The sequence below is a fragment of the Diadema antillarum genome, unplaced genomic scaffold (genome assembly GCF_040938485.1).
Source record: "Diadema antillarum isolate AM-2024a unplaced genomic scaffold, OU_Dant_1.0 seq00000850_RagTag, whole genome shotgun sequence".
In the NCBI taxonomy this organism is placed as follows: domain Eukaryota; kingdom Metazoa; phylum Echinodermata; class Echinoidea; order Diadematoida; family Diadematidae; genus Diadema; species Diadema antillarum.
The window spans coordinates 868,115-1,012,293 of record NW_027271723.1 but is presented as its reverse complement, the minus strand read 5'-3'; the positions used below and the strand labels follow the sequence as shown (position 1 = coordinate 1,012,293).

At 39.6% G+C, this 144,179-nt stretch overlaps 2 protein-coding genes across 2 annotated transcripts; one reads left to right on the top strand and one right to left on the bottom strand.

Annotated features, from left to right (window-relative positions):
- Nucleotides 1-31,168: 31,168 nt before the first annotated feature.
- On the top strand, nt 31,169-47,177 carry LOC139740379 (uncharacterized). Its single transcript, XM_071650972.1, has 11 exons — nt 31,169-31,201; nt 32,213-32,330; nt 35,568-35,750; nt 36,469-36,582; nt 37,340-37,470; nt 38,982-39,138; nt 40,275-40,417; nt 44,166-44,271; nt 45,346-45,549; nt 46,247-46,362; nt 46,821-47,177. The coding sequence occupies exons 1-11, from the start codon at nt 31,169-31,171 to the stop codon at nt 47,175-47,177; spliced, it is 1,662 nt and encodes a 553-aa protein (XP_071507073.1).
- A 3,601-nt stretch (nt 47,178-50,778) lies between these two features.
- Nucleotides 50,779-136,927, bottom strand: LOC139740390 (epidermal growth factor-like protein 8). The gene is made up of 8 exons (XM_071650984.1): nt 135,641-136,927; nt 67,125-67,268; nt 65,501-65,619; nt 58,151-58,246; nt 57,022-57,144; nt 55,603-55,664; nt 53,784-53,964; nt 50,779-52,914 (listed from the first exon to the last, which is right to left on the bottom strand). The coding sequence occupies exons 1-8, from the start codon at nt 135,730-135,732 to the stop codon at nt 52,886-52,888; spliced, it is 846 nt and encodes a 281-aa protein (XP_071507085.1). The 5' UTR covers nt 135,733-136,927; the 3' UTR covers nt 50,779-52,885.
- Nucleotides 136,928-144,179: the final 7,252 nt, after the last annotated feature.

Sequence of the window (144,179 nt, the reverse complement as noted above, 5' to 3'; positions counted from 1 at the left end):
ACCGAAGGGACGAGTGTTTTGCAGGTGATTTCTTTTGCACTATAATTATTTAGTAAACACAATGTATCATGTTTTCTTTGGTATTGAATGTTAATCGTTTCATGTTCAACATCATCTTCATCTTCCTACCGATTCTCAAGCAACTGCACAAAGGTTACGACACTGGCAAATGAAACAATTGTATCCAAACTTTGTTATCATATCTACACATCGATGACTTTCCAGGAAGCTCACGTGACAAGTGAACATGATGAAATTAGGGGGCGATGTTCGTTATTCCTAAGGTTAGAAAATCCGAACATAAAATAAGGTTCGTCATTCCGAAACGCACAAATTCCTTACACCTAAATGTTCGTTATTCCAAAAATTAAAAAGGGCTCGTTAATCCGAACATTATTTTGTGGCGTAATTCCGAAGGTTCGTCAATCCAAAATGAAACAAGTTTTTCTATTCCGAAGGCTTCGTTGATCCGAAAATGATCCGAAATTTAAATAGGGTTAGCTAATCCGAACATGAAGACAAGGTGTCTACGAGTGAACCTTACGAACTTTATTTCATTTTTGGATTATGAACCTCTTAAATAACGAACTGTCTTCTATTTTGGTATTAACGAACCTTCGAAGTGACAAAAATTATTTCGTTTTCGGATTACCGAACCTTCGGAATAACGAACCGCAACAGAAGTTAGTTTGTCTAAGATAAAATTAACAATGAACGCTATTGCTGAATCTTGGGTGACACTCCCCTCCAATTTGTTTATGATATGTGCTATTTTTGTTTGTTTGTTTGTTTGTTTGTTTGTTTGTTTGTTTGTTTGTTTGTGTATCTGTTTATTTGCTTGTTTTCGTTTGTACTGGCAACTTGGTTTTGATGTCTGCTGTGTCACATGGTTAGCTGACCTGTCAGTCATTGTCAGTTGTTGGAGCAAGAGATCCAGAGTTCCATCTCATCTGGTTGGTTGACGGGGTCGAAGGTCAACAATCTCTATCATGTTGTGATGGCCAGACGTTATAGTAGACAGCTCTCTGTCAGTGAGAGCGGTCAAAGACAACTTGACGAGGTGACCGTTTTTTCCCCGCGAAACCAAAACTGTAATTCGACTGCAGATGATATGATTGCGTGTTGACGAAAGGTGTCTGAACCTTGGGCGGAGCTTGATGTTCGTGTCAAGACGAGCAGATGTAGAAAATATCAGCCGGAAGGCTGTTTATCTCACGAGACGTTTTTCACGGATGTAAACCGTTCTGACACCATTATGACGGCAATTGTCGTAAACGGTGTTGGTATTCCTCTCATAATATCATCCTTGAATCCATGATCAGAGCCGTTGACTCATTGCACGAAGCAAAACAGATGACATTGGGGACTGCCTTTGATGATGACGAACGGGTTGATCACACAGACATCATTAAAACAAACGAACATAATGTCACGCATACAAAGCTCGCTACTCGAGAACGTGTTAGTTTGACACGTCGTGTTCTTTTGGCGCCAATAATGGCTGGAAACATTGTACGTGTTTACGCGGAGGAACGCCGAGGTTACTTAGAAACTGGATCTAGAAGGTACCCTACCTCCTTGACTGGATACTGTACCCCACTCAAACAAGCAGGTGGCAGGGAAACCGCTTCTCTGTTTCTTCATGACAAATGATAGTTGCATGGGTCCTCTGATGACATTTTATAGCTAAAATGTCAACGGTGTTTCTTGTTTTATTTTTGTTTGTTTTATCTATTCACGGCTTAAAATACTTGCACTCAGCCGTTAGGTTGTTTTTCATCAAGTCTATACGATATACGTGTACGCTGGACATTGTCTAGTAGGAGGAACATATGGCTGTGTACTTTACATCGAAAAGAAGCAATTATCTATAGAATCCTATATCTGTTATTCTATAATCATAATTTCTGTCATGATAGTGGGATACGCAAGCACAACGAGCATCAAGTTCAGTGATTGCCGCAATCCCGAGAATCTGTGCATCCCAGAAGATGTTTCTCGGGACTCGGGACATCGCTTGGCACATCGTAATGCTTGTCGCGCCATACCAAAGATGAGAACGCGGGAAAATAATATGTAAAGCAGACCAGAATCTAGACTAGAGAAACGCAGTCAATAAAGCATCAATGTTACAACAGCAATCCGGGGAAGATAACAGACTCCATTTTCCGCATAGCATCTGCCGAATACCTTCCATCATAGAGATATACTTGATGTGGATTTATAGCCTCATTGTGACGTCATGAAGAGCACTATTACATAATAATTCCATAAATTTGTCTGCAAAGTGTTCAAACAAGGGAAATGTCTGGAGGGGTTACATAAACTGAATGACAGAGCATTTGATAAGTTATTTCCCCGGACAAGCCACATTTGGAGGCTATTTTTTTTCCACGTATATGGCAGAACATCAGATGCTAGCCGCAAGCAAAGATCTGTTTTGGTGGTCCATGCTTCTCATTTTCTGGTTATTAATTTTTGTTCATAAAACCTTAACGCGTTTAGATGATAACTTTCAAAGAAACTTTCGAGACATTTTCCACACATCAAGGTCTGTTTGTACTCTGAAGCTGTCTTTGAATGAAGACTTTAACTGACGTCATAATCACTGAAATCACATGACAATGACGTAGCTTGTTATTTTGATCTGCCCATAAAACATCATGTTTTGCGATTCAGTGACATTCTCATGATTGTAATCTCCTTATTTTCATCCCATTCATACTCAAAGTTCAAGCTCTGTTGATTTCAAATCTTGAATCCTAATCATAAATTTGGAATTGAAGTTAGCATAACATCAGGTTTAATTTAAGTTTTGCCATCCAGGCGACAACACTAGGGAGCTTTAGATTTTAGACGCGCGGACGTTCAAAGGGAAAAAAAAAAACATGGTCTGAGCGTGCGCAGTAGCTTGACGTGCGCTACTGCGCACGCTCAGACCATGTTTTTTTGCCCTTTGAACGTCCGCGCGTCTAAAATCTAAAGCTCCCTATTAATAACGTCCATGACGACGAAGACCGGAAAAGCGTCATCTCTTAGCACCACATCGGAAGTGATTCAATCCACCTTCAGATCACGTGATCTCACTGCCCATTAAACAGCTCTATGCCTGTCCGACCATTCTGAAAGTAATGTCCTAGCTTTAAGCGATTTGACCTGTCTTCCGGTACTAAACATTAGTCTTACTGCCTAAAACATACGTTATACGTCTCTTGCCAATGTGACGGTATAAATTTTGAGGCTTTATTGGTATCTTTGTACAGTTATATGGTACAATATACAATAGGTATCAACAACAGATCAAGAAAGTTGCAAGCAAGGTAAATTGTGCAACACAAAGCTTAAATATAACATGATTAATGGTCTTCTTTATCCAGGGTAACCTCTTTACTGTTACTACTGCTCTACCGGAGGGCCCTAGCTGCCATTATTATTACCCTAGCGTTGCCAGGTACCTATTTATACACCTTGATCGAGAGGGACGTTGTGGGTAAAAACAGCTTGTCCAAGGACGTTGGCACTTGACGGGATTCGAACTTTAGCCTTCCGACTTAAAGTCAAGGGTCTTATCCACTGTGGCACAGTGCCTTCGTATGATGTGCTGGTGTCTCCCTATTTTATCTTGTGGATGACCATAATGACTATCCCGAGAAGGGTGGGGGCTCATCGTTTACGGTCTCATTCGGTTTGTGCCTGACGCATTGCGGGTTGTCCAACTTCATTTCAGGAAATTTGTCTTAAGGAGCTAGCTGGCCCATACGGGTATTGAAACGGCAGAGCACGGTGCGTAATTCCGAGAGAACTCGTGTGAATGGTGATGACGTAGAATATTGAGACCTGGAAGTCGTCGAGTCTTGACAGTGATGGATCCGGCCTTTTGTCTGCGAACATCCGATTTCTTGCCTCGCATACATTGAGAGGCCTTTCCGGTTGTATTTCTGGAGAGGTCTATTTCAGGATTTCTTCGTCAACTTTAGCAAGACAGGTGTCTCTCAAAAGTAGCTACAGCGTCTCCCAGTCCGCTATTGTTTTTTTTTCCTTTGCCTTCGAAAGAAACCAAGGAGCCGCCGCAGCCGCCGCCGCCTCCGCTGGAAAACGGAGACGGACTCAACTGGACTCAACTGCGCAGCCGTGGCAGAATTTTACCAGCAAATGATTGAATTGCACCACCGACTGAAGGCAGAAAAAGAATAATGAATGTCAACTCTATGAGCCACAAATTATGCATGACGAGTTAGTAGGAACAGGACTGTTCTCATTCCCAATTGGGCCAAAAGGTTCCTAGGACAATAGGAGACCGTACGGCGGGGAGTAGGGTATTTTCGATGTTTTGGGCATAATCGTGTCCTTCGAGATTCAAAAAAGCGCTACTCGACTGACTGTTTTCTTGTTGCAATGATCTTATGTCCCGCACTCATCACACGTTTAGACAATGTGTATTGTGTATAAACAAGATTACATCAATTATATATATATATATATAAAGGAAACGGTGAATTGTGCACGAAATTTACAGTCATGTTTCAAGTTTGGTAGCGCAATAGCATTTCTAATCTGAAGACGTTGATAGCACCGTGTGGGGAATCGGCCATGGCATAAGCATTTGGTGACACGTGATCTCCGACAGATATTCGCGCTAGTTGAGTATCGGACATATTTGCTTGCGTTTGATTTTTATTTTCTTTATTCGAATTTCGTTCAATTTCATATCACAAAATTCACATTCACAGAAACAAAAACAAACCATTATACAAAGACAAACTGCAATTTGATGGTCTGTCATTCTACGTAATTTCACACACCTACATGCACGCACACACACACACACACACACACACGCACACACACACACACATTATCAAAACTCTTAGGGCTGCGAAGGCTGCATCACCCAAATTCGGATTCATTACCTTCGAAATAGGGTAAAACCATCAAAAAGCATTGGGCGGATCGACAGTAAAACAGGTTTAGGCCCAAAATCTGAATTTTGCACCCAGACTTATTTGAGTAACAGGAAATTCCGAGAATCTAGCAAGAAGCAAACGCTATATTTTACCAATCTCTGGCTATATTGTTAACGTAGAACTTGTGTTTACCATGCAGGAAAGGATCTTTTTTAGTCTTCATTGCGTCGACCAATCCTTTCATAAAAATGAATACTCTTTGAAGAACAGAGCTTCCAACGAGGCTCCATTTGAAAGTTTTCATTCATCTAAACGCCACGTTCTTGTCATAACTTCACCCATTATATTCCCTTCTCGTTGGAATGTTAATTATTCTTTGCCACCGATACTCGAGCTCCGCTGGGGAGGGCGAAACGAATCCGGAGCGGTTTTTGCGAACATTTCTTTCCTCGAAGTTCTCGTCTGTTTATCGTCAAAGGTAGCAAGGGAGCGCGATGTTCGGAGAAGCGAACTAACGACAAAAGCCGTAATCGTGGCAGTGGTCTCGATGAAGGGACCGGGACTCGCTTCTTCATTCAACCAAAGAGTTTTAATCCGCAAAGGGTGTGAACAACTCCTCGGACAGTTCTGAGGGTTGTAGACTGATGATGATACTGTAGAACAGCTGCGCGACTGACAAGTGCCATCTAAATGCCTACTCAGAGCTCCTCAAGAGAACGGAGTGTACCAAGTAGGTGAAGAATGACTGAAGGTAACTGGGGACAAGGTGTCAATTGTATACTCCACATCGCATAAACTGGTAATCGCTAAATATCTTCATAATGATTTCATTAAATTGATAACATAAGCCAAGTAAGCATTGAAAATATATTCAGCAGGTCGACTTCTCAACGAAGCTTATCACAGCGCTTAACTTATCATCAACTGGCTGAAATCTTAATTGAAACAGAAGAACGGTTTTAGTCTAAATTCATTCATTCATTCATCTATTCATTCATTCATTCATTCATTCATTCATTCATTCATTCATTCATTCATTCATTCATCCATTCATCTTTATTGGTCTATGCCAGACAGAAATGTTGTTTCCATTGACATTACATTGTACCAAAATAATAATGCCAATTCAATACAAACACATCTCGCATAATGTGCACAATGCATATCTCAATGAAAGGTACAGTGGACACAAACCACACCCTCCAAATCTATTACACAATCATACGTATTCAACATATCAATAATGATTTTACAGTGAGGAGACTGGTGATTAGAAGCCTTTGATACCTTTGAAGTTGTGCATATTGTCGTCACACAGGGGTGGGGGTCACAATCACATGATGTACAAGTTGAAAAAGGCAATATTATTACCTTACGGCCTTCATATTGGTCTCCATACATTGAAATATCACAAATTCCTTTTATTTGGTCATAATCAAGGAAAACCCCGTCCCTTCTCCACAGTCGTCGATGCTTAAGTGTCACAACCCTTTAAGGCTTTGACGTGAAATCCATGTCAACGAGAAAATTTACTGAAAACAAATGGGAGACCTTGAACCATGATACTAGTATTATCATCTCACCCAGTTCATATTCTTGACTGTGATCTATATCACTCTGCAGGGAAAATATGCGAAATTTTCATAATTTACGACTTTCTTCCTCTTCTTTTTTTTTTGGGGGGGGGGGTCGCGTTTGTGTGAAATCTTAGCTGGCATTGTTTGATTTTCATTCTACTTATAAAGGAAGTAAAATTGAACGTAAAACACAGCGCAAAAAAAGTGCATTGATGAGTTCACGATTCACTGGTCACCTTTAGTGTTCATTTACCCTGGACACGTTCCATCGTGTTCCTCAATACGATGACTCTTACACTGAATTGACAAGCAGATCGGTGACGACATAGGCCTACTTCCCCTAAACAAACACTGCCGAGATGGCGTTCGAACAAGTCAGTCGGCAAGAGCAGAAGAAAGGAGCGGAGGCGTAGCGGCTGAACATCGTGATCAAACTTATGTCCACCCACATTATGATAAAAAATGGTAATTATATTTAAAAAGATGTTGCATAACTTGATAAAACCCCACACTTTTCCCCCTTGCTGGTCCAGTTTGGATGAATCAGTTCCATTTTATTGCGGTAGTGGTTGAATCGTTTGTCTCAGTCGCCTATCGAAGTCAAGAATATCCTTGCAAAAAAAAAAAATCTTGTCATATTTCTTTTTACAATGTGTCGGAAAGAGACCCCAGAGTGTGTAGATAAAAAGAATGAGTTCCTTTTTCCCCAATGCTATTTTGAATTCTTGTATTTTGTTTGCAACTCGACTGAGAGCCGCGATGGATATGTGCATGACTCACACACACAGTCAGCAGGCGACGTACTCCTGCATGCGTGCCGCTATCCGAGACCACGTGACCAGCCAAGAAAATCAATGATATTCCAGTCGAATTCACAATCGTTCGACGATTGACTTGCTCCGTAACAATTAGGGCATTATGAATTATTTCCGCAATTCGTCACATTTTCGAGAGAGTCCCATCACCCTATTAGGCTCCCAGCGTGCCGGCTTTCAAGACCGGAATCCCAGCCCTAGGAGGTGACGAACATATCGATGTGCTTGTCTTTCCTTGGCGCCGTGAACTTTCCTACCTGAACTTTTTTTTATATCTCTCGCACTGCCAATATAATATATCCTTCTTTCTCTCACTCTTTCTATATCTTACTCTTTTTCTCATTTCTCTTTCTCTCACACTTCCTCTATCTTTCTTTCTCTCTCTTCCTCTCTTTTCTCTCAAAGCTTTCATATGTCCTTTCTATTATTAGGATCTACCTAGATATCTCTTCCAAATGATAACACCAAATAGTGCACTAACTGTGAAGAAAAAAAAGAAGAGAATATATATGTGGGAAATAATGAATAAAAAACAAGGGTAAACTATGGACGTTAAACAGCGCAAGAATAACGGAGTTAATACATGAGAAAAAAAAAATAACTTTTTGGGGGGAGGGGGTGCTACAGTGACGCGTGACTTCTTACGTCCCACAGACAAGTGATCTTCAATCGCAAGAGTGATGGGCATCAGAAAATGTATGTCAAGGCGCTGTGGTTGCCGATTGCTCCACAGTTTAGCGCAGTTTAGTCGGCCTACCACGTGTGAATTAGAGTGCCACTGACCGTAAGCTTAGGAAATAGATTAGACCATGGAAGAGAATCTGATTCATACAAAAATAATGTCAACTTGCTATACACACTCACCATCTCAAATCATGCATATGATTCCACTTATGCCATTTTAACCCCTTTCGACGCATTGTGAAGCTTCATGTCAAGGATATTCTTCATCAAGGAATAGTCGCTGACCAGTTTTATGAGCGATGAAGCCAAGTAAGTTGAAATGCACTCTTCTCTTTAATTTTCTTGAGCTGAATTTTATGTTAAGTCACAGCAATGTAAAATTCATAGATTCTCGACTTTTATTAGTTGTAATCCGTTTCCATCATTCTTGTAAGGTGTTTCAAGGTGTAAGATGAGATGTAAAGGAGAAAACGAATATCAGAGAAAGAATAAGTAATTACCTCGAGAAAAAAAAACCCAACAACGCACACACATACATATAGATCAAATGTAGATCAGATATCATTTGCGATAGATGCCAATTCGTTACCAAGGAGCCCTATCTATGATTACTATAGTCCCTCGAATATATCACAACCATTGCTTGTCATGAGATGTAAAGGGGAAAACGAATATCAGAAAAAGAATAAGTAATTGCCTCGAGGAAAAGCACAACGCCCACATACATAGAGATCAGATATAGATAAGAATCATTTGCGATAAATGCCAATTCGTTACCAAGGAGCCCTATCTATGATTACTATAGTTCCTCGAATGTATCACAACCATTGCTTGTCATGAGATGTAAAGGGGAAAACGAATATCACAAAAAGAATAAGTAATTGCCTCGAGGAAAAACACAACGCCCACATACATAGAGATCAGATATAGATCAGATATCATTTGCAATAAATGCCAATTCGTTACCAAGGAGCCCTATCTATGATTACTAGTCCCTCGAATACAGTTGAACCTCTCGTATCCGGACAAGTCGGGACCGGGGCTCCATCCGGATAAGGGATTTGGCCGGATACGGGAGACTCAATGCTTTATACATGTACATATACATACACATGTACTGATGTAGCCCATTGTAGTACCACATGTAGTAATGTGTATACTGCAACCTTTTCATTGTTACACTCAGTAACAGACCCCAAAATAGAGGTTCGTGTTTGCAAGATTGAAATCATTTTCTTTTATAAATTCTTGGGATGATTTACCTAAATAATTATTAAGAAATGTATCAGGTATATGTAATTCATGTGTGTTTGTGTAGGAGTTCTCAAGGAGTTGGGAATCCCCCTTTCCTCCCGTAATTATTAAAAAAAATATAAAAAAATCACGGCGAGATTGAGTCCGGATAATAGAGAGATCCGGATAATGGGAGGCCGGATAATAGAGGTTCAACTGTATATCACAACCACCGCCAGACTGTTTGCCTGCTGAATCTGCTTCAGTGTGCATGACTACGTCCAGACCCGGCGGCCGTTCATAAACATAAATGCATAAAATTCTAGCTGAGTTCGATGGTGTCAGCATCATCGCCTGCGGTTACTGTCAATAAATCTCGCCACCTCGAAGCCTGTTTAACACCACACAGCCAGCGCCACACACAGCACTCTGACGCTTAACTTCCGCCTCATAACTGTGTGACCCGCCATAAAAAAATATAGGGCCTATTATATGTGCTTTACAGTCACGGTTAACACCCAGAGATTAAGGAAAAGTAAGATTTCCAACTCCATTATACTTTGTCATTGCTCTTATCGTTTTGAACTAGTAAGTACTAACATTGTTATTATAACTATTATCATTTTTTATTATTATTGGTATTTTTATTATTATTATTATTGTTATTATCATCATTATCATTACTATTATCATCATCATCATCATTATAACTATCAGTATTACTATAATTATTATCATTATCATCATCATCATAACTATAATAATGATAATTTTTGTCATTGTTATGATAGCTATCAGTCTTATCATTGTCATCGCAATTATACAGTATGCTACAATTCACAACAAAGAATGAGAGTGCTTTTGAAAACTTATAGTCTACTCTAGTTTAACGTAGCTCTCTTTCATTCCCCCACCCCTCCCCCACCATACCCCGCTCACTTTTTTTTCTCTCTTTTTCTACCCCTCCTTCTCTGTTCCAAGCAAAAGAAAGAAAATATGCAGATACGATTCCAATTATCTGAATTCATGCATAGCACTCCAGAAAGCAAACCTAAGTCCAGGAAGAGAAGATGTCTCAAACGAGTAATGTATTGTCGCCATTGCAGATAGATTTTGGATCTTATGTTTCTTTTTTTTTCATTGTTGTTGTCATACCCCTCCCAAGTTTGTTTTTGGCTTTCTTCATACTTTATTGCATTTTCATACACCATACCTTGCATGAAAGTCCTTCAAAAGGTTTGGATTCCATTAACCTGATGTCGTAGAGCCTTGATAGTGGACATATAGGACTACAATAACCTCTCTCGATATGATCTATTACGCTGAAGGTATAAAGTAAGAACTACAACAAATAAATTGAAACTAGAAAAAGGCCGACGACTTTTTTTTTTCTGCTCTGTCGCTTTTGAATTCTCACAATAGACTCTGATGTGGTGAATGACGTTCGAGCAACTTGATAAAGTTCGCGTGTTCTCCCTTCGCATGTTTACGAGGATCGAATATCAAATTAGCCGCAAGACTGATGAAAAACAAAAAAAAAAAGGAGTCTGAAGGCGAAAAGAGAAATCAGATTTTGACGTTGATGAATCCGTCAGAGTCTAGAGGCGACATGTGGGTTGGAGGGGGGAAAATGGTCAATAATGTTCATGAACCCAAATTTAGGTTACATGCCTCAAAGTTCAGTGACTGTAAATGTTCACCTGTTCCACAGCCAGACTATTTTCTGCTCGTATGGTGGAGAGGGTTTTTCGTCCACACATACTTCGTCATACACAGAGCCGTTCCGGGCGACAGGTGGACCGAGTTGAAGGCGTCCAACTCTCCGAAGAAATAGGGCAATACATACTTCGAAGACGCGCCCGAGAGCCGATTGGAATGACGTGCGCTGAAGTTGACCTAGAGGTGACCCGACACATGCTTTATAAACTCTATCAGTCTCTTCACCTCAATATGCTATTGACATAGATGATGTGGAATGTGTCGATAGTTATGATAGGTTTAATTCATCGAGATGATCGGACTCTGGAGGCATTTTCCAATTCCCCTCTGTTTCTTCTTGAAGTCGTTCTTTGGCATCCGTCCACAGTGAACGCTTTATACCCTATTTCCCTCCAGTCGCCTGGTGCCAAACGAAGTTTAGCCACGCCCATCGTCCCTAATCCGAGGACTGGCCGGGTGTCTTCTTCGAATTAAAAGGGACTAAAGATGTCCCCTTTGCCCGTCGAACCCCCCTGTCCCTCAAGCCTGGCGCCTTCGATCCTGATTTCGACTTTTTTTTTTCCATGATGAAGCACTTTTGGCCATGAACTCACAGTATCGTGAGTATTCCCAGTTAACATGGCTAACGAGGTCCAAGTCCAGACAATCGCTATGTGGTCATAATAGAGCTGCATGCTTACACGATTATCAACTAAAAAGGGTCGAGCAAAGTTGATCGTACATTGCATTATTCTGATTAATTCTCGACAAAAAAAAAATGTTACAAAGTTCTTGTGTGTGCTGACTTAGAAAGTGATGTTTCGATACGACAGTTTTGGTTTTTTTTTCGTAGATGTCATCGTTTAAAGCATTTTTAAACTTTAAGCTAAAAATGGTTTTAAATTACTTCAATCTTGGTGTTGAGAGAAAATAAGTAAAAAAAATCACCCTATCTTTTGCAGGTTTTTTTACACCTATGAGAACCTTGTGTACACCAAAACATTTTATGAAATAAAGAATTAAATTCGCAGTATAGGAAAAAAAGATTATGTTGTTATAGTGCACCACAAGATAAATGATATATCATTTCGTGTTTCAATTATTTCTCATTCCGTATGTGTCGCACATGCTCACATCAGGACGATAGTCTTTCACCGATCTCCCACTCCCCCCCCCCCCCATACAAAATCTCTGTATCCCAGACTCTAGTCTTTAAAGAGCTAATCGGTCATATGACAGGCTGTAACTATCCAACAGGTGAAAGTGTTCAAACTTGCAGGCTGCTGCGGCCCTTAATGCGCCCAATGAGCCGTGTCGCCTCTGACAATGAACGTGTCATTTTTGATCGCGAGACAGGCACCGTGCATAATAAAGGCAATCATCTCGGAATGTTAATACGGTCTGCGGGGCAGGCGCGCGGCTATTGTGCGCCGTTATGGTGAGCACGAAAGAGGGTCAGGGGTCGTTGGAGGCTATTTCATTCATAACTATATCGCTCTGAGTGACTTGTTGAGACATGGAAATGAAACTGTTGCATTGATCAATTTGTCGACAAAATCGAATTCATCGTTCGAGAAGAAGTAGAAATTCCTTCAATTGGATTTGGGGAATAAACAAGTCAAGAATACGTCAGCGGTCACGCAAACAAAAGGTTAGCTTCTCGCTGAAAAGGAGAAAAGACGACATCGTTGTGAGAACAGTGAAGGAAAATGACCCTTTTGAATGATATACTGTATCACAATTCACTTCTCTGTAATCAGGGAAATATTTGGAATTATCAAGGTTACTTTACACCTCTTATTCTGGTAATAAAGTAGTCGTCGAGTAGGGGAAACAGAAAGCTATCAGTTTCCTTATGAGATTTTGTAAACAGAAACCTGGATCTCATAGAATACAATACATTACTGACATTCGAGCAGATCATGAATTAAAGGCATAATATGGGTTTATGCTGGATAACTATATGAATGGATAAAATATAATAAATAATTTCATTTCGTATCTGATTTCATAAACAATAGCTGTTCAAAAATCCAGCAATACTGGAAGTGGTGCAGTATCAAATTCAAGTTCTTTACTTAAAGGGTTGGTATCACGTAAGTTTTGGTTCAAATAGGGCTTCAGGTTTTCAACGTTTTTCGTGAGAAAATGAGAAACCTCTCATGAAATATGAAAGAACATATTCTAAGAGGAACTCAAAATTTATGTGATAAAAATTGGTTTTGAAATTGCTGAGATACCAAAAACAAAGTGGTCCTTATAAAAGGTGGGACCCACCTTTTATTAGGACCAGTTACCTTTACTTTGTTATTGAATATCTCAACCATTTCAAAACTGATTTTCGTCAAATAAACTCTGACTTCCAAATAGAATTGCACGCTCTTCAATATTTCATAAGTGGTTTCTAATTATCTCGCAAAAAGTGAAAATCGGAATCTTCATCTCAACCAAAACTATATCATCCCTTTAAAACTTGCAAAAACAACACACAATGAAATGTTTGCAAAACTAAAAAAGTGAAAAACAACAACATAAAACCCTTTTCAGAGAAGAAGCGCGAAAAGTGGAACAATAACGAGGGAGAGAGAGAATTATAATATAATCATTGCTTGTAGCCCATCAAAATAAAGTCATGTCCTGATTGCAAAGTCAGTCAATCAGATTTACATATACACACAAACATACACATACACTCACTTTCACTCACACACACACATACACACTCACGCATACACACACACACACACACACACACACACACACACATGCACACACGCACACACACACACACACACACACACACACACACACACACACACACAAACTTACATATTGATTAAGCACCTCTCTTGAAACTCACACGGTTAATTGCTCATCATTTACCATTAATCTAATAAGCTAAGACTTTTGTCCCTACTTGAATAGATCAAGTTGGCTTTCTTCCAGAGAAATGGGTGTTTTTACGCTGTCAAGGTAGCATCAGGCTGCTGGTATAGGAGGAAAAAAACAAGTACAGAGGTAGAGAAAAAGAAAGATGTTCTAGATTTGTGAATCCTCGATGCATCGAGGTGATTTTGGCGCCATGTTCTCTTTTTGGCGTCACCATCCGAGGACAACCTGCTTAGGGACGTCAAGCATCGTGGATCCGCGTTAGATCGGCGGAGTTCCGCACAAGTTGTCATGTACTCGTGGTGATACAGCTGTATACACTTCAATGTCTAACAATGTTCATAATGAGGAAGAACTCTCAACTCTCCTCTTTCTAGGCTCTCCTTTTGACAAGACACGATCCCTGTACAAGGACTACATACACATGATGCTATACCGCAAACCTTTCTCCTTCATTTACTTCACCATGCAAAACCCTCAAGCAACATTATTATGATGTTCATTATTTGAAGAATCTGAGCTACCATGGTGCTGCACACTTTACCAAATCTGCGCCCAGAGACTGAGATATCGTGTGTAGATTATGACACTTGTTATATAACATAATCAGGGTTTGAAAATAATGCTATTTCTTTTTTCTTTTCTTTTTAGAAAGAGAGAGAAAGCTGTGAGTGGACCGGACGTAACATAACGATATTTCCCATAAAGAGTAGTTGTATGATAAATCATTTAGTAAACGGTTTATCAAAATTCTGTTCTTAGTGTATAGCTAAAAAAATGTTGAACGCTGTAGTTTCACAATCATTCACTTTAATCGGCAAATTTCGGCAGGTTCTGAAATGGAGACACCACAACACTACACACCGTCTTTCTGTCCGTTTGTGTCACAACATTCTTAGCGTGATGTCAAACGTGAATTTTACTGTTTAAGAGTATTTTAATCTTTTTTTTATATCATCTTTCGTTTTTCTTGTATTCAAACTGAACTTAAAACATTTGTGAATTAAAATCATTTCACTGTGGCTGTCTGAATATTATGCATTTTTAAAACTGACAGCAACTCATGTTTGTGCCGTGTTTTCGTAGTTGTTCAGTTCAGTTCAGTTCAGTTTTTATTTCTGCATTTCGAAATCAATACAAATCAACAAATCAACAAAATACTTACATAGTCATTTACACAGCTAATATTCGTAACGTTTGGATCTTACATACATTTTCTTTTTTTTTTCAAGAACGAATATCATATATGAAAGGAAGCAATAGGAAATGATAAAAATGAAATGCAGGGGACCATCATCATAAGCTAAGCTTGACGAGGAAGATGGCCCCAGGAAAAGAGATACAAAGAAAATCTTGCCACTCACTGAGTGGGGGGTAATTGTGCAAAGGGCACAATAAAGAGATACATAAAGAAAATCTTGCCACTCACTGAGTGGGAAGTAATTGTGCTTCCGCTTGAAGCAGTTTCGGCTATACAAACTTAATCTATGAGAAAGCACTGGCAGCAACTTTTTCTTTTCCGTTATGCATATCTTTATATAAGGGAAGGTGGCTCTTTCACCCTCTCTCTACCCAGCACTTTGGACAATGTGCATAATGCGATTGCGTTTTGTTTTTTGTTGTTGTTTTGTTGGGTTTTTTTTACGCCAAACGTTAAAGGACAAGTCCACCTTCATATACATGTGCATTGAGTGAATGCAACAATATTAGTAGAACACATCAGTGAAAGTTTGGGGAAAATTGGACAATTAATCTGTTCAAAAGTTATGAATTTTTAAAGTATCTGCGCATGTCGCTGCTGGATGAGAAGACTACTACAGTGCATGATGTCATATGCGTACATAAGGAACATAAAAAGAGAATTTTACAAAACTTTTATTTTTGAATAAAGTTCACATTTCTTCGACTTGTTACTGATATATTATGTTAAGGGTAATATTATTCCCCCTGCCTTCTGAAAGAGTGAAGTCAAGTGTTCTTTTGTTATGCGAGGAAAGTGAAAATATGTTGAATTTTCTCTATTCTTTCTTTATATCGTTGTACACAATATGTGACATCACAAGCTATAGTAGTCTTCTCATCCAGCCTTGAGTGAGCAGAAACTCCAAAAATTCATAACTTTTGAACGGATTGTCTGATTTTCCTCAAACTCTCACTGTTGTGTTCTAGAGCTAATATTGCTGCATTCACTTAACCCACATGTCTATGAAGATGAGCTAATATTGCTGCATTCACTTAACCCGCATGTCTATGAAGATGAACTTGTCCTTTAAAGTTCTTATTGACTCACCCGTTGATAATATGGACGGATTACTTCCATTTCTATTGCACCTGACGTTTAGAGTGATGTCAAAGTAAGTGATGACTCATGAGTTTGCTTTGTCTCGCGACCACAAATCAGGATGTCTACGTGTTTTGTTTTAGTTTGTTATTCGTTTTTTTGCTTTGCTGTTAACTTTCTGCAAGCTTCTCTAGAATTTGCACAGACTGGTACTGGCGAGTGTGCGTAGGTGGTATCCGGTCATTTTCACGCATTATTCAATTCTCGGGTAGGATTTCGTTGTGCAAAAAGTACCCTTAACATGAGGTTTTTAATAGGGAACCACCAGGGAGATGAATGGAATGAACTTGTGATCTCTCTGACTTCAGAGGTGTGTGTGTGGGGGGGGGGGGGGGGGGGGGTAGGGGGGGGGGGCATTATGCCATCGTTGGTACCCGTAAGGAGGCGTTACCAGAGTTTGATTTTCATTGCCGTGTCAGCTGCTATCCCAGGTAAAGCGATTGTCAGTAAATGCTCATGTGTAGGCGTATAAAAGCGGATGATTAAACCCGCAATTTGATTGAGTCAGAATACCATGATGATGATCCCAGTCTTTCTTGCATTGTTATAGTACTTCAGCCACCCACGGACGCATTGATGTAGACCCAATCATGCACTGTCAACGTATAATGAATTCGTAGAAAGGGTACACGTATGACCCTGAATTCACACTCATCCAAAATGAAGCAAACAGATGTCTAAATTTTACCATCATAAGCACATTTGGGGAATGATGATGAAAGCAAATAAACAAACTATACCAGAAACTGTAACTTCTGTGAGATGGACTATTATAGTTTGTACGGAGATTTATAAATGAGGATAAAATCGTGAGCTGACACATAATGTGGAATTCTGCATTTGTAAATTCCACTTTGTGTTGCAAAATGTCTGTGTGGATAGCTTTTCTACATGTCGGCAAGTAACATTGACATCATACCAGCAAATACGTTATGAAGTGTATCGTATTGTGAACAGCTCATGCTAACGGGCACAAAGGCGAGCATGAAAAAACACAAAATAAAACACAAGTTTAAAAACCATGTCGGAAACATTTTCCTGTTCGGTCTTGAACATAGTTATCCGTAGTCCTGAAGGGGGGAGTCCCCGCAGTTCAGTGACTCCTGGACGTATATTGTCAAAGACGTGAGGGGGTGAAGACAGGTTCATGATCGTGTTTACAGACCCCGACGTAACAAGTGAGTCACCGCAAGATAGTTCCTCCTGACAGGCAGGCCGAAGAAATTATTAACTTAGAATGTCTTCCGGGTCAATGTCATTACTGTGATTTGCTCTGACCTTAACCCCGGGTGGATTTTTTTTTTCAACCGGTCTTCCGCCGCACCCTCGCTTGTAGCCAGCACGTACGAGCCTTCCGCCTCAGTAGATTCGAATCGTGTTATACCAGGTATAGTCTCCGATGAATATGAATTCCTTCCAGAACCAAACTGGCATAACTTTTACAAGTTCAAGTTCACATTTCAGCGTCCCCCCCCCACCTCTTGCCCTTTCCTCTAACCCTCTTATGCACTTTTTGATGACCTAGTCATGCTAGTGGACCGTTGGTTGAATAAAAGTTGAGATCGAACGTAAGTCAGAATCAAATGAATGTCTCTGAATACTCAATCCTGACTGTTTGATACCAGACTTACGTTTGATTGATTCTTTTTATGCAACAGGGCACTGGTTGACTGTCATCGAGGCTGTGTTTTTAACAGACTGTTCAGACATTACACAATTATGCAATTTTCTTCTCTTTTCTTTTCTTTATTGCCAGCGTCTTCAAGGCACGGAAATAGAATTTTAATGCATCACCATTCACTCGAAGTCATAGCATATTGTATTTATTTTGGTTGCAAAAAAAAAGTTTCAGTGTTTTATAAGTAGTGTCACTCATTTCTAATAACTGGCAGAACTAATACACTATAAAAACGACAAACTAACAAACAAACTGTATGCATGTCTCTTTAGCAGTGCACTTCCAATATGTAATCAGTATGATTATGAAATGCTCGTCAACTTTATTGCATTTTATTTCTTGGTACACTGTATTTGGTAGGGTACGTCTTCCGGTGCTGAAGACGTTTCTCAACCTCTCACAGAAAGAAAAAAAATGTAAAGTAACGCATCACTGTTGAGATTGGGTCTATTCTGTAGTGTTGGTACGTCCCTCTCCCGTTGAGTATGAGATAGTGCTGTCAAGATAGTGTACCGTTACGCACTACATCCGATTCCGTGGCGGAGCAGGACAGGTGTTCTGATGTGGCGTAGCGCAGAGACGCTATAGCTGATTAATTGTTTCCAGACCTTGTTCATCCTTGTGACAAAATACTCGCATATCGCCGAGATCGTTGCGGTTGCGCGGCGGCGACGTAGTGGTTGGGGATGGTACGTGGCATTTTTTTTTTTTTTTTTGGGGGGGGGGGTGGAGGTTGGTGGTTCTAGGAGACATTAAATTAGCGCAGTAGAGCCTCTCTATAATTATAATGAAAAATTAATAGCAATTACGTGACCGAATTCGCTAATGCGAGGGACACCGTTATACCTCAGGCAAATACCTTCGTTAAATTGAGAAATAGATAGGCACATCAACACCCCCCCCCCCCTCCAGTCTCTCGGCTTCGTTTATTCTCCTCCTATTCTTTTTCTTCCCTCCCACTCTCTAGTTTATGTTTCTTTTTTTGATAGGCTATTGGTGAAAATATATCACGTTAATTTCGTTTCGTCACCCGACTCAAATACCCAGTGAAAAGATACAACAAATATCGTTAATTAGCTAGGCCGCCTTGACATTTGACATTTCGCATTTGCATATGTCTCTGTTTTACACGTTTGAATTTAGATGGAAACATTAGCGAGTATTGTAAGGGATTCATTCTCATGCAGCGAACATGTATTCATAAATAATGTTTTAGTTAAACAGTGTGATTTCTAACGAACGTGAACGTGTGGACTTAGCGAGGATACTGCAGGCGGAATATTGAACAATTTTATCCTATTTTCACTATGAAGCTCGAATGAAGTTCAGGAAGTATTTGCATCGACATAATATGGCATTAGCTCGACAGAAATAAAAGTATCGATATCAACAGTATCGTCAAGTAATGCCAACTATATAGCGTGTGTCGAGTTCATTGGGAAAGGCAAAGTTCTCGAACTCTGAGCAGGAGATCCTCATTTTTTAGTCACCGATTAGCGGCTTTGATATCGGCTTCCATAACTTCCGACGGGTTACAGCAAAACATTCCCAGGCACCGCGGTGCATGGGTTCAAACAGTTCTCTTTGCCAGCTTTCTGATAACATGAGTATATGCCCTACTTCCAATGCGCGGTGAATGAAATCAATGCCAAATGAAGGAACAAGCGAAAGACTTCCATTAAGATCAACGTTATATCCTTTCACTTTTCAGAGGTGATTTAGATACCTGTGTGACGTAGAAAAGTGACGGTATACCTTCATATCTCCTTCAGCGACCCAAACTTATTTGTGTGTGTGTGTTCTTCTGCGGGACTTCTGAACTGTATCGGAAGTTTCCTCATCATTGGTGTCATACTTTTCTTGTTCGAGAAATGTATGAAAACTGTCGAAATCACGAAGTGATTTACCAGTTGTGGTTCTGTTTTTGCTTTGCTTTATTTGTGTGGCTTTAATTTCCACCTGTGCATATCATGTGATCACACGAGTGTGTACCTGTGTGTGTATGGGTGTGTGTGTGTTGTGTGTGTGTGTGTGTGCGTGTGTGTATTGCGTGCGTTGTTATTTTTCTCTGTGTGTGTGTGTGTGTGCGTGTCATGTTATCTGAGGTAGATGTGTAAGTCAATAAATGAACAATGAACAGGTGCATAAGTTATGGTGTTTTGCAAGCCGCACACGTTGTCCACGAAACTCATTTCACGCGAACCATCGCATGTTGAGCTAGTGCGCTGTCCTGATATAGGCGAGTCTTTCCCCACAGCCATATCTCCCTCCTCCAACCGATTTCACACTTTACTATACAGGGGATAAAGTGACATGCAAAATACATGTATGTGCCCGGTCACGAAATGTATTCCATCATACTATTAGTTCATCGGACCTCACCCCCCCCCCCCCCCCCCTTCAGAAACCGTTTTCATCCACTTGTTTGATACCAATTTGTTCATGCCCCATTAAGTCCATAATGAAGGAATTTTACAGGGGAAGGGGGGGGGGGGGCAAAGGACGCGCACTTTAGCTTTTACAAACATAACACGCCCCTCTTCATCACCTTCCAGTGTCCACTAAATAAAATATCATCCATATTCTCTCATGCATTCTTATTACGTGTTGGATAAATTAAGTTGTGCACTTAATCCTTTGTATACATGGTGGCGTGTATAAAGAAAATAATTTGGGGAAACGCTGTTTCTATAATCGGGTAACAGATAATGTGAAATGAGACTTTAAAGAGGAAATCCAATCCAGGTATATGTTAGTCTGATAAAAAGAATAAAATCTTACGTCAATACGTTCAACGGTAAAAATTTGACTGAAATCGGATCATTATGTCGATCAAAATTATACCGTTGAACTCGTAATATTTTACTCTTTCTTATCAGAATGACTTATATTTGGACTGGATTTCCCCTCTAAGGATTAAAGGCAACATCGTGGTAAGTTATTTAGTGTCCTCTGTCGAATGCAATAACTCTGCTATGTTGAAAGCTCTATAGAGTGAGAAAGGGGAGAGGCAGAGGCTATTCGCAGCTGATAGGGAAATGAAGGGCGCCGGAACTCAGATTGTATCCTTCAAAGGTCAAGGGCGATCCTGAATAAGGTCAAAGGTCATGTCGATATGCTAGTCGGGGAAAGCCTCTGCATTTAAACCTATTGGGTGCTATCTCTGGAAACACCTGCCGAACATGAATTATTCTCCAATTTGCTTTCCGCAGCTTGTCTTTGTTTCCCTTCTGATTGGTATAGTCCCAAACCAGCCATAGACAGTGGGATCAATACATATAACTTATTGTGACGTCATTTCGGTATGTCATTTGCCTCGTTGTAACTGTCAACCACGGAAGAAACTCAACCACTTCCTTTGTAAACCACATGTATTTCTGCGGTTGGTGGTGGTGTCCACTTTCGTTGGAAATATCATTGTGAACAAACTTTAAAAGGATTTTGAACAGTTCCTAATTTGATAATCATGGCTCCATGTTATGACGTATTTGTAAATATTCTTGAATGATGCTGCCCTTTTCATATCTAAATGTACACGATTATTAATAAAAGGCAAGAACAAAGTCACAGTTTGAGGTATGCATGAAGTTATATAAATCGACCGTGATCTTTTGAAGCTGCTGATTCACCACCATGACTGAAACACGAAACTCTGCCTGCATGAGCTAGAATGCAATGATACATTTAAACGTTATCTGCATAAATCTCTTTATAAGCAGAGGGAGAAAGTTTTCACGTTTGAAAACAGAAGATCGTATGGATAAGATAGGCATAATGGAAGTGCCAATATCGGCAAGTTAGAGGCGGAAGCGGGCAGGGTTTACAGTGTATCCTGAACGTGCATTTAGATCCGGACAGGTTGTAGTTAAAGATCAGGCGACCTGGCCGTTAGCTCTGCACGCTCCGTCTCAGAATTGCACTATATACACCGGCTTGTCATAAACCCATGTTTAATAGGGATGAAAGACTTCCGCAAGTTTCCGGCCTCTATAACCCGGCTAATGTGCGTCTGCTTACGTCTGCTTCAGTCCCTCGTGTGTGGGTGTTCGCAATTAGGCGCAGATGATATACATTTCCTCTGTTCGTAATACCCAGGAAAAACAGTACACAAACCATAGACATCGTTTTATTAATGGTTTGATTGGCTAACGTTGTCAGCAATCATATAGCTTCCCATGTCTTTCGGAAACTTACTTGAGATAATTCAAGAGGTGTTATGCAAAAAAATGAAATAAGTTTGTCGCCCTCAGCGACCGGCCAGTAATTGTCCTCTCTCTGTCCGATGGAACTATGTCCTATCTTATACTTTTCTGTCATCGGGTTACCCTAGATAACCAGGCCACGGTCAAAACTAATATTCTCAGGGGTCACTTGCGTCCCTTCCCCCTGCATTAAAAATGATACTGCAAGATGAGGAAATGTCGACTGGCATATCAGTCCAGTGAAATCCTCCGGGGGGAATGCCGGAGGGCCGAGTGGTTTCGAGTGGTGCGGGCGGTCAGACAGGGCTGCAACGGAAGCGATTCGGTTCACGACAACTTCACACCCCAACGCAAAACAAATCGTTAGGGACTAAGGGAAATGACAAGCGATGGGCATTGACCGGCAATTGTGAAAACTTCACACCCTACACAAAGCAAATCTTTAGGGACTACGGGAAATGGCAACCGATGGTCACTGATCGGTAATTTCACTACAATAATAGCTCGGAAAGATCAAGATTATTTTCATTAAAGCGGCAAAACAGAATGCACTTTGGGCACAAATCTGTGCTCCAAGGCAACTTGTGTGTCTATACGCCCGATGTTAGTGTGGTTATATAAGATTTGGGTCACGCAGCTTGTTATAGTTTAATTTCCCAATAATACAAGAACACAAGAATATAATCTTCATTGGTCTTGTCTTGAACGTTTACAACAGCACTGAATAAGCCCTCCAAGAAAATGAAGTTTTAAACATTTTCAAAGATTTTTAATTTTCTTTAATGTTTACGTCATAATGAATGTCTGTAAGTCTGTATGTATGTCCCACTACGATGCTTAAATTTGAATCTTTCCTTTTTTCCCCATTCCCTGACAGCCTACTGCCAAGACGAGAGGGAATTTGCACATGGCTTCGTGGTCTACAAACTCGGGAGCGAGTCGTTCTTCAGCCAGACCCAGCTGGTAGCGGGAATCAAGAGGAGGTACCGCTGTTCCCGAGGCTACCTGCTGAGGGGGAACTCCCAGTCTGTGTGTACGGCGGGTGGGGCGTGGTCCCACGAACCGCCAACGTGTGTGCCGAGTGAGTTCCTAGTTCGACGTATCATATGATATCCGCTTTCGTTTGACCTTGTTCCCGAATTTCATATCATATAATGCCCTGTCTAACGTATGTTTTCCCCTCTGGTATTTAGAGAGCAAAAATGGTAACGTCTAAGCATTTACAACCTTTTCTTTTTTTCCTGCGTTTTTGTTGAATAATTTTAGTCGATCTCCCACCAAATAAAAAAGGGGAAAAAGAAAATCAAACCAAATCACTTCAATAATAATAATAATAAAAGGACATTTATATTGCGCAGCTACTATAATGATATACTCTACTGCGTGCCAGTTTTGTAAAGTAATGTTTGAATTCTGTACATTTTAGTCATAAACACTAAATGCTTTTATTGAACATTAATGCATAAACATGATCATCATATTCATATCGCAATACAATGTATAACAAAATGCTGCGGGGACGCAAAAAAAAAGATAAACAGGCAATGAAGTTGTTTAATTTTTGCACTGTAAGTTTTTACATTTTGCATAATACTATCATAATACTGTTCATACACTCATCGTAAATAACGCTAAAAATAAGAATGTTCTCAGTATTACTAATTTGTGGCAAAAAGCCCCAAATTTCCAAAACTATAGTGTTTGTATTTCATACTGGATTTGGCAAAAGCATGGTGTAGTTTCTGATACGTTTTGGCACCGCTGTATCTACAGTAAAGTTATAGATCATGCCGACTTCAGCGCATATCATCTGTATTAAATTTGTTTCCGAGGATGTCCATGCAGAAATAACAATCATTATGATCTATATGCGGGGTTTGCAGCTTCCATGCATTCATGTCCATTGCCACGATTAATAGGTTGACAAAATTTATATTGATACGGTACTCTGCTCAAGGTACGGCAAGGACACTGCAGGAACACCCCCTCTGCGTAAAGTAATAAATGATGATGAAAAATAAATGAGATCAAATCACATTTTATGTTTTCACCTTTCTTCTTCTCACTGACGAAACGTCATTATGTCGAGGTTAAAACTTACAAACATGATTTGATGTGCACCCTAAAAATGCAACGAACACACTGGATGAATGTCACGTTAAATATCATTTTCATCAATAGGGCCTATACTTCGACAAATCGATTTTAGAAATGCTTGAGTGTGAAAAAGAAAATCATCACCAAGTTCATGGCAAGGAAGATTTGCTTGACGAATCTTTCCAAGAGACATCAACTAATCAGCAAGACTTCGTGTGCTGGCGATAATTTCGTCATTCGTTAATGACGGTGTCGCCTAAATGGACACTCCCTTGGCAGCGGCGGAGTGTGTGCCGAGATAGCTGCTTCGCTTCTCATTGTCAGGTGCCGTTGTAATTGTCTTAATCTTGACGATTAGCCCCATTTCAGCCCGGGCGGGAATGACATGACAAAAAATCGCCGACTCGCTGGCATCGGAAAGAACCACGCGTCGTCTTCATTGCGCTTTACCATGTTTACTGGGTAGAAATCTTCCCTTGCGATCAGAATGACTTGCGCTCACTCGTCACCGAAGACACTCGGCAGTGAGTACATGTTGCTTGCCAGGAGGGAATTGCCCCCTCCCCCGCATACAGAGAAGACTCAATCCTTATACCCAACCTACACATCAAGGTGGGTCATATTCTAAAAAACCAGCGTCATTTTATTTCAGCATCATCCGCCCTATTTCTTCATTGACAGTCATATCCGTTCCGGTAAACGCGCAAATGGCGCGTTCACTTTGTTCACTGGGGGATCCCTTTGATATTGCGTTCGGCAAATATTGAGACTGAACATTTTCATTATCCAAAGTCAATGTTTCTGGTTTTTCCTACACATTCATATTTGCTTTCTTCGTAGAAGCATGCGGTACAACGAGAACTGACAATTTGTTTCCAGAAAACAGCAGCGACGTTTATTTGTGATATTGATAGAATATTGAGCAATTTTTGAATAATGCAGCAGAAATCAAGCTAAATTGCCTCATGCGTGTAAAGTTGCCTCTATGCGCAATATCGAATGCCAATAAGCCAACATTTTTTCCCTCTCTTTACGAGTTCTTCATTCAGTTTGTTTAATTCATTTTGGTTTAACAACATGTATATCGTGCACATCAATTCAACATCAAAGACAGCTCTATGAGAACAAGTACATTAACGACAGGGAAACGCGAATAGGTTTTTATCAAACCACGGACACGGGACAAAATTCATAACATAGCAACAAATCCATTTTGAAATGGTCGCCTACTCCCTGAACTGAAAGTAGATGAAAAGCGGCGGCCAAAACCATGAAGGGTGAACGCACTTAAAGAGCGCTGCTGTCACGTTTATCAGTGTTACCAGCGGTCAAAAATTTGACATCAATAAGAATTCGAAAAGGTCGCTCCGTGAAGGTCTGGTTTAACCCTAACCTTTGATATTTTTTTTTACCTTGCTAAACCTCTTTTTACATCAACCTGGTGTGGATATACTATTATCCAAAATTGTCTTATCTCGTAGTCGAAAAGTGAAATATTAAGCAGACATCACTGTTCAACATGTTCAATATGACCGGCTACGTATTGAATTTCATAAGATAGGCTTAAAGTTCTCACTCTTAAATAAATCATACGTTTAGAGATAGTTTGTTTTTTTAAGACAGGGCACTTTGTCATTCAGGGAAAATTCTTGGAAAAGGTGTGGTTACAGTTGCTTACTTCCAGCAGTGGTATCGAGGAGGTCATACTCAGATTAAGATACTAAGTCTTGATCACGTTGATGAAGGTGGGCTTCTATGAGTTTGTGAATCACCTAAACCGTGAACCCCCATTGTCAGTGGGATAGTTTCTTAGTTTGAGAAATTGTTGTTTTGACAGAGTCAGTCACCACAAGACATGTGCTACCTAAGGCGGTGATCCCTCGGGTTAGAATAGGAGGTCTCGCCCTTATTTTGCTGAATTTTGTCGCAAACAGTACAGCAATTCCCCTCCTTTCCCGTTCCCCTTAGATTGGATGTATACGCTTAACTAAAACAATGATTCCACCCAATTAGCAGACTTTTTTTCCACGTTCCTGATAAACGTGGGTAACAAATGGACAAGATTTGTAAACGAAGGTTCAACGGGAATGCAGGCATGTTCAGATTAGCAAGCAGAGCTCCTGCCTGTGAGCCAGTTATCACTGTAATGGAAAATCCCAATCACAGAAATATAAGTGCAAACCTTGTGCATGAAGTAATAACCATTTGCATAATCTCTCTAAATAAATAAATATACCCCTTTTCCAAATAACCAAAGACAAAACAAACCAACACAGAGACAAACAAACAATATTCAACGGAACTGATTGACAAATTGCCCTACATCGACGTAAATAAGCACTGAATTGATTAGTGTTTTAGTAGTAGCCATGATAAAAGAAATCATGGGCGTACGTACTCGAGCAGGATTCGAATCTATACGACCTCCTGATCTCCGGACAGGCGTCATCTCCACTAGACAACCAAGCTTCCGCCCGACAGCAAGTGTTGGTTCTAATCCTTATAGCATGCAGCGGGTACTGCGTAATTATTCAAATTCATGAAATTCTTCTGTCGAGAGGTTTTTATACATCTGATTGACTGATTTGAATATTCAACGGGAATGTCATCGGCATGGGATATTGTTTGGATATTGTTTTCAGATTCATTTTGTCGATCGAAGCTTATCTGTTGGATGATGTTGTGAGTCCAACCTTGTCAAGGCGAAAATATATTACACACCAAAGGTGCCCACCATTATAGGTGGAGCTTTCCATCTCGTCATTTGAAAGGATTTCTTTTTTTTTTGTGTGACAACCTAACGTTTTATGAAATGTGTGCAGGAATTCAATTTTGTGCATGTAATATACTATAATTTATATGTATTTCAGTTATGTATTATTGTTTTGTGTACTATGCATGTGATTTTTGGATTCACGGACTGGCCGAAAAACAGCCATCTGCAGATGGCTGAGCCTATAGTACCGTGACGAAATGAAATGAAATGAAATGAAATGAAATGAATGAATGAATGAATGAATGAATGAATGAATGAATGAATGAATGAATGAATGAATGAATGAATGAATGAATGAATGAATGAATGAATGAATGAATGAATGAATGAATGAACGAATGAACGGAACGAATGAACGAATGAACGAATGAATGACTCAATCAATCAATTAATCAATCAAGGAATCAATGAATGAGTGAAGGAATCAATGAATGAATGAATCAATCAATCTATCAATCAATGAGGGAATGAATGAACGAACGAACGAACGAATGAATGAATGAATCACTACTCTACTGAATGAAGAAGTGCATTACGAGTTGTTTTCATATGAAAAGAATTCATTCATTGAAGTCATTAAAGTGATTTTTTTCAGCAAGATCTATCAACATCAGCTGTTAGCATTTCTCACGCTATATACTATGCGATTAGAAATTTAATGACACTTTGACCACGGATGGACATTCCTCGCTGATGATGCATGACCAACATGCACGCACCGCAAGGCGGCACCAAGCTTGGTCACATGTTAACGTGAATATTTGCTAGGAGATGACCCAGGACAGTTTAGTTGCTTGTAATTGAGCTAACATGTCTTGCATCCTCCTCTTCCTCCCTCTACCCCCCCCCCCCCCCCCCGCTTTTCGGCAGATATGATCAGCAGGCTGCGATATGACGGAAAGCAAACATGTCGCTACTAATGAATCATCTCAGAAATTGCGATCAAGTCATGTTTCTTCACGCCATTACTCGGGCAATTTGAGTCAGATGTTTGCCAAATGTTCGCTTGATACTTACTAAGTATTGGATTTATCGAGCGCGATCTACAGCAGATCTGAGCTCATCAGGACGATGGTGGCGTCCTTGTCTGTCAATTGCCCTACTCAAAGATGAATGCCTTGAGAATAAAGTAACTCTGTGTAACATGAACATAAGAAAAGCGTGTCCCCAGAGTAGCATATTCCCTAATTGATGATTGCATTGGTATTGAAGTTTACTGCTTACATTAAGTTTGTCCTTTTATGGCCGTAAGAGTTAACATCTTCATAGCGAACGTTTCCAGAAGATTGCTTCATAATATACATAATCAGGCAAGGGTCATTTTGCTGAAAGATGACTCAGAAATACTGTAAAATCGTGCCTTGTTGAGACGTTACAAAATGAATTTACAATACTGTACAAGCTTTGAAAATGCATTGCACGTTGATTTGGTGACTTGTTGCTCTCTTGGATTTCGTAGACAAGTTCGAGTGAATGTTGTGTCAACAATGATCACAATTTTACCTCATTCTACCGTGAAGCCCGTATTTTCGAAACTTCTTTATTATGTGATTTATGGGTATGAGTGAAAATGTATACCAAACAATTTCAGAAAGGATAGGAATCAATGCAACATCAAAAATGTTGTCTAAAGGACAAACTATGTCACTGTTGCCGTGTATATAGTTCACTTAGCCACAGGAATTTCACGACTCTTCATCCTCTCGGCCTGCACTCTGAATTCATTTGCTGAAAGGAAAAAAAATGCATTTGGTCACTCTTTCTCAGAGACTAACGTGTATGCAACAGCGTGGTAAATAGATGTTTGATGTCGAAGATGTATAATGGGATGCAATATAAAGAATAGGATGTAGTATTATACGATGCAAAAGCGATTTTCTCGTCGTGTAACCAGTGAGCGCCACAGAAGTCATTAGCGGCGCTCTTAATCTAATAGATCGTATATGTATCATCCGTCCTTCAATCAACTCACATGAATTAAGCCGAATAGATTGTTGTTCGTTCTCCACTTTGATTTACTGGGACGGCTTGTGGAGCCCTCTTCCTTTTTTGACGGAGGACATTGGAAGAGATGATTAATAAGGATGCTATCAGTTCGCAGACTCATGAACGACCTCCCCATCCTCACTAATCAGTCAGTACAAGTCGTAGACGGGCCCCGGCCAGCAGCTACCCCGTGTCCGTTGGCTGAACCATCCGCTTGATATTTGTACGGCAGAACCAGCAGAACGAATCTCTAGATCATTTCAAGTCGTGCCTCTCTGCTGCGCTTAAAATGTCTCAAAAGCCTAAATCTTAAGACAGAGGCGCATAGATGATACTGACGCACTCACAAACTCTTTTGAGTTTCCTTCAAGATTGGTGGCCTCAGCGTTTACGCTGAACTGCTCTGGAGCTGCTTATATCTCCTTATATCTCCTTATGCTGCATCGCGAATTTTTATATGGTAGGATGTTTTTGTGATACAAATGACCTACACGTATGCATCAAATGTGATATTTCGAAAAATTATAATAATCACTGCTCCCATTGGTAAACGATACCTTTAAAGGGATCGTATAGTTTTGGATGAAACCTTCCTTCAGGTTTCTAACATTTTTGGTGAGATAATTATGAGAAACCTCTTATGAAATATGAAAGAGCATGCAATTCCAAGAGGGATTCAACGTTTATTAATGAAGATTGGTTTTGAAATGGCCGAGATATCCAAAACAGAGGAATGCTAATAAAAGGTAGGACCCACCTTTTATTAGGATCGCTTTGTTTTACTTTGTTTTTGGATATCTTAACCATTCCAAAACTGATTTTCATCTAATGAACTTTGAATTCCTCTTAGAATGGTATGCTCTGTATTATTTCATAAGCAGTGGTTTCTTGGTATCTTGTAAAGAAAAGTTAAAGGCCCAATCCTCATCGCTACCAATACTATGCTATCCCTTTAACTATGAGACCAGTATAAAGAGGGCTTCGTTAAAGACTGCAACATTTAAAGTCAAAGCGAGGCTGTCTAATCCCACTTAACTTTGTGTTGATGTTTAATCATGATCGATGATACAAAATATTGTTGACGAGGTCAAGATTGTCGAGTTTGGCTCATCCAGCCACACTCGCCGACTAAAAGCAAGAAACCCAACCACAAAGAACATCACTACCATAAGTTAAAAGCACCCTTCTAAGTGGGCAGACAATCGGAAAAAGACTAAAAACATTATAGCACGAACAGGGAAGGCAAACAGACAATCACAGTTTCAAATGGTGACACAACATTTGCTCCTGCGACAGTTTCTCCGGTTTTATTTTCTCCAAGAACTTAGGGTTATAGGGTTAATGTTGAGATAGGGTTTTCGGTGAAGTTTGATGTGAGGATTACGATTAGGTTTAGGGTTATGTGTGTGGGTATTTTCTATGTTCGGCTTAGCGTGCAGATATTTCATGGGAGCAATAATTGTCGCAGGAGCAAATGTTATGGAACCGTTTCAAGAACACACCACAATATTGTCACTGCCACATATCTATCAAATGCATAGAAAAAGAATAATCGAGATTGAATTTAGAAAGGTATTGATTATGATTGAAGCAAGCACTTCTGATCTATAAGTGTCTTCGTGTTCTAAAGACATAGTTCAAAAGAAGTTGTTCAAAAGAAGTTCCAGAAAAATTAAGTAGACAGAAGCGAGAGCACTCTGTAAGGCTGCACATAACTTTCATCATTGTATGTCTATTCTTTTCCTATATACAGAGGGTTGCGCTGCCTTACGGAAAAAGGAGAATAGCATAGCGTATGTGGGTTACACCCGAGACAAGTCGGGGGATGGACGCTATCCACACGGCACATCGGCCCAGGTACGTAGACCCAAGACTACGTGGCAGCATGGATGTCACTTATTATCAATTTTTTAATTATTCGACATTAAGCATCACATCTCTCTCATGATATAGGATAACCACCATGTTATCAATTATTGTACGAAAATATAGAGCATATCCATGAATGCTTTTTAGATTCGGTGATATCATCGGCATAGCTCATTAAAATGCGTTGTGAATTCGATTGCTTACGCGTGTATTATGAGACACGTTTGGAACCATAAAAAAATTATTTGTGTCCTGCTATGGGCGTAATGTATCTGAATGAGCAGAATGCGCTATACATCGACAACAGTCGACAGTAACAGTTAAGTTTTAAAGGGATACACACGTATTTTAATTCATCTTGCAAGGTAAAGAATAAAATAGGTATGTGGACGTACTATTGACACGTAATAAATAGGGAGATGACGTCAAGAAATTACTTAAAAGGTTCCAAAGTATGAATAGTGTCAAGGGGGCAAAATTGCACTATTTGCGATTCATTGGAATGGTATGTTAACTGCAAAGGTACACGTAGGTAAAACCAGGGAGGTGAGACTCACCTCCCTGGTAAAACATATAGGTATGTGGACCAAAGATATATTACACGCCAGACAGGTGGATGAAAAGAGCGGGAAATTGGAGCAGAATTGGGAGCGGAAATAGCCTGATCTGAAATTACCTGACAGGAAGCAATCCAATTACGTAATTAGGATTGAAAGCTCAGGTCTCCAAAACAAAACACCAATACGATTTGCACAAACAAGCTATTGCCTTTTTTTTCTTCTTCCTTTTTTTTTTTATTTTAGCCTAGTGACAATTGTTTGAAATAGCTTTCATCTACAGGATATTATATAATGTTTGAATTGGTTTCGCCTAAACTGCAACATAAATACTGTGTGTAATTATATAACTTGCCATATCCTTTGACATAACAGTTACATTTTGCTAACGGTGTACGGCCACTGTGCGTTAAAAGTGCCTAGAAATACCTGTTATGAATTACTTGATAGATTTCATCAAACAATTAAAAACGGAGACAAGAAGATAGTTTCGTTGAAAACGTACGATGCACTTGTTTCGTTGCTCTCGTCATAACCATGACAACGAATTCACAATGATAATTGTCTAAGTTCACAGATGTGTGATCATCACATAATTATATCCCCGATCTTGTCACAAATAAAAACCAGGGAGGTGGATAACTCATCCTAACAAACACCGTCTTTGGCATTTGCAGTGTGATAACGGATAAATCAGGGATTCATTAATTTTGTCTCACCTATTCGTGTCAAATTTTACTTTAAACCTAAATCTACTGAAGTAAATCATTGCAACTTGTTTCGTGCATATGTAATCACATGTATTTTCAACGTCATCACTGATTTCACTGCTAAGAAGTTGTGTTCTTTTTCGACTCACCTCTCCGCGTATCCCCCCCCCCCCCCACCCCTTTGCTCTGCCTAAAGGTGTTCTGCGAGGAGGGTAAGATCCTGGTGGCAGGAAACGGCTTCGCAGAGTGCACGGCTGGTCAATGGCTGCCCCTCATCCCGCTCTGCTACGATATCGAGGCGGTGTCCATGGGCGGTAAGTCGCTGATCCTATCCGACGGACACTCTCGTTACAGAACATATTATGGAAAAATAGATATAGAAAGAAAGAAACAAGCAAAACACGAGACTTCCAGAATGGTAATGTTTTTCAAATTCATTAAGTCTTCCGTGGAGACGTTCTTATTGCAACTGATTGACGAATTGCCCTTTATACATCGACGTAAACATGGTAAATAAGCACTGAATTGATCAGTGTTTTAGTAGTAGCCATGATAAAAGAAATCATGGGCTTACGTACTCGAGCAGGATTCGAACATATACGACCTCCTGATCTCCTTCTATGATGGCTACTACTAACACGCTGATCAAGTCAGTGCTTATTTACGTCGATGTATATAGGGCAAATTGTCAATCAGTTGCAATGGTAATGTTTGTCGTGAAGTCTGGGTCATTAGCTCTCTTGATAACTCGGAAGACAACCATAAAGTGATATAGAGATGTTTAGAACTGATCTGAGGACTTCAAACACTGTCTTGAACAATTCTCCGGATTCAAACGAACATGATTGGAAACGTGTGCATTTCAGCATTTGAAGGCAATGACTCTATCACCCAAGAGTAAAGTTTGCAAACAACCTCATTAATTCTCTCAAAAGTTTCATCGTAACATTGGATGTAGATATCAGCAGTGATCAGTGTTTTGTACGTCTCCAGGAGTGACGCCATTTTGATGCTTCTATCGTACCGGAAGTACTCGGTCAAATAATAAGTCGTCCGTTGATCTCCTTTATCTCAATATAGAACTTCGCTATCTCATCCTTCGCGGTCACAAAGAATATTATCATAATGACCATGACATACACTGCTCCTTGAGAAATACCATGATAACCTGCTGGTCTATAGGTCAGTCAACATCAACTCTTCGGATATGTCGGATATCTTTTTTGTTCAATCTCTTCTCTGAAACTTCAAGAACCAAGAGCTGTAAAGGACAGAATTTGGTTCTGACTCTGGGGATAATAATCACTGTATGGTGTCTAAAATCTTCTGTACATCCGTCATGATATAAAGCTTCAAAACTGTCTGCCACTTTTCCGCCAACTCAAATCTATCAGTGACATCTAACCAGAAATCACCCCAAATTTACGATGTGACATCCAACATGATAAAGATGCATGTGGGCATGCTGATGATCTGGGCCCCGTTTCATAAGAAATAGTAGGATGGCAACTAATTGCTGGAATAGCAACTTTACCCAATCAGGAAACTGGATTCCTGTCGTTACCATGACAATTGCCATTCCAGGAAAAAAAGAATGCTATCCTAGCAACGTTTTCATTAACTGGGGTCGAGGTTTGTCGTTTTCTTGTTTTTTATTTTGTTTTGTTTTGTTAGGCTTTCTTTTTCTTTTTTAAAGGGTACAGTCGTCGATTATGAAAGTGCGTCGACCCCGGGAAAAAAAATCATCTCTCCGTATACCCCGCATGCGCGGAAAGAGATACGAGTACACCGAACAGAGTGATATCGTATTCTCTCTCCTTTTTGTGTCCTTTATCCTCCGCAGACTTTCCTGATTTTTCTTTCTCTCTCAGTCTCTCTCCCCTTTTCCGCCTTTTCTGCAATAGCTCCTTTCCATCCTTTCTTTCTTTTGGTGACAAAATCATAATTCCGTATTTTACATAATCTCTCTGTCTATGTCTATCTGTCTATCCACCATATCTATCATATCCATCATTCTATCAATCTATATATCATAGATCTATCTATCTATCTATCTATCTATCTATCTATCTATATCTATCTATTTATCTATCTATCTATCTATCTATCTATCTATCTATCTATCTATATAGATCTATCTATCTATCTATCTATTTATCTATATAGAGCTATCTATCTATCTATCTATCTATCTATCTATCTATCTATCTATCTATCCATCTATCTATCTATATAGATCTATCTATCTATCTATCTATCTATCTATCTATCTATCTATCTATCTATCTATCTATCTATCTATCTATCTATCTACCCAGCTATAGATCTATCTATCCATCTATCTATCTATCTTACCTCTCCAAATTCATAAGAGGTGAATTTCCAGCTATATTAATACCGGATCCATGGAGCTTTTGGAAGAAGAATGTAGGTCAAGCCCAATACCCCGGTTCAGAAGCTGAGAACTTAGCTCGGATAGCATAGCTTTGATATTAGCCAGAGAATTTTGTAAGATCTTCTTCAGGATATTCCGTAGGCTATGGCGGTTTGAATCGCGCCCAAGCCCGTCTTACTGGGGAGTTTAAGAGGATTTCGCATTACCTCTATACATCGATTTGGCTTCCTGTTAACATTTTAATCGTGATTAAAAATGACCAAAACAATCGGGGAAAAAATTACACGGGGGCAGGTGTATGCACTCTTGTGGTGTTGTTTACCGATCTCTGGCATCAAATTGACATCACCACCAGGGGACGTATGTACCTTATCGTCATATCAGCTCATGTTCGGGTTTCTTGCTTTTCTTTTTTTTTCCAACAGCGAGAGATTAAGAAGAATGACCCAACATTTGCCTATCAACATTTGAATCGCCAATATATTTGTAGCTACCAACTTTTGACACCGCGGTGATTAAGATTGTCCATATTTTTCTCTTCCACGCAGCTGTAAAAATCCAAGAAACTGGCATCATTCTATCTGTGTGGATTGAATAATTTGTAATCGTGAATAGAATGTGCATGAGACAAATGAGGGTGATATTGACGTTTACAATATTTACTATAAGAAGAAGAAGAAGAAGAAAAGTATTGGGAAGTAAATGCTTTTTTATGTTTGTGCTTTCGGTCGTGTTAACACGTGCTAGAAAAATAGTTTTAGAATGACAATGAGCCACAAACACCAACCTCCCAGTTTTCCAAAGTAAATTATCATAATGACCTATCTCTAGTTTATTAGCTCATGAAATTTCATTATGAAATATTCTGTGTATTGTCTTTTGATAATTAATATAGAATTTCTCATACATATTGATATAATATTATGTACTAATAAGATGTATCATTAGAACTTGACATTACATCATAACCTAGAACTATAATCAACGTAGTCATTCAGGGTCAAACCATGACTATGGGTTGTTAATATTACTAGACACTCAAGTCGAAAACAGACACAAGAAAAGAGACAGACAGGCTAAAGTCAGGCTGATTCAAACCCACAACAATTCTCAGTGACAGTGACGTCATGAAAACTTTTTACCAATCACCATGCAGAGGACTCGTGCCCGATCCCGTACATCTGGGCGGGGCAGCTGACCAGTGGAACAGACGGCGGCCACGTCCCCAACGGCGTACAAGTGGACTTCGAGTGTCTCCCGTTTGCCGAGAAGGCCTCCGTCTCCCCCGTGATGTGTCTACAAGGGGAGTGGTATCCGGAGGAGCCGCAATGCAGGCCAAGTAAGTCACCAGTACAGGTGTCTCTAGGGAGGTGGTATACCCCCCCCCCCCCCTCCCCCAACGCCATGCTCATAAAGGGAGAATTAACCCAAGGCATATGATGTGTGGAGTCAATGAATGTATAGAGATATCCGTAGAATACATCAGTGAAGTTTGGCGGGAAATAGCTCAATCTGCTCAATTGATTTTAAAAAATGTATCAATTTATATGACGAATTTTGAAAGTTCTGGTTAAATAGATGTGCCTTGATCGCTAGATAAGAAGGCAACAACAGTAAATAATGTCAATTTAGTTTAACAACATAAAGAAAATATAAAGCGAATTCCATAAAGTTCTTACTTTTTTCGAATAAAAGTACATATTCCTTCGATATGTTAATGTAGTAACATCCCAACGTCCTTCTGAAGGAGGTATGTTTCGTAATCTTGCATCATCTTTGACCATGCTCGATCCTGCCATGTTGTTGATGTTTCTGTATTGTTATTATTATTATTATCATTATTATTATTATTCTTATTATTATTATTATTATTATTATTATTATTATTATTATTATTATTGTTGTTGTTGTTGTTGTTGTTGTTGTTGTTGTTGTAGCTGCTGCTGCTGCTGTTATAATAAGTTGTGACGCAATGTTCTGTGCGTTGTATCTCGTATCGGCTCTACATGTACTTCCCCTTTCCCCCATGGTGGACATGATCTCAAACTTCGATGTAGTAATGGTCGTCAACGATCCTGCTGATCGTGTTGGTAGAACAGTGAAGGTCATTATAAGACAGCTAGTGGTGGTGGCGATGGTGGTGAGGATAAGTGCTAATGACACCAGCGTTGGTATTTATATGGTATCTCATATTGCTGAAGTAAATGACCTTCCTGTCTTTGATTAAAGTACCCATACCAATGCAACTGCATGTTGACTTGTGAGGATTCATAATACCCTCAACATCACCTATGCGACCTAATGAATATCTGAATAAGTGTCATATATTTTAAAATATTTTTTCTATTTTTTTTTCTTCAGATTACTTGGATACGCCCACAAAAAAAAAGAGAAAATCTTCCACACCAAGATACTGTCGATGACATCATCTGTCAATCACCGGAAAAGTACTAATATGATTAACAAAAGAAAGACATTGGAATACCTGCACCTTTCCCCCAAATTGGGCATAACTTCCATGTTTCCACGTTAATGACATGGTTAGCATGCAAGTTATACGAGTCTTATAGGAGAAGGTGCATTCCTATGTCTTTTGTCGATCATAGTTCATAGTACTTTATCGGTGATTGACAGATGATGTTATGAACAGAATCTTGATGTGAAACATTTTTGTGGGCGTATTCTTGTAATCTTAAAACAAATAGTAGAATAGTTATTACGATATACATAGCATATATTCAGATACCATGTATTTTTTTACCACATCTATGATGATCAGATTATTAGGAATCAATACAAGTCAATATGTATTTGCATTGCATACACAGAGGGTGGCGATGGAACTAGATTTATTAACTTACAGCTCCATAGTGTCCATAAGGAATAATTACCAACTTTCACATTTCTATCCGTGTCCATTTTTCTCAGAGCATTGTCCCATGCCACAGTTGACCCGTGGACTTCGGATTGTCAACGAGCCATCCAATGCCATCCTCCCACACAGCCAGAATTTGACATTGGAATGTTCTTCAGCGTACATCATGGAAGGCGCTTCACAGGTACTTGTATTTTATGCTCGCCATTGAAACCTTCTATCCATAAACCCCGTAGCAAATGCCTGGGAAAACTAGCGGCACGAGAAACCGGTATAGGTTCAAGGACATAGGCCCTATTGGCACGTGGAACAGAACGTGGATGGTAATGATTTGTGCACATTGGTAGAGAGGAGCGTTGTTCGAGGATACCAGCGGCAAGGGAGGGCTCGAACTCCAAAGCCACTCATAGATTAATGCAATGAACAATCCTCTAGACCCTGGGAATTCCACAGTATATACCGATAGTGACCGGGGTAATCCCTCACTTTCACACAAAGAGAATAGTACTCACTTTACTGAGATGGTGCGATAAAAGAAATAGTAATTAGTATGGTGTGCTATGAACCAAAATCAGCGTGGGTCATTATCGTGTATTTTTATTCAAGAGAGTTCTATAGAGGGCAGCCTTTAATCGCCCATGTATCTTTCAAATACTGTCCTGTCAGCTAAACACACCGTGTATGATTCATATTTTTATTTTATGGGTTTTCCCTGAGAGCGACAGAAAGATCCTTTTTATACAGCCACTTTTCATTTGTTGAATCCCTTTATTATTTTCTTATCTATAATATCCTGCTGTTATTGAATATGGTCGTTTAAAGTATTCGTGTCTAATGGTCCCGAAATTTATACGCTTTGTAGTAAGTTAAAACTAAAATGAGAAGATATATATATATTATAAAGTATGCTTTAGAAGTACGATATAAAATAGGGATATACAATACAGAGCAAATCAATGTGTGTCATGGCAAGCGGAAACTGAGAACGGAAAACGTGACGGTAATGGACACTGACGTCACAAACAGACAACCAGGAATGTAGCCTTGGTTGAGAGATACTAGCTGTTTATTGATAGCCTATCGGAAGGATAGTTTATCGCGAGACCTCAGATGTGAGAAAGGTCAAAGGTCGTAAATGTGTCAAGTGTGCCCTCTCTTGCCAAGCCAGTGACGAGTCGGCACAGATGCGCCAAGTCCTGCGCAAAACTGAGTCCGTCCACGATCCGACATGCCACTGCCATTATTTTTACAGGCATTTCCGAATCTAACGATATGGCGGATATTGAACTAATTTGTTTCTACGTTTATCTTCAACATGGCAAGTGGAATGGTGTTGTGAAATTTACACCGGCCGTGAATTTAAATGTATTTACAGTGACATGTTCTTATCTTAACGCAGTTTGTTTACTAATTTGATGATATAATTATATGTTTATAATCATCTTTATGATCGATGCCCTGCAGGGTGAATTGTAATTCAAGGGAATGAGACCGTAAACTCCCCACACATGAATTGGACTGCTTTAGATAACATCATTCATTCTATGGTAGAAGAGTGGTGATGTAAACGAGTTCGGACAAACATGACATCGTCATGGCTGTCGAAGAAGGTGTAACACGACCCTCAATGCTAATGTGAAATCATACATGATGCCTTTAAAAAGATTTTATGTCCTACCTTGCCTTCCCCTCTAGATAACTTGTTGGTATGGGGACTGGGCCCAGAACGTACCCACCTGTTCGACGCCCACAACAAAGGCCCCAACTCGGGCACCAGGGAGCGAAACCCCGGAGACCTCTACCACCATCAGTACTACTACCACGGAGGAACCTCGGCCGCTGTTACCGAGACGTAAGGGAGCTCCACCATCCCCAATTACCATACCTTACAACCCCCTCCCCCTCCTCCTCACGAACCACCACTCCCCACAACCTACTTCGGTATATTTGTCAACTCGTCCTTATAGAATAATTATAACATAATACTGCATGGGTTTGAGTCCATTTAGATATTCCTATGTCATTTTGTATATCGACACTGAGTCAGGTGCCGAATCTGAACTGAACCTACTGAACATACATAAATGACTCTTTTGTTCCTATTATCATTCTCTTTTTAAGCCAACTAGTGCTTAGAAACGAAATATGATGTAAATTAAAAGTGATGAACACTGTTATTATAATTGCAGTGTCTTCTTCTTCTTCATATCATTATCATTATTATTGTAATCATTATTATTATCATAATCATCATCATCATCATTATTACTCTACTACTACTACTACTTCTATTACTACTACTGATGATAATGATATCAACAACAATAATTATTATGATACATGTACTATTTCTTTGACATTTACTGTCATTCTTGTTATCTATTAAAGCCAATATTTGTCATTTGCAGATGAAAAGAAAGCCCAGTTTGAGTGCTTCAAATTAGTTCTACAATATGAGTTAGGGATAGAAAATGTGAAAATGGTAATCAGTATAATCAATGGTAAGTATTGTTAATTATACAGAAAATGCAAACAATAGTTTCATTAAAATCGTTTCTAGAATAAACCGTCTACAGTTACGGTTTATTGAGAAAAATATAGTGATATCTCCTTATAAATATTCGTGGCTTTATTGCGAAATCTTTATATGGTAAGATGTTTTGTGATACAACTTAGCTATACATATGCATATAATGTGATAACTCGAACATTTTTAATCACTGATCCCAATGGTAAACAACGGCTTTAAAAAGAAGGTAAAACTGGTATAAACGAAAAGCTGACTTCATGAATTAAGTAGTGATGTCAATGCAAACTTGCAGTCCCAAGCCACCAAAGCCAAACACTTACTCAGAGTTGGCAAAAACATGTCCCTACGGGACTGTATTCCTCGGCCTCCGTTCAAAATGCAACGTGCCAATGGCCTTTAGAAGCATAATTGCAATGAAAATGTTTCTGTGGGATATAATTATTTCTTTCATCATGCAGTACCGGGGGAAGACTACACGCAGTGCGGCAAGGCTGGAGATATCGGGCAGAAGCTGAGGGGGCGAGTTGTCGGAGGATACGAGTCGAATGAGGCGGCTTGGCCGTGGCAGGCCGCGATCTACTGGCAGAGGGCCGACGGTTCGGTAAGTCTGATATTGTCTGATAATCCAAGCAATGTACCAAATCTCAACCCTTCCCAACTGAAGACGACATCAATATCTTCAAAAAGAAACGATACCACGCTGTTTTGATTTCGAGACGTACCATGCTCCACAGACTGATTTGATCAACCATAGAACCTCTGTTCCTCTCACAGGCGCGGGGTGCCTAATTCAACAAACTTCATAGCCATGGGGAGAATATGTAATAATAAAACAGGTAATACTAGTCTTGTATCATCACTGAAAATTCAAGCAACCACTCCAGTTCCAATCCAACACCTCCTCTCAATACCGCCCCTCCTCCCCCCCCCCCCCCTTAGGTGGGGACGCTAAAACCTCCATCAAATTTGGCACAGATTTCTTCTTGCCGCCAAATACCGGTATCAAAATTCCAGCAAAGTATGCTCCATGAAAAAAAAAACCCCAAGGCCCCTTGCATAAGTGTAGCACTTTGAACGCAACATACAGTTACTATCATATCCTGGAAAACAAGAAGTAAAAGCAAAGAAAGAAAAAAAAAAGTTTATCAAGATGCATTGTATAGAAATTTCAGCCGTTGCAAAGGACCGATTCGAACTGGAACTCTATACAAATGATTACTTTCAGCCTCTTTGTTTTTCTTTTCCTTTTTTTTTGTGACGAAGCAAGAAAGAACATGTGTTTCATGAATATGCATTCCAAGAATTCAAAAAGTGGAGTTTAAGTATGGCTGCTTTAGTTGGTTTGTTTTTTATTGGAGCACAACATCATAATGACCTAAAACTAGAGCTAAAAAGAGTCGAATGACAGTGAACCGACAATGTGATTGCTGTAGTAATGATAGAAGAAATTTCCAAGCGCTGATCCTAGCCGTCAGGTGGATTAGGACTGGTTGTTGGCATACTCCAGGCATACTCTGGTACCATGGTAACGTATTTTTGTACTTTGCTTTCTAGCTGATATGTATGGGTTGCTCTCTGCTTCGTTTGGTTTCTTATGGGGTCCTTCCTAGTGTAAAAATCAAGAAAGTACTAGTTAAAGTAGTCATATTAAATCTGCAGAGTGATTCTAGATTGTTCGTATCCAATGTCATTTATGCTGACGCGAGTTGAAGCAAGTGTTGTTCGTAGTATCGGAGCTCGTCTGCGGAGTGAATGAGATATGTTAATTGTATCAATACATGAGGTGCATGAACAAGAAAATTGAAATGCACCAAATTTAAGGTATGAACTCCATCATTGCAATTTCTGCTGCGCTCTTTTTTGTCTACGGTGAGCTGAGCAAAGTGACTGGCTGCAATACAAAGACCAGAGATTTCTTGAAATTTGGTCAAAACCATAGCTGCGATAATCTAGAAGTTCGCGACCGCAACATACTATACAATACCCAAACATCCCTCGCGGACACGTGTGTCTCCACAGGCGATCACTCGAAAGCCCCGCAAAACCCGGGCCATCGAGCCAGCTGCTGGTCTCGTGTGGGGAAACCACCCCCTCTGTAGGCGGAAGTTGTCACATCCTCACTATCGCCTATTGGATCTGTGACATGAACACACTTCCCTTTTTCCTCATTTTTGACCCACTCAATGTGTGGTTAAAGGAGAAAACAGAGAGAGAGAGAGAGAGAGAGAGAGAGAGACTAGAAATGACACGATCCACTTAAGAATTCAAAATGTCAGTGAGCCACACTCACTGAAGCCATTTTCCTATTTGCGGTGATGGTTGTGGGCCCATCTTAAATTGTTTTTGGCGCTGCTGCTTTTGTTGTTGCTATTATTATCATTGTCGTTGTTCTTGTTGTTGTATTGTTGCCAACTGGTTTGAGCTAGCTTATGATATTTCGGTACAAAACTTTTTGTTTTTGTTATGACGTGTTTTAATCAGTTTCATCTGTGGAATCGTGAAATTACTTCTTATGTAGCATTTTTATTTTTCACCAATTCAGCTTCTAGCTTCTAAGCACAATTTTCATTCATCACAACCGAAAAATATGAACTTGAAAGATTTAAGCTACATTGAAATATCTTTTTGAATCACAATCTTCATACAGCCATGTATGGAATTATTGTGTTAAGCTTTCATCTCCATCAAATGAATAATTCTGACCTTTTGACTCGCAGTGATACTATTCGCGTTGTTTTGTGTGTGTGTGCGGTTTTTCTTTTTTCGTTCAATCAAAGAACATGAAATCTTTTTTCATTTATCCTGATCTGGGACATTCATTTCCGTAACCGTCTGTTTTGACCAAATCCACGCAAGCCAGGCAAGGTACTTTCTTCATGATACGGCCAAAATGTCTCCAAATCGGTGGCCGCAGCGCACCGTACGTCCGACATGCCGAGATTTAATTAGGACCTGAATTTATGTGCGGTTTGCCCGCAGCTTAGGAAGTTATAATTTGTTCTCATTACAGTTCATAAATATTTGCTTCGAGTCATTCAATTTTCGGCTCCAAATCAGCCTTATTGCATTTAGGCATGCACCCATTTGCCCCCGACGTTCACGTATCAGCGTACGCCTGGCTGAAATTTGCCCGCGTTGTGCCAACACATCCCCTGACATTTGGTTTTCCGATTCGCGGGTGATATTGATTCCATGTGATGTAAAATGTACCTTGCACGCCGTTTTTTTAGTTTTGCTGTTTTCTTTTCTTATTCGGGTTGTGACCGTACGTGAGTCAGTAAGCGGGGTAAAAACTTTCCATTACGCCTTCCTCCGTCTTGCCTAGCTTCAGCTCGGCTCAGGGCAAGAGGAGGGCCAGGTTTCCGTGAAAGCTAAGGGAGCTTCCTACACGGGAAGGTGTTGTTTTTTTCATCAGCGAAACCACATTTCCTACCCTGATAAAATCAACTTCCGACCCGTGTGTATATCATAATATACAAAAACAAACGAGCACATTACATATCACAAGAAAAATAAAAACCCGGAGTGACATCAAAATCACATTAAAACCTCTCATTACTGTATTTTGATAAACAGTTTAGAGTGAATGGTCAGGGATTACAAAAAAAAAATCGACATACGTCAAAACTTCATCAAGGTACATCAATACTTCACCAAGATATATCAAGTTGATTAATTGCTGTTTAATTGTTAATGAAGAGCTTGCCTCCAAAAGGCGCTAAATCCATTGAAAAATGATGTATCTAGCGCCTTTTGGAAGCAAGCTCTTCATTTGTCAACGCGCTGTTACAACTACCCTACTAAGCCCCCCTTTTGCCAATTTTACCCTTAAATGAAGCAAAAGATTATTAAGCAGAGGGGATAAGATATATGTGGCATGAGTTTTCTTCAAATAGTAACGGTGTAAATGGAAGAGCACCAGTTTCAGTATAACACATGGTCATGAAGAAAACTCATATCCCATTTTTACTCTTTTCGTGCAACCACCGTCCTCGGCAAAATACTGGTAATTATGGTGCACTCTTCATCTTGCCTGAAAACGTCAAATTACAGCCAGAAAGCATCGTAACTGTTCTATGTCGTGAATTTAGCATGAGCTGAAAACCAAATTGACTATCCCACTAAAAAGATCCTACCCATCTCAGCGTTCAGTTATGGCAATCAACAATAAAAACCACATGTGTTCAAAGTTTTTCAGTCTGAAAAATATCTTCGTGCCGAATTTCCTTTTTGTTATCCAGGCAGAAATTTAGTGTATGAGGATTTATCGAAAGAGAATTTTACTTACACAGAGTTAGCAAGTCTTACATTCTTTTTTCTGTTGTTTTTTTTTTTTCAATTCTGTACAGTGGTTCTTCTTCTGCGCCGGATCCCTGATCAGCAACGAGTGGGTGATGTCGGCGGGACACTGCTTCGGCTACGACGAGGATATCCAGCGACTCCAGGTCAAACTAGGTACCGATCACCAACTCGTCACTACATTGTCCTAGTCGATGATAAGACCTATACTCACCGTCAACACAAATGCGCGCGAAATTTTCATCAGCAACTGACGTCTGCATGGCTTCGATCGTAATATAGCTTATAATCGGTAGTTAAAGGGGTGGTATAGCATTGGTTGAGATGAGGATTCAGCTTTTAACTTCTTGCGAGATACTTAGATGCCACTTTATGAAATGTTAAAGAGCATAAATTCTAAGAGGAATTCAAAGTTTACTTGATGAAAATCGGTTTTGAAATGGTTGAGATATCCAAACACAGAGTAAAACAAAGAGATCCTGGTAAAAGATGGATACCACCTTTGATTAGGGTCACTTTGTATGGGATATCTTAGCGATTTCAAAACCAATTTTCATCAAGTAACTTTGAATTCCTTCGAGAATTATATGCTCTTTCATAACATTTCATAACAGATTTCTCATCTCAAGAAATCATCATAAAAGCCGTTAAAAACCTGAAGCGTCATCTCAACCTAAACTGTATCATCCCTTTAAGTGAGATTATCTCTCTGTTTGGCTGGGAATCGGTGAGGAATGGGCATCTCGCATTTATACATTTACTAAACGATGAGGGCGTCTTTCTGCCCTCTGGAGATAAGGCTCTGCTCTGGAGCAGAGTCTTCTATTACAACGATGTAGTTCCATGATCTGGAGGGCAGTCCCTTTAAAGGGACTGTACACTAGAGGATAAACTGTGACGATCTGAAGTATTGTCGCATTGTTTTTGTTCTCTTTTCTTCCGAGGTGTCCAATCTACAGACCCCATTTGGACCAAGTAAGATTTAATGTCGTTGTCCCCCTTTTTTTTGTGACCAGCAGTACTTACAAAATGCCAAAGATGTCATTCTTCAACACATGACGTTATTCTTTTAATTGCATCTCGTCATCTTCATTGTGTGGCTATCGGGAAAGAACAATAATGGCATCAGCATGTGTGCAGGTCACTTATAGTCAATAGTGGTTGCGTAGAAGTTTGAGACGATGAAAGTTAAACTTGGATTGTAAAGACTCCATCTTGTCTACCCTCCAGGACTGACGCATAGAATCAGGGACCAGAACACAGACAGGGCCCAGGTGTTTTCCGTGAGAGGGCTCTACCTTCCCAAGGAGCACGACTTCATTGACTTCGACTACGACATCGCCCTCATTCGGCTGGATCGGCCCGCCATCCTCGGCCCGTACGTTCGACCAGTTTGCCTGCCGCCTGAAATAACCAACCAGGACGAAGATCCAGGTAGGCTAACCATCCTACTCTCAGTCAATTCCCAATCATGCCGCTGGCCATTTTTATCCACAAAATGGAATTTAACAGAGACTGCAACGTGCACAATGGCAGCACGCAATGGTATTCATTGATGTCATTGTCAGCATGGACTTGGGATAATGTAAACGTCTATACTGACTTTGTCTGAAAACAATGCTGAAATTATTTCTAACTGCGCACGTTCTTCCAAAAGTAAGTGAAGAGGATTAGCCGGCTTGATTTTCGTTTGAATAAGGCGATTGTCTGAAATGCATCATGTTTTGATTATCTTCACGTTGCGTCATACTGTAATCAACAACCGTTGACAACGATGCAAAGTGTGATCACATAGAACAGTGACTCCATTTTACTTGCTGTCAAATTAAAAGATTTAGTGTACTGCTTATGTCATGTAGAGACTTTGTGTAAAACGTAATGTGAAAATGAACACATAGTCTAATGAACAAATTGAGCGCGGTACATCTACTATGGTGATAAACTATGACAGCAACACAGTATACCTCAATGAATAGAATGTAGACCATTTGCATTTAAAAGCTGCCAATTGCAATTGCTTGTTACAAGTAATTAGACGGACCTTGTGGAATATCTAGTAATGACGATAATCTGTATACATTAAACATTTTTGTGCTTCAATGACATCTTTTTCTTGATATTCTTCAAACAGAGCGACTGGTTGCCATAAATTCATTTGGAATGGTAACAGGTTGGGGTCATAGCAAGCCAGTGGCGGTCAACAGCAGTCAGTACGCTATCTACGAGGACGTTCTACAACAGTTACAAGTACGAAACAGATTTTCGTATTCTTTCTTTACATAATAGTAATATTTCTTTCTCGTTTGGAGCTCCTTTGTATGCTGCGTAATTCTTATTTGCAACATAGATTATAAATCTATAGTAAACTCCAAAACAGCTCGGTATCTTTAATTTCTATATCATGTGAAAAAAAAAATCTGCACGAAACAAATCAGATGCAACATTTTTGAAAGACTATGTGCCATCTCATATATTGAAATCTAAATATATTATGTTCTTTTTCGTTTCATTCTATGTGGACAAAATGAATATTGGAAAAGATTTTATGATTATTAGTCATGTTGTGATAACATTAAGTTGCATGCCCTCCAAATAGAAGGGCATTTGCATTTCAGCGATGTATTACTATGGAATGTGAAGAAATGCTTATTTGGGAATAAAAGTGGAAAATGCTAATTTTCTGATCAATTTTTGTGTTTGGTCAGATTCCAGTGCGACCTCGTCAGGCGTGCATCAACAGTCTCAGAAGTGTGGGTGAGGACGAGGCGCAATTTACCGTCAACATGTTTTGTGCAGGCTACAACAGGAAACCGCTGGACACATGTTTCGGTGACTCCGGTGGTCCGCTGATGCGCCACGTAATGCACCCGGTGACTGGTCGCGACGGACTGCAGCGAACGCAGAAGCGATGGGTTCAGATCGGCATTGTGAGCGCGGGAAAAGGCTGCGCCGTAGAGGGACAGTTTGCCTTTTACACGCATGTCCCACGGATGGTAAACTGGGTGTATTCAGTCATTCGAGGAAACCACTCTGTGTCTGAACACGATATCATTCAGGTATAAGGATTATTTCATGGAACTTGTCTCATAGCTTCTCTTTATGTTGTCTTCTTAGAAGAATTTGTGCCATGACTATAGAAGAAACTCCATCCTGTTCTTGCATCTATCAACTCTTGCTATGGTTACTGCAGCACTCGCACAAACTCCCCAATCAGGCAAGCCCGTCGCTGTTCCAGTCATGGAATTTACTTGCCGTGTGATGACCACGCCCTCGTGTCTACGGGAGATGTCATTTCGGATTTGTCATCAAGTGTCAAAGGTTACACTGGGTCACTCAGAATCAGCTGTATAGGCCTAAACATGTGACAAATCACATGAGGTGCTCACTGCCAAGACTACTGTTCCACGCGTCCACTGTTATCATCGTGTTCTTCTATGCAAACAAAATCAAGGGATTTGGAGCGTTGTAGTAGGCATAGACCGACAATGAGCCCTAGCTCTACCTGTTTCCTTGGTTTTGTTTTTAGTGACAAGAGATGATCCGTTTGGAGTGGGTCTTGTCGTGGTAAAAATGAGCGCTCTGGCTACCTTGACGAAATTGCTTTAACAGGGTACTAAACGGTGCGAGATGGAATTAACATGCCTTTTTCCTATTTATTCTCCCTCATTGTTGCTATTTTCTATCAAGTACACTGTTGTTTCTGTTCCGAATTGTAGCCAACTAGCTGTTGCTCCGTGCATGTATGCAACATGAAAAATTACTACCTTAGTTGCTTTAATGTGTTCTAGCTGACAAATCCAGCAAAATGATTTCATGGTGACGCGAACTGGAAACAGCTATGCAGAATATGCAAGAATGATATGTATATTCCAAATCAAAACAAATTGTTTATAACATTATTTATGAAGAAAAAAAAAAGAAACTTGTTGACATCTTGTACCTTTACATCAAAGTTATTATTGGCATTCGAATGTAAATAGCTGTGGTTGTACAAATATTCGTTCAATTATGGATTGTACATTGTTTATTTGTCAAGTTGTACGTGACAAAAGTTTCGGTCTATATTGCCTGCATTGACATGATAATACGAATGATGATGAAGTCAGCCCGTAATCCATGCTTTGTTTCTAATCTTTGTCTGGAGTATTTCGCGATACATTTGATTTCATGATATAGACGTGATTTGACTGTATGCGTGTGCGTTTTGCAATGAAGGTGACGTTTGTGGTATTCAGAATACATTTCGTACATTTTTAGTACAAACAGCACCATCTCAAGATCCCATCTTCATGAGAAGAAAACAAAATGTGCTAAAATGCTATCTGGCTATTTTAGTTTTGCGAATTGTTAATTTCTTCTGTAAACCAACACGACCGCTATTGTAGACTGTATACACGACATTGTACAAAGACAAGATACGGACGGTAGTCAGAAAGTTAATGACAGAAATCCTTTATGCACTTACAAATAAAAACACTCAGGTTTAAGGTATTCCTTAATTTTTTGTAGCGTCCGTTTTCTCACTGTCCAATCATCATGATCACTTACAGGATTGTTTCTTCACTTCATGTGTCTATCAATGTCAGCAGCACACCAGCAGGCGGAAACAGTTTTTAATAGGTACATCATTGAAGTTTTACTGGAAAAAACATACAGTTGTATATGAAAATATATTTTGTGTGAACCTTGAGCAAAAACCGCTTGAAACAGAACACAAACATCGGAATAGATTATGTACCTTCTGTTAATCAATGATATCATGTCCATTGATAAATTTCCGAGTTTTGTATTACATATTACATGCGCCTAAGGACCTACACTAATCACTGCCAATTATACTACTCAAGTGAACGCAATACGTCAGACAAATGAAATATTAATTGATTAATCTTGGACTTGCATCCAAGAGTGTCTTTCTGCCTGTCTGTGAATATACTTCTCTCTCTCTCTCTCTCTCTATCAATCTATGTATCTCTTTTTCTCTTTCCCTCTCGCTCTCTATCTTCCTATCTACTTTAATCTATATAATCATCTCTCCCTCTCTCTTTCTCTCTCGCGCCCTCCCTTTCTATCTACTTATATATCTATCTCTCTTTCTCTTTATATCTCTCTTATTCTCCATCTAACATCTCTCTGACCATCCTTCTATCCATTTCAATGTCTAGCAGTTGTCTTCTCTGATACTATAAATCTTGTTTTGTTACGAAATCGCATCCATGAATAAGCGTTTGAACGAGAGCCAGTAGATACAAACTGGTATTTCCTTGGTAGACCCACTCAAGAGTTCCAGATAATAATGTCTACCACACCCTGCCTTAAGAGTTTATTGTCTATTAAAGTATATGTCCTGATGACGTCGATGAGTATTTAAACGTCCGCTGTTTCAGAATTACGAGAATAATTCCGATCAAACAAACTGCCAGTTTTAGGATTTGTGTGTTGAAATAGATTTGTGTAATTCATTCAGAGAGGTGCACCATGTTCGTTATTGATATGCAGTGTTTTTGATCCTATAACAGGGTCAATATTGCATGTGGATATCATCATTGGGCGTAACTGCACTCCTGAAACCCTGATAACATGTGTCTCTTTAACTTGGATGTAAACCACAATTGCCACATTTGTACCGAAATCTTATGTGTACAGAGTACACGAGTTCTGATTAATAAAATGCTTTCGATCTCACTTCCCTTGTGTTACCATGGTGACGTGAAATTGATGTCGGTATATGATGATGATAATTAAGTGATGGTGACTCTGATGACAAGACAAAGAAGATGTTACAGAACAGTAACACTATGACGATTACCTAAAACCATGATAATGATAATGATAATGATAATGATAATGACAATGATAATAATGAGGGTCAAACGGGAGGAATGGGTAATAGCACCAGTGGTAATGGTGTTGTGGTGGTCTTTGGGTAGTCTCAGCAACGGTACCTTGAATGGTTATGAGATTGTGTGTAGTGGTGGTGGATTTGATAGTACATGTGTAGTGATAGCAGGAGGAACGGTTTCTGAAATGGTAATGCTTGTGTTGGTCTTGGTCTTTCACGGTTGTGTAATCAATAATGGTGACACCAGTGGTGGTGGTGGTAATGGTGGAAACGATTGCGGTTGTGTCGGTGGTAGTAGTGGCAGTGGTAGTCTAGTGGATGTGGTAGTGATGTTGGCAGTTTGGTGTTATGGTAATGATGGAAATAAACTGTTTCGCTGGTGTTGGTTGGTGGTGAAAATGGCAGCGGTAGCAGTGGTGGTGGTGCTGGTGGTGGTGATGGTGATTGTGATGGTGCTGATGATGTCGGTGATGATGGTGATGATGGTAGTGATGGTGATGGTGATGGTGATGGTGATGGTGATGGTGATGGTGATGGTGATGGTGGTGATGATGGTGATGATGGTGGTGATGGTGGTGATGATGGTGATGATGGTGGTGATGGTGATGGTGATGGTGATGGTGATGGTGATGGTGATGGTGATGGTGATGGTGATGGTGATGGTGATGGTGATGGCAGCACTCCAGGTGACGGTATAACATAAGAGTGGATTGTGTAAATACAGACCAGTATATAATAAATGACAACAAAAATGACAAGAAATATTCGTAAAACAAGTTTAATCTGCATCTCATGAGCGAGTTTAAAAGTTTATACATCACAGTGGAGAGTTCTCTTCAAATTGTAAGCACCAGTAATAAATATAGATACACAGTAATAGACCATCAACCCAAATAAAAGTTGTTACATTATAGCTAGTGGTCAGTGGAGTTTCTTTATCATGTTAGCATAGGCCATCCGATATGATAAATACTGCTACTCGTTATTTTTCTGTGTCACGTGAATAATTGACACAACTTTGAATCTTTAAAGGCACAATTGAATTACTTCAAGTAAAGGGGTCAATAAGATAATTTTCAACGGAGAGGGGATTTCTATCAAAGCTCATACCGAGGAAGAATTGATCGTTTATAGTTTGGAAGGTTTTCAAATAGCTGTCGGTTGTCTTGGTCTTCATTTGACATGTTTCTCCGATGCAAACAGAAGTACAAAAAAAAATGAATTAATGCAAGAACGGATAACCGTCTGCGTGATGTTGTGCTGGCTGCAGGGTATTAGATCACGGTTATCATTAATTTCGTAAAAAACAAGAAATAAATAAAAAAAAAACAAGCAAACAAACAAACGATGACTTAAAAGAGTGCATTAAAAGAGAACGAAATACTTGAGGATGGTAGAAGTACATAATTAGCAAGCGCCACTCATCTATTAAGAGAAAAAATGGGAGTAAGGGACATTACAAGCAAGAACATTACTAGTACTAAATTTACGATTTCTACGTCAAATATGTACATATATCTACGAGTCAAGCATAATTATGATGATTAGGAACGAAATAAAACAAATATAGCGCGAGGCAAAATTTTGCTATCGTAAACTTAAAGAACACACAACAACACAGGGGCGTCTTGAGGATAACTCTCTCCACAAGTCAACAGTCATGTACTACTCATCCCAGCATTAAGTCCAGAACAGTTTCCTAGTAATTACCCAATTGTATATCGTCAAAACGTCATCAATCAAATGGGCTTCATCACATCAACTTGGGTGTTCACATAACCGACAAACCATTAGAATCATTTGATTTTCTTTTTAAGCAGAATGTCGTTAAATTATATCAAGAATGGTATTTGCCCTCGGATAAAAACGAAAATTATCTACGTACATGACGTAGTCATTAATATGAAGCACACACACATGCTACCAAGCAGATAACTGAAGTTAAATTCTTTGCCTCATATTACGGCTTCTTTCGGTAATGATTGAGTTAGTCCTTCAGTCAAAGAATAAAACAAATGTCATTCAAGGCTAAAACAGATTTTTACTATTACTCATGGCTTTACAGTTTCTGCGCCAGGGACTTTGGACAGTGTGTACAATGCTATGGGGTTTTCTGTGCCAATCGGCACTAAAAGCAAACAAAGGGGATAAAGGCAATATCACCGCTGTCATATTACAACGTGAATTAACCGGTCTCACCGGGGCAGCTACTATACGCATTCATGACACGACTTTCTTTCCTTTTCTTTTTCCAAATGCAGACACACACACTAAACGACGTAGAATGGCCAGCAATCCCACAATGCAATGCTATGACGAAAGTCCGTCGTCGAATAACAAAACATATACACCAATAGTACGTAGCAGCGTTTGTGTGAGTTTATCAAAGACAATGTGGTCTGTCCTGCACACTTCTTGCAGAAGCGTGCTACATGCAGCGTGTCAATATTATTATTAGTGTTTGCAATATAGAACTCAAAGCCATTAAATTACAAAGTAATTAACATTTAAAACTTCCTGTAGTTTCCTCCAGTTGTCCACTTCTTTTCGTCAAAAAATATGTTTCACGTTATTTCCTTTCCACGTTGTTTTGGAAGGTGATAATACACTATAATGTTCCGGTTGACTTGAACTTCAAAGTAAGCACTTATCAATCTCGTATGCAGTTGACTTTAATATTCAAGGCCGCAGCAGTGTTCTGTTCACGTGTAAAACGCTAGTGCACCAATTGCTGGTGTAAGCATGCCGAATACAGTACACGTTGACTTGAAAGTTTGACCTCCGACCCCGCCCTAAACTAAATCACAACGTTCATTGTTCCATGACGATAGTTTGTACAGAAAAATTGACGAGATCAGTGATCAAGGCTCCTTCGTGTGCTTTGCAGAAGGACGAAAAAATATGCAATCTCAAGTTTGTTGGAAATCATCATCCTTTTGTACGTCTCCGACACGAACCTGTATAAAAAAAAAAGAACAGAAAGAATAGATTAGGTGTCACGAGCTCGACATCCACGGGTGATACAGCCCACGAGTAATACAGCCCAAGAGTCATACAGCCCACGAGTCATACAGCCCACGAGTCATACAGCCCACGAGTCATACAGCCCACAAGTCATACAGCACACGAGCTAGACACTAATAGTGAATAAGGCCCACGAAACTATACGGTCCACGGCCTAGACACTATATAGGCAAATAAGACCTATGAGCTCGACATTAGGCAAACAAGGACCACGAGGTCCGTAGTAGGCAAAAAAGGGTCCCATAAGCTTGATATTACACATCACGGGGCTTAATGTACGTGGTGTTGTGCTCGTGGACCTTTTATATGCCTTGTGTCAAACTCGTGGGCCTTATTTGTATAGCGTCAAGCTCATGGGTCTTAAAATTTGCCAACAGTGTCTGGTCAATGGACCTGTTTTAGCTAGTGTCTAGCTAGTGGACCTGTTTTACTTGGTGTCCAACTCGTGGGCAGTATGACTCGTGGGTGTCGACTCGTGGGATGACCCCATAAATTACGCCAAAATGATTTCGGCTGTAAGCGTATTCCACTTTTTTTGGGGAAAACCAATTAAGAGTTCAAAGCTTTCAGAAGCACGTAGCAGTGTCATTTAAATACATGAGGTAAAGCTACACGTCACAAAACGTCATTAGGCCTACATCGTCTCTAACTTTGGCTTGGCTTGAAAGCCTAATTGAATTCATCTCTTTATCAAACAACATCGAGACAAATGTTACATAAACATGCACATATTAAAACGGCGTACATGCATAAAACAAGTACCATGCAGGAAAACAAGCAGCATAAAAGTTAATAGACTTACAGTCGGCTAGTCTCTCCTCCAGCATGGCAATCTGTTCGCTCAGTGATCCAATCCGCTGTATCTGGGCTATGTACTGGTCGTTGAGGGCGGGCAAGGCGTTAATGTTTTGTGGCGGCTTCTGGAGCTGGGCTGGTGGCGGTGCCGCATGGAGGGTTTGATTCTGACGTAACTGACGAACGTCCTATAAGTCAAGGCAGACACAAAGAACACCAAAAGAAAAACAAATAATACCGTAAGCTCAGAAGGCGCTGTGCATGCATCTTTACAAAATACCGCATCATAATTGGATCTTTAAGAATTAATCAACTGCACCTTTCATTGCCACAACGGACCTACCTGAAAGTTTGTATCAAAATATGTTCATTACTGTTCGAGAAATATTGCTAACTGTTAACCAAACTAACATATGGGCAATTCCGCGGTTAGTAACGTTACATTTGAACAAATTTAGATATTTGTTTTTACTACTAAATTACCATTTATTCATTTCAAGCCAAAATTATGTCAAAAACATGTTCACCATTCCCAGGTGTATGATACAGAAAAGAATGAATACAATCCAAGAAATAATAGCATTGCTATGGCAACTTAAAGGGCTGGTTAGTAAAGTTACGAAAAAAGGACATGACAAAAAAATCAATGTCTTGTAACAAAAAGTGTGCAAAAATTCAAGTTACTTCAAACAAAGTGTTGCATTAATTTTAATTATTGCATCATGACAAATGTTCACACAATGTTTTTTAGCAGTTCGACCAATAATTTCTTAGCTAGACCCCCAAAAGCATGGTTAGTAACGTTACGGTTAGTAACGTTACATTTGTCCGGAGTAATTCCGCAGGTCATTTCACCCTTTTGTAATTGACAAAATGTCACATGACTTCTGGAGTATTTAAATGTATATATCTTTTACCCTTTAGCAAAACTTTGAGGAAAAAATTTCAAAGGAACCCACTGCAATTTGCATTTAAGTGAATTTCAGCATCCCCAGTCCCACATGTACATTTTAAATGATGGTTTTAGATCTCGCGAAATCAATCAATACGAAAGATAAAATCTACTGAATTTGAAAGACCTTAATGATTGGTGAACATCCATGGCATTAGTTGATACCTAGATTAAAGAGTAAGATAAAGAGGCACATTTCTTTTATCCATGTCATGTCCACCTAACTGCGGAATTGCCCATATAAACAATCTGATGAGCCTGGATTCTTCCTGTGATCCACCCTTTACAGGCAACAGCTGCTTTGCTAACCATGATGGCGCTATAGTTTTCTTTGTATTATTTCTTACCACCTTAGTTGGCTGTGAGCAGGGAAGTCGGAGAGAGAATGAACGCTACATAATAAGGTGAAAGTGTGTTTTCGAAGGACTTTGAACAACGCATGAAATGTAATCGAAGATGGCTTTTATTTATATGCAAAATTTTCTTACCTTATATTTAAAATGTTCTTACCTCGGGGCCCCAAATGCACTGTCTGGAAGGGTACAAGTCCCTCAAAAGCATTTTACACTCTTTTTAATGGATCATTCTGCATGCCCTCCCACCCCCCCCCCCCCCCCACCCGCTGCCAATCCTCAGCTTAAATGCTCTCCGCAATGACAGCCTAATCTTTTTACAGATTGGAGAGCAAGGTATAACAACAGCAATTTCCGTTCAAAACAATATTTTTGCAGTATTCTTGTGGTATCATTCACAATATCATCGTCACTCTTTAGCAGACTTTTCATAAATGTCTTTGACCTAATGACCCTTGCAAGAAAAAGGTCAATGGTAAGGACTGGTAGACGAAAGTCGGCGAGATCCATTTTCCACTGACCTCTTCTAATAGTTGGACTCGAGCCAAAACGAACTGGAATTCTGGACTGCAGGAGACACAAACTGTAAATGAAAAGGGACACAAACATTTCACATCTCAACATTATCACAAATCTACACATAATCTACATCAAATATAGGTATCTTTAAAAGAACACATGAAAGTCCAATATAGTAAGTGTTAGGTAGGTGAGTCTTTCCCAGTCTTTTCCGAATGATTCTACCCAAATTCAATATTAAGTATCCGCATAAATTCCTGATCACGTATAGACTTTCCAGAAAAAATTACCACAAAATCCTTCTGCAGACAATGCGTAATTAGTAACCTTTAAGGCCCGAATTCACGAAGGTGAGTACAAACGAAACCATGGTTTAAACCATGGACAAAAACCATGGAGCGCCAAGTGTCGCACTTAATATTTCGTTACGAAATTTGTCATTTCGTCGACAAAATGACCGTTTCGTTAACGAAATTATCATTTCGTGGACAAAATGTTCATTTAGTTACAAAATGTTGTCATTTCGTTACAAAATAATCATTTCATCGACGAAATGACTGATTTCGTAACGAAATATTCCATGCGACACTTGGCGCTCCATGGTTTTTGTCCATGGTTTAAACCATGGTTTCATTTGTACCACCTTCGTGAATTCGGGCCTATGGGTGCATAATAATAGGACGCAGATGATGATATGAAAATTAATACTGCTACGGGCCATGCGTAACTAATAACCGTTATGGCTGGATTTAAAATGAAGCTGATGATACACTGCATATCTCTAAGCCGAAGCAAATGTGAAGAGTTTGACTATTAAGTTTTTAGCAATCAATAGATAAGTATATTTCATCATAAATTTTGTTAGTACAATGATCTTTTTGTACAAAGAATCTATCATTTTGATCCATATACTCCCTTGTCGTTTTTCTCAAAAGCATATACAGTTCCTTTAATGCAGGTGTGCACCTAGTCCTAAGTTTTCATAGTTAAAAGCATTTTAAAGATGAGATATGAGTTTTGTTCAAGTTTGTCTCCATTTACAAATGAAATTTGTCAGCTCGCAACTGCTGATCTCTAAATCTTACAAAAATATCGGAAAAAGAAACCAGCGGTATTCGAATCTGTCATCTTTCGGAGCTTGGGTATTTGTTCCAAGTTCATCGTGTCAAAGTCGACAACCAGGGATAGACTGTGGTAGTGTCGCTGCCCGGAAAGCAGTAGATGACAGGTTCGAATCCCACTGGTTTTTTTTCTGACGTGTTTGTTAAAATCACATCATACTAAGATCATCAATTGTAATCTTACAAATTTCATTTGTACTCGAGGGAGACAAAATTGAAGAAAACTCACACCTCAACCTTCACCCCTCTGCTTAATAATCTCTTGCTTTCATTTTAAAGATATCGGGGCCATATATTTACTTGAACACGATCTCCCGTCTTCGCCCAAAGTAAAGCCGTTCTGGCACTCGCACGTATAACTGCCGTTCGTGTTTACACATCGCTGGTGACAACCGTGTGTATCGGTTTCGCACTCATTTATATCTGTAAAATAAAATCAGAATAACATATTGACCATTCACTTTGGCTGTGCGTTGTAAACAGCTGCAATTGGGAATACACTCGATAAGAGGAATTAATCGCAGTTCTCGGATTGCAGAGTATTACTTTTCTTGCTCAGATCAAATTAAGGCTCGCATTTCTTTTCCTACATCGTTTGGAGTTGATTACAAGTTAAGTTTCGTACGGAGGTTAAACGGTGAATTTGTAAGATATTTTTCGCATTTTTAACGTTCTCTGAATTGTTGTTATGAGTTAAAAATATCTCAGTATATCTTGTTTCGTACTAAAATTGAGCAATACAATTTTAGTATCGCTCTCAAAGTTCTTCTGGTTGTATCTCTGTGTAAATCGTCTCATTTGATACAAAATTGAAATGAGCCAAAAATGAACATTAAACAGAATGGACCGAGGCAACTACGCCAGTTCAAAAACATCAATACTGCCACCTGCGACCTTTCATAGAAAGGGGAACCATCCCGCCGTGGGTTCTATTAATGTCCTGCGATGTCGTTGTGACCAAATTGGTTGGTTGACGTACGCATGGACACATACATTCTGCCTTCATTGAGCTAGCAGTAAACTTTTTTTAAACAACAGGAAAATGCACTTTGCCAGTGTTTATATATATTCCACTATTTGTCAACTTATTCAGGCTGTCCACATACCTGTTTACGATTAATACAATCAACATTCTCTTTTGTCAAAAATCCAATATGAGAACTTTGTGTGGGGATGAAGGGTTTCTTAAGAAATTCAACTCTTTTATTATTTAAATTAACTTTGCTTTTTTGGTTGTATGGAACATATTTTTGGTTTGTTTATTTGTTTGTTTGTTTGTTTTTTTGTTTGTTTGTTTGTTTGTTTGTTTTGTTTTGGGTTTACCCCCATTAACTCTGTAATGATCAGCTTACAACAAGCAATATTAGTTACTTTAATCTGTAAATCATATAGGAAGATGTCTTGGCAGAAGCCCTCCAGGTGGTCTTACCCAGTTCACAGTATTGACCAGTCCATCCTGATGGGCATGCGCAGTTATCAGGTCTCAGACACCGGCCGCCATTTTGACACTCCTGTGAGCATATAGCTGGTATCATAAAGAATGAATATAAAGGGAGAAAATGGGCAAAAGGAAGGAAGCACAAGTCAGTTCACCTTCAAGGTTCTCGAGTAATGACATAATATCGTAGTTGTCTCTACACTGTCAAGCCTGAAGTATTGCAGGTCACCAGCTTCCATAATATCTCTGCTTTTATTGGTCTATTCTGGAACAAACCAAAGCCACCTTTGACTAAGGATTCGAGATAGCAAACACGACTGAAATGATCCTTGGTATCATGTCAACAATTACTGGAATGAAATCAGAATGCTGGGACACCAGCAACCATAAGTTTATGTTCTTGAACTGTTTTCATAAAGAGGCAGGTGCGATGCATAAGCCAAGTTGAGGGGCATATTTAATTTTATCATGACTGTGCACAAAAAACATCAACAACAACTTGACACTTATAAGCGTCTCTATCAAGGGCGTAATTCAAACACGGTCAATGATAGTGACGACTACGGAGAGCATTTTACGAAAGCCGAAAATGATACATGCCAATACCATTAACAGTACATATCACAAACGCACAATCCAACTCACACAGTCACTATTAACTGATTAAAGTTTTGTTTTGAACTTTACTAGGAAACGCAAATGTGTGTAGATCAAAAAGTCTTGGAGGCGAATTTTAAGGAACGGTAGAGTCCAGCAGCAATGTTTCTGAATGCTACCCTCTGATTCACACTTTGCAGACTTCCGCACAATCAGAAAGACGCGCATCTTATGAAGTGATATTCTTCAACATGTTCAAGAATCGGTTGATTCAATGAAATTTAGATCAAATAAACAGCATAGAAAAAAATTTCAGCAAAATCGGGCAAAAATTGGGAAGTCAGAAAATGGCAAAGTTTCACAAATTTTTACGATGCAGTGAGATCATCATCAACCACATTATGAAAATCTCATGATATAATGCCTTTGCCACAAAAAAGCTCCCTATGACAATATGTCCACGAACGTTCATTAAATTTCCTTTTAGACATGGACAAATACAAAAAGAGTATTATTATCCTATATATAAAATTTTTGTCTCACAGTACTTATTTCGCAATGATTCTCAGAGGACTGGCATTACTTAGTTATTAACCCAAATCATAACTTTATTATACTTTTTTTTTTGCAAGGGCAATATTTGACATTGCTGTCTACGGTCAGTATCACTTTACTATATGCACATTATGCATCACATGAGACTATTGGCACCGTTTATGTGGGTGAAAGCAATGTTACTCACATTTTATACAATAACACTGAAACATTGACGTAGGGATCCTTCCTTATTATTCTTTGTTCCCTTTGAATATTTCTCCAACTCCAACCTCATAAACCTGGCCCTCGAGGGAAGGTCGTTTGAGGTGTAAAGAGTTTAATGTTCACCTTGATCACACGAGTTAACTTGATCGTTAACAAGAGACCCGCGGGTCTAGCGCTCACCTCAGTATAGCAAGTTCACCTTTCACGCAGTCGCTAATCTAAATTATTCACAGTTCTACCAAAATTTGACCAGACATTCTCAAACTAGAAGATGAAAATGTACAATAAGGGCCCAATTTTTTTTAAAGATTCCTTAATTTGGGGGGATCTGGGTGGGGCATGGTGCCATTTTTATAAATTGAGATCCTGACCCCCTAGGGATGCTACCTGCCAATTTTGACGAAAATACATCATGAGGTTTTCAGGAAGAAGATGAAAATGTACAATTCAGGCCCCCATTTGGACCTTCCCAACCACCCCCCCCCCCTGCCCCCAAGAGGGGCACCCCTGGATCTCCTATGAACAAACTTGAAACTACAGTCATTAATGTACTCACTCATAGTATTATCTTAGCTCTATAACTTCTGATTCTAGAGAAGATTTTTAAAGACTCCTTCATTTTGGGGGTTGGGCCCCCCTGGGGGGCCCCTGGGCGGGGCATGGTGCCCATTTTAACAAATTGAGATCCTAACCCCCTAGGGATGCTACCTGCCAAGTTTGGTGAAAATGGGTCATGGGGTTCTCAAGAAGAAGATAAAAATGTACAAGTTAGGCTCCATTAGGACCCCTCCTCACCCCCCTCCCCCGGGTCCCAAGGGGGGCACCCCTGATTCTGCCATGAACAAACTTGAAACTACAGTCATCAATGTACAAACTCATAGTATTAACTTAGCTCTATCACTTCTGGTTCTAGAGAAGAAGATTTTTATAGATTCCTTAATTTTGGGGCGTTTGGGCCCCCCCCCCCTGGGGGCCCCCTGGGTGGGGCATGGTGTCCATTCTAAGAAATTGAGTTCCTAACCCCCTAGGGATGCTACCTGCCAAGTTTGATGAAAATCGGTCTTGGGGTTTTCAAGAAGAAGATGAAAGTGTATGACGGACGACGCACGACGGACGCCGGACGAAGGGTGATCGAAATAGCTCACTTGAGCCTTTGGCTCAGGTGAGCTAAAAATTGATAATGGCAGGCAAGAGGAGCGAGCCGCCAGATTCATTGTGTAAAATGAGCAAGAAATATAGACCACAAGACAGTGGCTGTAACATTTTCTCACCCCGATATCCCCTTTTTTATCATTTCCTTCTCTTCGATCTAGGTGTATTTGTTGATTTAAAATATCTCCTGCTTTCCTTCATTTTCTTTTTACATGAAAGCAATTTTACATCTCTCGAAGATTAATATCTTATCATTATTATGTACGATACATAGTACATGACAGTGTGTGCTATATGGAATTTTTGATAGCACACTTTTGAAGATCAATGAAAAATTAGATAGAATAGACTAATGAGTGAATGGATTGAGAAATAATAGAAAATTAAACCAAAAGATAAGATTAGATGATGTATCAATCGATAACTAATAAACACAACATTCATATCAATATTCAAATTCTTGCGTCGGGTTGTTTTTTTTTACGGCAACTGATTGACAGCTTGGCCCGTATTCTACTACAGACCAAGGTTTAAACCCATTTTAGACCCAGACGTGGGTTTAAACTCGGTCTCAGTTTTTAGCAGAATGAAGGGCATGTTTGCCAATAACAGTTACAATATAAAATGAAATTGATAATGAACAGGTAATACATTAACACATGACGAAATAAACGAAATGAATAAATCAACGTTAGTTTCTGCAGTTAGAGATGCAAAAACCATTTTTTTATCATGCCATGTGACGGCTTTTAAGTAAATGTCATTCCATGGAGCTCGCAAGCACCCTGTTTATGATAGACTCCATATTAAGTGCTGAGGAACGATACTGACGTAATCATTAACTGATTGTTGTTACAGTATAACCCGCCATTCATTATTCTCTTCAATGGAGATTATAGTGAGAATTCATGGAGACATAGGATGAATCGCTGAAAACGAAATTTGAAAGATGACAAGTCTGTCGATCAGAAATTCTCATCTAGATCTAGAAAAAAAAATACAGGGGGCACAGGAGTAAAATGCACTTCCGACTTTAAAGACGAAATAGATACCATGAAATTTTTCAAGAACAACAAAAAAGTTATTATCTTGAGAAAGTCTATTCAAAAGTCTGCGCTCTTTTTTGATAATCTAATCACTGTTATGATCCTTAAAATGAATACAGTAAAAAGAAAAGAGCAAATAACTCTACGACGCCCCATCGCTTGTAAACATGTCGGTGTTGCTTGGATTGCTGCAATTATTATATCCTTCAGCGATTTCTTACACATATTGGTGAAATCAGCAGCCCTTGAAAGAGTTTCTCGGCAGTTCGTAGATGACCAAACGGACACAAAGAATCATGTAATTTCACTTGCTTAAAGAATGTGCAAGCGCAGTACTTTTGAAGTTTGTCTTAGCATCATTCATTTATGTTATCTGTATAGACGACAGCAGTATATAAAGAACAACAACGCTAAGAGCTACACCGAATTGCCCTCCACCACTCCCCCACCCCCCGCCTCATCCTCTTCTCCTGGAGCGTACAACCCATGGAGAATTGTTAGACGAATACATTTTGTGACCTCATCTACTGCTTCTTGGAAACAAGGGTAATTTTAACATTCCATAATTCTCTTCAGATGTCCAAATTTATTGAAACTTCCACAATTCTCTTTGGTTTGTTTTTACGTATACCTATATAAAAGCTAAGTTGAAAGTTTAAATCAGATGAGATGTAAACAGGCTAAAGGTAATAAATCACTAAATGCAGTCCAAAAACTGTTCGCGTTGCGTGATTAGGTTCTAAAGTGCCAACCCATCCTTCGCTCACGTATTTTCGAGCTGTCAGTGTATTTGACTTTTTATTCCTTCCACATCATTAGGTGATTTCCCGTTTAGCCTGGAACCGAGTTTCACCAATATCCGCCATGTCTATTTATCCAGGCCTGTTCTCTCTCTCTCTCCTGCTCTTCCAAAGCACGTTGACTCCTTCCAAGGGAACGACAGCCAGCACTACGTGACCTTCCCACCGATCAATTAAAAAGTAGTCCAGGAACTCATGGTTGCAAAAGTAAAGTAGACCACCAGACAGATTCTATACGAGATTCTTGCAGACTTTGCCTTACCGGTACACTAAAACCAAACAGAAAGATCGGTAGAAGTTTCAACTCGATGAAATGCAAAATAATTATGTTATATAGGATGGATTATGTAGTTTCAGATAAATTTTCAAAACGATGATATATTAAGTAGGAGCAAATGCATTCAAATGAGATAAGATGATGACGTCATCAATCATGCACCCTTCGCATCAAATTGTTGTATCATTATAACAACCGTGCAATAATGCCTTTTAAGGGGATAGAGCTTTCAGTGGATAAATACTGACTAAACACCTGATTTAATAATATATTTTTGTAGAAACCTAAGGGCGTGTTGAGACAATGCCATGGCATGTACAAATGCGTATCAACATGATTACTATCAATTTCATTGCAGCATATAGAAAGAAACAGCACATGAAACTGTGAATTTTTATAAACTGCGTATTCTACATGTCCTATACTTTGATTCATTGAACCTTTTATCATTCTGCTGTTTTCATAACTGATTACTTAACTGGATCTGAAGATGGCGAAAGTATTTGCTCTTAGTATTCTTCACTCTGGAGAAAGTCTGCGTCCTGCTTGTTATCGTGTCATCTTTAAGTGTTTTTGTTCTACGTCTAAAAACAAAGTGACTATATCTTATAAATAATATGGCATTTGGAATTCTGTTACGTATTGCCATTAATGTTTTATCAACCAAACGTTCATCCATGCAGGATCGCTGTTGTGAGACTGATAGTTAGATGCTATGACGTCATCACCGGATTCGACATCGATTTGGTTTACAGACTAGCCAGCCAGCAGGGAGGCGTCCCACCTCCCTGCAGCCAGTGAGTGCTTGGACTACACTTTCCGCGAACCAGTTGTTTTATACCAAGTCGCGCCCTGCTGCGCCTTTTGCCGTCTCTCGTGTTTTCGACAAAATTCCTCCGGGATTACCCGCATCAATCCCCGGAGCTCCCGGCCTACTTTTATTTACCCCCTACGAGTGTTTTCGGAGACAAAAAAGTGCCAATTTTGACATGGCAGACAGAAAACGATCGGATGAGGAGAGAAGTAAGTGGCGGGATTTTGGAAGAATCCCCTTCATATCCAATGATACCAGCCCACTTGGGCTGAGGGTATCACCCCTTCCTTGTTTCTACCCGGTAGTCGAGAGTTCAAAGGATTTGTCGAAATCCTCTCACGCAAAAAAACACACCAAAATATCATCACGCGTCCAGACGATATCTGGAATTACATCAAGACTATACTGCCAAGGTGTATCTCACAGTGTAGGAACAAGCGCTTTGACATTCGCTTTTTTTTTTTTTTTTTTTTTTTGGTCATAAACTCAGGTTTACATCCACACGGCTTAAGATATTATTTCACTGCGTTCACATTTTGAGGAATCAGCGACCTCTCCGGCACTAGTGAGTAAGACTGCAGGTCTTTATTCTCGCTTCCTGAACGGTGTTTTGTTTCCAAGGGAAAGCGACAACCATGAGATAAATAGCAAGTGTTGTAAACATGATATTTACACGATATTTGATCCAGTAGCATCTAACACTTGTGTAGTCCATTCAATCATCACAATGTATGCCCTTATATTATTTGCTTATTTTTTTTTCGTATTCAGATGATATACAAAATGCACCAAAATAGATCTATACAATATATATATATATATATATATATATATATATATATATGTATGTATATATATATATATTATGTATATTAATATTATATATATATATATATATATATATATATATATATATATATATATATCTGTTAAAGTTCTGTGTTGTAGAAATTGATGGTAACTGTTCTCAAGACTATACTATCATAGTATTTTCCCACTGAGAAAAAAAAATATACTAAAATATCACAATAAGCAATCTGGTTGTTTCCGATCCCTTGAATATTATTATCCTAGTCATAACTTATTTGCGTGTCTTTGTAGATATTTCGAGTCGTGGGCACGGGAGAACTAGCCAGCAAATACCAGTTAAATCCACTCCTTGAAGAATCAAATCTTGTTGACGATAGTTTTTGTCAAAATACTGAATTGCATCGAAGTGTCGCTGTGATGCCAGGGATGTACTAGGATCTACACTGTCAGTCAAACAATGCACAAATACGTTCTGATGTTTGTGGGAGTACAATAGTGTCACTTCGCATTGGGTTTTTTGTTTGTTGGCTACCATAGCTAAAGACAAAGCTTTTCCTCCTGCGTAATGCATTAACTAACTAACCGCAGACGTACTGACAGATAGCTCCTGGGTACGATAATATTGAAAAATGTCAGACATCTGTACTTATTTGTCTTCTATCCCCCAGCTTACCGCAGAACACAAAGGTCAATTGATTGAATGGCGACATACCGAGCGTACCCGGGGGACATCATGTTTTCATAAATCTGTTCTTCTCTCCCCCCCCCTCTCTATCTTTATCCTTGTTCAAAACACATATCTTTATGTTACTGCCTGTTGTGAATGTTTTGGGCTTCATTTTAGTGACTCTTTCAAAGCAAAATACCAGAGTCTTGAAAATTAAGGCTATAAAAATGCGGAATGCTTTGAGAAATCAATCCAGCATGTATCTATCCCGCATCAAATTATTGTATACCACAGTGCCATGCTGACGAGTCAAGAAGAACAATTACGTAACAATATTTTATTGATATGACCGAAGTATGGCATCCTCAGGGCGTGGCTGGGTAACCATGACAACATCTTCAAGTAAAGTTTCTCACCTTCCGTGCAGCCTTTGGCGTATCTATGGGCCTGTCGCCAGCCAGGACAACACGTGTACCGCTCTTGGACGGTAGGGGGCGGTACGTATCTTCTTCTGTAGGCGATGTGGTAAATCGTCCTATCCACCGAAAAATGTCGTACCACCACGAAGCAAAGAAGAATTGAAACAAAAAAGCAGACAAAAACATTTTGAATGAGACTTATCCTTTCACTACCACAAGGGATTCGTTCACGCACGTATTAACAAAATGATGACAAAAAATACAAGAGAGAGAAAAAAAAAGAAATATTGATCGTAGTCACGTAGCACGGTTACCGGCTGACTCGCATCAATTACACAATATGATGGCCTTCGTTTATCATCATGAGACCACATACAAAGCGATGTATCTCTCTCATAATCTATCATTTATATCCATAAGTCTCTCATTTATACGACTTTCTTTCTCCTTCTCCTCCCCTCTGCGGTATATCGATTGCACTCTGTCTATGCGGAGTTGTAATTTCTTCTTTTTTTGGGGGGGGGGGGGGGGGCACTGGTCATCAAAGCTATAACCCCATGATTTTCACAATAACGTAATATTTAACATGTTCTTTAACCACAGAACTTTCCCCACAAAATTCACAAGCCATGTTTTTTTCTTGTGGATTTCTCTTTTCCATATACAGTTAAAAAATAACATCTTAGTTGCCTACTTATTCATCTATCGAAATATAAAGATGAAATTACTATGACTTTAGTATGTATCATTGAAGTTTGTGTGATTTGGAATTCTTTACTCTTGTAAGCGTTACTGGAATTTCCTGTATTACTTTATGTAGAAATGAAAACATTTGAATTGAATTGAATTGAACTGAACTTAAGTGAATTGAATTGAATTGAATTAAATTGAATTGAATTAAACTGAATTGAATTGAATGTCCGTCCTAGCTCGTCCCTCTCAGCATAACTCTGCTTCTCCCTACCTCACTCCACCCATGTATCTATCTATCTTTCTATCCATCCATCTATCTATCTATCTATCTATCTATCTCTCCCTCATCTCCTCATCTTTCTATCTTTTTCTATCTGCGTGTCTCTCCATCCATCTATCTGCATGCTAATCTTTGTATATTTCTGTCTATCTATCCATCTATCCAGCTGTCCATCAATCAATCTTTCTACCTATCTACCTATCTTCCTGTCTATCTATTCATTCATCTATTTATTCGTTCGCCCATTTGTTCTGTTTACGCATTTATCTTTCCGTGAACCTACCTACTTCATATCTGCCTATATCCATTTCTCTTCATTATCTATCCTTTTTATCCCTTTATCCACAACTAGCATCTATTCACATTATTATCCCTCTGTCTGTCCGTCTATCTATCTATCTATCTATCTATCTATCAATCTATCTATCTATCTATCTATCCATCTATCTATAGGCCTATTCCTTTTTCTCCATTATCTATCGAGTATATCCCATTATCCACTACTTGTATCTGTTCACACATTATCCATCCGTCTATCTGTCTGTCTGTCTGTCTGTCTGTCTGTCTGTCTATCGATTTAACTATTTATCTATCTTTCTATTTACTTATCTATCTATCTACCTGTTTATCTGTCTATCTATAACTTACGTGTATCTGCTGCACAGTTTGTAACCCGCGTTGGCGGAAGGGCACATGGCCATGTATCGTTTGAAGATCGGCTGGCAGTAGGTCTCAACTTGGATGGCGGACTGCTGGGGCTGGTTGGACTGTGGTGATAGACACACGTGGAGCCTGCACAAATAGATGGTGAGGGAAACAAGAGAGACAGGTACAAGGTTGAAAAGTACATTTGAAGGTTATATGCAATATGCCCCACAATACACAGTGATAGATACAATGTATAGATCGATATAAATATATCGTTGAGTGTATAATATGTACCGTCGTTCTAGTACGTCATCTCACGTACTGTGTTTAATGGAGCAAAGTATTTTGTCTTCGTAAGTCAAAGTTGTTGTTGTTTTTTTTTTTTGCTTTTTTTGATGGAAGTAAGTCAGTACAACATAAATTTTGTTCTATGCTTTTTGTACAGTGGAACATATACTTAGGACATGAGGAATGATATGTAGGCCTACATGTATTGGTAAATATGTCTGAAAATATGTGTTTGTGTGTGTGTTGTGTGTATGTTTTCGTAATTAATTCAGTGTTATATTTCCGAGTATTACATCCATTACTTGACATCAATATTTGGCCAAAGTACGTGTCCATTACTTACGGTAGTTTTAAAGTGCTGATGTAAGAAAAGTCTATGAATTATCTATGTGATCATACACACGGATGGGAGATATAAATGAAAAGTTTGTTTTTTTTTTCTTCTGATATTGGCTGACATTTCGAATGTTGTTGGGTTCTAAATTTAGATATCAGTGGGTACAATGAATGATGTTAAAACCGGATGAGACAGGAGACGTTTGTTTGGCGACAAGGACACTGGAGCACCTGAGGGAGCGCGTCCCTTGGTCCCAGATAGTCATGAAAAATGTCTTTATCAATATGATAGACTCAAATGGAATAATGTCACGGCTGCAGATATCTTTGGAGTTACGCCAAGTCATAGTTTCTGGGTCGTCTCATGGCGAACAAGATGATCTGAGTATTTCAGCATTTTATATTGAACTCTCTATTCTGACTTTCTCAGAGCAAGTTCATAAATCGATTACATTTTTATTAGAGTTGATCTGCAGATGTGTGTGTTTCATTGTTTCGTTCTCTCATGTTCAAAAGATCCTGGAAACTTGAAAGAGTTTTGCCGGAAACTGTCCGGCTGGTCATAGTTTTCTAGGGAATATCGCACACGTCACATGCACAAACATCACTCGCCTACGACGTCATTTTTTTGTCTCTGTTCTCGTCGAAACTCGGCTTGTCACGGCACATTCGGCAGAGTTGGGGACAAAGTTGAAATCTTATACGAAAGCTGCCTTCATACATTTTCAAGGATAAGAAAGGATACGGTGATTGCGTATAAGGACAGACATACAAGTTCAAGGTTGATTCATAACGCCTGAAGTAATATAAAACTTTCAAGGTTTCCATTCTCAAAGCCTCTAATGTAGATGATTTTATTTTAGTCTTCTAGAAGCCTCGAAGGAGTCGAAGCTCCATTAAAGGTACATGGACCCGGAATAATGAGGGCGCTGTTGAAAGGCAAGAAGATCTGCACGTTCTGCCATGTTCCGATTCAAACGGCATGTCGAAAATGGTCGAAATAATGTCGATCTCACTTCGTCTCTTGATTCGGCCGTTTTACCACAATGCTACGTACAACTGAGCATACATAAAAGAGGGCGCCCGCGATATACTTTGATTGACATTTAACTATAGATTCAATAGCGCCCTCTTGAATCCTATAAGTCCGTGTACCTTTAACCAATCAGGCCTTGGGGGACTTCGTTGCAGAAATCGGTTTATGAACACTTCATACCTAAAAACTATTGCATATTTACGGATGACAGGCCTATAACACGAGATGTTTTCTCTACCTCATTAAAAAAAAAAACTCTGAAATTTATATTTAAAAAACGACACAGCTCAAAAACACACATTAATGTGGTTTCTGGGAAATGGAAGAAAAAAAAGTACCATGCACGAAAAAAAACAACAACAACACAATACACACACACATACACACATACACACATACACACACACATAGCTCTACTTGTTTGTTGTTTATCTGCTGTTGAGTCATGACCTGGCCTCTGTGTGATACGCAAACAAATGACTGTCGTGTGACCATGAATCATACTGAAAGAAGATACACGGACCTCTACTCCGAGCAACGATTATCCCATACACTTGCAGACATCCGTATACTCAAGCACTGCACTGGCGTAATTCACTTTCTGAATCTCACGGTTTGCCAATTTGCGGTCATTTGTGGACGTTTCGCGGAACATCCGTGAAAATTCATTTGCAAAATTTAGGTCAGGTGACGCATTGTTGCCACGGGCGCCATTCTGTTTGCATCAGACGATAATTTGTTGTTGTTGTTGTTGTTGTTGTTGTTGTTGTTGTCGTTCGTTTTGATGACTAGAAAGAGAGTCTGTGACGGCGGAAAGATGGTACGCATTCTTCGCGCCAACTGCACCTGTCCAAAAGCGCAATCGCCGGCTAAAGAGGAACAAGAGACCAACAAAGCCAATTACGAGCATCTGTAGAAATAATTCATTCTCGCGTAAGGGCAAGCAGACCCTGGATGAAATTAGATTATAGAGACAGTCATTGCAGTCTCATATGTAGGATTTCATAAACGTCACATTTTTTTTTTCTGTTTCAGAGTTGAATTTCTGAGGCCTGTTATCCCTCACTCAAGCCCCTTTACATCTCTCTGCCTGTCTGTCTCTCTGTGTGTGTATGTCTGTCTGTCTGTCGGTGCGTCTCTCTCTCTCTCTCTTTCTCCATGCTCAAGAAAATGGAATTACTTTAATGGAAAATGGCCTAGTTCAAAATTTGACGATACGATTAGGTACAAACACGAGTTATGTGATTTGGAGCCATCGATGTGTGGCCTTTTGACAAGGCTTCGGGTTGAGCATTTTAAAACGGAATACTGAGATTCATTAGCTGAGGGTGTTTTTCCGAAGATAGTCTTTCCAATCCATTATCCAGGCATTTCTTTATTAAATGCTCAGCCCTCAGCAAACTAGCCTGAATTAGAGGTAAATTAAATGCATCTATACTCCATCAGAGGCTGCTGAACAAAAAAAAGAAAAAAAATGATGCATTTTCTCTAACATGAACTTTTCAACGTTCACAACCCCACTAATGAGTAACTGGGTATTCTTTTTCTTTTTCTTCGAAGCCACTTCATCATGCTCAAAAGTTGACACGAGTCTAAGCCATTGCTATTAAAAAGCCACCTGACATTTTCCTTGCTCTGTCGAGAGGAAGGTTATAGTCACTCCTTTAAATTACCCCTCAACTTGCCCCCGAGATGGACCTCTGTGACGAGCAGACATTTCAAGCAATAGATCATATTTCTTGACAGAAAGTCTTGAGAAATCCTCGAAGGTTCTTATTTTTTCCGGCTGAACAGATGCGGGAGGTGAGTAAGAGTTTTTGGGGTGAACGAATGATAGGATATTGCCGGTGGTTTATTTGTCAAACCATGCAGCTATACTACAACACATCGAAGATACTGAAACAGTTTGAATATGATACCGTAATCTGTTCCACCTTGTACCCCTCCCCTCCTCCTCCCCTCCCCCCCCCCCCCCCCCTGAAAAGTGGGTCTGGCGCCGCTCGCTTGAAGTGGGCTGAAGGAGAAGGGGAAGAAGAGACACTAAGCCGAAAATATGATAACTGTTATCTCATTTACCGATTTGTTTGGACACCCGCTGAGTGTTCACGTGATAAGAGAAGACACGTGACATCACTTAAACTGATGAGACACTTGGGAGGACATATTTGTGGACTGGTTTGCTATAGATGTGTGAAGCACAGAAATGCGAGAGGATTGAAGGATAGAAACTTCTCAATAAATAATTGTCAAATAAAGCTCTACTAGTCTGTCTAATCAACCAAATGCTGTGCTTGTTACTGGCTGCGAGGCATTTGGCAGCTCACGAATGTATTTAGCAAAACATATAACGAGTCTGTCAGGGAGGGCTGTTCTTTCATCGGAAGTATATGCCATTCAATAGACAATGTTGCTTAGTTATAAACGGTCTCCATTAGTAACAGTAGCACACAAATATCAGTACATGCAGGGTGGTGAAGGAACCACCTCTTTACTTATAATTTATGAGGGTGAACGAATCTAACTGTTAGATTCCTTCCTTCTTGATTTTCTTTTTACTTCATTCACTTGTGAATCGATGGTCAGTTTAGGGATGTTCAATATCGTATTTTGACATTTGTAATAACCTTGCGTGTGTGTGAGTGTTTTTTTTGTGGGTTTTTTGTTTTTTGTTTTTGGCTCTTGCTATTTCAGCTAGACTACATTGCAGTTGGACTATAGACGTTCAATGAAAGCGATTACGAGGATTACTTTCATTTTTTTATCTCTCTCTCTCTCTCTCTCCCTCTCTTTTCTCGTCAGCTCCACTTTGAAAGCAAATTGTACATGTAAATTCGTTCACATGAAAAGAAGTAAACGTCAGCTAAAAATGAATAAATCAACCAACAACAACAACAACAACAACAACAACAACAACAACAACAACAAATCTGCCGCTGGAATGAGAGATAATACTTAACACATGGACTCTTTCATTTTTTTTTAATATAACACAACGTATCTGTAAATTGCCGTGACTGTTGTTCATCATGTATTGGTAAAACGTTGAAGTCCGATACAATATGCAGTTTTAATATTCCACGCTATCGTACAGTAACAACCCTGACCTTAAATCTCATCCCATGATCTCTTCTATATCCCTGACCCGGATCTGATTTCCTATCCATAACCCCTTCGCAATCAGTTACAGGCTCACACTCTCAATCCATAAACACCTCTCACAAACAGAAGCCTTTTATACAGCTGTCTGTCCACGTCATTCGATGAATGAATTCAAATATAGTGAATAGTTGATTGTTTCTATAGAAGACTAAGAAATCCAAACAAATCCATTGATACTAGTAAAGTATAACCCAAGCCCTGCTCAAGATGACGCTCAAGTTGACACAAACTACTGTAGGAATACAAAATCCACAAATCCATAGACCGCCACTATAACTCGAAAACTGTCCCACGTGACAGGGTCACTAAACTCTTATCCGACATCTTTTTCGAATGACGATAAACAATTATTATTTACTCCCCTATATCTGACGAGGCATAAACCGAACCTGCCGAGGGGATCTCTCCTTTACCCCCCCCCCCCCCTCTATCTCATCAGAGTTTCCGACCAACTTAGAACACAACAACAAAGGAAGGTGATTCATGTCTAGCCTGTACTACAGCTGTACATCTTCTGTTGGCTGTTAGGAAGTGTGTTGACCGTAACTGATGATGTGCCGCGCAAGTTCAAACTCTTCATCTGAACCGCTAAACAAGCCTTTTTTTAATCATTTGATTGGTCTTCCTGCAATATTATGACCAATAGGAAGGCCAATGCGTTTACACAACACTGATTGTAAACGTACTGTGATTCAGCCATCCGGTAACATGATCGTTATACTTTCTTCACCTACATCATCAGCCAAGTTCAAGTTCGACAACCGGTTTCCTTTGCATACCTTCAATATTAAAGTATGCGGTGACAGCGTCAGGTTTCACATCGTTAGACATCCATAAAATAAGAGATGGACACAGCGTGTTACCATGAATTGTTTACTTTCTATACTCACTCTCTACTCCACTGAGGATTGAAGAGGCCCATTTTCACTAGTCAACAGCGCTCTGACATCAACACAGGACAGATCGATTAGTCCTCGGGGGTATTATAGCTTTTACACAGCAAGAGGGAAACCTATAACAACACCTCTCACCCCAACCCCCCCCCCAAAAAAAAATGAATATAAGACAAAAAGAATACGAAAGATAAATCTTATGGGTTTGAACACACTGATCAAAATCTTTATAAGCCACGCAGTCTCTCGTCATCAGCTGAAGGAAATGGTATAAAGGATTCCCGCGTTCACATTGGAATGATGGCATAAAACAAACACTCTCATGAACATCCTTGTCCTGAAGTAATATTGAACAGAATAATGTTCAACGTTCAAAGTTCAAATTTATTTTCATTTCTATCAAATAAACAGAGAAAATTATATTCCTACAATGTATACGCAGAACATGTTTGTAATAATTGCAAAAACGTAAATTAACAAAATACATGTTATAATGAATAACAAAATGAAGAAAACTTTTCAAAAGGCATCACACAAAAATAATAACTCGTCGGGTGTGATGAAAATAAAGGTTTGTGATAACCGCATGCATGCCATCGAAATGTCTTCCTTTTTCATTAGCTATATTATGTCATCTGATACTTTTTTTTTCATCAGTATCACTTGTCTTGTCTGTGTATAGAGGCAATCAGGCCTCGAGTCCTGCCTTACTTTCATGAATCGATTCATCCACGCAGAGCCTCGCTATCAAAACGATCAGTTCGATTTTGACCTTCACTATAGCGACACGTCACCATCTAGATCACTTTGATGTTGAGGCATGATATTACAAGCGTATGACCATGAGCAAGTCATCGCTGTGCCTGTCGACACACTGAATGAATCAAGAGAGCAGCGATAGAGACTCGTTTGGCTTGAAGACAAAAAGCTTCTGCTGTAATCAGCGTCACACTTTGTCTGTCAGTGATAACTTGGGCTGCCAGGTCTGTCCCACGAACCCCTCCTCCACACCGCTGGCTAAGTGAGTTTGACGGCACGGACAGCCTGCGGGGGATTCTCCAAACACAACCCACCGATCTCTGCCGATGGTTACTCGTATATGACCGGCGACGTTACCTCCTGCATGAACACGACGTACCGGGTACCGCAAGCATCCCACAAACTTCACTCTCTTTATGTGCCTGAGACACAGAGCGGTTCCGTTGGCCTCTAGCCAGAATTACAAATACATGGTTGTATACAAATACGCGAGATGGACTCTGTATTGATGATGATCACAATGCCAGCACCACCACCACCACTACTACTACTACTACTAGTACTATTTCTACTTCCTCTACTTGCAATAATGATAATATAATAACGATAGTGATAATTGTTAACTGATATTATTATTCATTATTATTATCATTGTCATAATCAGTGGTATGATAATATTATTACCATCCACTATCATCATTATTATTATCATCAAAACTGCATGTAGACGAGCTCCTTCGATGCCAAAATCTCACTGCTATCGTGGGTTATACACATGGCGCACCAATAGACTGACATCAACCTTGTCATTGACAACTTCCAGACATCAAAACAAATACTTCACGTGGAGAGATTGGGTGTCAATCACGTGCTTCGAAGCGAAAGTTGTCATTTGTGAGATAAATGGCCCGCGGCGCCTCCGCGCGAAACACATCGCGCATGCAGCGTCACACAGCGCGCTCGCAGCGCGCACGCAGCGCGGATCGTCAGGTGAGCATTCCGAAATTAATCGGGTGTTCATGACGTCACTCATTTCATCTTGCGCTTCCAATGGATATCAAAGGTCCGATAACAAGACCTGGCTACGCGTGACGCATACAACCCCTGCTAGATGAGAAAACATATTACGACAATCACGGACGACTTCTTGTCCTCCAGAACGCCACGCTCCCTGTTCCTCAACCAGAGATCAAGCTGCTTCAAGCTGCGTTTCATATTGGCAGTACATTCATGATGGGCGAAATTACCTCGAAATGGTGATTTCTTGGTACCCCGTACAGTTCATGAACTGGGAAGATTCGTGACTATGAACTCTTTGATGGGGTAGGAGATTAACCCTTGTACAAGTCACAAACATGGGAAATGAATGATTGATTGATAGATATGACAACTGTATACCGTCCTATGATGATGATATGGCATGAACCATGCACGGTCCATCCTTGAACGAACACAAGACTCGATTTCTTTCGATAAAACGTGAATCGGAAAAAATATATGATTCAAATCAAACACCTACGAAACTAATGTATCGATGAAAGTATGAATGAATAGTGATGAACGAAGAGAATGAAAAACATACAAACAGCTTCACACAGTCCTAAAGAGACACGTGCAGCTTGGATAAACGTGTTCTTTACACAAGAACAATCGCCTATAATCATCCAAGCTGTTACGTATACCTCTCTCTGATTACCGTGCATACGACAGACTGACATGACTTCCTTGACTGGCTTCTCGAATGACTGACTTGGCTTCATGTACATGCACAAAATGTCGAGTATGTCACAAGTGACAGATCGACCGAGAGAGAGAGGAAAAGACAGACGGATATGCAAAAAACAGATAGACGGACGGACAGATATATAGACAGACATACAGACAAACAGACAGACAGACAGACAAACAGCCAGACAGAGAGAGACATGGAAACAAGCTAAGAACGTGTGAAGATCTCCAACAAATTTCGGATACTAATTGGCTGTAGTGCACACATAGTTTTATTTACCATGTGTTTGTGTGTGCGTTCGGATAAGTTACTGCCTCGAATATACTGTGATTTTAATTTCTAAGTATGGTTGGGGCACCACCTATCGGCAGGGCACCTTCATTCGGCACCCTGCGTATCATGGCTGTTTGCGTATAGAACGAAAAGGTACGCGCGGGATTAAGTGTCATTAGCTATAAAGACAATGAAAACGAAGAAACGAAAATCAAACTCAAACAAACCAAGCTAAAAATTACACATCCGCTCAGTAACGACGCATGGCTGTGAAATTCACGTGTACTACCTATGGCCTGTGAAATTCACGTGTATTACCTATGCTGTGAAATTCACGTGTATTACCTATGGAGGGGAGGGGTGCCGATCGCAAGGTACCCTTTTTAGCTGCGCGAAGAAAACGGAACGCACGCACTAAAATTGCGCTATTTTAAAACGGAGATTCATAATCAACGAGACGGTCACGACATTCAAAACTGCAGTATTTATGGCATATTTGAGGTAAGAATTAGGCGGATTTGTGTTATATTTTTAGAATAAACAAGCTACAGATCCTTAGGGTGACGATAGGTGGTACCCCCAACCCTACATGGTGGTCCTTCGCTTTGCTCCTTTTTCTTCTATAAACGCATTACCGCCATATCTACAATGATCATTGAAACAATAATGATCAGGATAATCATTCGTATCGAAATATTATTGAATTGATTGGACGAAGAACCCACATGGACCTATGCTTGTCTTCCAAAGATGTTAACATAGCAACAGGTTCCCAGGAATGGTTCACTGTGCGAGTGGCAGAGCTTAATCGACGGAGACATATCGCCCTGGGTTTGAAAATTCCAGGTCGCGGGGCTGGGTCAGCCATTGTTATCTTTGTCTCTCGAACAGATCGTCTATATGGTCATGGCCATTCTCTCATGAGGACGATTTTCCAGGCATCCACCATAGTAGCTTGATATTGATTTCATCCCATTTTCATTTTCGCCGCCAACTTTCGTCACCACGACGTGAGGCATGATTTCAATTCAGGCTTGTCAACCTGTGACAGCAGACGAACATGACTAGTCGTTCAGGGATAGCCTCGTTCTAACACCACGGGTTCCTTAGATTCGACAAAATGAAAGAACTATCGATCTGATCAAACCGATCCATCTATGTGACAAATATTTCCTCAGCTTATTCTTTCTGGGCGGGACACACACATAACGAGGGACTGGATACATAAAATGAGTCTTTCGGTAGTTAGATGCTGTATTTTCGTCAAAAACGACAAGGCATGTAGTTGAGGAAATACGGCTCAGAAACTTTTCTAACTTTTACAAGTGACATGCAATTAAATTGAATTAAAAGACACTTACAAACTAGACAGAGCTAAAGCTTTGATTTTTGTCATGACGAGCTGGCAAACACAGAACTGCTTGAAAGAAGGTGAATCATTTGTAATACGTGTTTTAACGTGATAAATGCGCGTGAGCATAGATTTTATTAAGTTTTGAAGACAGATTTGCCTTTTGTCCTTTTTTCGATATATTGTCAAGGTTTCTTAAAATGTTAATTGATATTCTAGTCATTCTAAAAATGTCTTTGGCTTGTCAAAGTTTTGTGTGAGAAGTGAAAAAATCTAGAACAAAAAAAAAAGCACGCAGCCATGATTCACGAATGATGACACCTATTTTTCCTCTTCACTGATTGGAGACAGGTTCAAACCATTGTAATGCAAGTATGGTGCATCATTCTTAGCCCTTCCCCTCCTATGCCCCCCCCCCCCCGAGGAAAAAAAATACACAGAATAGAATGCACATAAACACACACAATAGTACATAAAAAAAAGGATGATCACCGTATGGTTATTAATCCTGACAGGCGACCGGTATAGTCTTTCCCGCGGGGTGTCCCCCGAAGGATGCGAGCTGTCACCGCTTCCCATTTGCTCCATCCCACCTCCTCATCATTTTGTTCATTCTTTCTGAATGAGAAGCACTCCCACCTCCCCAGACAGGGTAAGGAGAGGGGGACAAGACAACAGAATCGAGTGTGAGTGTGTGTATGTGTGTGTGTGCGTTTGTGTGTGTGTGTGTGTGTGTGTGTGTGTGTGTGTGTGTGCGTGTCTGTGAAATCGTCCTATTACTTGTCACTCCCACTGACAACGGACACATACGCTTTTTTTTTTCAAATAATCTTGAAGTTGCGCAGATGTAGAAGACTGCGAAGAAAAACGAGAGTTTTGTATACCAGACACGATTAACTGTTGTTGTTTTCTGTTGTTACTGCTTTCGTTGTTCCGTACAGCGAAATGGGGCGATGAATTTCCAGTTTCAGCATTTTTGCATTCCTGCATGGCGGACACTGTTACACCAAGGAGGTACAATGTAGGGGTCTAGGGCAATTACCCCCTGGGCAATTACCCCGGACCCTTCCCCTGGCCCTAATCCTAATCCTAATCCTGAACCTAATCCAAACCCTAACCCAAAGTCCTAACCCTAAACCTAACCCTAACCCTAATCTTTACTCTAACCTTACCACTAACCAGTATTTAGCCGGGGGGAAATTGCCCTCTGGGGGTAATTGCCCGGATACGCAATGTTTGTCCTAGTATCTCCTTGGTCACACTCTGTGGCGTTCGTAACGAGATCACTCAATGTTGCGAAATTCTGGGTCTTTCTCAGAGACAATAATGCGTAAGGATGAGAACAACTGCCCCAACAGAGATTAACATTTTCTTCCGCATCCGACGAGCTTGTAACATTGTCCTTTTTGGTGCGTTTCTATGTATAACAGCATAAACAGTAACCCCTCCAATTTCTAGCGTGCTGAATCCTGTAAAAACACAGTGGAAGTCCATTGAGAAAACATAAAATTTCATGTTTTCTCCATTTCCGTCTCTGACTATCAACCTTCCCATTACTCTATATATTATTTCCTTTCGTTTCGACCCACCTCTGGATTGGGAGTGCTAATCATCCGTTACAGAACGACGGAGACGTACGTGTGCTGGTATTCGAGTTCGCCGCGGTTCGCCCCCGAAGTCCTACCCACCACTGACTGATGTGTTGATGTTCGTCGGAGACCCATGGGCCTTCCCTTGCGTCAATAAGCAACTTGCTTGTTTTCAACCCGGCGGGATTATTAATATCTTTCGGATGTTATTCTCGCGGGCTTTTCCTTTCCTCCTCGCATCCATTTTTTTCTCCTGTTTTCCCCTTGCTCGCCAATTTTTGCCAGTCGATCATACCTTCTTTTCACCTGTCGTCAGTTCATCATCTTTCCTGTATTGTTTGCTAGTTGAATCCGTCTAAAACAAATCGAAATCTGAACAGTAGTGCCCTGGAGGGCTTTGCTTCGTGTACACACGGGCCTACGGTTCGAACGATGATGAACGACAAGTTCTGAACAAGACTGACGACGTCTCTCTCTCTCTCTCTCTCTTTTCTGCTTTTCGCGTTTAATAAAGATGATGTTTTCAGGATAGCGAAATTCAGTGTAACTTTTAATGATGTCAAGGGGAATTACGCAGCATCAATTCGAAATTAGCAGACATAGCGACCATGAATTGAGCCAGAATCATCCTTCCATAGTATCGCTTTGTTGTTGTTGTTTTTTCGTCATTGTTTGATATCCCAGAGATAACAGACTATCGACAGGCGAGAATGAGGTCGCCAGAGAACGAACTCCTCAAACAGGCAAGTCTAGTGCTATTGGACGTGCAATGAGGTTACCTAATAAGTTATATCTCCAGAAATTTGAATGAAATCATGTATGAGATCACCTTAAAATCTTCTTAAAGGCACCCAGGGAGGTAGGAATATGAATTAATTTAACATAAGTTTGGTTTGAAAGTTTTTTTTTTCTTCTTCAAAAGACAGAGTTGTACCTATTGAGGTCAAGGGAAAGCCTTTGAATTTTAAAGGTACAGTTCACCTTTGGGAGCAGGGATTTAAAAAAAGATATTCCAGTTATTACATTTGATGTACATGTATAGGTAAGTTTTTTTTTTTTCAATAAAGCCTAAAATACGGAGATATCACTATTTTTCTCACTAAACCATAACTGTAGACGGTTTACTTATAGAAACAATTTTATTATAACTATTGTTCACATTTTGTACGTTTTACAATACTTAACATTGACTATACTGATTATCTTTTTTTACACTGGTTGTTTCTATCCCTGACACATATTTCAGTACTATTTTGAAGCACGAAAGCTGGGTTTTTGTTTCATCTGCAAATGGTAAACAAAGCCTTTAAACACGATCGTGGTGTACGATATTCGTCAAGCCCGTTCACCTGTTTCTATTCTGCCATTATCGCTCATACTCTGACTGTTTATTTTATAGTTTGTCTTTTTCCGAGTGGAAATCGAGGACGAGATATCAACGGTGAATGCGAAGACAATAATTCAACTTTGGTGGCAACACAAATATCTGATGTTGAAAGAAATGAAAGAAAACAAACAGGATAAGTGAAGTAAAGATGAAGGGGAGGGAGGGCAGGGAGGGCAGGAAGGGGAGGGATCGAGGGAGGGCAAAGGGGGGGGGGGGAGGAGAAAGGCATGAGTGAGTCAGGGGGGAGAAAGTGAGCTGGAGAAAGAGATGAATGAAAGGAGGGAGGGAGGGAGAGAATGATAGAAGAAATGACTTCAATGACTCAATGTCAATGTAAAAATTGTGCTGGCTTCATATTCCACATAGTAAATGTCAGCTTATCAATCAGTTCGCACTGCAATTAAGTGATAAGAAATATGCTGGCGCAACGTATACCACGAAATGATAAAGTAGCCAGTGTCGTAACCTTAAGTGATAGATATGTGCCATGAACTCTTTGCACTCGTGTTGAAACAAGAGATAATAATATTCCGATGCTGATAGAGTTACATTGATGAGTCCTGATAAAGAGGACATGTTTTTCAGTAGCTTTACTCGATTTCGTTCACAATAATCTATGACTTTCGCTTCACCGAAGTCGTCTTTCGCTGTGGTTGTCAACAATCTTTTTATGAGGAAAACTTAGAATAACCCTAAATTGAGGACAGAGAGAAGAATCAGGGGTAAACGTTCAGATATTCAATGAGGCAAAATGGATGTCTGTATCTGACAACCACTTAGACTATTCATGTGGTTAAATGCTACAATCAAAACAGAAAAACAGAAGACTAACGAAAGGAAAATTCAATGAGAGGCTTAGAGAAGGTATAAGCAAAGATAATAGGAAAAATTTTCCCCTTAAAGTTCGTATCACGGGATACAGTACTGGTGCTACTCATGATTAATTTGCTCATTACTATCGAAAACTTTATGTGCAAAAGAGCCATGACACTTTAAGTTGGCGGTGTGGACAGGGCTTTTCAGTTCCCATTCATTCATTCATTCATTCATTCATTCATTCATCATTCATTCACTCATTAATTTTTGAATCTCAAACAAAAACATACAAATATGATTGTTTCACAGGAAATAAATGCACAATGTGCACTAACTGAACAAAATTTAAAAGTAAGCAATTAATAAGGAGGAAAGAATTGAGTATGATTATAAAAATGCTGGAAATAGGGATCAATTATTAAGAAGCAATGGATGTGGGATGCATCCCCCCTCCCCCATCATAATAAGCTGATGGTTAGGCTTACGGTGAATATGACAATATGACACTAATAATGATAGTAAGAGTACAAAGTATAATCATGCTGCTGCTAATGTCAATAATAATGATAACCATGATGATAATAATAATGATGAAATGGTAATAATAATGATAATAATAACTGAAAAGAGTTTTAATAGTGACATTCAAAAGCACAAAAAGCAAAAAGAGAAGACGAATAAGAAACAGAATAGGAAGATTAAGAAATCTTGATCTTATTTGATTCTAGAGGCGCATTTTTCGTTGCAAATGAAAAATAAAGACCATAAATTATAAACAGCAAATAAACAAGATTGCTATCTTTTGTATTTTTTGTTCAGTCTGATGATTTAGGCATGCCGAAAGCTGGAAGGAAAACACCTGAGTGAGTTCTTAGGCACTTCGGACAAAGCGACGGGGAGAATAGAAGTTGCAATCAAAACGATACAGGCAAGGGGCTCAGTAAACATGCGTTAAAAGACGTCCGAGCCAAAACGATATCAAAACGGGGAGCTTTTAGGATTGATGTAAGATACGGGGAAAAACAAATATGAGTGTAAACAAAGCGGGCGCCCTTTTGCCAGCCTGCCAGCTATCGAGACTACCACTGACCGAGTTTGATGATATCTTAATACTAATATCCAAAATGCATTTTACAAAAGGTGCTGAATAAATAAAAGTCATGCTTTTATCCCGGTACAGTTTCTTTTCTTTTCCATGCTATGACCCCTTTATTCTAATTTCTCGGAGTCATTTTTGCATGAAGAAATGTGCAATCTCTTCAACTACAACTGTACTTCTCATAGGCACAATTTCAAAACACTTCAAGAGCACTCTTTAGCAATCTCATCACATCATCTCAGAGTTTACCTCCGGTTTTTACGTCTCATTCAAAGCGCATTTTAGGCCAATGTTTCATTCCGTTTATTGCCAAGCCTTCGGCAATTCTGTAATTCTGAGCTAGATCGGACAAAGAAAAAGAGGGGAATCTGAAACATGTCACTTTCATGTCCATGGGCTGTTATAGAGTACCATTTGAACGCAGTAATAGTCTGTCAGATAAAAGAGCGTACGTACTTTTTCATGCTTAATTTTTCAGATAAATCACTGCGATAAAACACAGCAGCATAACAAGCGATAAACATAACCACGGCTAATTAAGTTTCAGTGATACTCAGGAATATTTTAGAACACGCGAACCTTTAGTCTGATTGTCTACTATCCGAGTCCTAATTTCTCGCCAGATAAAATTAACAGAATGATGAAAATAATGCCGATATCCCGTCGCGATTATTTTTCGTCCAGGATTTCTAGTCACGATATCTTTTCGGGTGATCATCCTGCAATCGTCGCATGTATCCTCGGGTATGGAACGGAGCCCGCAGAGCAGCCGTGTACGAATTTCGGTACGTACAAATACATACATGGCTGACATGGACCCCTGGGAGTTTTTATGAAGAGAAACTCAACAAGTCAGTCAGTCTCTCTCCCCAACCAACTGACATCGCAGACGGACGCATAGCACGAATGATACCAGGTCGCTAGGATGCTTCGATGCTGTTTGTATGTTGGCACGGACTTGGCTGATCCAAGAGGGGGAAAAGGGAGCGGGGCTGGAGGGGAGGGGGTGAGAGAAAGAATGTCAGGTTAGCTATACACAGCACGATGGAACATGAGTACATTGCTAATGATTTTGACAAGGACACAGGGGGAGTGCAAAGAGAAAGAGAGAGAAAGAAGGAGAGATGAAAGAAGAAAGGAGAGGAAGAGGAGTGGATAGGAAAAGAGGAGGAATGTCCTGTTAATGTCAAGAAAGAAAGTTTGTCGTCATTGATTGATCAGAAAGGAGGAGATTTACTTCAATTAACACCAAAACACAAGACTCTTTCCCATTTCATTCATATATCTTATCAAAGCAATAGGCCTTGATGCGATATACGTAATTATATAATGTGTGTGTGCGTGTGTGCGTGTGTGTTTGTGTGTGCTAGCCAGAAATTTGAAAGGAAAGAAAATTGTAATTGTTGTCCAGAGACTGCAAATGCAGAAACTTGCGGCGACTTGTTATGTCAAGATCAAATCTATACCCGATGTGATAGCCAAGTTTCCTACTTGACAATGCGGAAAGTCAGATTGCCAGTTATATAAGCACAATTTGGATGAAATTTTATCAGCGTCTATAGAATTGCCCGTATATGAAAACGTTTAAACTGGAGATACTGTGTTTACATTTCGCTCGAAAGTAAAGGAGAATGAAATTGGATGAATCAAATGGAGAATCAAATGAAATAAAAGAACTCCTTGGCCTTCTCGAAAGCATTTCTTCCGAAGAAGGACGGAGGAAATTTCTAAAAGGCCTCCGACACAAAACTCATTTTCTATTAGAATGCAAGAAACTATATTTTCGAGAGACAATCACCAGCTTATATCGACATATACCACCTTTGTTTACATACCTGCCTACCAGAATTTGACTAGGAACTCCAGAATTCTGACATATTCACACCAAAAAGTAGACCAAAAAAAAACAAAACAACAACAACAGCAACAATTGAAGGGCAAACTTGGAAGTTGCAAACGATACGAAAAGAAACAGTAAATGCGTAACATGGAACGTGTAATAACAATGTGTGGGGCACTTAGTATGGAAATATTTCTTTTCAAACATTCATCCTTTTACCTCGGGTAATGACAAAAGAATAAACACATTTCTCGTCATATTCTGACGAAAATATACTTCCTCGTTATTGTTTCCCCTATAATCATAATAGATGCATATCATGGGCTGATACAGAGTCTTGCTACTCTGATATTTCTGGACCCTGTAAAAATCAAGGTTTGGATAAATAATAGATAATCTATTACCAAGAAGAAAGGGCGTTTTGAACCAGCGAAGCACATGAATATGAAAAGCTTTCTAAAATCACATGAGATCAGTCGAGAGCTGGAAGCAGGGGAGAGATTGAAGCGATCGAGGGGTACTACTGTAGTAATGTTGGTTCACAAGTTCAGAGGAGGGCAAAACTCGCAAGGAATGTGGTATGACGAAGGTGTGTGTGGACCACTCGACGAGATCGCTAGTGCAGGCGTTTCTTCATTCGAATTATGATGATGTTCGATGATGTTGGAGCGCGGGGCGGCTTGTTAGTTGACAAGTACGTGTTGACTTAAGCGATGAATTCCACATAAATTGACTTGTAATATACAGCCATCTGACGAATAGAGAGATACCCTTCAACCATGGTGCTACAGCAATGGAGCTACACCACACTACTACTACTACCACTGCTATTATTATTATTATTATTATTATTATTATTATTATTATTATTATTATCATTATTATCATTATTATCATTATTATTGCTGTTGTTATTATTATCATTATTATTGTTATTATTATTATTATCATTACAATTACTATATTTTATAGTACTACTACGACTACTACTATTACTACTACAGTGTACATGTACTATTGTATTATTATATACACTATTACTTCTTCAACTAGGCCTACTAACGTGACTAAAGTTAGTAGTAGTAATATGGAGAATGAATAGTAGTGTATTATTCGTTCTCGTACTTTGATTTCAGCTACTACACTACCGCAATCACTAGTTACCGTGAATAGTATTGTTTTTATTTTGTTCTCTTTTAATTGTTTTATCTTTCTCCTTCCTCTTCGTGTCTCCTCATATCGAGTAATGACCTCTCCGCATTTCTTCCGCTCCTCCTCCTCTTTAAACCCTTCCCCTCCTCCTCTTTATCTACCTCGACCTTCCTTCTCCGTCATCATCTTCTTATAACTTCAGAGGAAGTCCATGTCGTTGACATGTATGTTCGTTTTTATCTCTGTGTTCCGCCCTCTCTTGACCCTTTGTCTTATTCTTTCACTCTCTCCTACAGTTAGCATGTTAGTTCTCATCCCACTTCTTCCCAAACACACACACACACACACACACACACACACACACACACACACACACACACACACTCACTCACTCAAGGTATGAATTATGGTTGGAGTGAATTGGCTCGTTGCAACTACTGACCGACTTAATTCCCTTCCTGTTGGTGATGTTTTGTTTCTTTTCCTATATTAAATGCACTCGCACGCTGCTGCAGTGTTTAATGTCCCCATTATCGAAACTGACATTTTCATGTCACACAGCATTCTGCTGACGTATGGGCAAATACTCCGTGTGAGTGCGTGTGTGTAATTGTGTGTTCATAATAATGTGGGCATGTGTGTCCATGTGCTCGTACATTATTGTGCTGTCGTTTACTTGTTATCATCAACCTCGATAGTTCAACGTACAGAGCGATAATACAACTAAAAATAAATTGTTACATCACCAAAATGTATCATCAGGACATAATTAGGCATTTGACTTGCCGATGGAGCTTAGACATCAACCCTGCTGGTATATGAGATAAATGAAATGCAGCTCCATTTTTCGGTGGCATCTCGACAGTATTAGTGTTCTGTTATTATTTTTTGTAGCGCCATGGTATCACTAACAATTTCGGATGCAATGTGGGGCTTTCGATCAGAATGGAATGGTGTGGTCGCTTTTACGAGCAAGTGACTTTCGATGATTCTTGTTGCTGTCTGTTCTTGGTCATTAAAGGACAAGTTCACCTTCATAGACATGTGGGTTGAGTGAATGCAGCAATATTAGTAGAACACATCAGTGAGAGTTTGAGCAAAATCGGACAATCCGTTAAAAAGTTATGAATTTTTGAAGTTTCTGCTCAGTCACGGCTGGACGAAAAGACTGCTATAGCTTGTGATGTCACATGAGTACAACGATATAAAGAAAGAATAAAGAAATTTCAACATATTTCCATTTTCCTCCAATAAGAAAAGAACACTCGACTTCTCTCTTTCAGAAGGCAGGGGGAATAATATTACCCTTAACATACGTCAGTAGCAAGTCGAAGAACTGTGCACTTTATTCAAAAAAGTTTTGTGAAATTCTCTTTTTATTCTCGTTATACAGTTGTACGCATGTGACATCATATACTGTAGTAGTCTTCTCTTCCAGCATTGACTGCGCAGATACTTAAAATATTCATAACTTTTGAACGGATTGTCCAATTTTCCTCAAACTTTCACTGATGTGTTCAACTAATATTGCTGCATTCTCTCATTCCTTATGTATATGAAGGTGGACTTGTCCTTTAACTTCCCTTGACTACACTCTATCAGGTAGGTGGGCGTGTCCCGTCCTAAAGCTTTCTCTCCCTACTTTGACGATTACTGGCGCATCCATTCAGAACAATGTACAGTGAATTTCCACTCCTTTCCGTGTACGTAATGTAATTCGCAAAATGCTTTCAAAGAAAAGTAACAACCGTCACCTTTAGATCCCTACATAATATGCAAATTAGTGATGACGCCACGGTCACCCGAGACGCTAATTTGCTCACAAGCGAATCTACACAAAAGAAGGGATTATAATTCTTCAAATTGTTCTGTTGTTTCATCGGTTAAACAATGATGGCCATGATGGTTAGGGCGTCACAGATGCTGAAGACTAAGTTTTCAGCACAAGAGAAAAAAACACACAACAAAAACCCCAAAACCTGAATGATCAATGACGTCAGTCTGACATTGACGTTGACAATCCCATTTAATTTGATCATGTCACTGCTGTTGATATTCATGCACACAATAATTATGAATGCATGTTTCACCTCAACAGCATATCGAACTCTACGTCTGATTTTACTGAAACGTGGCCCATTTTGTTTCTTTGACTTTTAATCGACTCACGCATGTCGCCTTGAACGTGGGATACATGGATATTCACTTTAAACTCGAAGCTACAATCGAAGCTCTCTGCCTTGAGCTCAGGAACGCGGCGGTATAGATACAGTTTTCCCATCAGTCATGGCAGTAGTCCATAAAGTGATGTTGACATATGTGACTTACAAAGATGTTTGACGTGTCACTGAGGAAACTTTAGTAGTGTATGAAAAAGAGTGGCCAATTTGCCAAGCTTTCTTCGACTATACGACCGCCATCCAGCCCAACTAAATATAGCGGTGGACTCTTTCCACATTGACATTGATAACATACCATCTCGTCAAAGAGATATGTTTCTGGTATAATAAAGAAGTAGGTTCTACATTTCTATTTCTGAAACGAACTGGCAAAGGTATAATCCGCGCATTCCTGGTGGTACAAAGGATCATCGTTGCATTTTTAGTTTAAGCATGAGGATGAAATCGTCTTCCGCTTCTGGAACCACGGATGGAGGCCACTTTTACCTGAATATCTTTAGCGTTTAATACTCAGTGATAGTGGACATCTCCATGCAAGTCATGATGAAATAGTAGCAATGTTTACATTGTTAGTGTATGCTCAAAATGTATAGGCTCCTATCTATGACACTTTTTATACGTTGCATTGTTGTACAGTCACCTTGAACACTCACTGCGAAATGCATAACCTGTAACTTTGTTCTTATGGCACTCCAGTAAGCACACTAAATATCTTTCACGACGTCATAACCCTTGTCCTTTGTCAATTCTCCGCGCTCCACTAACTTAATGCAAGCTCAAGAGTTTTCAATTATCACACGTGTTTCTAATATGAATCTTGCCGTCTGGAGAACATCATTTCGCGAACCAAAGTTAGTCTTTAACGAAAGACACTCGTTCACTTCACCGCTCATATCAGCAGATACCACTCAAACAAGTTTTTATGATGATGTCTTACTATGGCATGACTGTTAAACAACAACAGCTCCCTCTACGTTGTTGGGAGCCTTAAAAATATTGTTCCTGAGGGAACGAGCATCCGTGTAACAACGGATGCACATGATCCTGCGAGATCTCGCGAGACACTTTGATCTCGCCGCATGATGTATTCATGAAGACTTGTGTGACATTTAGCAGCGACCTCCTGAAAAGAGAATGAAATTTATGATTGCGTCTTGGTTTCCACCCTTTATATTCATTACGCGCACGTGTGGCAACTTGGGACTAATAACACAGGTAGCATTGCACTACGTACTAAGTATTGTACAATGCATTTGAAAATCTCTCTTCTTTTCCCTTATAAGCCCCGTCCCTCAAAAAATAAACAAACAAACAAAACTCTCGCACACAGCATAAAAAACTAAACTAAACTAGACTAAACTAAACTAAACTAAACTATACTAAACTAAACTAAACTAAACTAAACTAAACTAAACTAAACTAAACTAAACTAAACTAAACTAAACTAAACTAAAAAGACACATTTCTGTGGTTCGGTGTTGAATCTTATGATTGGAGGGGGGTTTAGTCATTGCTATTTTTCACAGGGGAAAGTGACAAATCATCTTTCTCATATGATAATTATGAGCATGTATTGTTCATGCATAATAGTTGTTTCGATTGCAAAATTTTCAACAGCCTTTTAACTACTGAATTGAAAAAATAATTATTCTTCAATCGGCAACACAATTTCTGGAGTTTAAGTTCATGTTTCTCTCTCCAATGGGCGGTGTTTGTTTTTGTTTTTTGTGGTAAATATGCAGATATTATGACTTTACCCAGTTCCATCCATACTTTCTCCAATATAACAACATATGCAGTGGAATTCAGAGGGGCCAATAATATTAGTGATGACAAAATTACAATTTCTATATCAAATCTACACAGGATTATATGAGTTAAAGAATTGCAGAGCAATATGTCCCGCCGATTCTTATCCTGGTATTGGTACTTGTAACAATCACTAGTACCCATTCCCATGCATTTAACGTTGCCCGTTCGTTAAACAATATTCCATCGCACTATCGTAATAGCATTAACACCACATCAATGACGTATCCAATAGACGTCGATACTTTGAAATCCTGACAGCATACATAACATGCATAACACATTCTTTCTCAACCATAGCAAGGGTGGAACCGGTCAACGAAAAATTGAATATTACGTTCTGAGGCGGCTGCATTTTGTCTTCTGCCAGACTAAGCCTTATACAAAAACAGCACAAATAATGTTGTTCATTATCTGGTCCCGTCGACTTTAGCTCTCTAGCTCTTCTAGAATCTTAAACCGAAAGAAAGAACAAAACCCGACAACAATCCAAACGAGAATGTTTGTCACTTTGCTTATTTTTCATAAACTCCAGTCTCGAATGGGACTCGGGGAAAAGAAATATACACCGTCACCTGAGTACGGATACACACAAACACAGACATTCAACTTTGAGAATGCCCTGCTCTGACTTACGAGCTTCCCTCTGAATTCGAAGAAAAATCTAGGAACAGTATGAATAACTATTTTTCCTTCACTGCAGGTCTTGTCTATTACCATGGAAACAGACATAGTGCCGTCTGCTTATTCGGAAGAATCCAGGGCTATAATCAGCAGCATCAGAAAACTGAACACACACAATCTCTTACAATGAGTTGTACTGATTGATAATGTTATTCTGACTGATTTTCAAATTCAATTGAGCAATATGATTATGAATAGTCAACTCTTCAAAAAGTGGTAGATAAGAGGTTAGCAACAATGCGATGAAAAAAGAAATCAAGAGTTTCTTTTACACAAGAATGAGTTTCTCATTCTCGTTTTTCTGTCTCTCTTTCTGTAATATCTTTGATTTGGTTATCTCTCCTACCATGTAGGCCTACCACTTCTAACGTTTGTCAGACAAGTCATAATGTATTCATTCTTTCTGGGACAGTGTCACCTCACCATCATCTGTCAAATAGCTCACTGAAGTATCTTCTTCTTCTTCACATTTCAATTTGTTTGTTGTATGGGCGTATCTATTATGATTCGCTTGGCTTACATTTTGCTTCTTTCTTTTCTTCCTTCTCCTCCTCCTTCTACAGTTCTCCATTTTCTGCTTCTCTTACTCCCCCATCCTCCTCCTCCTCCTCCTCCTCCTCCTCCTCCGTCTTCTATAGTTCTCCTTTTTCTGCTCCTTCCCCCTCCTCTTCCTTCTCCTCCTCCTTCTCCCCCTCCTTCTCCTCCTTCTCCACCTTCTATAGTTCTCCTTCTTCTGCTCCTCTTCCTCCTTTCCCTCTTGTCTGGTCGTCAACTCTTCTGTTTGTGATTCATAGGCCTACCTTCTTTCTTTCCTTCGATCTCTTCCAATGTAAATCAACATTCCTCTCCATCTCTTTTTCTTCCTCTCCATCTCCCTCTCTTCCTCCCCATATCTCTCCATCTATGTCTATCTCTGTGTCACTCTCCATGTCTCCAGTAAGGAGGAGTGGATGATACATGGTTAGTTGCCTGGAAGCAAGCGCTGCGCGGAATGAAAATACTGCGACATGAGGGGGGAGGGGGGGCAGGATTCCTCGAAAGTGACAGGTTTAGGATGGTTAGATCTGGGTCGAACAAATAGACGAAGAAAGGGAGATGTGGATGTGAAGCGAGGAGAGGATGTGGGGAGTGATGGTGGTGATGTGGGAGGAGGGGTGGGGGTATGATGAGGAGGTATTGCAATATTTTCTCTACCAAAGCTCGGGGATAGGCTGGAAGACGGACCTCAAAGCCCATTAATGCATCCCGCCTTGCCCTAATGCGTTTTAAGGGTAATATTTTTCCCCGAAGACGATAGATGAACGTGTCTCGCTGTCTCCCATCAGACGGCGTAAAAGGGTTTAGAGGATTGTTACAGTGCCGACTTCCGGGGATAGCATAAGCCACTGTGGAGGGGCATGCCTATTCTACACCTATCACCATGCCTATAGTACATGTTTCGAAACTAAAGCCGCTGACCGCTAAAAACCTGGCGAATTGCACTATTGTCATCGTCCTTGATCTAAAGTGATTGGAAAAAGTATTTCTGAGATAAAAAGAGGATTGCCAAACTTTCTTTCTCCCTATGCCTATAGCCAAGTTGTTTTCACGATTTTAAGACACGTGATTTCTCTCATTTCGAACTGCCCTTTTGAGGCTGTTGGGTGGGGCTGAGCGTGAAAATGTATTCAGAAGGAATGACAATCCCTAATCGTATACACGTGTACGGAAAATATGCGAAAAAGAATTTAATTACTAGATAGGAATTTCCATATTTCAGAGTTACAGACACATTGGTGCTTGTCCGTCTAGTGGGTGCATGTCATTAGTTGAGACAGTTCGTTCATTAATTTTATCTGTATGAAATAATTTGGCTCAGAGTTAAGTTTTCTACACATACCCTACGTCGATGAGGCCTTGGATACCCTTTCTGAAGAAGAAATTAATTACAGCACACACAGAAATAGCACATACACAAAGCAATAAAGCTCTCTATGCACCGGATGCCAATATCACAGGTATTACTGTGTGATCTTATCTTCTCGATTAAACTTTGCAATACACGCATGAAAACCGACATTCAAAAATAGGTACGTCAATTTAGATCGCGTTGACGTTTCCGTAACTCCGACTTAGTGAAACCGAGGCATTCATGTGTTCATGTTGCTAATGTGAAATGAACTGAGATCAGACGATGACATGGTCTCCTAGGTGACTGTCGTTAACGATGAATAGTATCGATCATTAAGCCAAGCGACATGCGTTGCCGATTTAGAGTAGTTTAACCACCTGACGCTGCCTGATCTTCGTTAATTAATGTCACCTGCTCTCATTGATTACTTAAAAGATCCAATTTTAGGCGGATCCTTCCACATCCAAACGTGAACGCAGGATTGTTATATCACGGAGTATAATTAAAAAATAAACAAACTAGGAATAATCACGATCATCCATGGAAACAACAGGCAAGTCATAAGGTGAACATTTTCGCCCTCTAAGAACAACAGAGATCTCGAAAAGCCTCGGAGGTAGGACACTTTTACTACGAGCATGCCATTACTTCAATGCCTTCGGTAGGGTCTATGGTCACTAGCAATGCCAAAGCTAAAGTTAATCAGGGTTGGAGAGCAATAGTTTCTTTGTTTTATACCTTACAAACTGCTATTACTATACGACTATTTATGTTATCATTACAATCATAATCATATCTATTATTATCATTATCACTGTTATCGTTAATACTACTATTACTTCTACCACTACTTCACTATACACTCTTAGAAAAGTAGGTTCAACATTGCACCTTTACAGGTGCAACTCTGCACCTTTCAGACCGAAAAGGTGCAAAGTTTCACCTTTCAAGGCGTTACCATTATGACATTGGTCTGAAAAAGGTGCAAAGTTGGACACGTAAGGCGCTCCCGGCTGCTGCTACTTCTACTACGGCTGCTACTACTTAACTATAACACTACTGCTACGACTACTACTACTTCTACTACTACTACTACTACTACTCTTACTACCAGTGGTAGTAGTAGAAGTAGAAGTAGTAGTAGCAGTAGTGGTTGTAGTAGTAGCAGTAGTAGCAGTAGTAGTAGTAGTAGAAGTAGTAATACAGTTAGCACACCTAAAGCATGAGGCACATTCCCACCGTCTTGCAGTCCCACAGTCGCACACACAATAAAGTCACAATAGGCCTACACTCTCACATGAAGTCACACTGTGTACCAATTTTATCTAAAACCGCACTAACAAACCTACTCGTGCACATGTAAACAGGAAATTAGGCCTAAAATATCATCTCACTGATTTGCCGCCTTTCCCTATTAGAATATAATAACATGTACGATGTAATAGTGTAAATGTATATCATGCAAGCCAAAGGTATAGCAATGTATAGACGTTTAAGACGAAGCCTATAATCAAAGACAAATTCTGCTTTAAATATGATGGCGGTATCATTGTTTTCTCCCTCCCACACGTATGCAATTACAGTATGCAGTGTCGCTATTTCCCCAAAACGTTATGTTACTATAGGGACAGTGTTGCTACGGAATCAATAATTTCTATGTTGATTATTGTGTATTTTAGGCCGACTTGTTTATCTCACTTTGCATCTACCTGGAGATACAGAAATAAAAACCAAACCAAACCAAATATAACCGTTCTCGTAAAGTATACCTTTGGCAAGGACACGTATGCGCTTGAAATAAAGTAATGGCGAAGTAGAAAGTTCAACTGAAGAATCATTCTTTCTGAAGAAAGCATGGTCATGGTTCCCGTTCTTGTGGTCATGGTTTTCCTTCCCCACGATGAACTTCAAAACAAGGCCACATCTATAACCGAGTATTGAGAGAAATCTTCACCGTTTGTTTTATGATTAGACAGAACGAAATTGTTTTTCTCTCCAAATGAAGTCCATCTTTACGGGTGACACGACGTTTGCTCCTGCGACAATAATTGCTCCGGTCTTCTTTTCTCCAAGGACTTAGGGTTGGGTAATAGGGTGGTGATATGGTTTTAGGTTTAGTTTGATGTGAGGATTAGGATTAGGTTTAGGGTTATGTTACTTATTAGTGGTTAGAATTTTATGTTTGGCTTTGCGTTCAGATATTTGATTGGAGCAATTGTGCGCAGGAGCATTAGCAAATGTCATGGAACCCTGATGGAACCATGCATCTTTGATAAGACGTGTATGATCCTCTTTGGATGCTATGCACCTATAAAGAATAAGGCGGAAGGACACAGAGAACGAGAGAAAGGGGGAGGGAGAAATTTCTAGTTATATTATCATTAGTGTTCAAAGCACATTCATTGCAAGAACAATCAATCTGGTAACTGCATGGGTCTGAATACTTATGAATGCACCGTGCAGAGCCTTGACGTATTAATGGGCACTGACAGGAGTTGTAATTAATATACAAATATACTTGGCCTTGAGAGTTTCTTGTTAAAACTATGGGCAGAGGTGACTCCAAACTAGTACTATTCACTGAGGGGCGCAGCCCCGAAGTGAATAGTACTAGTTTGGAGTCACCGAGGCCCATATAGTTTTAACAAGAAACTCGAAACTATAGGCAACGTATGTTTGTTTTATATTTTGGATCAAAAATTTGAATAAAAAGTGAAAATCATTATATAGGCTTAGCCGCACTGCGGAGGCGGCGCAGCGCCTGCAATACGCAATCAGTGCGAGAGATCGGAAATTGGAAAACGTAGTAGCCATGGCACCGCCAGAGTTGCCCGTCGCATGTATCCAAGCGCTCGTATGGCCGCTGTAAACCTTAAAAACCTTAACACTAGAATTTGGGACCGGACGCGGACGGGTACACTTGATTGTAAAGAAGGGCGGAGACTCCAACCCAAAGCACCTTCTGATCTGGAGATTCTCCCGCCTGAAACCCCTAGCAAACGGGAGATTCCAAGTTGATGTGTGCAAAGCGCAAAATTCCCAGGGTTCTAGATGCTCTCTGGTGCTATCTAAGGCTTACCGGTATTTTTTCAACATACGATATATAGCAATAAGTAAGAAATCCTTTCCAACGGGAGACACAGAGCCAGGGCGGGAGAAATTAAATCATAAGCGGGAGAACGGGAGATTTTGCAAAAATGGGTTTTTGGCGGGAGATCTCCCGTCGAAAACGGGAGAGTTGGAGTCTCTGGAAGGGTGATTGTGACATCATTTTGCAAATAGTATACTATTTGCAAAATGTCGTCATAAAAGTGACGTCATTTTGCAAATAGTACTTCATGGAGTGTCAAACACACCAACACTCTAAAATAGTTCAAAATACCTATAATCACGTGAAGCTCTTTTAACCAATCAATGGAAGACAAATTTTTGATCCAAAATATAATACAAAATACTCGGGCAGAATAGGGTTCGAAGGAGGAAACGGCGAATTTTCCCGAGGTAAAAACGAGGATTCTCAGTATGCATTATGACGTATTGGCTCTACTGCGCATGCGCATATGGCGGGCTCTCTACTGACGTAATATTACGCAATAGAATACAAATCATGGACCCTTCTTCACTTCTTTCTCTTGTTTTCTTTCTCATTCTATAATATACATGTGCGTGTTTATCTACTTGCTTTACATGGAAATCATGATGCATTATGTTTTCTTTGTCTCCCCTGTTCAAACAAAATATATTTTCTCTATCATCGACCTCTCTGCCATCACAGAATACACATTTACCAATAAGATGGATCTCCTCACACCTCTTAAAAATAAACAGCCTGACCTTGGGTGTCACAATATTACGGTTTTTGTCACGCAGCGTCGGGTCATCGCGAAGCTCGATTAGAAATTTATTACCTGCGATAACTTCATAAATTAGGCGCTATTATCGCGGCGCGCAAAACATCGCGCCATTTGTATATACCATCCATCTTGCCTCGTCTCGTAAATCTGCCTGCTTCCGCTATGAGGAGTCTTCACGACATGCAGCAAGGAATGATCGGTACTCCAATCGATACCTGAAGACGATCACGTGATTTACTTCTTCCTTGTCTTGAGGTGCTTCCATAACTCGCGCGTAAGGAGAAATTCCACGCGAGGCATGCTCGACTCACTTGAGCGAACGACTTACAACTACATGGATCGCGGAGATCGCCGAGCATAAATTTTGTCGCACTTTCAGAGCCACCCGGCTTGCTTGCGTTGCTGTATGTCATCTTGACAGATGAAAATGTTGACAATTTATATGCCTACAACAAGATTGTGGTGTCGAGAGCCTTCTGATGGCAGAAAACATCATGGGAGGTCTCAAAAGGACACAAGTTATAGGCAGCTTTGAGGATTAGGTCTCATGTAGATAGCATATACGAAACCATTATTCACAGGCTTACAGGATAATGATTGACAACAGGAATCAAACGCTACTATTATATCTGGAAGTGCAATAAGATAAAAATGAGGTATTTTAACAGCCAATTGCACATGAGATGAGCAGTTAAGTCTGCAATTTGCCTATAGAGTTTTAAGGGCATCTATTGGGATGAAATCTGTAGAAACGTGAAGAGTGTTTAAATGCCATTGTGGGTGTGTTAGATTAACACACACAACCGATTTCACGGGTAAATATCAAGGTCAGTATAGGCATTATTCCTCTACGGAATATGTCGCTTTCTCGGAATATTACGGATCAAAGGTGTAGCAGTCACAAATCCAATGCATGGTGTTTAAAACTTAATAGTGGTTGAACATATCAATGGCACTACACATTTTACCAAAGTTAACGACCAAAGTGCTGCACTGACGTCATAACAAGGATGATGTATGGTTAAATACACAATACCATAAGCAGTCTCTTTTCAAAATAATAATTGCCATCGAATGTATGGTATTGAAGAAGTGTTTGTAAGTCTACGGTCCATCACTGCTTCTGTTCCTTCTTTTTTCCTCGAGGTGAGTCATGTTAAGGTTTTGAGATACCAGTACGTCGGTAAAAGAAATTAGAAAAGTGATAGTTGACATTCTTTCTCGAATAATGTTTTCTTACAATATCGCATGATGATAACGATAATAAAAAACTTCCTTCCAGAATTTCCACATCCCTTTCCCTAGATAAACAAGTAAGAAAGGAAAGGCGGTGCTTGTAATTCTTGGTCAAAAACTCGAGCCCATGCATGTAGTGGTCTTCAAATTAAAGCAGGTGGCGTGATAAACATTATCTTCATTACCTTCCGGGTCAAGAGGTGAGCGACTTGACTATGAAAGGCGTGTATCGCTGAGACAGAGGAAGTTACTCAGTTTCGGAAACGATAAGAATGTTGTGCTTTGTGGTCCGTCTATACGATAAGCAGATTCAGACGACCATGACGCCGCCACAATTTGCCATTTTATAGTTCGTTAAATCTCAATTACTGGATCATTCCAGGCAAAAAGGGTGGAGTCTACAGAAGGGCTAAAGAGCGAGAAGTTCAGTCTTCTTATCCATCTCCGAGATGGTTTCAGGACAAGTGTCAAAAAAAAAAACACACTAAGCTATGAGTACTTCTTCATCAAGAATAACAATCTAACGATTTCGATGGAAACTTGAAATTGGTGATGTCGGCCAAATGGCAATGCAGATTCGCAGCCATATTAGCTTACATGAATTGATACGTGTAGGACTATTCCGCCTTGTAGATAGCACGACGTGCATGGAATTTGACACTGTGACACTCTTTTACGCAAAGTTATGTTGTTTCAAGAGATTTTTGCCTCTTTCAATTACAACTTTAAAACAACCAACAGAAATTCGGAAGATGTTGGCGCGAGAACTCCGTGTTCTTCGAATATACATGTACATATTTCACTGCTGCATTTGTAATGTGAGTTTGGTGACATAAAACTGATAACCTAAAGACATGATGAGAAAAATGGACACTTGTGATCGGCTGAGAAAGTTTACTAACAGTTGCTACTTCATACAACACTTCTGGATCAGCATTTACATTTCTTTGAGGTTGTCGTATTGGTTCGAACGACGTCTTCAAATAATGTTCATCGCTGGAGTTAGTTGCCTACATACAAAGAGTTTTCTCACAAAATGAGCTCACTCCATTCTTGTTAAGTTGAGCTACTAGTATTTGCGATTAAAGCTGCTAAAAACAAAGAAAATGATAAGAAAATACGGAATATTTTAAATGATATTAACATTCCGTCATGTTACAAGCGAGGTATCACTGGAAAGGTTTATTTTGCTCTATTGGATCATGGACTACTAAAAATTGCTCTGAGCCCATTTGCGAGGAAATTCTTCGATAGTGACGAAACAAGCCCTACGTACATAACACCTTCACAGTAAAATCATAGCCTTTTCACTCCACTTCATCGCCATATTCTATCTGCCTTTATCTTTCGATCGAACCATCACAAAATGTATCATAAGCACGATTATACCAATGACAAAAACCACAAATGCTCAAGCTTTTCCCTCCGCCTAGAAAACATCAATACAAAGAAAAAGTGAAAGTTTAAACAAAGTAGGCATTGAGCAGATGAACTTAACCTATTTCTTTCACGTATATTTATCATAGAGTTTGATTTCTGCTGAATTATATATTTTGATTATGCTGAATATTTCCTAAAAACAGTGTTATATCAAATCACTGTAGGTATAATACTAGCATATAACAAAATAGGATAGAAAATGCTTCAAAAGGAGTGAATATCTGCGAGTGATCGCATCCATGCTGAATATTTTTCATAAGGACTGTAAACCTTTAGGTTTTGTTACCATGGTGATATTATTGTCATAGATCTATCGCTTTCATGCTGATGGTATCATTCTCAAAGCCTTTACAAGCTGGAGCGTTTTTCATCGCATTTGAACGTCATCATGCAGCGAAGTCAGAATAGTTCGCCACTGAATTCTTGAAAACGAGCCCCAACAATTCGCAAGGGTTAATCTAAAGGATCTAAAGGCTCTAAAGGCTATGAGCCCAGTAGTTGTTGAGAGGCTCTTAAAACACATTCAATTCACCTTGCCCGAGAGAAGGAGGCATCATCTCCGCAACGGTTGCCATGACGACACCAAAATGTTGCAAACTCATTTTTTTTCTTTCAACATCATGAGTGCACTTCTGTCTTTGGGCAAACCGAGATGACGCTGCTTTTTAGAATGTGTTAGCTCTTTCCGCTGAAAGAGAGGCTGCTGTAATTTCTTAAAAAGTAGCCTTTGTCACAGGCCCTCCTCGCTACAGTAATTGCAAGAGAAGAGCGAGCGGAGGGTCATCACGCTATATAGACAGAATCAAGCCACCAAGACTAGCCCTCTCGACAGTCAGTAATTACAGTGAGGGTCTTTGGAGAAGGCCATCACAAGGCAGATGCACCAACATAATTACTATCTGGCTCGAGCCACTGGGAGGCGTCATGTAAATGCATTATTCGCTCTATCTTTACTGCGTCTTGGAAGCATTCTTTGTCCACAATTCGTTGGACCTTCGTTCGGCAGTTCGATTTATTTTCAGGAGTCTTGATACTGAAATAAGCTATACATGTATACTAGTTACTGTCACTCTATTTTCAAGCTGACGGCAACAAACAAAGTAATATCAAGCAAACAGAACGAAATACATGATATAAGATTAATTATGATTTCACAACCATAAGAATGTTATGGAGTTTAAAAACTTCACATTTCTTTTCATAAAGTAGGCCTAGTGATACTGCTGACTGCGATCCATGTTTCCACATTAAATTGATGAGGGCTATTATAGTGTCATCACCGCATAACTCTCCCAGGCATTGACCAAGGCACAAAACTAAACATCCTTTATTTTAAACGAAATAAGAAAAGAGAATAAATCCATGTTTCCCTTGAATCAAAGTACAGTAGAATTTGAACAACTATATAGCAGGAATGAATTTCTAGTGCGGGTAATGTTACTAGTAATACCAACCGATACCGTTAAGGATATTTTATACAAACTAATTGGAGAGGGTTAAGGCAATGAGCTCTGCTAATTTGCATTATGTTATTGGGACGGATATCATTTTTCTCGTGAAGACTTGCGCGATTTTAAAGGGACTGATCAGTACTGGTTGAGGTGAGGATTCAGCTTGTAACGTCTTGCGAGATATTTAGAAACCACTCTATGAAGTGTTAAAGACCATACAATTCTAAGGGGAATCAAAAGTTAATGTGATGAAAATCGGTTTTGAAATGACAGAGATATCTAAAAACAAGGAAAAACAAAGAGATCCTTATGAAAGTCGTGGCCTATCAATGTTATTAGGATCGCTTTTTTGATATCTCATCCATTTCAAGGCCAATTTTCACCAAATAAACGTTGAATCCTTCTTGAAATTACACGCTCTTTCATATTTCATTAAGAGGTTTCAAATTATCTCACCAAAAGTGTTATAAACCTGAATCCTCACCTCAACCACTACTGTAGAGTCCCTTTAAATTTGTATTAAGTACGAACAATAATTACAGTCAACTTCGCCTAGATCGATTCCAAATGGACCGGAGAAAATCCTTCAACTTACGTGAATTTCGACTTTAATACACAATACAATTAACACATGGGTACGTCCATCTGGGGTGAAATTTTTCTTCGACTTCGCCATTTTTCTACTTCGTGATGCAAGGTCAATAGGTATCTAGGTGAGATTGTCCGTCCATGGAGTTACCATAATAGCTGTACGATGTGTAGAAGCCCATGCTCTGTCCTGCATACAACGCGAAATTTAACTCGTCGTGACGAGTTCGCAGAGTGCAACAACCGGCTGCCAGCAAGCACTCGCGCAAGATTCTTCTTCTTCTTCTTTTTTGTTGATGACCTCTTTCGATGTCACTATCATGCAGTGATTATGACAGTAAAGGAGAATTCGACTCAACAACGTATTTTGAACGAAAGTGAAACAGAGCATTATATCAGTGAAATTTGATCAAAATGAAACGAATATTATTAATTTTCATTATGGCCCATCAAAGTGGAATGCGCCCCAGAGACGAAGTGAATATCAAGCAACTATATAGAGTGAAGTGAAACAACTATACATCATAAAATTCTGAGCAAAAATTGACATTACCAGGAAAGCGTAGACAGTTAAATGTCACTGAATCTATAAAAAAAAATGACCAAAAAAAATCGGCATCCTTTGGGTATCGTTAAAAATGAACAAAGTAACGGACTGTGTAGTCGCCTGCCCTTCACGTTTTGTAGGGCCTACATAGAGAGTTGCTTATTTCATGTTCTTTGATTTAAAAAAGAAAGAAGAAAAAGACACTGAGATTCCGCTTAAAGCCAGGATGAATTTAACTTTGGGTTAGTACTATGTAATGTAATTAGGATTATGGTAATCGGGCAATTATATTAGCGACGTTTAAATCGAATTCAACGTTATCTCTTATGGGCTAATGATAAACCGCTGAACATAAAGCGGAAAAAAAAAACACTCGCGCGAATTGACGTTGTTGCTATATGGTTAAAAGACTTCGAAAGGACAAGTCGATTCTGACTCACGTGATCTTTGAAAAGATCATATCCTCGGGTTCATGTTGCCATGGCGACACCACAACTTATGCCATCGTGCATGATTTTGTTCCACCACAGACACTGTCACTTCGCTGAAATACTCGAATTCATTACAGTTCAATTAGAGTCTCAAATGATCAATGGGGGTAGTATGCAATCTAGACAAGGGCTTTCCTTGGAAGTAAAACGTGCAATTTGAATCGTTATTTCAGTTCCCCCAACCCCCCCCCCCAAAAAAAAGAGAGAAACGTAATCATATTCTTGTAAACAACATAGTAAAAATTGCAATCAAATGTGAGCCTGTTCAATATAAGAGTAACCAATGAATCGAAATCTATCTTGTTAAAGATATGTTCAATCAAAATTGAAATAATCTTCAATTACTAGCTCAAAGAATTTCTAAGAGTTATGACAATTTCCTAATTCTTTGCAAGCAGTAAAGGTGGATATTGATTTTCCTCTATGTGACCATAAATCATTGCTGTATTTAGCCGATTTCACTCAGATTGCGTCTCCCGTTTCTATCTTGTATCTTAATTGTAGCAAATACATTCTCCTTCTCTCTCTCTCTCTCTCTCTCTTCATCTATCTATCTATCTATCCACTTATATATTTATCTATCTCTCCCTGTCCCTCTCCTGATTCCTCCCCCTCTTTTCTTGTTGATTTATATCTTTTCCGTAAAATCCCATTGCGCATTCTGTCTTTCCATCTATGGACCATCGCGTCTCACCCTCCCTGATTAGTAGCATACCTTTTTGTTTTAAGCCCCGCCCTTTACACTGCTTTATAACTTTCATTGTCCAATCAACATGAACTACTCGTGGACGACTCGACCCCAAAGAACTGAGGAAGAAGAGACGTAATAACTCCGGAACCCTTAATAATTGCTAGATATATGTTACATCGCATAAAGCAGGTCAGAAAAGGAGGCAAGGAGGAAGAAGGAGAGAATAGATGAAGCAGACGATACGATAGCTCGGGCAGCCATGGGACCACTGAATCAGTTTTCCGAAATCTCGGGGGTAAAACCTTCGCTCTTTAACCTGGCCACCGGTTGATTGAAATAATTACCTATTTTGACAGGAAAACTGCCTTGAGCTATTTTACACGGCAAATCGTGAGCTCTCACCATTGATAGATCCTAATTGTGATTGTACAATTTTACAGGAAGCAAACAAATGTGTTCGGAAGAGCGCAATTATTATTCCACTCTTGACAATAAATGATCTTCTTGTTTTGTCTATATAGTGTGAATGATTAACAGAATATTACAGTTTGATTCTTTCATTATCTCATTTTGTGACAATTTGTGGATTTGTGAAAAAATGTGAGAGAGGGATAAAAATTAAGGATACTAACCACCATCGTTGAACATAATCGTGTCATATTACATTAAAGCAAGTGAACAGTTTGATAGCAAAATTGCGCCAGCTATACCTCACTTACAACATAAGAAGGAATATTGTGGAAGTTATGGTTAAAAAATATACCATATTTTCTTATTATTTTCTTTGACTTTTTAGCAGCTTTCATCGCAAATGTCTCAATAAGCATGGAGTTAACTTGTTTTGTTATCAAATTACTCAAGTGTTCCTTCGTCTTTGTAGGTGCAACTGTCAAAATAAAAAAAAAACAATCTTGACAAGAACTGCAATAGGCGCAACTGTCACATGAAAAGAAAACAAGTTTCAATCATTCGAACGCCTCGAACAAACCAAATCACTAGAAGATAAATCAGGGCCTAACGTTTAAAGCGAAAATACATCTCCAAATAAGATAAAAAACCAAAGAAAACTAGACTTGAACTCGTCACTGGGACGAGTTAGGTGATACGCCGCAAAAAGCACAAATCAAAGGGACTCGGACTAACGATACAAAGTGATTTGGCACCAGATATGTACAGTATATACTGCTGTATTGAGTATTTCTGTGGCTACTTGGATGCACTCGCTGTGCTGGCCGACATTGACTTCGATTGTTCGAACGTTAATAGTTTTCGCTCTGATCACAAGTCATTCCAAAGAAGAAGGTGGTGAAGGAGGAGGAGGAGGAGAAAAGAAGAAGATGATGAAGGAGATGAGGAGGAGGAGGAGGAGGATGAGGAGGAGGGAGGAGGAGGAGGAGGAGGAGAAGAAGAAGAAGAAGAAGAAGAAGAACCCCGATCACGAACACCGTGTACAAACAGATTTCTGTTCATGTTTCAGAATCATGTGTCTTTCCGAGGTTCGAACTGCCTGTCCTTGCCCGTGCTTTTAGACCAGGTTTACGCCAGGTCGTTTGCGAGGACACGTCGCAGATCGTCTGCCGTTTTAAGGCCGTCTTTCAGCCCAAGTTGCTGTACTATCCAACCACGAAAGCTAACCCCAAAGTCAATGGTGTTTTGTCTGTCAACATGCCACCGTGCGGGTTTCTCTCGCGGCCCCGGACTAATCCCGGAGGTAGACCCATTTCATAACGGGAAAATTAATCAGTAAAGTTTCCCGGGTAAAATGATAGGATCGCGATATGCGATATCCTTAAAGCCATTACCCTCATTCCAAGCACTAAGCATCTAAACTTCATTCACACAACTTTATCTTAAAGGGCAACGTTGTTCATGAACTTGAATAATGGTATCATAGATGTGTAAATATTATCTTCAAATGTACCTCGATGGTACTCTGTACTTCTCATCGTATTATGTTTATATTTGTTAATGAGAGTGAATGTAACAACTGACAATAACCTCAGGTCAAATTGGACACCAACAACAGCTGTAATTCATGTGTCGTACCGTAATTCATGCGTCACGAAGATTGGCTAAATCTTATAGATACACCTATAGCAGGTCTTGTTTTCTGGTTGTTTTATCTTGCTTTGTTTTGAGATCTTGCCTTTCTTGCCCTAATCACTGTCAAGTGTATAGATGATGTTTTTAAACTTTTGAAAGTTTTTGAAAAGCAACATAAAGCAGCAGCTGTTGTGGTAGAAGTGTACACTGACGCATAACTCTTCTAACAAACTGCAAACAAGTCAGTCTTAACCACTAGCCATCACAACAAGTTCATGACAGGGCAATTGTCACTCCGCTGACATCTCTCGAGCATAATGGTTCTTCTTCCTTTTTTTTTTCTTTTTCTTTTTTCTTTTTTTTTTCTTTTTCTTTTTCTTTTTTCTTCTTCTTCTTTTTTTTTTCTTCTTCTTCGAATGATCAGGGGATGATTCCAGCCGGTTAAAACAAAATGTGAACCAAACTAAACCAGTTTAAATTCTGTGGCTGAACAGGTGGCTGCGAACGGACACCTGACGAAAGGTCTAATCCTTCTTACCACGCGAAGTTCATCGCACCGCTTACGGCGATTTGTACCCAAGGTATACACCAATAATTATGTCAAGAAGTGACGAGATTTCTTTCTGTAAGTTGTGAAAATAGTCACAACAAGACTGGTGATAACCTCGTAGTAGCCACGCAGACCCCACCCCTTTTCGCAAGGGGTCCCTTAATGCCACCCTTAATCTAATGCCACCCTCCTTCCCTACCCTTTCCCTCAACCCTTCAACAACCCCCTCTCTCGCTCCACCTGAACGTCTATCTATTCTTCCGTGACCCAGTTGATGCGACAATATGACTTGCCTTTAGCTGGCCCTGTATATGGCACGTTGTTCTCGGTTCTCTTCATCTATTTCATTCTCTTTTTAAGTTTTTTTTTTCAGACATCTCAATGCAAGATAACTATATAGAACATTGTAATTGTGATACTCAGCAAGACAATCTCAAAGTGTTACAAGTGTTATATACATAGGGTCTTCAAATGTGAGTAGAATGGTTATTTTTATTGTTATTATTCACATTCAAGTTTCAAGTTTATTTCATATCTTTTAAAAAATACAGCATTGACAAAAAACAAAACAAGAACATTACGCATATATTTTGCATATCATATATCACGGTAGAATCATAACTAACATCCAATCACATTTTATAGCATTCAACACCTATCCCGTTTTTCCTTCCTACACACACACATACAGATACACACGAAAAAAATAAAAATAAATGTTTAAATACAGGGAGAGAGAAAAAAATACAGACAGGAGGGGGGGGGGGGGAGATGACACACAGGGGAAAATGTAGACGTGTAGGTGTCAACATGCGAACGCTAATTATGCATGGAGGGGATCTAATCAGGATCTATGAGTCAGTCTATCATCTGTCAGCTGCCGATCTTTCACTCGTGTCTCGAAGAGCGTTACATGTTGCCATGACAACGGACTCTGTATCTCCCCTCTGTTTTTGGTGTCGTCGTTGCTGCGGGTGATAAGGACGATGATAGTGAAGCGGAGAAACGCGGATGGGGGGGGGGGGTTATGATGACGGCAAAGAGAGACGTTGTTGATGTGGCGGGGTGGTTTCTGTCTGGGGTTGGTCCGATATTTCTCCCAGGTAATGTCTTCAAGATGTCGACAGTGTCTTCAGCGACACCTACTTAAAATATTTGGCACCAATTTTCGCTCTTCAAGTTCTGCTCCCTGGGCATTCGGTTCAAAATACGGGCGAATGTTTACCACGTTTTTTTGACACAAGTTTCTCGTTTTATTTTCTCACCATAAATCTTGTATCATATGGCAGACAGCGGATGGTGGAAGATGAAGAAAATTTCGCCTTATATTTGCTCGACATTCGACCCTTAACGTTTGGTAGTGTTTACAATATGACTTCATGATATTTTGGAACTTGTCAATTTATCTCGTATGGGTTATAAAACGCATTCGTTTCGATTTTAGGTAAACACATTTGTTTCAAACACCCCAGATAAAAATATTGTAACACGGTTTATGAATCGACAAGCTAAAATGGCTTTCGGAGATAGCAAGAAACAGAACAAAACGGAAAGTCATGAAAGAGACATATACTCCGAAAAAAACCCAACATTTCCCATAAATCATATTCCTATCCATATCCGTGAAGAATAATATTAGAACGTCAATAAATCACTATACAAGATTTATCTGTTAATGAAATTAAACTTCCGGCATTTTGAAGAGGGGGGGGGGGGAGGGAGAGAGGGAGAGTGAGATTGAGGGGGAGAGAGGGAGCGAAAGACACGCAAGTCATGAAAGTTAATGTTCCTATTTAAGATGTAGGCCTACCCAACTATCATGACTATCGCTGCGTCAGCGGTTGATAAGTCGTCATGTCTATTTCATCATTAAATGAAGATTGCCTATTCAGAGCTCGTTCCCTCAACACCTAACTACGTTCAGACAACGCTACTCAAATGCATAATGGAAAAATCACAGATACATGGAAACTACATGTATAGAGCTCTAACCTGCCAGATTTCTGTCACGCCTTCGTATACAGGAGAAGTAGGGCACAGAGAACAGTCAAGGTCCTGTACAGCCTACGTGGTGGCCAAAATTAATGCAGTGAACTCTATCTTTAACAGGAAACCAGGTAGTGATTAATGAGTGAATTCAATGTTGGATATATGTCATCTCTATCTTCCAGATAATAATATATGGTTTATTCACGGAAATATTGCTCCATGTTTCGCTGTCATAAACATCATGGATCCAGTGGCTGTTGTTTTGTTTCTGTTTTGTTTTGTTTCTTTGTTGTTGTTGTTGGTTGTTTGTTTTTGTCACTGCGTTCCATGAGCAAAATTTAGATTTGTATGATAAAAGCTACAATAAGCTGTTCATCTCATTATCTCCTTGTGTTTGCCCGATCGAGGTGCTGTCAATATCAAGGGGAAATATAACCCCAAATTGACTTTATGTGTTATATTACAACGACAGACAAGGCAACATTTGTTAATATCTGACAAACATACACATCATTTCATTTTAGTCCCGTAGGCGCAGCCTGTCAAATTCTGGAATTACATTACCTGACGTGACGTCACTGCTCGCAATATAACGATTTCGATTAGTCACGTGATTGCATTATGACAAATCACCAACCAGGATATTTGTGGATATTACTCTCTAAAAAAAATCGAGTGAAAATTTTCACTCTAAAAAGAGTGAATACAAAAAAGAGTGAATTTCGAGTGAAATTGGAGTGAATTTTGAGTGAAAAATGCTCATTTTCACTCATTTTGGAGTGACGTCAGGGATCACTCGAAGATTTTGTGTGCGTGTGTGTGTGTGTGTGCGTGCGTGCGTGTGTGTGTGGTATAGGCCTATACTATTTGATATAGATACTATAAATGAGAAAAAATAACACACAATAATAATAATAATGATAATAATAAGTATTATTACATTAGATATAAGCCCATATGAGTCATTATAGGGGCAGATTATTGGTCTTTAATTCTCTTAAATATCGATGGCCACGATTTATTGTCTGTTTATAAAAGCATCCCGAGGACTATAATAGTGACGTGTGATGCAAAAACAGGTTCGTGTTGACACACAACACAAGCTCAGCACAATCAATAAGGTGGCTTGTTTTCAGTTCAGTTATAATACAAAAAACCGTGTCAATGACAGCAATGTTTTTCACAGAGTTTCGAATTGCTGTAACAGCTTACTCTACGGACTTATTTTCTTATAGTGCAAGTAGGTTCATGCTAAAAAGGAAAACCCTTTCCCTCTTCAGTGCATGGGGATAATTCTGGGTTTCTGCATGAATTCATAGTGGCATAATGCCGTGACCATTTTTTTTCTGTTTACGGAAATATGGTAGAGCATAAATCAGGATATACGAGGACAAGATATTATATCGAAGGTTATTGTCACGATTTTCAATTGATATATCGTTTGTGCTCATATTTACGCATATCATGTGATTGCTGGGACAGATGTAGAAATATTTACACAATTAGGACAAAAGCAAACATATTGGATGGTCATATATATGCATTGCATTTTACTTAATCGTTCATCGTTTCATCGGGTAAAATCAAACTGACAATTCAGACGAGTAAGCTATAGACATGTTTACGGACTCAATCATAATATCCGCAATCAATTCAAGTCTCAATGCGGGTTCAAGGAAAAAGAAATCATTTATATGAAAGTCAATTCAAATTTGAAGGACATAATATTGCCTTAACATCGTTGTTGTTGTTTTTTTTTTAATCTAAACATGTTATCTGTCGTGTAAACTTTCACAATCTTTCACATTTCCGAATCTATACGCTTCATTGTTGAAAATGACTGATCTTAGTATTATCAGACAATGATTCTGTTCTCAATGATTCTATATTTCTGTTTTGATGCACTTTCCTATAAATGGCAGTTTTTTTTTTCTTTCAAGCAATTCCAAACAGCACTTCGCTTAATGAGCACCCAGCTAAAGATGGGTAAACAAATTAAAATATTATTAAATTATGATCATTATCATTCTTGATGAAAGAAGTTATAATAATTATTGTCAAGTGATATGAGTAAATGCATGAAATCATCTGTAGGCCTATAATGCAATGCGAATAATCCTTGCCCATAGAAAGGGCAACGGATCAGCCGTATGGTTCGATTACAAACAATGGCCTCTATAACTGCACTTGTCAAGGCACGATACAACTAAAGATTGTCTTCTCAGAAAAAGAGAAATTTCAATCTCTAACCATCTCTAAGTATGAATGCGAAAAATAGTTTTAACAAAATGCACAGTGAACGACGTACACAACGTGGCATTTGATACTTCCACACTGTGAAATACCTATCTAGACAGCGTGCTAGAGGTTTTGCACACTGAAGACAGTGCGTTTAATGGTAAAGTGCTTGATTTGTTGTTAATCGTTGCTCTTATCAGGTGTATAGTGAACTAAACTATTTGAGAGGTGAAGTGTTTATTGGTGTGGTTGTCCTTCAACCTATGTACATAGGTCGGACGGCGATAATCGTTTTACCATTCGTCAATCGCCTACGATCTCCTTCCGACATCTATTCCTGCTAGAACGCTCGTTTACACATCGAAGGTATGTCAATACCGTATCCTTGCAGGTCACGTGGAACAATCTGTTAAATTGACCATTATCATATTAAATATATTGATAATTGGAGTGAAGGATTATCATCTTCTTGTTGGTCATTTTAATCTACCTACAATCATTCTCTGTCGAAACTATAATCTATATACGCTTTACCCGGTTGACTGCGCAGACTTGTGTGTAAGGCAACAATGGGCGGGACGTGACCTGTATTTTTGACAACACTTCAATTCATAGGCCCTACATGTCAGAAACACATTTTGACTCATGTAAAATTTTCAAGGCTAGTGCAACCTACATGTTCGCTTTATCGACCTCAGATCTGTGTATACGTGCCAGTATGCGACGCCGAAAAAAAAAAAAAAATTACAAACACACAAATTTACAGTCGTTCAAAGTAAATTAGGAATTTTAAAGTGAAATTCCACACTAAGTTCATGGTGACTATACAGAAAAAAAAGTCAAACAGGCGAAATGGAAGAGGTTTTGTCATAATCTTACGTTTAACAAAGTAATGAAATTTCGACGCTGCAAGTGGTTATTGGTTCAATCACATTATGCAAATAAAAAGCGGACTGATGTCACCACATTACAAGTCACCCTCTGACCTACACAACAAACAACAACAACAACAACAACAACAACAACAACAACAACAAAATCTTCGATAAGTATTCCAAAACGTTTAGGTGCTAAAAAAAAAAATCTATATTTCGTATGAACTAATGGATTAGCAACACTGACTTCAACAGGGAAGGTGCTGTAAAATCACAAATTGAAGTAATATGAATTCAATTTTTACAAAATCAGTGGGAGATTGGTGGGATGGTGACACTTTCATTTCATCTAATTTGCATATACGGGTGCGATCAGTATAAGTTTCGTGAAACGGAAGAAAAAGACTCCGCAGTTTTTCGTCTTATGTCCGTGTGTAATGATACTTCCAACGATCTGTTAAACCCTTTCTGTGCAAGGGACTTTGGACAGTGTTGACATGATTGACACTACAAATGGGGTTTTCTGCGCCAAATAACAGTCAAAGCATGCAAAGGGTTAACCTTTACTCTATGATGCACTAAAGTAACCTTGAACACGGGAGTGGCTTTCCCTTCGAACTTTTCGTTTGTTGAGTTTGTTAGAAGTATATAGCCTAAGTAGCGTTTAGATTTCGCATCGTAAAACAAGAAAACCTAAGTATGCACTTTGTAAACTAGTGAACATGCATGGGACCAACAGCTATAAGTCCAGTCCCCAGGCCTATAGGATCGCATGTAAAGGGGCACGACTGCTGCTGTCAATCGGAGTCGGATCAGGGCATTATTTTAAGCACGCCAAGCATCTGCCAAGATTCAAAGTTTGCAGTCCATGCAATATACATGATAATACTGGTATAAAAAAAAATTAAAAAGAACCGATAGACAATGACGACACATCTTCAATTTAAGACATCGCAGAGACGTTTCTTTTGAACAAATGCAAAGGTCTCTTGTGGTTGAAAATGATGAAAAAGAGCTATGGGCAAAACTGTTACAGAAGAAATTAATAAACAGACCATTAAAGCGCTTGCGATACTAGTATATCGAAGTTAGGTGACTTTATTGTGGAGATACACCTATACTCTTGATACTGCCATTTTTCCGACGAAAATGTGGTGTAAAGGTGAACTTGACAAAGACGTGGGTACGTACAAGGGTCCTCGTTTCTTTTGCCAACTTCGTGTTACTCGAACTCACGTAAACATGTAATCGCCAACAACATGGCATGGAAAAATGCCAGCAGATTCATGGTTTATCATTTTCACAGACAAGCCGGCCACTCATCTTTACTGTAGCATGCTGCGGGTGCATGCATGATTGTAATCAAGAAATGCGGTTAAACGTATTCCGAGCCCTCTAACCCTGAACTCATATAACTCGCCTGTTATGAAACTTTAACGTGACTAAAAAGTGATTTGGCGGTCTAGATAGTCTTTGATTAGAAATGGTGAGCACTGATTCGTATCCTTCTGAAATATGCCAGCTTTTGCTGGCAAGGAAGGCTGCATGCTACTGTCATTATCTGCGGATTGAATGATCAATTATTAAAAAAAAAATCTTAAGACGGATAAATTGACGGATGATTCTGAAAAGATGTTACGCTACGAACGGAAAATCTAAATATGGAAATCAGCAATGAGTGCACTAATTATCAAACGTCATTACCATCAACATTAACAGCATACTTTTTAACCAAAAAGTTCCCCATTCTTTGATAGAAACCGATCAATTTCATAGACCTTGTTGATCCCCTTTTCAGGAGTCTACCCCATCATCGCCACACGGAGAAACCGGTTTATTTTCCTGCCTGAAATACTAAAAATAAATTGCGCATTTGTCGAGACGCTAAATTGATTGCCTCCTCAAACGTCAAATCCAACTGAAAATATTTTGGAAGGCGGAAGCGAGAACGTCTCAGTCTTGGGTCCTTGAACCAGGCGTCCCAACACTATACAGGACGAGTATTACGACCTTGACGTAAGAACGGTCTCCAATCCAGCGCGATGTCTGTCTATCGAAGGCGCCACGGGGCAATTGTCGCCCATTCGTGGGTTCTATCATGGACCTAGCAAAGTCCATGGTTCTATTAGTGACAAACCTTCGCGCACATTCTTGGGTTCTACGAAGTGACGAACCTTCACGACAGAAGAAGCGTTTTCCTGAGTTGCGTGACTTTTCCCTGCTCATTCTTTCTCTATTCTTTTAGCTGAAATGTCATTCAGTGATTGGGAAATCATACAATGTGAGACACGGGCTTGGACAAAAATTATACTCGTTACTATACGGTGAATGGTCGAGTGCATACATCCAAGTGTATAAACAAGAGCGCCTGGTGAACATATCGCGTATTGATTCACCTCACTCAGAATACACGGGTACAGACATCATGTAAAATAACACAAAAATGGAATTAATATTGATTCAACTATATGCCACCTTCCAATGTCTAAATGAAACCATGGCCCAGATCCATGATGAAACAAAGGTGGGCACAATACATTAGATATATTTCAGTGCACAAAGTTCTTCTGCCCTACATTATTCTGTTTTCTGTTGTGTCTTGCACCATGGCTCAGACAACCCATGGACCGGGGGGGGGGGGGGTGTTTCATCAATTTAGTCAGCGCTGACAAGTTGTCAGTCTCTGACAATTTCAGCAAAATCCTTGGTTTTGATTGGCTGAGATGATCTGGTCACTGACTGTTACTATGGTTATTGTCAGAGACTGACAACTTGTCATCGCTGACAACTTTCATGAAACGGTACCCTGAACAACTACACATCTCCTGCTTCTCAAACGCCCTCCGATTCTAGAAAATTATCGCTGATATCATTGCTCGAGTGTTGCTTTCATTTGAACTAATCGCATTGTTTTGAATTCCTAACTGAAATTTTGGATTGGAGTTCTGTTTCCTCTTTATTGTCGGTTCACCTATCCAGGGGTCGATAGATTCAGGATAAAGTGCCGTCTACTTATCTAGATGAGGGTCGTGTGAATAATCCTGCCTAACATCGACGGGAATCAACTTTAATATTGAAATTTTATTGAAAGAATGAGTTGAGCTGTAATGCCTGTGAACTTTAGATTATACTGCTTCATTGTTGTTCAGTTATAATAAAGAGTACAACACGTAGGCCTATATTATAACTTGTATGAAATCACCGTATGGAAAGGCCGGGCCTGATTCGCATGCCGGGTTTACTTGACTGTTGAAGCCCTATACTGCTGTAAACAGCATAATCATTAACTCGTATATACTTGTCGTGAATTATACGTGGTAATAACTTCAGCTGAAAAAAAAAGGTCCAATCAAGTGATTACGAGCATCTGCGATTAATCATTGATGGAGGATGGGATAAGCCTTATAGTGTTCATCACTTCTTCAAAGGTTCATTTTCCGTGTCATTTCCTGCAACAGTTATATTCTTCAGTCATGTCATAGCTTCCGTTTATGTTTATCTTTCCCTTCTGTCTTGAACTGTCTCCGCTACTCTCTATGACGTCACTCCTCGCGATTTGGCCCAAATCAGTTTTAAATTAGCTTTCCTAAGAACGCTTCACAATCTCTTATCTCCCGTAAATATGCCGGGACATATTTCTCACTTCATTGTGTCACATTTTCCCCCCAAAACCATCGAGGAATTGGAAGGAAGGAATTTAAAGGGCCCAATCGTGTATTAATCATGTTTCTTGTTTCGTCTTTAAGGATGAGCTGGTATACTGGCTTCGAGGACAAACGAAGTGATAAAAGTGCCACATGTGATTTGTCGTCTGACTAAGGAGGGCCTATATAGTCCTTCCCTAAAGGAGAAATCCAGTCCAAAAGTTATTTAAGCTGATAAAAAAGGGTAAAATCTTACGAGTCAAATTTGGCTGAAATCGGATGAAAAATAAAGAAGTTATGAAATTTTGAAGTTTTGCTAATTTCTGCAAAACAGTTCTTGTACAGTGGATATGAATATGCGAATTAGTGAGCTGACCATAAACCTCACAATTTTCTAAAAATGACGAAAATTCAATGTATCTGCCATTGAAGTCTGAAACATGATATCATTCCTGGTTGAATTACTTTAGAATAGTGATCATGTAGATGTATCACGATTTGAGCCTCGGGCATAATTGAGTTTGAATGAAAAACTGGAAATTTCGAAATTTTATGTACAAGTTATATGGCAAGTTGTGAGGGGATGAGATGCTCACTTTGTCATTTGCATATTTATATTGACCGTTCAAGAACTGTTTCCTCAAAAATTAGCGAAATTTCAACACATATTTGAACTGGATTTCCCCTTTAATCAGACGGCATTGTTTGGCATTGTTTGAAGACATTTCTATATTCACTGACGAGAGACATCTCCGAGCTGCAAAGGCGAGAGTTAAAAAGGACAAGTTCGCCTTCATAGACATGTGTATTGAGTGAATGCAGCAATATTAGTAGAACACATCAGTGAGAGTTTGGTGAAAATCGGACAATCCGTTCAAAAGTTATGCATTTTTGAAGTTTCTGCTCAGTCACGGCTGGATGAGAAGACTATACAGCTTGTGATGTCATTGTGTAGAACGATAATGAATAATATGCCTATAAAGAAAATTCAATATCATTTTCACTTTTCTCGCATAATAAAAGAACGCTTGACTTGCCTCTTTCAGAACGTAAGGGGAATAATATTACATGAACCCTACATTCGTCAGTGACAAGTCGAGAAAATGCACAGTTCTTTCAACAACAACAAAAAAAAAAATGCGGAATGCCTCCTTTTCTTCGTTGGTCAAATTAATGTCTTAACAAAACGCAGGTCCGCAAAGTAGACTAACTTTCAGCTGATCATCGAATAAGCGACCGAGGTTTATGATCAGCTCTTTCTTTCTTTCTTGCCAGGCTAAGTTTAGTTCAGCTCATTGGTGGTGGTACTTCATATTTTTGGCGGGGCTAACATGGGTTTAATTTTATAGTCAACACGTCCTACAGGACCGAGATTAGTACTAGATGACAGTAGGGTCGAAACACTCGAGGCCAAAACTCGTCTTTTTCGGCTTTCCATTATTGTTGAAGGCGCTACTCATGTCATGTAGGCTATTTGCTAAGAAGATGCAAGCAAAATGATTCAATGATTCAAAATACGAAGCTCTAGAAAGCTATATAATGTCTGTCGATAATCGTCGCGAGTGACAAATGTAGTCTTGTTTTCAAACAAATTGAATTCATGAGGGGAAAAAAAAACGACGTCTGATGAAAGCTCATTACCGATATCCTTCCGCGGTAATCCGTGTTTTATCCCGGTCAAATCTCGACGATGGTCACTCGCAATATTGTCATCAGGCTGGATTTATGTCTCAACTGACCCTTCAAGGGTCCAGTTGTAGGGCCTGGTCCTTGATATACGCCAGCACATGGTCATGTGTAGTATTGAACGAGGCACCGATTATTGACTTACTCTGTTCCCACAATGTACGCTGCCATGGGACAACCGACTAAATAGCTCCCCGTTGGACATCATTCATAATTATGTGTCATGCGATTTAAGCCCAACATGAAGTTTTATAAGGGAAATCCTTTAATGACCCTATGACCTTTCACAGTGGCTATAAACGGTGCGGCAGATCCAGTTTTAAAATCAATATGGACGTAAAAACCGCATAGTTCAATATAATGATGCGTGTGCTTTAAATATGCGTGTGTAAAATTATTTGTATATAGAAATAGGAATGAGGGATAGAATTGACAATGACAACGTTTAGTGTTTTCCATTTCGTCCTTACTCACGATTCACCCACGTAGGCCTACATAAAAAATAATCAACTCCTGATAATCGCCTTTACAGCACAATCGTATGAACGATGTGTCCTACGTTGGAGGGCGGACCATGTACAATGTATGGAAATCCTCGTTCATGATGAATGTTTGCGCTGAGGAGAAAAGTATTAACAGGAAAATTGGGGAAATGACCCTCCTTTCTTTTACTTCTGTTTTTGTTTCACGGTCGATTTGCAAAACGCGTCTCAATCTTTAGTCTGCCTCGAAACCGTATATACAGTCTTTTCCGTAAGAATCCCAGGATTAAATTAATATTTATCAATTCATATTCATGAATGTGAAATCAGTGTTAACTTGAATAATTATCATGAGCCAAGAAAGACATTAATTTTTTTTTCTTTTTTTAACATTACATTTTGGGATTTTATTTGTGCAATGTCCTTAATGATAATCGTTCACTGACGTGATATCTCAATAATGACCAACAAGCAACGTTGTGATGGTCAAAGGACACCATCACTGATGATTGAAAAACATTCAACATGTTCCAGCAGATTTCTCTACTTTCCTCCTCTAAAAAATGGCGGCAGACCAAGAATCTCTGATCTGTCTTCGTCACGCTTCTCAATAAGCACACAGCATGACGCAACGAATTTACACTGGGTGACAACAAAGTCAAGAATCTTAATATCCACGTGTTCTAACCACGGACACGATCACCTGGAGTCATTCTATTTGCAGAATACCTGATGAAATCCTCGAGTTTAAAAAGGAATCCCGTCGACGAGGAGACATAGGAATTAATCGACAACTGATCCGGGGATTAAACTGAATGGGGGTACTTGAGGCTGATGACTGGTGCTCTGTTGACATGATCTGAGTACACAGTCATTATTAATACCGACACCGTAGATTGACGAGGCCTAGCTTAATCGGCAAACAACCGATCCACGTCCCCCACTTTACGTTTCGTTTGATTTGGGCGAATGTCGATGGGTGACTTTTTTCTCGTTTGTTTGGGGACGGAAGTTTATGTTCTCAGTGCAATGCAATGACCAGAGAGACTACTAGTATGTCTGTATATGTTTCTTCATAAGGTGTCCATCCGTGCAGATCTTCTAAGGCGCACCCTTATTTTGAGTACACGTGTAACATTAGGTGACATAAGCGAATATCATAAGCAAAAAAAAAAAATAACAACTCTGATGGAAACCGAGTATTCACAATGTATTCATTATGTCATGCACAGAAGGAATTCTGATTACAGTGTTTTTTGCAAAATACGAGACAACCAATTGGAATGAGTCATTCCAAGTGATTTAACTGTGAAGTGTATCACTTAATTTGAGGTCTTTACTTCAGAATGAGGTTTAAACCCCGTTCGCCAACTGCATTTACTGACCAATCAATTTGAAAATCATTATTTGTTTAGCTGAAGACATCTTTTTCTTTTATTTGTGTCACCTGTAGTTATCTTACTGCAGATTCTTACAATGCCAAGTGGAGAATAAATGACCAGACTGAGGAACGAACCAGGACAGGACAATGAATCGGGGTTGGACAATAAAAAAAGCCAAGGAGATTCGAAGGGAACGAGGTTGAGGATGCTGGAGCGTGTTGTGAGAAGAGGGGTACGCGGGGGGGGGGGGGGGGGGTGGGGAGTGAGAAGGTGGAGGAAGAGGAGGAGGAGGTCGACGTCGAGGAGGAGGAAGAGACTGGTGGTGAGAAAGAGGAAAGGGGGAAAGCCCGCGCGTGGTAAAAGACGAAAGGACTAACGTATCGATGCGGATTTGAAGCAGTCTGGATGGCGTATCTGGAGGAGAAAGCCCTGGTGATGGAGGAGTACGCAACAGCACCGGCCGTTCCACCTTGCGAGAAGAAGGGGGAGGCGGAGGAGGAGGATGATAAGAAGAGTGGTGTCCTTTTATCAAACAGTAGTATTTGAGCATTGTATCAGAACAAGTTGTGACCGATTGTTTGTTTGTTCTGTGGACAGCAAACCAGTCTTGATTTACAAATTTGCAATCAAGGAGTATGGTTCCTTATTGGGTGAAGGAAATTTCCTTTCCCTGCTTTAGCACATACACGACCGCAGATCTTAGGCATATACTCCAATTGACCAAGGAGGTACCTCCTTTATTTGGCCAGTCTCACCTCCCTGATTTGACGTAGCGACGTAGCAACTTCACTCGTTTCTAGTTCTGTTACCGCAAGTAATCGCGCCCCTCTTTATGGTCCCCATAATCACACCCTTCTTGTCATCATACCACTAACAATCGCACCCCTCTGGTCCTCATACCACCTACAATTGCACCCCTCTCCACGAACCAATGCAGCATGCACTGCTTATAGTGGCCAGTCAAAGGCCACTGAAGTGATCATTATACATGTATAATGAATTGGCTAGACAAACACTTGATGGTAATACACCGTGGAATTCTGCTGCACCTTTGACAATAAGGTATAACTCTCACCCTCTAATCTATTTATCTTATTATGTTTCTTACGTCCAAGAACTACTTGTCACCGTGAGAGAAGTCGAATACTTTTCATCATCAGAAATATCGGCTTCTGTGTTCTAGGATTTGTTTGATGCATGTCTCTGAACTCATCTAGCAATAACTAATGTTTAATCACTATTTAAGTACAAGATTACAATTCAATTTCAGCGACCCTCCTATTGTGTGTTACGCGTGACCAATCCTTCGGCGGTTTTCTAGAACATGCACCATGTGGTATTACTACTAGTACTAGTCCTAAAAAACAATGCTGCATGGGATTAAACTATCATAATTATCATAACTATTCTCATATTTCCTATTTATACCCTGACACCTTACATTCAATTAACCAATTCCATCATAACATATCGAGGGGACTAAACATGAAATTAGTCAACACAGTCTCATTCTGAATCTATTTCAGTCAATCATTCAAACCAAAAATTTCTGCATTAATGGAGCCAGGCCTCACGGTTCTTTCTCTTGCCCAATATGTCCAAGTTTGCTCGAATTACACTTTAATAACATTATGTGTATATCCATATCATCCAAAAGGTTGTCGAAAGGCGCCCGGGAGCTTTACCAAACCTGGCAAGAACGAATTCAAGCACCTTGAATAGATTCATATATAGACTAAGGTGAAGTCATTGCGTCATTTCTTTTTTATACTGTTATTGCCACCTGTGTGGTTACGTACGTGCACTCTCTCCAGTAGAACCATTCCGACCCGACTGCATGATGGGACCGCACCCAACCTCCTCTTCTGTGAAACAGACTGTAAGAGTTCAAACGTGTATTGCAGATTTTGAAATGTCGCCAAACCGACTTTATGTAGTTATGGACGACGACAGAATCCGGCTAATGCTATTAAATCTTCCCCCTTTTTCTGAAATTAAGTAGATTACGCAGCACGCTCGCTGAATTCAAAAAGGTGTGCTTTCCTCATAAGATGCTAAATCGTTTGCCGATGTGGTGCTTCCGCCATGACGCTTTAATGAAGGTTTGAAGACATCATATTAATGGATGTTAACTATACCAGAAATACGCTGCTTGAGCTTATCTTGCTGATGCAGTACTCGTGGTTACGTGGATTATCCGACGAAATCCTGGCCCGCCATCACGGGCTGCCTGTCTAAGCTGCAATCTTTTGGTCTACAATTTACAAAGGTGCGTCCGGGGTAAATGGAACAAGTCAGTTACTTTGAAACTCATCTCGACTCAGCGAGAATCATCAAAAGGAAAGATGTTTAGGCACGGATGCGAGTTACAACTGGCAAAGCCATTATGTATAAATAAGTAGCCACATTAAGACATTTTATGACTGAGAAGTTCAAGTCTAAAATAACTTCATGATAGTTTTTTTTTTACGTCAATGGTACTTTAACTGGTTCATGTTTTAGAAAATATATGAAAAGAAGATGAGGTAACGTGTCAATATCTCGCAAGCAAAGTCCCCCTTTATTGCCATGCTTGCAAGCAATCTTCCTGTAAAATAATCGTTTTGATATGATTTGGTAGGAAATCAATTTCATTCATCGCGTTGAGTGATTGTGTGGCTGTTTTAGAGAGAAGGGAGAAGCTAAATTGTGGACCAACTCCTGATATTGATGATATTTGGTATGTCACGCAAACCAAATCTACTAAGATGTTAGCTGCCGATATCACTGTCTTGAAAACATGTGAAACTCTAACTTTCCCCAAAACATCTATACCACTTTCTAAGCACGTGTAAAAAGTTAGATTGTCCTGTCCCATCTTACGGGGTTAAAACAGCACATAGGTCTACTTTATTTGTTTATGTCTGATTCTGAGGAAACTATACACTACTGACAGTCCTGTAGGTGGGGTAAGTCATCTTAAACAACTTTTATTAATGTGAAACAGAAAGATGAGAAACATGTTTCCGGTTTGCCGCAGATAAATCGTGGCTGTAATGTTCTCACTGTTTTTACTTTTACGTGTTTACAGAATACTCCAGTAGATCGGAAGCGCAGTTAACCCATCCGATGCTTTAAGCTGGTCGATCTTATTTCATTTCATTTCATTTCTAACAAAAATGCAATTGCAAAGAGACATTTGAATACACAAACTTACACAAAATCAATACCACACTGTAATCAATTCAGCATTGCCTCATACAATGTCTTCTGAGCTTCGAGAATCTAATATAGGGAACGAGACTTAGGAGGGCAACCAGCATTTGTAACATTTCTATGCCTCGAGTCAATTTATAAATACAGCTGTACACGTTTCAGGAGGTCAGAAGGCTAAGCAATCAATAGCAATGTCCTTAGAGATTGTAAGAAGAGACTGTTTAAAAAAAAAAAATCTAAAAGTGCATGCAGCTGACAGTTAGCTCTTTTGCCCAGTTTGTGTGGTGTCATTGTACGCATAAATGCATGTCTTTTTTTAAAGGTATAGGACGGTCATCATTTTGAATGTATTATGGCGAGTAGAGACTCGTTACTGGCCCTAAACAAATCAAGCCAGAGTCACTGCTGGCACACCGGTCATTGGGGATTGTGCGCTGCTGATCCGTGATCGCCTCTGACAGCCAACATTCTGCAATATTTAGATTTGATCTCTCCAGTACCTTCTCTTGTTCTCTCAATTTAAATGTTCTGTTTCTTGGGATGAAATCGGTTCCATCTCTCCACAAGCCTCCCTTGAAGACTTCTAGTTCTACTGTTCTGGACCTATTAGGAAACCACGCTGAAGAAAGACAGCATTATGGCCTCTGTTCATATTCTTATTTCCAGTAAAACTGCAACAAAAACATTTTGTTTGATGCTAATAGATCAAGGATCAGCATTTGAGTCGTCTGAAAGTAGACTACAGTATTTGGGACCTTGCAATCATTCGCTTTACAGGATTTGACCGGCGCTACTTTCTCCAAAACATGGTCCGCAAAATACCATGCAGCGAGGACAAATGACTTGGGTCTGAATGAACCGTTCCATTAAAGTGAGCAAGATTCTTCTTATTAGCCAAACCGCACCAAATCAACAAAGCACGACAGCTTTTACATAAATCATGAAAGTCTTGTGGTCTATCGAAATCTAAAGCACAGTTCTATTCTAAGATTTGCACTCTAAAAGATACAGTATAGATTCAATATCCTTTCGATATTGGTAGCATCACAAGGACAGATGATGATGGGGGGGGGGGGAGGCAACATTTTCTCTGTGACCATGACGTGAATGAGCTCATTGTTAATGTACAGTCGTGATGCGAATTTTGGAAAATATCGTGTGGTTACAAATGTTCGTCCGTGTCCTCTCATTTTCCCTTGATAATGTCCAAGCGGAATGTTTGGTTCCTATGTAACCATTGGGGGATTTCGTTGCCATTTTATTCCCCCAGCATTTTTTTAGCAGCCATGTCGCGAAAATTGACCACACCATAGGAGCAGATGCTAGCTTTCTAGTTCATTGGACGTGGATAAACCTGGTTGCAGACGACACGACAGATACGATTGATAATCGATCGAGCGACGCGCAAATGTTCATGCTATCGGTAATCCTCGTCCTTTACAACGCGCCAGACAAATCGCTCTTGCCGGAGAGTTCAGTGATTCTTTGCATATAGCCACCGGACGAGAGTCCAACATCGCGCAAGGAAACAGAAACCTAGATAAGATAGAAGACCGAGAGCCAAAAGAGAATTCATTGATTTGACAAAGGCCAAACTATAACCATTTACCAATTGGTCCGTATGATAAATGTTTTTTTTTTTGCTCACAGCAAATTGATGCGACTAGACACACTCTATACAGTATTCCCATACAACTAATCGGGATTCCAAAAAAGTGAGCTGATCCAGGGACACGGGACTAGGAGTAGGACCTACACCAGTATACATAGAGCAACAGGTCCCGTGCCTGCATGGTTTAAAGGAATTTTGAAATGTCTGATACCTCGTTTATACTATGCAAAAAGGGGGGATCTGAAGCCTCTTCCAAACAAAACGATCCTAATAAAAAAGGTGAAACCCACCTTTTAATAGGATTGTTTTGTTTTGCTTTGTTTTTGGATATCTCAGCCATTTCAAAATGGATTTTTATCATATAAAGTTTAAATTCCTCTTTAATAAAGATGTATGCTCTTTAATATTTCATAAAGTGGTTTCTAAATCTCGCAAAAGTTAAAAGCTGAATCCTCACCCTCAACCAATATTATACTATTCCTTTAACTTTGTTCGGCCATATACAGACTGTGTAGGCATGGTAGGACCTACATGTAGGGGTAGGTTCAAACTCGAATATGCATCGGAAGTAGTTGAAAATAACGCTGTGTGTTTGTTTTAGTTTTGTTCCTTATTGTTTGTCATTTCTCACAGTCTATCACGCCAGCTCGTGATATGTCACGACCTTACGAGCTGTATTGGACATGAAAAAAAAAAATGAAGAGAGGCGAATTGTAAGTTCTGCCGAAAACAAACGAGCACATCATAATTCAGAATGGCTCGAGATGAAACATCACCAGATGACATAAAAGCATGATTATGTCGTGTAGGTTAAAGGCATGATTTACCATTTGCAGATAACACAAAAACCCAGCATTAGTGCTTCAAAATAGTTCTAAAATGCGAGTTAGGGATGAAAACAATCAATGTAAAAATCTGAATCAGTATGATTGATGTTAGGTATCGTTAAATATACAAAATGTGAACAAATGTTTCCAGACTATACCGTCTACAGTTATGGTTTTATGAAAAATAATAGTGATATCTCCTTATATTTTAGACTTTACTGCAAAAATTGTAATTGGTAGGATGTTTTGTGATGCAACTGACCTATACATATGCATCAAAAGTGATATCTTGAACATCTTTTAAATCACTGCTCCCAAAGGTAAATAGGACCTTTAAGATTGTCGTGATCTAAACAAATTATCCCCTGCTATTGTCATGACAGAATGAAGTCCTCTCTCAGACGTCACCAAAGTCTCATAAAGGGCAGGCCTGCCATATTGGATTTGAAGAACGATGTTACACACTGGATTAAGCCCTACATCGTCCTTGGCTTAAGCACATTTTACATATCTCCCTTTTTCACTCGCACATTCACACAAATACTGACGAAGACAAAATTATCTTTTCCTCCGGTTACAAAAGCTGACTAAGGTACATTTGGTACATACAGTACTTTCGTGTATAGTTATAAATACAATGCAGAATACCGACAACTTATCTATAGTATTTTGTACCTTGAGCTTTCATTCAAAAACAAATTAGTGTTATTACTCCATCAATGACATCTTATAAGTGAACCAATAATCATTTTGACTTTTGATGCGTTATTTAATACGATTTACTTTGATACGATGGATGATACCTAGAAATGTAATCATGTCATGATTATCGTGTAATTTCTTTAGGGTTTGTTTTTGCTTGTCTTAAATTATATAGTATAATCTATAATCTATAATATAGATCCCCGTATGACAAAATGTTTGATCAGTCAGTTGTCAATATCTGACTTATAAAGGACTGAAATTTCTTTGTACTTCTCCAGCTACAGGTATACTGTCTAGTAGTCCAGATATCTGCACTTTTCCAGATGAAAATCGCCTTAGCATCAGAAGAGCACGTGTCCATCCGGGTGTCCATACAATGGTCAAACTGGCGGCTGGTATTGCCAGAAAAATTAATCATATTTCCTTGAATTTCCGGTCGTTATTGTCAAGTGCTTCAGTGTCCTCCACAAGATGAGATTTTGCTATTCACTGTGCACGTTGACCCCATGGTCATGAGTGATATAACGTGTCCTCTGCTCCCACGTGATGTTTATTAGCATCATTCCGGTTTCTACTATTCCGCATCCTTGCCCGCTCTTTATATCAGTGCAAATTATGGTTAAATCAACACTAAACAGATTAATGTGTTAGGTATTTATCCTTGCATATTACTGGCAACTATCTCTGAAAAACGAGGCCCTGTTTTTATTTACTGTAATACAATGTACGTGCTCGTGCAGGAATGGATCAGTTTTCACCCACAAATCATTCTTTCCTGTAGGTTTTTTTGCGAGTGTTCAATAATATTCTACACTAGGCGAAATCGAAATCATTCCCGCGGTTGCAAGGGAGCACAGTTATCATGTCTACATTACACAATCCTGCAAAAATTGTGTTTTTTCTCTTTAATTTTTGAAATCGGAGACAAATGGATGATCCAGACATTGACTGTTATAGTGCGTTCTTTTCGTAGGATCTATAATATCAATATTACTCAGAGAGACAGGTGCGCGATGGCTGAACCACGGAGGGTTGTATGAATGACGTACACAAATCTGAAGGTGACAGTGATTCAATTTTCATCAACTGATGTGTGGTGTCAATTCCATACGTTACAAACAAACTGCCAAACAACACACAAAGACACACACACACACACACAAACAAACAAACAAACATACACACACACACACACACACACACACACACACACATGAAAATATATTCTGTACGCTCACTCTACTCAAGTTCCATGCGTCGGGATGACAGTTGAGATGAGATTGTGACAGTGTAGGGAAGGGTAGATAGCTCTACAGATCCTTTGAGTATCTTACGGACGTGATCACACCTACATCTTAGAATTTGTCCACTTTATTTTTACTTTTTGGCAGAGTTGAATATTTTGCGGACGGCATTCTTTCTCTACATCTGAACAGGAGATAAATCTGAAAGGAGGTAAATCTGGGAGTGACGCTAAAAGGCATTTTGTCGGGGCAGTTCGTATAAACTCTGTCGATATGCGTTTATGATACCTGGTTTGTTGTGGCCTTTTTGAGGCTGGTGTTTTGTTTCTGCTTTTTCTGGAAGAAAAAAAGAAGATATGGGATCATCATCCCTGAGCATGGGCTGGTTTAGGCAAACAAGAGTTTTTGAAATTCCACCACCTTATTAGATCTTGAAGCGGAGCTGTACATTGTCTGCGTCTAGAACGATATTCAGAGACGAGCCCTGAGCGACTTTCGTCCTCAGCTGCGTTTGACGTATATTCACTTCCTTGCTCTGAGCGTTTACGTCTGTGACAAAGCACAGAGTGCATCACACCAATTTATTATTACGGTATAAAGAGATAAAAGCACATTCAGTGTTTTGGGGAACTACTGGACCGATGAATGGTATAATAACAATTAATCTTTAAAGAGCTATTCACAAGTACTGAATGGTGTTTTCTCTCATCATTGAGTGAGGGTAAGTATAGATGGTGACTGGCGTAAAAGCTCGTGAAGTAAGGGTGGAAAGAGCTATTTTGAGTAGGTGCTTAAGTCATTCAAGTGCCCGTCCCTCAACAATAGGAATAAAACTCATTGACACAAAAGTGTTGCCTCTTATATTCGCCGGATTGCTATTGGAATCGACCTGGAACCGAGACTTGAGTCGAAATTTTCGTTCTGTACGAACAATATCTTTGGTCCATACACACAGTCCTCCGATAAGTGTTTTCAAGCCTGGGCACCATGTCAAGAGAAGTTGTGGCACGATTTCTTTCTTTTTTTTCTAAGCTATACATCAAAATAGCAGGACATTTTCTCTCAGTGAAAGTATATCAGGTACATTCAAACAACTATGATTTACATTACAAGATACATTCAAGAGAGCATACCCCCCGCCCCCCCCCCCGAAAAAAACCCAACAACAACAAACTGCGACGTTATTTCCTTGGTCATCTCGCACTATCAGTATGTATTTCTGTTTAGTCTGATTCTTCACTCGCAATTTATCGTAATTTAGTTATCAACATATCACCCACCACGGTATGATTTCTCGTTATTCACCGTAAAGACTGAGGCCAACGATTGTGTAGCCAATCATTCACGTCTCAGACGGAGCAAAGAATTCAGGGTGGCGCGCTCTAGATCTACAAACATTCATGATACAAAGGCAGGGATCAAACAGCGCAACATTTATCTCAAACAAGGTTAAGTAAACCGCTGGCCAACGACCCGAGTTCAGTCGCTCAACTGTGACTATCGTTAAGACTCGTCTAATTCAGCGAATCATTGTTAATGTTTGCGACTCTCTGAGATGAACAAGACAGATCAATCTTTTGACAGATTATATGTCTCTTGAGAAAGAAGGAGGGGGAGGGGAGAGAGAGAGAGAACACATACTCTAAAGAATCATAGAAGTTATTTGAAAAGTGGAATTCGAAACACAAAATAACGCCATCTCTCACCTAGCTGCAAACGCGTTCCGTCTATAAAACCAGATAATATTGTTGATCGCACCAGTTCCCTTCCTAGAGAAAAAAAAAAACCACCTGAAATTATTGTTCATCTACTCGGTGGGAGCACAATATTCGTGCTTATTAATTTCAGTGACTCACATTAATCATACAACAGACAGATCATAGCAATGACAGATATATACAAAGTCAGAAGCAAAGTTTGGCCTACGGTTAAACAAAAGCAACTATACTCCTGATCCTTCCAGGTTCGCAAAGCACGTATTATATATTCAATGACGGAGCAACTGGCTGTCAGAATATTGATTTCGACGTTATGATGTTATTATTAGCGTGTGATGCGTGGTTCGTGGCTGTCAAGCAGCCGAGAAGGGGCGCTGCGCCAGCTGCAATGGCTGGTATAAAAGAGTTGCCACAGACACGCACACGCATGCACCTGCACGCACGAACAGATACTATCGTCGTGGAGTTGACGAAAACGAATTCCAGGCCAATTACATTACATTTAAATACCATTACCAGCTGCTTACTCTGCATTCGATGTCAGATCCACCAAAATACCATTCCTGATCATGATTGACAGTCTTATGTATATACATGTTACGGTGGATAATATGACCTGTACCGTTTATTCCGGTTCATAAAAACTAACACTATTGTGACGTCACACATCAATTTGCATGCGACACTCTATCAATTAGAGCTTAAAACATTGGCGTTTGACTGATTGATGAAGCACATTAATCAAATGACTTCAGAACATTAAAAGTGACATTATTTCGAATTGAGAATTATTGAGAATTGAGTCCTAATGAACTAGGTTTTGCTATTATATATTATTTCATAACCACTCTTCGAGTTTACATTATAGGGTCACAATTGAGCACATTTTACTTTAACTCAACTTTAACTTGTTTAGTCAAAGCACGAGCATGACAAAGCAAGAAAGTCTCTCCGTTGCAACCTGCTGCGAACACGTCACAATGTGGAATGAAACCAACGGGTTAATGAACTGTCGGGTGCAGGTGGTGCAGATGTTCAAACTCGGATGTCAGCAGTGAAATTATATCTCTCTTCATTTCATAAACCATTCTGACATGTAACATTAAAAAAAAAAAAAAAAAAACGTGATAAAGAAGTTACAGCCAAGCCACTCCCTTCTCATGACATATTGGAGGTTGACCCGAAGGTTCCGTCACAATTATTACGACATGAGTTATCACGTGACCTGCGTTTCCTCCGCGCCAAGGCCCTTGCAGAGTGGACCGAGTTATCTTGTCGTCTGCGCTATTTATCGCGGCGTGCGCCGTAACTGTTATCGATGTACGTCCGTTTTTTAGCGTGACGTTTGGGTGATAGACCGAGGAGATAAGGGAAGTACAGACGAGACAGAAATTAAAATGGCTATCAAAATTTACTGCTAGCCAAACATTGGTACATGTATCAAGAGGAAATGAAAAGAAAAAAAAAAGGAGAGAGAAAGAGATGGGGAGGGGAGGGTGAGCAAATTCGCAACAGTGTTGACCATGGTACGGTATCTCCAGAGAGTGTGGAAAGAGTGGATCGATATTACACTGATGTCGAACACTAGTCTTGTAAACTGATGAAAATGTGGCAAATTGGAAAGAAACTTGGAAGAAACCATTCAGGATACTTTGTGATGAATTGAAACCCGATTTTTTAACACGATACTGAGCGACAAAAAGGAAATAAGTTTTTTTTAATCCATTTCTCCCTACATATTATGCGTCAATTACGATCTGTATGATCATAATTTCAGTATTTATGTTAGTCTCTTGTTATGGGTGGTAGAATGTGTAATCCGTGCAGCTACAAGTAGTTAAGGGTTGTTGGATGTCTTTTTTTTTTTCAGATAGACTGTCTAGTACCATTTATAGAGAAAAATCAATGATCAAGACTGCAAATAACGTTGAAAAATAAGGAGGAGATGACGAATGAGTTATGATGGTGGTAGGATGAGGATGATGATGGTGATGATGAGGAGGAGGAGGAGGAGAAGGAGGAGAAGGAGGAGGAGGAGGTGGAATTAGAATTAGAACTAGAAGAGATGGGGGAGAAGACCATGGGACTATGGAGCGAGAGTTAAAGGGAAGGAGGGTGATAAGTGAAAAGTGCCTCTTTTTTCCAGGACTGAGACTGGTTATGACACTGTTTGGTTTCTACATCATAATGAAGCTGTCTAGCTCTGAAGACAAAACGAGCTCAGCAATGATAATATTATCAACCCCATGCAGAGTAACTGTCCATTAGATAGTGAAAGAAAATTTGGAGGGGGAAAAAAGGAGAAAGATATGCAATGTTTATGGGGATCAGTAGGCACTCCCTAACAAGTACAGTAGGCCTACATCCCCCTGACTGTATATAGGTGTAATGTTTCATGTTCGACGAGGTGGGAATACATTATTGAAAGCAGTGATTATGTGTTCCTCTATTCCATGGGCTGCTCACCAAACTACTGCTCATTCCCCCGAGTGTCATCAAATTCCGCGAGGTCGCATCGGGATCAGGTCGTCAGTGATTATCTGACATCGCCTGAAATGTGCGCCACTATTAACCGTGACCTTCTCACCTCCATATTTTGTCGTCTGCAACGTGAAAGGCAGCTCCCCCCTAAAAATGAAAGGACTGGCGAATTCGCCTCCACATGACCCCGCATTTAAAAAGTCCTACTTGACGATGGTTTAGATTGATAGTAAGCGTATTTATAATAGCGAGCATATTCTGACCGCAAAAATCAAAAACATCAAAAAGAGAGAAAGAAATGTGCACAAGGGGACAGGAGAAGAATGTGTGATTTATTTTTTTCCTGCAATGTGGGAAAAGGGAGACGGAAGAATGCAAAGAAAGAAATAAAAAAAAAACGAAACTCTTTGTTAACATAGCAACTGCCAAATCGTATTGGGATGATGTGGCTCATTTGTAATAATACGACACTTCCTATTATCTCGCATTCATAAAATTTTCGTTTGTACCCACGCCTATATCTCACTCACCTTTGCCGAGCACGCACGCACACACACACACACACACACACACACACACACACACACACACACACACACACACACACACACACACACACACACACACACACACACACACACATGTATGCATTTATAATAACAATAAGGTATACCTTAAAGGACAAGTTCACCTTCATATACATGTGGATTGAGTGAAGGCAAAAATGTTAGTAGAACACCTCAGTGAAAGTTTGGTGAAAATCCGATAATCCGTTCAAAAGTTATGAATTTTTAAGATATCTGTGCAATCACTGCTGGAGGAATAGACTACTACAGTGTATGATGTCACATGCGTACAACGATATAAGGAAAATAAAAAGAGAATTTCACACAAGTTGACTTTTTGAATAAAGTGTACATTTCTTCGACTTGTTACTGACTTATGTTAGGGGTAATATTATTCCCCCTGACTTCTGAAAGAGAGAAGTCGAGTGTTAGTTTATTATGTGAGAAAAGTGAGAATATCTTGAATTTTCTTTATACTTTCTTTGTATAGTTGTACTCATATGACATCACAAGCTATAGTAGTCTTCTCATCCAGCCGTGACTGAGCAGATACTTCAAAAATTCATAACCTTTGAACGGATTGTCCGATTTTCCTCAAACTCTCATTGATGTGTGCTACTAATATTGCTGCATTCACTCAACCCACATGTCTATGAAGGTGAACTTGTCCTTTAAGGAGCAGAGGATTGTTTCCCCATGGCACCGGTTGTCCGTGGTATATTGCGGACTAATAATATGATCAGGGAGGTGGGCCCACCTCCCTGATATGATCAATGACACACACCTATACTGTGTAATACCAGGGAGGTGGGATCGCCAAGGAGGTATGTGTGGTACCTCCTTGGTAGTATACGGGTGGTGTTCGTTAATCCGAAGATTCGTTGATCCGAAAATGAAACAAGATTCGTTATTCTGAAGGTTCGTTACTAGGAAACACAAAAATTCCCGACACCTTGATGTTCGCTATTCCGAAAATGAAATACTGTATACGGTTCGATAATCCGAACGTTTGTGGCATTATTCCGATGGTTCGTCACTCCAAAGGTTCGTCAATCCGAAAATGAAATAACGTTCGTTAATCCGAAAAAAAGTGCGTACTAACAACGAACCATCGGAATTACGAACTGACTATTTTTCTTTTTCAGATTAACGAACCTTCGGAATAACGAACCTTCAGAATGACGAACTGTATAATAAAACCATGCAGTAGGCCTACTATGTAGAGGTGATGCCATAATGTATGAGTAGATAAATAGGCCTAATAATTTTAAAAAAACATTGTGAGGTATTGTATCACTTTTCATACCTCTCTCTCTCTCTCTCTCTCTCTCTCTCTCTCTCTCTCTCGCTGACCTCTCTTTCAGCTGCTTTTCCCCTTTATATTTCCCCTCTATCTGTCGCCAATTGATGACAACTCAAAGCACTGTATAGGTCGTCTGAATATCTCATTAGACCTACTCGTCTGAAGTCACATCAGCACCAGTTTCGGATTACTTTACATTGGCACTTTCATCATTAAAGGGGACCTCCGGATGATTTTCAGACTTTTATATTTGAAAAAAAAAACAAAACTATAGATTAGCTAAAATGAGTACGGAGTTTCAGAATTTATAGGGATCGGGATGAGGAATAAGAATGTTTTCAACATTTATAACAAATTGCAATGAACAAGGATGATGACATGTCAGCCTCGCCATAAGAATGCATGAGTTTGGGCTCAAGAAAGCAGAACAAAAGAAAAAGGCATGCATACATTCTTCACAGGTGAACTTGTTGAGCAGGCGGTAATGCAATGGAAGTTTAATACACTGCTACATTTCTGAAATATGTGAGGCTCTGATGTCATCAACACTTCATGTCCAGTGTAATTTGTTTAAGATTTTCAGTTTATTGGTTTCTCTGCTCAAGGACAACAATGAATTCCACAAATTTATACACGGAGCTGTCGATTTATATACTACATGATGTGACATTATGAAAATCGTCCGGAATGCCCCTTTAATTTTTTACTTGTGATGCAACATTGTATAAGGATATCGAAAGTGAGCACAATAATCATTCATGCATTTTTAATGTCAAATGTAGGACAACAGTGCTAGCTTATTTCTTTCCCCATTCGCATTCACTACTATTGTATTTACATAAAGCTGGCATAGAGCAAATATCTATATGAATGTCATCATTTCTGGCGCTACGAGTACAGCGGGAAACATTAGTTTATTCATAACATCACGAATATAATAAGAAAACAGAGTCACCTTTTCTGATACGCCTCGGCTCATTGAAGACACGAGTAATCTTGTTTTCATTCATTATTCCCAGTATCCCGTTCCACAAAATAACAATCTCTACACGGCAACCTAATTCCCCCTCAGCACCAATCTTATTCTTTAGCCTTTATTCAAGTGTTTGCAAACTCTTTTGTTGGGTTGGGGAGTAAAATTGCCCCGTGCGAGATACAGCTTTAGATATCTAAGTTGCTATGTCATTAAAGGTCAAAAAGTCAGATCATTGATAACTCTCGATTAAAAAAAAAAGGGGCCGAAGCTTTGAATTTCTTGGATTATATACGACAAGTCTAAAATACGTCTTTTCACAACCAACAAAAGATTATTTGGGTCATTCGGCAAATTGTTTGAAAACTATCAGTCTTCTCAAAAGTTTACAGGAACAGCAAAAGAGGATTAAAGAAGTTATCCGACACTACATTTACGGTCTCAGCTTGAACAAAATATCAAAACACGGTAATGCTATAGGGTATATAGTGGCTGAAAAGCATATTCACTTCTGGCTGGCGCCTGCATGAGAAAACGTACAGTGCAACTCCAAACTGTATGAGTTAAAGGTATTGTTTACCATTGGGAGCAGTGATTTCAAAAACTGTTCGAGTTATCACATTTGATGCATATGTGTAGGTGAGTTGTATCACAAAACATCCTATACAATATAAAAGAATTACAATATAGCCTAAAATATAAGATAATATTTTATTACTAAACCATAACTGTATATGATTTCATAGTATAGAAACAGTTTTATTACAACTAATTGTTCACATTTAGCATAATTACCTGCATTTAACATTGATTATAATGATTAAAATTTTACAGTGGTTGTTTCTATCCCTAACTCACATTTTAGAAATCTAAATCATCTATGGTAAATCGTGCCTTTAAAGTGGACTTACGTATAATTAGAACAACTCTCCTGTTCATAATGTACCCCCCCCCCCCAGTCCAAGACAAGTCAAAGTTGAACATTTTTGAATTTCAGCATATGGGTGAAAGTATACATACAACAGTATTAAATCATGAAGAAGCTGACACTATATAGTCTTGGAACCTGCCAATATCAGAGGACAGGAAACGTCGGACCTGACCTGGATTCATGTCAGGTGATGTGACTTCGAAACCTGCCAAAAACATGTCTTCCATCACATTCCTGGAAATAGATCCCACGTACAAAGACATCCTGCCCTCAGCGAGGGGTGGGGGACGGTAAAAGACTAATTGCACCGTGCCAAAATGAGATTGTCATGTGATTGCACACAGTAAGCCTTTTAAAAAAATGCAGAAGATTCACATGGTGTCGAGTTGGCGCTTTGATAATAAAAACGATGGGCGTGAAATGTATTGTTGAAAAAGACAATCTAGTTTCTACCGTCTGTTTAGATTATAGCAGTAAGAACTTGAAATCGGTCTTGTCCCCCGTATATACATCTACGTCTTAGGATTGCTTTTGTTTTGTTCGGTGTGGTTGTTTTTCGGAGATGGGATGGGGTGGAGGAAGGGGGACTGGTCTTTATAGGGGGGGGGGGAGTAAGGATGTTGTCCGGCTGCAGAATCTCACGATTTTGTTGCTGGTCTCTAAAGATTTATAGATCTATTGATATTAATATGAAGAGATAGAATAATGTGAGCAAACTCTGTGAATCGTTATCTATTGCCTTCCGATGGGCAACGTAGAGAATGATATGAACGAGACGCTTGTGGATGGGATGTGTCTATAAGGATTTAGATATATATTTTAGGAATGTCACACAGGTATCTATGTCATGTTCATTGCCTCTCTCGGGTCAAACTTTCGAGAGATTGTTTTTTTCTGACATGTGACACGATGCTCGCTTAGAGAGGAACTGAGAAGGGGGAGGGGGTAATATAAGAAGGAGGGGTACAAGGGGAAAAAGCAAAAAGGGGGAGGGTAACGACGGTGCCAAAATCATAAAAGACCGACATCGTCAATGCATTTATAGGCCTACTGCGCCATTTTGTTGACCGCGCAAGATACTCACTTAGTAACTAAGGTTTAATGTGCCATACAGCGAAATGTCACAAAAACACATATTCGTCAACTCATGCGAAATGGTTACCAAACAAACAAATAAACAACCAAGCAATCATTGAGGAAATATTATGTGGTTCTATGGATATTCATTCATGCACGGAGTTTCGCATTCTATGCGGTTATGATAATAATAATGATAATAAGGTCTTATTTACCCAGGGTGGCCTCTTCAGTGTTGCCACTGCTCTATCACAGGGCCCTGCCATTATTATTACCCTAGCGTTGCTAGGTACCCATTTATACACCTGGGTCGAGAGGGACAGAGTGGGTAAAAACATCTTGTCCAAGGACGTAAGCACTGGGCGGGATTCGAACTCGGGTCCTCCAATCGGGACCCCCCTCCCCCCCCCCCCCCCCCCCTAATATTCCCTGTAATTGGTAACTGTTCGTGACTGGCAAATTCATGCGTTGAAGAAGTTCTCACACCTATATTTTTTTTACCATCCTTTTAAAAAAATTGCTAACCATCCTGGCTTCCCCTTTGGTATGAAGTATACATCCGGTCTGTTTATAAACGAATGGGTATGTGGCTGTTCACAGAGTACATTTCACACGGCTTTGACAACTCACCATTATCATGCAGGCAAATTGGTTTGATGCACTTGAGAGAAAAATGTGTTTTGGGGAACACCCACACATAAACAATACCAGATAACAAGTATGATATAAACGTGCGGGTGAGTTGACTATTAAAGTGAAGTTTTTGCGCAGTGACATTTTGCAGTGAAAACATCTACTATCGTATATGCCGATCAATAGTTTGAAGTCAGAAGTTGATGTATTTCTCTCAAGAAGTATAACAGATTCCTGTATTTAACAGCTTGGTTTCCTATATTCTTTGTAACAGCAGCAGTCGAAACTGCAAGAAAGAAGTTGAATGTAGTTTATTCAAGTTTGACACACAGTGAAAGTTAAGTGAAAGTATAGGAGGGCATCACAAGATCATCGTCTTTCCAGGGCACCGACAAGACAGGTGAATATATCGAGGTTTTACATACATGTCTCAAATATCTTCCAAAACTGCAAGATTCAACTTCAGTGATAGTTCGAGAAGAGTCTAAATGATGGGACAACGATTGGTCGTTGGGAGAAGACTATAGAGGAAAAAACGCGAACACGCTGAAGGGATCTCCCCATATAATGCAAACAAAATAAATTATGCGTTGACCGGTTTACCCTCTATAGATCCATGGTTTACCTTGCAACTTGTCAAGTAGCGGAGTTCCACGTCCGTTCTGACATCAATTGAACTTGAAGCGTTTATAGGGCATAACCAATTTTATAAACTAACTTTATTGGAGGTGGGGGAGGGGGCGAGAGGGGCGAGGGGAGTGAGATGGAGGGGGAGGCTGTGAGGAGATTGAACTTCGGACGTCATGATTTCATCTTTGCACGCAAAACCGTTCTGTCACGTATAACGTACTGTAATTTCTATTCGTAATTAACTCAATTAAGCCGTCACAAAAGATTGATTTTCTCTTTTTTTTTTTGGGGGGGGGGGCATCTGATGACACACTAGTCACAACATGAGTGTAATGATCAGAATAGTCTCCGTTTATACAGTCTGTAGAGATATATGTAATTCGAGAGCAGTTAAAAAGATACTGAACTCCTTTGTTGTCATGGCGACATATCAGTTCAAAACAAGTGATACACAGAACATGCGATATAATAGAAAATAAGCTAGGAAGGTATAACAGCTCTTGGGAGCTGATTATGTAGGAAGCGACAATTAAACATTATGTGGAACACGGGAGCCTTATGTTGGTGCCACTAATGAAAAATAAGAATGTGTCAAAGCTAATACAAAATGTCCAGGTAAGAAGGTCAGAAAATGTTAATTTGATTTCAAGAACCCTAATTACAAAACATCACGAAAGATACGCAATATTGTTCTCATGTCAGTCGAGATCACAAGAATATTTTGCTTACAGTACTTCTTTTTTTTTCCTTTCTCTCTCTCTCCCTCAATATATATATATATATATATATATATATATATATATATATATCTTGGAAGTAAAAAAAGCAGACTTCGCATTTTTTTAAGCCTCATGATTAGTTCTCATCACAGCCTTAGCATTTTCAGCTGTGATTCTAAATCATGGCAGAATTCTTATTGCCAGGATGGCTACACAATATGGCTACACAATATACACCCAGGATGACAAAATACACATCTATCCATTTAATATGAACACATTCACCTTTAACACTTCTCTAGCACCCACAACACAGCAGACTGAATCAAAGTATAATATTGAAATAACAGCGCATACATTAAAAAAAAAAAAAACATTAAACGTGAAAAACGCGGGCAGAAATCGATTCGGAAAGAGGGTACTGGGGAAAGCGAGGTCACTTACCCTGAGCTGTGAAGATAGCCATTTACAGCTATCCCACAGACAGCCGCCACGGATGCAACAAAGAGCATGACGTTAATGATACGTGATTCCATCCTTAGCACACTGAGCTTTAAATCCAGTCACAGAATTCTCCAATTCTATCACGAAGTGATAATAAAAAAGCCCAAGAATGTTCCTGCTCAATAAGCTGAATTTTCACACCAGGCTAATTCGCTGAAATCTTCCAAAATAACTGAAAGATGTCACCTCAATCTCATGAACACATGGGCACCCAAAGCAAAAACCAGTCGATTCTATAATCCGCTCGGTATCTTCCCCCTCCACTGTTCATGCGTTCCTTCCGTTAGGTTTCTTTTACGACTGAAGGCCCGAAGCAGATTGTAATCATCTAGCTGTCCTCATAGCAAAACAAAACATCAAGCGCTTTGATTAGTTGTTCATCAATTTTTAGCGCACGCCAATATTTTGTCTCTGCATGCGTTCATCTGGAGTTCAGGCAGGAACCGGGGAAAGAAAGTTCAATAAACCCTCGGACGGACGGAGAGCCCAGGTAAGTGATAAAACCTGATCGTGCGTGGAACGCGCCTTTGTGCAGACATGCGTTGCAGACGACTGCAGAAAATTTGTTTTCTTCTCTCAAAGAGAAGATAACTTTAGTCCCTTCAGCAATAGAGTTCCATTTATTTCTCCGAATGTGTTTTTCGCTTTCTGTCTGTCGGCCCGTCTGTTCGTTTACCTGTTCGTCTGAGCATACAAAGTGAAAATCGTAGATGAAACGAATAAGTTTTATACTGTTAATAATTCAGGGTTGCACTCCTAAGACTAACAGTAATCAGTAAGGCAATCAGTAATGCATGGGTCCGTACAACCGTGTGCTGCGAAATTTTATTAAGAGTGCGGCGTAGGGAAGGAGTGTAAAAGCGTAAGAAGTTTCCCTTGCATCTAGAATCCCGTATTCATAAATGGGGAAAATACAACTGCTATTTCGACTGTCCGAGGTTAGGACAAACAGCGCCAATAATGGAGATTTGATTACGTCACTTAATTTTGCGCCGAATTATGGATAACGATCCGAAGGTCTCTGCGATGCGCGCTGTAAACAAACGGATGTCTGCCAGTGCAGGGACAATTAGGTCAATCATCCAATCACACGGGAAATGTCTGACGACTTTGGGGTTGATAAATTTCTGCTAAATGCAGAATCACCGTCTGGATTTACCATTACGTAGGCTGAAGAAAAATGCGAGCATTTGAATGGTTTGGTGCGATCGCGTTGCTGCGATGCGATGCGAGCGGCACAGATATTTGAGTCCCAGTTCCTGCCACGTACGTCCAAAGAATGATCGAAAGAGACCCGCGAATGTGGTGCCTGGTAGCAGCAGCACTGCGATCCGGAGAAATGTTTCACTTACTCAGATCTATCACATATATACGTCGAGCGTGATGATCTCTGACAAGGTAAAATGCGATGGGGGATGGGTCGCTCGTCAAGGCAGAGCATGAACGCGGATCCGAAAATGGGTCAATCAAGAGAATAGGACGAGTCCTCCTCCTCCCCCTCCTGTCAGGTGGAGCGAGATGAGCGATATTTGGATCGAGCGGAAAGAGCGGGTCCACGCAAACAGCACGAGCTGTCGTGTCGAGTTCCACAAATCATTTATCAGCGGAGATCTATGACAGAAATCATAGAGTAGACATCGACATCGTGCACTCTCGTCAGGAATGATTTCCAATCAAAAGACAGCACCACTTCCGAGCCGCTACTAAGCAGCCAGCACGTCGAAACTAAACTACTCCCGCCCGGCGCATTGAATCAATTGACGAAGAGACTGAGTGGGTAGCTCTCAAGTCACTCGTTTCCCTCAGCTCAAATCAATCACTCTCTGTTAAAGTCTTCCCTTAAAAAAGATTCCTGAGAAGGTGCACGCAGTCATGTCTACCAGTCTCTTCCAGGAGCTAGCGAGGAGACATGTGATTGGTCGGGAGTCAAATTTCATCAGAAAACATGAGAAGCGATATCATTGCGGTACAGCTCCAAGTTGACCAGGTATGAAAATGAAGAAGCTACCACACGCTTGCAAATAGATAGGGTAACTTGTGATCGTGCTGCTTCTTGAAAATCCCGAGGTTTGGATTTGGGATTCCCGAATATTTTCCCGTCCTTGGTGACAGGCTCTTCACATTCTTTGCGCCCAGGTGTCAGCCAAAACAGGGGCGTGCTCCTTTCGTGGCGACCGCGGCGAAGCACCTTCAAAAACTGATCGCTGCGTCAAACTCTACGGGGATTTTGTACCAAGCCATTGGGAAGAAGGAGATAGACGCGTTCTGTCGCTAGCGGGCGTCATGTCCCTTGCTCAACTACACTTGTCAAAGTGAAGTGCCCCTCCTCGTCACATCATGCAAGCGCTGTTGCAAGCGCTGTTGATGTGTGCGCTTGCTTTATGTGTGTGTGTGTGTGTGTGTGTGTGTGTGTGTGTGTGTGTGTGTGTGTGTTACGGTCGTTGATCATAATATTGTGAAAATGATGGTAATGGTATCCCTATTACCTCTATCATGACAGCAATTACTGTACCATCACCACTGTATGATATTAATCATGATGATCAAATGAATAACATGATCATGATAAAACAATGGAATAATCACATTGTTTCCTCAGTGTCCACCTTATATATAAATATGTATATAGGCCTACAGCATATGTATATAGGCCTACAGCATTATATATATATATATATATATATATATATATATATGAATTAATAAAGATGCATAATTTAGATAGATAGATTTCGATCTCATCGATTGTATTTTTACGAAGTGGTGACAAATAAGGCCTACCTGTCTCAAGCAGAATGCTGGACATTGATTGACGTAGCATCGCAGTGCTCGAACTGAACTTGCTTACTACAGCAGCACTCACCACATACAAACCTCACTTAATGGCACCCATAATCCCACGTGACGGTCTAAATATTTATGCCTGGAAAGGACAAGAGCTTTCATTAAACAAGACTGTCAAGCCACTTGCCGCTGCAATTCTCAGAGTCAAGTGGGCAGCGTGCAAACATTCGAGTGAATGAAACGGAAGGGAACTCGGTGCTCGCAACCAGCCGAAACTACGGTGGAAAACGAAAAGTACCTCAAAGGCTTCTTTACGAGTTCGCACAGGCTTTGTTTCTGCTATTTGTCTAGCGACTTTTTCACGAGAGGGAGATCAGAAGTGGATAGATTGTGTTTGTTTCTGATATTGGGGACAATACACCTCACCTTTTGGTACGGACTTGTGAAAGTGTATTTTTCAAGGTGTTTTCAAGGAATATTTCACCGTCATTCCATAAAGAAAGCGACTCAAAACCTGTTTTTCAGGATTTCTCAAAACTGAATAGTTGGCGAGCCAATTCCCCCTTCGTGCCCCCTTGTTCCCGGCGTGAGATAATTGGGAGGCAATTTGTGATTTCAAGGCGTACCATCAGCTGTGGATAATTGCAAATTGAGCCGATCACCTCAAACCGATCATGCTCTTAAAATCTAAAAGCTAGAGCCAATCACCGAAAGGGGTCTTTATTCAACTGGAAGTCGTACGACCACTTCCCAGGTGAATTGGCCGGTTTGATGGGCCGACGGCTTGTTTCAATTTGGCGCGAGTTCCTCGTGTCCTCCTCTTCGATCCTGTGTCCCTCCTGCCGTAAATCAGACCCAGCCATCCAACCAAGATCACATACTTTTTCAATCTTTTTCCCCCTCTTTGCTTTTTCCTATTTAAAAATGAATTGATGGGTATGTATATTTGCTCAGATATGCATCTCAATCTGCTCAGATATGTATCTCAGTTTAACGTGTTACACCCAAACGCGTGTGATTGGGCCTCATTTCGAAATTCGCCGGGGGATGATTTTCATGATTTTTCACGAACATGCCGAGATTCTTGTGTCATGAGTTCACTCTTCAGATGTCTCATTTTAACAGCCACAACTGAATCATCAGGTCGACCTGCTGCAAGGTTGTTTGACTGTAATGTGTTCATGAAATAATACACGTTACTATATAGGTTCCTAGCTATATATAGTTGATATAGTCGAAAACCCATTGGTCGAGCTGGTATCGCGGTGCAAGTTCATGCATGTTCAATTTCTTACATAAAATTATATCATTTATTGTATACATTTTAAACAGGTGTGAGGCCTTCAACGACTGTGTTTTATTTGTCACAGGGAGGTGGGGGATAAACTCCACATCTCTGGCTGAGCTTTGTACGTTAGGTCAGAAGTATCAGGGACCTCCCTGGTATTGTCCACATCTATGCCCCTTGTCTGCGCCGGGGTCCAAGCTTTACGCCTTTCACACCCAGTTTCAGACTTAAAGGGATGATATAGTTTTGGTTGAGATGAGGATTCAGGTTTTAACTCCTTGTGAGATAACTAGAAACCACTTTCAATATATGAAATATTAAAGGGCATGAAAAGTAAGAGGAATTCGAAGTTTATTTGATGAAAATCAGTTTTGAAGTGGCTGAGATATCCAAAAACAAAGTGGTCCTAATAAAAACTGGGTCCCATCTTTTACTATAGGACAACTTCGTTTTGCATTGTTTCTAGATATTTCAGCCATTTTAAAACCGATTTTCATCAAATGAACTTTTCATTCCTCTTAGAATTGATGCTCTTTAATATTTCAAATAAGTGGTTTCTATAGTTATCTCATAAAGAGTTAAAACCTGAATCCCCATCTCAACCCGAAACTATGCCATCCCTTTAAAGGTAGGGAATCCCATTTGCATGCCTTAAATGAAGAGTTGTATAAACACAGTGGTATGTTTAAGAGAGCATCATTTTAGAAACTCCCATAAAGTATTGAAAGTGGAAGGTAACATTTAGTACATTTTTATTGACCGTTAGATTTTGAATTGAATTCTTTTCGGGGCTCACCGTAAATTCCAGTACATTACTAGGCTACCTTTGCAGACCCATGCACTGCATGTGTGTCCATCATGTATATTTTGTGAATAAAGTTCATTAAAACGTACAAACATTTCTATATACATTCTTGCCACACACTCTATATGTTATTACATCAGCTCTCATACTTTTAGATTTGTGTTTATAGATAAGAAAAATACAGAAGACTGCAACAAAAAGGCTTGAGTGTGGCTGACACATAGAACTAGTGAGTCATGGGTGTATGCAAGGGGGGGTCGGGAGGGTCGTACGACCCCCCAAAATTTTCAAAAGGTCCACTTTTTGTAAGAGACATTTTTGGAGGGCTTTTTACCCTATATACAATCAAGAAAAAACAAGTGACCAAGTGGTGTTCCAGCAAATTGTCAAAAACCTCGTAAATTTCGTAAGTTAATTTCAATGGCAATGCCATACCTTATTTCTTAAAGCCGCACTGCCATGCCGAAAAAGTAACTTTTGTATGCACCAAATGGCCCCATTTTAAGATATAAAATTCAAAAACTCCCTACCGTGGGAGGGGGGACACCCCCCTCCCACACCTCCCCCGGTCGGTCGCTCCGCTCCCTCGCAAAAAAGGTCCAAAAATTTTGATTACGACCCCCCCGGAAAAAAATCCTGGATACACCCCTGTGAGTAGTTGAGTTTTGTGCATTATTCAAATTGTAGATAACTGTTGACTTTCAAATTTCTTAGCAGTAGCCTAAACAAGTCCCGTGAGGTTCAAATTTAATGTTTTGCTGCATTTTGGGAGTTCTGTAAAAGGTATCCCCTACCTTTAACGTAACATCCCTGGATTTGCGACAATAACGATTTTTTTTTTCTTTTTTCACCAGACGTCCTCCGGGAATTCCAATTATCCTATTCTATAATCTACCATGCTAATAGAAGATAATTGTCTGCTCAGCACGTGATACCGCGTTCTCCACCGAGATGCCGATTAGGCGTTCTGACTGTCATGTTACAACGCATAGGGGCACGAAATTTAATTCAATGTGTTTGTAACTACCAACCAATTAGAAAAATAACGCTGTTAGACGATGTGACGTCAATCTCCCACCAAGACATAGGCTACCACTTGTCTACCATGCTGTTCATGTCAACGTCTCATTTTAGTCAAGAATGTATGTTCATAATCTTAATTTGTCTGGACTGGAGAATCAATACGGACTAAGAAGTCTGTGGCAACACTCAAGAGCATTACTGATATCTTTACCACTCCTTTTGAAAGGAGATGAGGAGATGACTTTTGCATTCGAACACTGGTTATACTGGGTACAGACTCAGTTACAGATGTCACAGTGATTAGGATAAGGAATGAGAATGTTTTTAAAAAATCATAACAAATCACAGTGAACAAGGATGATGACAATACTAGCGTCATCACATAAGAATGCATGATTGAGTGTTCACGGCAGCAGAACAAAAAAAAAAACATGAATAATTTCGACACAGGTCAAGTTGTTAAAGCAAGTGGTATTGTAATGGAATTACATTGCTACATTATTGGAATATGTGAGCCTCCAATACATTATCATCATCCTTGTTCAGTGTAATATGTTTTGGGTTTTTAAGAGTATTGGCGTGTCTGCTCAAAGACCACAATAAATTCCACAAATCTATACATGGCACCATCAACGTATGTACATGTACTACAAAATGTAATATCATATAAATCATACGGGGTGTCCCTTTAAAGATGCTATTTGAGTTTCAACAGCATGTTTGTTAGTCATACGTTACCGGATGAATGTTCTACATGCTTTTGGAATGCCTAATGTTTCGTTTGTGGAGATTGTGATTTTGACATTTGGCATCCGCCTGGTCTTGTTTATTTTGTGTTTTTTTTTTCCTTCACTTGAACTTGGCGAACGGACGCGATTGAAACCTTGAGAAATCTAACAAGATTCACAGGTCAACTGGTTCACTCGGCATTTCGTAGAAAAGTTTTGTTGGTAGTCCCTGCAACACTTTTATCTAATCACTAAAGGCTGTTAAGATACATCACTGCAGATAAAGTGTCTGTGACGAAAAGCAGGTGCCATTTTTATTGTATTCTCGTGTGATTTCTTGAGACCTTTGCTTGCGCTGATAACAAGTGTTAAGTGCTATTCGGAGTATAAAAGATTTTGACATTGGTCCAGGGTTTTGCCGAGTGGAGCCGCCCAGTTCAGTAATTCTGATAATGTTATCAGAGGGATGCTGTTCAGTTTGCTGATGGACATGGCCATTGCTGCTGCCAAACAGAAGATGACATTTAATGGGAAGAGGAGGAGGAAAGTTAAGAGGGAGTATATAAGGGAAAGGGGAGGAAGAAGTACAGAAAAAAGTAGAGTAGCATAAACATAAGAAGAAGAGAAACAAGAAGCAGAAGAGGAAGTAGAATCAAGAAGTATGGAAAAAGCAGCAGGAGTACGAATGAGAAAAAGAATAGATGAACCAGAAGGAGAGGAGGCAAAGAAAGGAAAAAGAGAATTACAATAATGTGGCCTTATTTTCTGTGAATTGCTACTGCAAACTAAATGAATGAATAAATAAAGAAATAAAATGATAAATAAGAAATAAATGTAAACAAATGAATAGATAAATAAATAAATAAATGAATAAATGAATGAATGAATAAATAAATAAATGTAAATGAATGAATGAATGAATGAATAGGTAAATAAATAAATGTATTAATTAGTTATTAAAGATAAATAGATAAATATATAAACAAAACAGCAACAACACTTAACCGAGGGGCCCTGTCACATTAAGACATGAAATCATACAGAAAATAACGAAACCAAACTAATAATTATCACCCCAATATTGCAAGGTATTCATTAAGAAAAAACAAACAAACGTGATGCACAACTTGCATTTGGGTAAATTATCGTGCCCATGGAGGATACACGCGTACGGCAGGGAGACTCGAAACCAGAATCACATCTGTATACAAGCCCAAATGTTTATTTACTCCTCCACTATACAGTATAGTGCCCATACAGGTTTTTATACACACTGAAGAATGAAAGGAACTATCTGGGGAGAGAGAAGTGAGAAGAAAGAAAGATAGAGAAGAAAGAAAGAAAGGACGAAAGAAAGAAAGAAAGAAAGAAAGAAAGGAAAGAAGGAAGGAAAGAAGAAGACAAAAGGAGAGCTATTATTCAATTCAATGCAATTCAAATGATTTTATTTCCATATAAAGTAATACAAAGCAATATACATGACGCTTACATGAGTAAGGAACTTTGAATCACATAATAGTTATAATATGGGTTGGGAAGGTAGTAAGAGATGGTTGGTCTACCAGTCATAGTTAAAGGGGTCGTATAGCTTTGGTTAAGACTTAACTTCAGGTTTCTTCCATTTTTGGCGAGATATTGAGAAACCTCTTATGAAATATGAAAGAGTATGTAATGCCAAGAGGGATTCAACGTTTATTTGATGAAAATTGGTTTTGAAATGGCTGAGATGTCCAAAACAGAGCGATCGTAATAAAATGTGGGTCCCACCTTTTATGAGGATAGCTTTGTTTTACTCTTTGTCTCAGCAATTCCAACCCGATTTTCATCTAATAAACTTTGAATTCCTCTTAG

Coding starts and splice junctions, on each gene's coding strand:
- LOC139740379 (XM_071650972.1), top strand. CDS start 31,169: ATGACGTCAAGAAATTACTTAAAAGGTTCCAAA. Junction 32,331..35,567: donor CGAGGCGGTGTCCATGGGCG/GTAAGTCGCTGA, acceptor ATCACCATGCAG/AGGACTCGTGCCCGATCCCG. Junction 45,550..46,246: donor CAACCAGGACGAAGATCCAG/GTAGGCTAACCA, acceptor TTCTTCAAACAG/AGCGACTGGTTGCCATAAAT.
- LOC139740390 (XM_071650984.1), bottom strand. CDS start 135,732: ATGGAATCACGTATCATTAACGTCATGCTCTTTGTTGCATCCGTGGCG. Junction 67,269..135,640: donor GGCTATCTTCACAGCTCAGG/GTAAGTGACCTC, acceptor CTATTTGTGCAG/GCTCCACGTGTGTCTATCAC. Junction 52,915..53,783: donor GGAGGAGAGACTAGCCGACT/GTAAGTCTATTA, acceptor TTTTTTATACAG/GTTCGTGTCGGAGACGTACA.